The sequence below is a fragment of the Carya illinoinensis genome, chromosome 16 (assembly GCF_018687715.1).
Source record: "Carya illinoinensis cultivar Pawnee chromosome 16, C.illinoinensisPawnee_v1, whole genome shotgun sequence".
Classification (NCBI taxonomy): Eukaryota; Viridiplantae; Streptophyta; class Magnoliopsida; order Fagales; family Juglandaceae; genus Carya; species Carya illinoinensis.
In genome coordinates this window covers 2024117-2168295 of record NC_056767.1, presented here as the reverse complement: position 1 = coordinate 2168295, position 144179 = coordinate 2024117, and the positions used below count along the sequence as shown (strand labels likewise).

General features: G+C 34.8%; 10 protein-coding genes, 2 long non-coding RNA genes and 1 pseudogene across 25 annotated transcripts; 6 read left to right on the top strand and 7 right to left on the bottom strand.

The window, feature by feature from the left end:
- The first annotated feature begins 11665 nt into the window (after positions 1–11665).
- Positions 11666–15238, top strand: LOC122298396. 2 transcript variants are annotated; one of them, XM_043108116.1, is made up of 9 exons: positions 11667–11920; positions 12019–12084; positions 12914–12994; positions 13092–13145; positions 13216–13284; positions 14276–14338; positions 14513–14595; positions 14706–14771; positions 14901–15238. In XM_043108116.1, the coding sequence occupies exons 1-9, from the start codon at positions 11696–11698 to the stop codon at positions 14941–14943; spliced, it is 750 nt and encodes a 249-aa protein (XP_042964050.1). In that variant the 5' UTR covers positions 11667–11695; the 3' UTR covers positions 14944–15238. The 2 variants fall into 2 exon arrangements, with proteins under 2 accessions (XP_042964051.1, XP_042964050.1); XM_043108117.1 differs by lacking the exon at positions 14276–14338 and having other exon boundaries at positions 11666–11920.
- A 2517-nt stretch (positions 15239–17755) lies between these two features.
- Positions 17756–21484, bottom strand: LOC122298594 (annotated as a pseudogene).
- A 3475-nt stretch (positions 21485–24959) lies between these two features.
- LOC122299603 (dof zinc finger protein DOF1.2) lies at positions 24960–25777 on the bottom strand. The gene has a single exon (XM_043109988.1). The coding sequence runs from the start codon at positions 25767–25769 to the stop codon at positions 24960–24962; it is 810 nt and encodes a 269-aa protein (XP_042965922.1). The 5' UTR covers positions 25770–25777.
- A 26347-nt stretch (positions 25778–52124) lies between these two features.
- Positions 52125–57380, top strand: LOC122299535 (disease resistance-like protein DSC1). The gene is made up of 6 exons (XM_043109894.1): positions 52125–52835; positions 53411–54566; positions 54680–54952; positions 55067–55900; positions 55980–56549; positions 56779–57380. Exons 1-6 carry the CDS (start codon positions 52279–52281, stop codon positions 57352–57354), a joined length of 3966 nt encoding a protein of 1321 aa, XP_042965828.1. The 5' UTR covers positions 52125–52278; the 3' UTR covers positions 57355–57380.
- An 11242-nt stretch (positions 57381–68622) lies between these two features.
- Positions 68623–69938, top strand: LOC122299829. Its single transcript, XR_006239778.1, has 2 exons — positions 68623–68821; positions 69395–69938. It is a non-coding gene; the product is annotated as an uncharacterized LOC122299829 (long non-coding RNA).
- A 3654-nt stretch (positions 69939–73592) lies between these two features.
- Positions 73593–75157, top strand: LOC122299576 (protein MKS1-like). The gene has a single exon (XM_043109952.1). The coding sequence runs from the start codon at positions 73851–73853 to the stop codon at positions 74613–74615; it is 765 nt and encodes a 254-aa protein (XP_042965886.1). The 5' UTR covers positions 73593–73850; the 3' UTR covers positions 74616–75157.
- A 2025-nt stretch (positions 75158–77182) lies between these two features.
- Positions 77183–79720, bottom strand: LOC122298618 (rho-associated protein kinase let-502-like). 6 transcript variants are annotated; one of them, XM_043108445.1, is made up of 4 exons: positions 79573–79720; positions 78370–78774; positions 78141–78213; positions 77183–77991 (listed from the first exon to the last, which is right to left on the bottom strand). In XM_043108445.1, the coding sequence occupies exon 4, from the start codon at positions 77974–77976 to the stop codon at positions 77320–77322; it is 657 nt and encodes a 218-aa protein (XP_042964379.1). In that variant the 5' UTR covers positions 77977–77991; positions 78141–78213; positions 78370–78774; positions 79573–79720; the 3' UTR covers positions 77183–77319. The 6 variants fall into 6 exon arrangements, with proteins under 6 accessions (XP_042964379.1, XP_042964380.1, XP_042964382.1 ...); XM_043108446.1 differs by having other exon boundaries at positions 78141–78540; positions 78613–78774; XM_043108448.1 differs by having other exon boundaries at positions 78613–78774.
- An 8395-nt stretch (positions 79721–88115) lies between these two features.
- Positions 88116–89372, bottom strand: LOC122299602. Its single transcript, XM_043109987.1, has one exon. It carries the CDS (start codon positions 89370–89372, stop codon positions 88116–88118), a length of 1257 nt encoding a protein of 418 aa, XP_042965921.1.
- A 912-nt stretch (positions 89373–90284) lies between these two features.
- Positions 90285–97932, top strand: LOC122299174 (disease resistance protein RUN1-like). 8 transcript variants are annotated; one of them, XM_043109204.1, is made up of 10 exons: positions 90285–91132; positions 91577–92732; positions 92847–93119; positions 93234–94094; positions 94172–94468; positions 94500–94778; positions 94861–95826; positions 96695–96762; positions 97190–97320; positions 97407–97932. In XM_043109204.1, exons 1-7 carry the CDS (start codon positions 90576–90578, stop codon positions 95035–95037), a joined length of 3600 nt encoding a protein of 1199 aa, XP_042965138.1. In that variant the 5' UTR covers positions 90285–90575; the 3' UTR covers positions 95038–95826; positions 96695–96762; positions 97190–97320; positions 97407–97932. The 8 variants fall into 8 exon arrangements, with proteins under 8 accessions (XP_042965138.1, XP_042965137.1, XP_042965140.1 ...); XM_043109203.1 differs by having other exon boundaries at positions 96885–97320; XM_043109206.1 differs by having other exon boundaries at positions 96680–96762.
- A 291-nt stretch (positions 97933–98223) lies between these two features.
- LOC122299175 lies at positions 98224–101232 on the bottom strand. Its single transcript, XR_006239616.1, has 4 exons — positions 100916–101232; positions 100718–100803; positions 98709–100267; positions 98224–98617 (listed from the first exon to the last, which is right to left on the bottom strand). It is a non-coding gene; the product is annotated as an uncharacterized LOC122299175 (long non-coding RNA).
- A 3895-nt stretch (positions 101233–105127) lies between these two features.
- LOC122299600 (zinc finger BED domain-containing protein RICESLEEPER 1-like) lies at positions 105128–106408 on the bottom strand. The gene has a single exon (XM_043109983.1). It carries the CDS (start codon positions 106406–106408, stop codon positions 105128–105130), a length of 1281 nt encoding a protein of 426 aa, XP_042965917.1.
- A 26382-nt stretch (positions 106409–132790) lies between these two features.
- LOC122299599 (protein FAR1-RELATED SEQUENCE 5-like) lies at positions 132791–137055 on the top strand. Its single transcript, XM_043109982.1, has 5 exons — positions 132791–133073; positions 134410–134492; positions 134587–135586; positions 135695–136065; positions 136159–137055. The coding sequence occupies exons 1-5, from the start codon at positions 132791–132793 to the stop codon at positions 137053–137055; spliced, it is 2634 nt and encodes an 877-aa protein (XP_042965916.1).
- A 1118-nt stretch (positions 137056–138173) lies between these two features.
- Positions 138174–138893, bottom strand: LOC122299598. Its single transcript, XM_043109981.1, has 3 exons — positions 138741–138893; positions 138360–138644; positions 138174–138194 (listed from the first exon to the last, which is right to left on the bottom strand). Exons 1-3 carry the CDS (start codon positions 138891–138893, stop codon positions 138174–138176), a joined length of 459 nt encoding a protein of 152 aa, XP_042965915.1.
- Positions 138894–144179: the final 5286 nt, after the last annotated feature.

The following is a 144179-nucleotide window of genomic DNA, read 5'->3' as shown; positions in this document are numbered from 1 at the left end:
CTCCCCCTTTTGGCATAATTAAAAAGGATTCGCAGCAAGTAAATGGACTAAAGAAAATGGTACGTTAGTAGACACTGTAGATAGTTGAAAAAAAATTGGATCCGTCCGTGACCCGATAAGTGTGGCTGGAGATTTGAAAAAATCGCTTGATGTTTTTGACAAACGAGATTGAAGGCTCCGAGTTTAAAAAAAATGTCATTTTCACCAATCGGAAAAAAAAAAAAAATCACATTGCTCTTTGACTTAGATGATAGCTCGTCTGGTTCTTTATGCTATCTCTATAAAATCAGTTTTAAAGTTCATCCAATCCGCATCAAGTTTTCTTTTCATCTCTATAACTCATCTGTATTTCTTCAACATTCTCATTTTAAGCCTTCTATTCTTTTCACAATGACTCATTCTTCTAACATTTCTCTAGATCCATCCATGAGGCATTCTGCACCTCAACCTCCTGTCCTTTTTGCAGCTGCCATTGGTGCCATGTTGCAGCAAAAAAATAATAATTTGACTAATAAGTCAGATTCTGATGCTATCTATGACTTGGTGAGTCTTGGGACTCACTATTCTTCCTCTATTGTTACTTTTTTCCAGCGGCTCAAAGAACAAATTATTGTACTTCAACGAATTGTTCCCATGGATAAACAGTTGAAATCTTTATTAGATTCTTCATTCCGCTTACCAGTTCCCATGGATAAGAATGACATGATATTGTATGAAAAGAATGAGCGTCTCAAACATGAGGCTAAGAGTCTTAAGTTTATGTAAAAGTATTTAAAAAATCTATCTCTATTTTTATTGACTCTGATCTATCTTTTAAGAGATATTCATAACATGTATCATACCTATTTCTCTTCTGATCATACATAATCTATCTTCTAGTAAAGGTTTTGTGAAAATATCTGCTAACTGATCGTCTGTGTTTGTGAACTCTAGTATTATATCGTCTTTCTGCACATGATCTAGAAGAAAATGATATCTTATTTCAATATATTTAGTTCTAGAATGTTGTATTAGGTTCTTTGAAAAATTTATAGCACTTGTATTATCACATTTGATTGGAATGTGATTATACATGAGTTTAAAATCTTCAAGTTGTTGCTTCATGTAGAAAACTTGAGGACAACAACTACCTGCAATAATATATTCTGCCTCAGCAGTAGATAGTGCAACAGAATTTTATTTTTTACTAAACCAGGAAACTAGTGCATAACCTAATTAGGGGAGAGTATCGGACGGTCCGGACCGGCAAAACCGACCGGACCGGCAGTTTCGGTCCGAACCGAACCGAACCGGTAGAATGTCCGGTCGGTTTCGGTCCTATTTTCTCTGGACCGACAGGTTTCGGTTCGGTCCCGGTTCAAGGGGGTTTTGCCCCGGACCGGACCGAACCGAACCGAATGAATATTAATATATTTTATTATTTATATAATAATTATAATTATATATAATTATTTATAATTTTTATAATTGTATATAATTATTTATAATTGTATATAATCTATAATTATTTATAATTTTTATCTTACCTAATAGGCTAATATTTATCATACTAATTATTAATATATATAATTTTATACTAATACAATAATACTAATATAATAATATTTATACTAACTTACTAAGACTAAGACTAAATCACTAACCGTCTATATTAATAAATGACTACTAGTTATTAGTATTACATGATATTTACATCTAGTTATTAGTTATAATTTATAAACTTATAATAAATAAGTTAATAAATATTACTAATTTACTATATATTAATAGACTAATAGTATTACTATATTAGTATAATAGTCTATTAGTAATTTAGTATATAGTAAATTACTAATATATATAATAGTAATTATAGTATACTATTAGTTATATATTAAATTAATATATTTAAGTTATTATCTATTAGTACTAGTGTAACTACTAACTAGTGTTATTACATATTAATATTATTAGTTACTAGTTATTACATCTAGACTATCTAGTTATTAGACTATAGTAAATAAGTTAATAAATATTACTAATTTACTATATACTAAATTACTAATAGACTAATAGTATTAGTATAATAGTAAATTACTAAGTTAGTAAATTTCAAAAACAAAAAAAAACTCTCTAAGTTAGTAATAACTAATAATTAACTAAATTAACAATTAACTAGTGATTTTTTTAATGATTTAATTAAATAATACACATTAAATAGTTTACCTAATTTTATTTTTACTAACTTAAATATATTTTTACCATCTTATTAATTTTTTTTTATTGTTTAGAATTAGATTTTAGAAGAAGTTATATGGGTTGGGTGAAACGGCGCCGTTTCACGCAACCCATATATTTTTTTCTGAAATTATGTGCTGAAACGGCGCCGTTTCAGCACATAATTTCCCTTTCCCCCCCCCTCCCCCCCGATTCCCTCCACTTCTCCTTCAGTCTTCACTCTTCACTTTCTCTCTCAACTCTCAGTCGACGCTCACTTGATTCTACAGATCCTAGCCCCGTGCCGTGCGCATCCCCTCCAAGCCGTAACCCACTGCCGACGCTGTGCCGTTGCCCACTTGCCCCTCCGTCGCATCTCAAACGAGGTGCCTCTCTCTCTCTCTCTCTCTCTCTCTCTCTCTCTCTCTCTCTCTCTCTCTCTCTCTCTCTATTATTTTTATATCTTACCTATTAGTTATTATTTTTGTTAATTTGCTTGATAGTTGTGGATATTAGGCTTGTTTGTGTGCTGGATAGTTGTGGATTTTAGAGCATTGGCGACTTGTGCCCATTTCTGGAAAACAGATGGGTTCGCTCGAGCCTCGCGTACTTGCCGCTCGAGCGAACCCAGGCAGAGTGGAGCGCTCGACGCTCGCTCGATTTTCAGCTCGAGCGAACTCAGGCAGAGTTGAGCGCTCGACTCTCGCTCGACATTCTGCTCGAGCGAAATCAGGCAGAGTTGAGCGCTCGACTCTCGCTTGACATTCCGCTCGAGCGAACTCAGGCAGAGTTGAGCGCTCGACTCTCGCTCGACATTCCGCTCGAGCGAACTGAAAAATCTTATTTTTTTTATAAAATTATTATTATAAAAATAAATTTATATTATCATTTTGATGAATCAAATGGCTAATCCAATGTGAGATTATGGATAGAAAGGTCTTAGATTTATGGAAAACTTGTACTTTTCATCAATTTTTGAAGATGGCTTTGATGAAGCCAATGTGGATGCCTGGATGGATATTAGGGTTGTTTGTGTGTTGGATAGTGGTGGATATTAGGGTTGTTTCCAGGCTACGGACAGCCAATTGTTCTAGAAAAACTTATTACACTAATTGTTGGTTGTTTATTTTTCTAGATGGATTCGTCAACTTCAACCAATGAGGTGCAAGAGTCAATACAAAGCCCTGGTATGCCTCCGCCCCCACCCCCACCCCCACCCAATGTAAGTGATAAATCTAACATTGGTGGGTCACAAAGTGGTAGAGTTAGGTCAATGGTTTGGGATCACTTTACAAGAATATCAAAAGGGGATCCCACTAAACCTAGGGCTGCATGTAATTACTGTGGTGCTTCGTATGCGTGTGATACAAAGATCAATGGTACAAAGTCTATGAAGCATCACATTGAGAAGCAATGTAAGAAAGGTCCATTTAAGAATACGGATAAGTCCCAGACGACTCTAGGTTGGAAAATGGAGGGAGGTAGTGGTGGTGGGGGACTTGTGCCCATTTCATTTAGTGTTGAGGCTTGCCGACAAGCCTTGACAGAGATGATTATTGTTGATGAGTTGCCATTTAGGTTTGTTGAAGGGGAGGGTTTTAGAAAGTTTATGCTTGTGGTTTGCCCTAAGTGGGTAGGGATTCCATCCCGTTGGACGATTGCGAAGGATTGTTTTAATTTGTTTATCAGTGAAAAAATAAAATTAAAAAGTGCTCTTCGAGGGCAACGAATTTCCCTCACCACGGATACATGGACATCCGTGCAAAATCTTAATTATATGTGTCTCACAGCACATTTTATTGATGATGACTGGAAGCTACATAAGAGGATTCTTTCCTTTTCTTTGGTTGAAAATCACAAGGGTGATACACTTGGTAAGGGCATAGAGTTGTGTTTGCATGATTGGGGGCGACCGAAAATACTTGCTATCACTCTTGATAATGCAAGTTCTAATAATGGGGCCATTTCTTATTTGAAAAAAAAAACCAAGTATAGGAGGGATACGGTCTTGGAACATGAATTCTTGCATGTTCGATGTTGTGCACACATTCTAAATTTAATTGTGCGTGAGGGATTGAAAGAGTATGAGGAGTCTATTGCGAAGGTGAGGGGTGTTGTGAAATATGTTAAATCCTCCCCTCAAAGGTGGGATACATTTAAGAAGTGTGTGGCATTGGAAGAGATTAAATGCAAAAGTCATGTTTGCCTAGATGTACCGACTAGGTGGAACTCCACTTATCTTATGTTGGAGAGGGCTGGGAAATTTAGAAAAGCTTTTGATCGGTTGGAGGAAGAAGATATGTGCTTTTTAAGTAGTATTGGAGATGATGATGATGACGATGATGAAGGTGATGTGGTAACTAGAAGAAAGTCAAAGAAGTTAGGGCCTCCCAATGCATCCGATTGGGATAAGGTACGGTTGTTTGAGAAGTTTCTTGCATTATTTCATGATGCAACTTTACGCTTCTCGGGGGGTGAGTATGTAACTTGCAATACCTTTTTTTCGGAGTTGGTGAATATTAAAAATGCCATTAACATAGAGTGTGAAGAAGGAAGTCCCGTGGTGGGATTAATGGCCTCAAATATGAAGAGAAAGTTTGAAAAGTATTGGGAGAATATGGATAATCAGAATATGCTGTTGTACGTTGGGATTGTTCTTGATCCTCGTTACAAGATGCGATATCTTGACTTTGGGTTGAGAAAAATGTATGCATATGATCAATCAAAAATCATTGATATGAGTTGGAAGGTGAAAAATGCATTTATCCGCATGTATGAGGCATACATCCAAAATGAAGAAGGGAGTTCTCCTCAACGCACAAGTTCCCCACGTGAAGATGCGAGTCCTTCCACAACTCAGTCTACGAATAGACATGCTGCATTGATGGCCCAATTTAAGCAAGAGTTACAGTCAGAAGACTCTTTGGAAAGCAGGTCAGAGGTTGATAGATATCTAGCTGAAAAATGTGAGGATGAAGGTGATAATTTTGACCTACTAAATTGGTGGAAGGTGAATTCAGTTAGATATCGCATACTTTCAAAGGTTGCACGTGATGTACTTGCAATACCGGTATCTACTGTGGCCTCTGAATCTACATTCAGCACTGCAGGTCGTGTACTTGACCCTTTCCGAAGTAGTTTAAATCCGATGATGGTTGAGGCTCTCATATGTGCACAAAATTGGCTCCGTTCTTCCTCTACTCCAATAAGCCTTAGGACTTTAATGGATGAAGTGGAGGAATTTGAGAAGCAGATAGATATGGGTATGTAATCAATTAACTTTGATTTATTTTGTGGTATATTTTGTTTTATCTTCTATATTATTTTAACTTTATTTCATTTGTTTTGTATTAAATTTTTATGGATTGAAGGAGAACTTGTTGGGGAATTGGCTTATTCTGCAGAAGGATCAAATGAAATGGCTACCGAGTCTTAACCCAATGTTGATGTAATCATGTAAGACATGAATTCTGTTTAAAATCTATATTTATTTTTCCCAATTTTATTTCTTTCTAGATGTGATTTGATTGTTTTCTCTGCTTCTCTATTATATTTGGACTTTAATACTTGAAAAATTCACAAGTTAAACTCAATAAACATCTTGTTTTATAGTGATTCTGTACATATCAAGCCCTTGTGTCATTAATCCTCTCCTAAAACCATCTTATCTAGGCCTTGTGTCATTAATTGCTGCACTTTGAAGAAGTGCATGGTAAAAAGACTCAGTTACAGGCTTACAGCTTGTGTAAAAGGCTAACTAAAGGTTGATTTATTTTATGTTCACCAATATCATCTTGTTTTGTACCAACTCAAGTGCTGCACCAACTGAGTTGATTTATTTTATAACAGACTAACCTAATGTTTAAAGGTTGATTTTTATTATGTTCACCAATAGGTTAACGCCTTGGTTTTTTACTTTTTTATCTGCAGATCTGTGAATCGTGATCTCAACCTTGATGGAGAAATTGATCGTGAGGAATTTGCTAATAGTCAGGGACTGATTAAACAATTACCTAATTGTATAATTTGTATTTTGTTTTGATGTAATTATGTTAACTTTTAGATGCTACTGTTGGTCTTTTTTTATTTTTTACGTAATTTATGCTAGTGTTAGTCTGTTATAGTGCACTGTGCATCAGTGCTTTTGATGTAAATTATTAAATATAACTTCTAATCTTTGATAGTTCTTTTTTTTAAGACTTTTTAATTTTTAGTTTTTAAATATGCTTGCAGGTTTGAATTTTTTAAATATGCTTGCAGATTGCTTGGGAATGGATTTTTATTTTTCTGGCCTTTTAGAATGCAGATTGTAATAATTTGATGTACCATGTATCATGTATGTAAAGTAAGATACATGAAAATCGATTTTTGCTATATTTTTCTCTTGTTAGAAGAGCTTTCTTTCCTTTTTTAGATATATGATAAATATTAAATAGTATATACTATAATTGATTGATCTTTAAATTGTTTGGAACGTATATAGAAATTTTTCTTCATTTGGTAGTAAAATATTTTATTCAAATTTATTGTATATAGATAATTTTTTTTAATGGTTATTTTTATTTTTCTTTCTAAGTATTTTTTTGGTATTTTGGGCTTCAAATTAGATAAATTATTAGTGGATTTTAACTGTTGGGCCGAAATTGATGTAAGAAAAAAATTGGGCCATTGGCCCATTTGGAGTCCGGTCGGACCGATTGGACCGACCGGACCGGACCGTCCCGAATGGGACCGGACCGCCCGGTTCCATTGAGATTCGGTCCGGTCCAGGGTAAGGAATCCCTGGACCGAATAGGTCCGGTCCGGTCCATCAAACCCCCCGGAACCGGACCGGACCGGACCGATCTCCCCCCTAAACCTAATAAATGGCATGCTCCACTAGTGTTTTTTCGATCTATTTTACAGCCAGCATAATATGCATCTGTGTAGCTGATTAGATCGAAAGATGTATGCTTAGGGTACCATAACCCTAGGTTAATTGTACCACTAAGATATCTAAGAATGCGTTTAACTGCAATTAAATATGATTCTTTTGGAGATGATTGAAAGCGTGCACATAAGCACACACTAAACATAATATCTGGTCTACTGGCTGTTAAATATAATAAGCTACCAATCATACCTCGATATATTTTCAAGTCAACTGGCTTACCGGATTCATCTTTATCAAGTTAGTTGATGGGCTCATTGGTATTTCAATTTCCTTAGCACTTTCCATCCCAAACTTCTTCAGTAATTCCTTAATATATTTTGATTGATTGATGAATGTCCCACTTTTTGCTTCCTTAATTTGTAATCTGAGAAAGAATGTAAGTTCTTTCATCACGCTCATATCAAATTGTTCCTGCATAGTCTTAGCAAAAACTTGACACATATTTTCATTAGTAGCACCGAATATTATATCATCAATATAAATCTGAATCAAAAGAATATCATTATTTTCATATTTAATGAAAAGAGTTGTGTCGATTTTTCTCTTGAAAAATATTTTTCAATCAAGAAACCACTGAATCTCTCGTACCAACCTCTAGGAGCTTGTTTAAATCTATATAGTGCTTTTGTGAATTTGAAAACATGATTTGGAAAAATATGATTTTCAAAACCTAGAGGTTGCTCAACATATTCCTCTTCATTTATAAAACCATTTAAGAAAGCACTTTTAACATCCATTTGAAAAAATTTGAAATCTTTATAACAAGCATATGCAAGTAGCACTCGAATAGTTTCTAATCTTGCGACTGGTGCATATGTCTCATCATAATCGATTTCTTATTCTTGATTAAAACCTTGGGCTACAAGTCGAGTCTTATTTCTAGTAATGACTCTGGACTCATCTTTCTTGTTTCTAAAAACCCATTTTATTCCAATAATAGTATGATTTTTTGGTTTAGGAACAAGTGTCCAAACATCATTTTTTTCAAATTGATTCAACTCTTCTTGCATAGCTAGAATCCAAGATTCATCAAAAAGTGCGTTATCAATATTTTTGGGTTCAATCTGAGATAAAAAAAGCAGTATGATTGCAAATATTTCTAAGAGATGATCGAATACTTACACCTCGTGAAAGTTCTCCCAAAATTTGTTCCACTGGATGATCTTTCACAAATTTCACTGTTTGGTTGCATCTTGTATTAAATTTTGATGATCTTTCCTGATGGTTCCGTGTTAAACTTTTTCTATTGTGTTCTTTTTGTTGAGATTGAGACTTTACGTGTTATTTATACCTCCTGTTTCTTCATCAATAGATTTCTTGGAGAGTGGAGAATTAGATTCATCAAATACTACATGCATAGATTCTTGTACAGTCAAAGTCTTTTTTATTGAATACTCTATAAACTTTACTATTAGTAGAATACCCGAGAAAAATACCTTCATCGGATTTTGCATCAAATTTGCCTAAATTATCCCTGTCATTCAAAATAAAATATTTGCATCCAAATATATGAAAGTAACCAATGTTGGGCTTTTTCTCAGTCTTAGCATAACTCTATTTATAACATAACATGCAGTACTTACCGCTTCGGTCCAAAAATAACTAGACAAGTTGTTGTCATTGAGCATTGTTCTTGCCATCTCTTGAAGAGATCTATTTTTCCTCTTAACTACTCCATTTTGTTGAGGAGTTCGAGGAGCAGAAAAATTATGCACAAAACCATTTTCATCACAAAATATTTCAATATTTTTATTAACAAACTCTTTTCCTCCATCACTTCAGATACTTGAAATAGTATAACCCTTTTCATTTTGAATTCTCTTGCATAACTTGGTAAAGATATTATGTGTCTCATCTTTATGAGCAAGAAAGATAACCCAAGTATATCTAGAAAAATTATCAACAATAACAAATGCATAATACTTTCTTTCTAGACTTGCAACTCTATTTGGTCCAAAAAGATTCATATGTATCAGTTGCAATGATCTAGTAGTGGAAATACGGTTTTTGGTTTTAAAAGAAGTTTTTGTTTGTTTACCAAATTGGTATGCATCACAAATTTTGTTTATAAGAAAATTTGTTTTTGGTAAACCTCTCACAAGATCATTTTTCGAAAGTTTGGAAATAAGTTCCATGTTGGCATGACTTAATCTTCTATGCCATAGCCAACTAGTTTCATTTTGAACTGAAAAGCAAATAGCATCTTGTGAGATAGTTTCTTCAAAATCGATTGTATAAACATTATTGCTTTTAAAAGTAATAAAACAAAATAACAATTATAAATCAAAAATACAATATAAAATATAAACAAAATACAAAACAATAATAAATATAAAAAGTAAGGGTAAGAGAGAAGCAAACTCAGTATGTTAACGAGGTTTGGCCCCACTGCTTATGTCCTCGCCTCAAGTTACCCCTTGAGGATCCCCAAGTTCACTATTCAACCTCCTTTAGATGGAGATAGAAACCTATTACACTTTTGAACAACACTGCTACAAAGGATCCGTGTAAAATACCTTCTACACTTGCAATCACCTTACACGTGGTGATTCAACTATTCTCTATGTAGAACACTTTCTACAATCACAAAAGTTATACACACCCTTTTACTGATACAAGAGCTGATAGTGGATAGGTTATCAGAAAACACTCCTCAATTAGTGGAATAAGAACAATACAGTGCAAACTATATCTGTCAAAATGAACAAGAATTAAGGCTCAATGCTTAGAGAAGAGTAAATGAAAGCTTTGAATGAATGTTGTATGCTCTTAGTGTTGTGAATGTGAAGCTCTCAAATGATCTATATATAGGCATATGAGACTTCATATTCAAATTTAAAAAAATTCACATGTCAAAAACAACATCATTCACTTTTTTAAAAAAATCAAATAAAATGTTTTTCTTTTTCAATTGTCAAAGATAACATCATTCATTTTTCAAAAATTTCAAATCTAATATTTTACTTTTGGCATATGACAAAAGGAACACACTTTACTTTTTAAAAAATTCAAACCTAATTTTTTACTTTTTGCATATGACAAAAAGAGCACACTTTACTTTTTAAATTTTTCAAACAAAATCATCTACCTTTTGCATAAGTAAAAAAAAACATCAATCATTTGTGAAAATATTCAAATAAAACATGCACATGAGAAAGATGACAATCAATTATCTTTAATATTTTCAAAATTCAATCCTTTAATCAAGGTATGCACATGTGAAAGATGACAATCAATCATCTTTCAAAATTTTCAAATTTAATTTTCAAAATATTAATGCACATGTGGAAAATGTATTTTAATGTTTTATGATAAAATATTAATTTTGAGCCTTAATCCTAATTTCGAATTTTTAAGAGATTTACAACATTACTCTATAACTTTAATGTGAACTTATTCTCTTCTTGCTCATGCTTGTTTTCTTGATGTGCTTGACTCCATTGTGTAGATAACTTGAGTTTGAAACTTCTTTATTCTTTGAATTTATTTGTTATTATCAAAATCCATGTATAGATATATAATTACACAAAACTTGAAACTTTGAGTTCAGCATATTTAAAATAAAAATTTACTTTATAGATAAAATGCTGCCATTTTGTGTTAATAGCCCACCTATTTAAGATGATTTTTTGACAACTTCAAGTATACGGTTACAATCCGGATAACTGGGTATCCATATTTTTTTATAACCAATTACCTACCCGAATTAGAACTAAGTTAATCAGGACAAGTGTCCAGATTGTATTATAAACCTAGATGTAGATCTGAGTATAACCGGGTACCAGAATTCGCATTCAAATTTATATCCATACTTAAAAACATCTAAAGAGACTAGACATCTAGGGTTTCTTTTAATTTTATTTTTTGGTCAGAAGACAATGAAGCATCTTGCACCATTTCCCACTTACTAAATTATTGGCTCTATATTGCAGTCAATTTTATTTGTTTTTTCTTTTTATAAAGAGAAAGAGAGGCAAAGTAAGTCTATAATTAATCTCTTAAAATAGCTATAAAGAGAAAACAAAACTTTTTTCTTCTGGATGATATTAATATAGAGTTTTGTTACTAATCATCTCTACACACCATGTACTTTTTTTTAATTTTTTTTAATTTAATTTTTTTTAAATTAATTAAATTCTTCTACTCATTATTCATAAACTATACATTCAGAATGGGAAAAAAATATATATGATATGTGAGGATGATGAATAGAATTTTTCATTAACATATACAACCTTTGATTAGCTAGGTAAGCCAAGTTACCACTGCCACCACCCGCGGCTACCACTGCCGGCCACCGACTATAGTATTTTCTAGTTAAAAGAAAAAGGTTAAAAAAAAAAAAATGCATTTTAATAGGCCCATGCATTTATAGCATCTAGTAATTGGGCTCAACATTCAATCTATCTGTAAACTAAACGGGCCTCTTGGGCCTGCTGGTAGTCAAGAAGAACCTCGAAATTGCATGACTACCCTTAATCCTTCCACTTAATTACGCTTATATCCTTATCTGTATCAAATAGTAACAAAAGGCGCAGACACTCACTTCGTCATGACTCATCAACCATGGCCTCGACCGTTGCGGTGTCGTCGGTGGGTGCACGGTTACTGCATCTACCGCGCATACTAGCACCGTTCACTACTCGACTCAGACCGACATACTCCTCCTCTAAAATGGGTTTTAACCCGATGCATCTCGGGACCACTCTACTAGCAAGAAAGCTTGTAGTTCGAGCTGCTAGAACTGAGTCCAAAGGGGCATCCTTAGGTTCCAAAGCTCCCCATTTTGAGGTTTTTCCTTTCGGCTATTTTCGTATTTGTGTCAGGTTATTTTGGGCTTCTCCAAATTGGGTTGCAATTTAATCATTCTTAGTTTTCGATTGGTTTAGCTTCCAGAGCCACTTACCGGGAAAGTGTGGAAACTAGACGATTTTGAACCATATCCTGCTTTGCTGGTAAATTTCTCCATTTTTTTTTTCCTTTGCTAACATTTTCTTTTCTTGTTGCTGGTATAGATAGCCCCTTTGACGTTGATTGTCTGGAATATTGTTGGTATATTCTTTTTTGTCATTAGTAATTGAAGATGTTATTAAATAGTTGCATAAGGCATAGCCCAACTACACTGGACACATAAAAATAAAATAAAATAAAAGAATTTTTCTCTAGATCATATTTAAGGTTAAGTGAAGAAAATTTTGAATTTTCTCTTGGTATTTTACCTAACCCATCATTTAATTGCAGTTGAATTTAACTTTTCGTAATTGAGTTTACAATGTTGCGTCAAAAATAAGAATCATATGTGGGCTTGGATTCTAATGAAAACACAAGATACGATTGCTTCTTTGTGAAACTTAAGAAGAGCCAACTCATGAGGGTTTGATCCAATGGGATATTTTTACTGAATTATATATGGGAAGTTAATGTTAGTTTCCCATAAAGGATCAATAGTACCTACCATTCGGGCTGAGTTTCATTCAACCTTTATTGTGGCCTACATGCCCATAAATTAGGCAGGTTCTTATGATGGAGAAAACCAATCGTGAAATTTGTAATAATATGTGACATATGCCCATATGTTATGACTGTCTCAGCTCCTTGGACGCTTAAAGCATGACCATTACCACAACTATGGCTATTCCTTTGCTAGGAAGTTTCTATAACGATTGCTAGGAAGTTTCTATAACGATATTTTTGTCAAACTAGAATTGCAGTAAAGTGCCTTTTCTCTCTTTGTAGAATAATATGAGCAACTATAAAATTCATTCTATCAGAGTTATAATGCAGGTTATGTTTGTTTGCAACCACTGCCCATTTGTTAAACACTTGAAGAAAGCTATTGTGAAGCTGACAAATTTTTACATGAAGGTATCTGAAAATATCTCCTCCCAATATGCTTGCTTCCATTTCCTGTTGCACTTGAAATTTTAGAAACTTATTCATATGCTATTGTATCTTGCTGCAGAAAGGACTTGCAGTGGTTGCAATATCTTCAAATTCCATAGCTACTCACCCACAGGTTCTAATAAGTCCATAATTAGGAATTCAATCTGTATTAAAGCTATTGTAACATAAACTTCTCCTCACAGGATGGACCACAATTCATGGCAGAAGAAGCCAAGCTACTTAACTATCCTTTCCCATATTTATACGATGAGGTATACTACGTCACTCTCACCCTGATTCTTATTTTTGGTGAAGTGTGTAAGCACATATGCAAAAGCCTATGTGGTCATATGTTTTTATCATCATAGTAGTCGGCGTTCGTTTTGTCAAACTGCTACATTCTTGTTCATGCACAATAGAGCCACTATCAAATAGGACTTGGTGGAAAACTTGCTAGTGTTTCACCCATATAATTTGTTGAGCTGTCGGAGTACTCATCCTCTGTCTAGAATGCTGAGTAATATCAGGTTTATTGGAGATCAAAACCTTCACCACGCATGTAGTTCTCCAAATTATAGGGTTAGTTACAAGGTTGCTGTAACTAAAGATTGGAAGCTACCAGTGGCTGCTAACATTTTATCTTTTTGATTTTTTTTCAAAAGTCTTTGGACAGAATAAATATCCTATATAAGTAATGGGTGGAGGATGAGGTAATTTTTTGAGGGAAGGAATGTGAATAGCTTTTATTGATTGAAAAAGTGGTCCACTTCAGTATTTGGCACACATGATTATGATAGGCGGGTGCTTATTTATAATGGGCATGGTGAAAAATATTTCCTTTAATTTGTTAGACGATGTAACAGTTATGAGTTTTAAGTCATATTGTAAAATGTAAAGAAATGACCCAAATGGTGACGCTGAAGAAAAAGAAAAAGAAAATAGAAAAAAGGACTATCATGGTCACCCTCTCTTGCACCAAATTTATTTTTTATCCTTTTCATATTTAAAGAAGTCTCTAGTGCAATTGAGCTTCATGTTTGCTATAATCTAACCTATTTTTTTTTTATTTAATTCTATTAAAATGAGAAAAGGAATCGATCGATTTTGGTCCTCCTTTGCCCCAATTCGTCATTTTTCCTTTTGTTTTGATATTAATTTGTAATTTTAGTTTTAAGCACTTGATAACCCTCCTTAGAAATGAGATAGATGGGAGAAAAACTTCTTGCATGTGCCATATATTTAGTTTTGCATGTTCAATTGCAGTCGCAGGATGTTGCACGAGAATTTGGAGCAGTTTGCACACCAGAGTTTTTCCTATTTAAAAAGGTGGTAACAACCTGTAAAAGTTACTTCCATTTTTAAGTGTGGTACCTCATTTTAGACCTGGCTCAAAGAAGCTCAGGCTCATGTCACTTGCTTTGAAGCCGACCGGCATGATCCAACAATGCTTGTATTGAGTGACATATCTAACATGGCGGTACTTTTATCAATTAAACACAGGATGGTCGGAGGCCGTTTGAACTGGTATATCATGGTCAATTTGATGACTCCCGACCCAGTAATAATGTACCTGTTAGTGGAAGGTTAATCCCGTTTGTCTTTAGCTTAATTTGAATGAACATTGCACGTCTGAAATATAGCTGCCATCCATATGACAATGGTAGCTAACTCACTTCACTAATACTGTGACTAGGGACTTGAGCAGGGCAATAGATTGTGTTCTCAGCAGCCAACCAATACCATCAGTTCAGAAACCTAGGTATCTTCTTCCTTTATACAACCTTTTTTTTTTTTTTTAATTTTATTTTTATCTCTTCATCAAACATCTATAAAGCCCTTATAGGACATAATTACATGGTTAAAGTGATATTTTTCCTATATGTGACAGTGTTGGATGCAGCATAAAGTGGCATCCTGAGACAACTCTGTAATCTGTAATCACTGATTTGAACTTCATGAAGACAAATTTGAACTTCATAATCTGTAATAGTGTGGTGTTTCTATCAGGTATCAAAATCTCTTATGTATGGACGAACACTATTTTGATTTAGTATGTAGTATTTTTCTTCCTTCTCTTAATCTTTTCAGTCTTCCCATTTTATCATTTTGGATTTCTCAAGGTATGGAAGAGAAGGAATGCTCTAAGATTTGATATTTTGTATATGATTATGTAAATATGAGCTTTACTTGTAATATTTTCATTCGGATGACAGCCGTTAATTTGAATTTTCTTGCCCGTGCTTACGTTCTTTTATGCAATTTGGAATCGCCTATAGTGCCATACCTATTAAGATGCATCCGCAAGCTTAAACAGCAACAAGTACTAATAACCAAAAAAAAGAAAAAGAAGAAGGTACTTTTCCTGACCTTTAGGATACTGCTGATATTTGCTCATAAGCTTATAGATGGACTACTACAAAGGAAATGTGATTTGGTGTGAAAGAAACTATCAAGGTTAAGGATATACGAGTATAGATATTATGCTTAACAAACCATAAAGCCAAGTTTTTAAACACATCCAAGCATTCAGTATTTCAGGAGTTATTATGGTGATCTTTTTGGTAATTTATGAGCCTACATCTTCTACGCCCAAACGCTCTTTGCACATCTTCCTTAAAGGCTGGGTCAGAGTTTGTTGTGTCTGATTGATTTCGCATTTTACTTATCTTAACTTTGGCCCTTGTGTTGTGCTGGTAATGACTGTAAAATCAAGACTCCTATGGCTCTTTTTTCCCTTGCGGACAAGGCCTCACAATTATACAGGACATTTGGAAACCAAATCTACCAGGTCTCTTTCCACTTCCATTACACACAAACATGAACCATCTTTTTGTCATTGCCCAAACATAAATGTCTCTGCAATCACAACCACAACCGTGTTAATGTGCAACATTCTAGAGAGGAATTTGATATATAAAAGAGAATCATTTTGCATCCAGGCATGCAAGCGCGCCCATAGAAAGCTTGACAGGTATATGATGACCTTCCAAAGTTACCCTTATTTTCTTTCAGCTTTACGCTTAACATCATCTGTGAAGAAGCTTTGGATTTAAAAGAGCTAGATAGATGAGAGATTTAAAGATATTTTCATATTTGATGGCTATACATTATGCAGTTCTTAAAAATATAACTTTCATCATTGTTTTTTTTCTTAATAATACAAAAAGATAAGAGATATGATTTAGTGATAAGGGTTTCTCAAGAGACTGCAACATTCAGTAAAGCTGCTATTTGCATGTGTGGACATGTATGTGCTTTAAAGAAATTAGCTGAGGCAATGTCACAATGTCACAAGTCTCAGATAGCGATGATGAAGAAGACTCATAGCATCAAGTTAGATTATCTCCATTGCAACAATCCACATTATCACCAGTTCAACATGTCTCTCCTTCTCAAGCTCAATAGGCCTCTTCTTCTCAAGACAAATCATCTTACCATCTATTACTTCAAATGGACTTTCAAGATCTATTTGATCTGGAACTCGCAGATTATTATCCATACATGCTAGCACATATGTGGAAAACTTTTAAGTAAGAAAAAATATTGTTTGATAGTTTAGGCATCATAATAATATATAAAAATTTTAAAAAGTTGCAATTATGATGACGCTAACGTTTTTTACTCCACCATGCTAGTTGAAAATGACCAAACGAGACCACCAGATAAAAGTTTTGTGATTATTGTTGTAAAAGTTACCACGAGAGGAGGCTTGTAACATTATTAAGCAATATTTAACATTTTTTTAACTATAATTTTACTTAGTTGGAGCTCTGTGTGCTTTTCAGTTACATGTCAGTTGTTACAAGGGCTTGCCACTTAGAAGGATGTGTACATGCTGATCCCAGATGAACCCAACTACTAAATAACTTATAATTGCTTAAGAAGTTTCACAAGAATGATTACTTTAGAGGATGGTTGCTTGCAATCTTAGACATGGGATTCGATAGATTAAAGTGAACAATCTGTGGGCCCAAGATGGTCTCATGTATATGACTAAAAGCAATGTATCCTTTGAAGAACATGGAGCATGAATCTCTTTATTTCTACATCAACCATAATTGGTCAGCTGAAAGAGAAAGGGGCCTTTTTGCTTCTTTTATGTTTGTGTTCTACAAGGCTAATTCCCTCCCAATCTGTGTCACCACCTCGCTTTTTAGTGGCCCAGTCCTCCACAGACATCCATCCATTCGGCTTTTGTATGTTTTTGTTGGTTGCCAGCGTTATAGCTACACTTTGTAGCAGAGATATGCTAATTGAATCATAACACTTGGGCAATATTGTAGTTTTCTGTTCAACTTTACTTCCTCCATTAGGATATATTTGTTTGTTTAGAATCTAAGCTACCAGTTTAGGGGGGCCGTTAGGTCTCTTAATTAGCTGGTTGTATCCCAATAGTTCTCAAAGCTTCAACTGTGGTGGTGGGGTTGTGAAGTGATTCTGTTGTAGAGGAAGGAGTTCTTGTGAGTTATGTATTGCTGATTTTATAGTTCAATTTTTGAAGCTTGCAAAGATTCACATAAACTTTGGTGTGATCGTGCCTGCACTAATGTACCGAATTCCATCAGAACTTCACAATTACATGTGCTTGGACATGAATGATCTTATATGAAGTCCTCATATTGCAATCCTCCTTTTATTTACAAATACTAAAAAAAAGGCGCTGGACATGTGTATCATTCATGCTATTCCGCTATTCAAATAGCCAGTGTGATAACCTCTTGCAGTCTTGCTACTGCATATAAATTCTCAATCAATCTTACTTGAATTACTTCTTTATTTTAAATTATAGAAAAATATCAAAGAACTACAATCTAGAAACTGGTTTGGTGCTTTTGGGTTTTTTTGCTACCCCATTGCCAAGAAAATTTGGATTTTAAACATTCTCATTTTTGTGCCTGATTTCCTTTAGCATCATCACTACATCTTTCATGGTTGGCCGTTCTTCTGGGGAAGCATTCAAGCATAGGATAGCAACTCCAAGAACTTGAAGCATCTCCTGGATCTGTGCTCCAGATTTTGAAACTAGTTGTTGGTCAAGAACTGAAATGAATTCTCTTTTTCTTTCTCGAACTTCCCTGATAACCCAGGTGGCGATGTGAGCACCTTCTGGTATCCTACTATCAGTTGGTTCCATCCCAGTTAAGACCTCTAGCAGCACCACTCCATAACTGTACACATCACTCTTCACTGTGATCTTCAAGCTGTATCCATATTCTGCAATTCGTGACAAGCATGAATTAAATCCTTTGCTTTGACTAAATATGTACTTCAGCCAGCTTAAATGACTAGAACTGAACATAATTTGAGGAACCTTTCAAGTGCAATTGAGGAACATCTTTAGTTATTGAACATTACTACAATTTTTAAATTGTCTATCTTGATAATAAATTCTTTTTGAAAAAGATTAACATCTTTTTGGAAGAAAGTTCAACTTCATATTATGTTAGTTTGATAGGTATCTTGCTGCGGTTGTTTGACAAGAACCTTAAGCATTTACACTCACCAGGGGCAATGTACCCATAAGAACCGGCAACTGTGTTGGAAGCTCTTGAAGATTCTGGAGATTGAACAAGTTTCGCAAGGCCGAAATCGGCTAAAAATGCTTCAAATTGTTGGCCTACCAAGATGTTGTTAGCTTTGATATCACGATGAATTATGGGAGGAATACAGTCATGGTGAAGATAGGCTAAACCATAGGCTGCTCCCAGTATGATCTTATACCTAGCATCCCAGTCCAAGATCAGTCTCTTCTCATGGAGCAATCCAGCCAAACTTCCATTACAGATGTAATCAAACAAGAGCAATCTAATTGTTCCATTGTCACAACATCCCAGAAGCCTCACTATATTTTTGTGCCTTATAGATCCAAGAGTCTGAACTTCTGCAGAAAACAGGTCTCTCTCTGGAACCTCCCCATTCTTCACTGGCCATAGTTTCTTCACGGCAATTACCTGCTTTCTTGGAGTCTCAACACGATAAACAATGCCGGAACAACCCTTTCCTACAATGTTAGCATCCGAAAGCCCTGTGACAATATCGTTTATGGAAAAGCTAAGTTTTTGAAATGGAGTGATATCCCATTCCAAGTCATGATCTTCTTCATCATTCTTTCCAAATAAGCCTCCATGGACTTTGATTAATAGAACTAGTCCAAAAATCATTATCACTGCTGTTACTGTTATACTGAGAAGAGCATAGATGATATGTTTTCTGATGGATTTCATGCCATGAAGATTTCCATTTATGTGGCACTCACTTCTGTTGATGCAGAGTTCTTGATTGCCAGAAAACGCTGTGGCTGGGAGGTCATGGAAGAACTTGGTATCAGGAAGGAGACCTGAAAAATTATTGTACGAGACATCCAAAGATACTAGGTTATCAAGTTTACCCAGTATTATCAGGCTTCCTGTTAGCTTGTTGTGAGAGAGATCCAAGTTGGCAAGCTTTGAGAGATTTGAAAAACTCTCTGGAATAGGGCCAGTCAGAGAATTCCAACTCAAATTCAATAGAATATCTAATCCTTGAAGATGACCGATTCCATCTGGGATATAACCAATGATCTTGTTGCTGCTCATGTCCAACAACTGCAAATTCCTGCAGAGGCCAAGTGATTGAGGGATGAAACCAGTAATGTGATTTCCACTGATTACTAGTTTGTTTAAGGACGTAAGCTTGCCCAGATTCTCAGGAATGATACCTTCTATTTTATTCATGGAAATATCTAGAACATTTAGGTCAACAAGAAGTTCTAATGTCGAAGGTATCATGCCTTGGAGTGTATTTCCGTGCAAGTCAACCATTTCTAGTTTAGTGCAGTTACCGATTTCAGGAGGAATTTCTCCTGTAAATTGGTTGTCTGACATTTCAAGGAAGCTCAAACGATGTAGAAGCCCAATTTCTGATGGGATTTGACCAGTGAAGTTGTTTGATCCCAGCCGTAAACGAATCAAGCTGGTGCAATTACCAATATGAGGTGGAAGTTCACCTGAGATTCTATTTGATATCAACAACAATTGGGTTAAGTTCTTGAGATTGAATAGAGAGCTTGGAATTGATCCAGTGAGCATATTGTGTGAAAGATCCACCGCTTGAAGTTTCTCACAGTTGGCTAACTCAGTTGGTATTCTTCCTTGGAGCTGATTCTGCCAAGCAAAAAACTGAGAAAGTTCTTTCAGTTGCCCGATGGATGGCGGAATCTCCCCAAGAAGTCTGTTGTTGTCCAATTCGAGTTGCTTCAGACTGGAAAAGTTGCCGATAAATGATGGTATTGTGCCAGAAAGATTGTTATTAGGCACAAGAAGCTCCTCCAATGTTACTAAATTTGCAAGCGTCACAGGAAGCTCACCACTGAGGCAATTTGATGAAAAGTCTATAACCATCAAACTTGAACAGTTTCCAAGAGTTTTTGGCATGCTTCCACTTAGACTGTTCTGCCATAATAACAACCTTTTGAGGCTTTTTAACATACTCAATTCATCAGGAAACCTTCCCGACAGCTGGTTTTCATGAAGAAACAAGTTCTCTAAGGATGAGCAATTGCCAATTTCTGGTGGGATTTGGCCCGTGATGTTGGTTGTGTATATGGAAAGAGTCTTGAGATTCGCAAGTTCTCCCAAGCTGTGTGGAATCTGCCCCGAAATACGAGTTTCTGCAAGACCAAGAAATACCAGTCTTTTACAGTGTGATATGAGCGTTTGGATTTCACCATGAATTCCCAGATTTCCACCTGCACGAAATACTTCCAGACCTGACAACTTGCTGACTTCTGAAGGAATCCTTCCAGAGAGCTGGTTATCAAACAATTCGAGCTCTTCAAGGTTTGAGCAATTTCCGATTTCTATTGGAATTGGACCCCGAAAGGAATTTGAATTCAGTGACAATACCTGCAACTTGTATAGCTTTCCTACTTCTGCCGGGATATTCCCTGATAGAGCATTATAACCGAGGTCCAAGGTGGTCAGTGATGACATGTTTCCTATTGAAGGTGGGATTTCTCCAGTGAGGTTTGCATTTGAAAGGACAAGGGCAATGAGATGGTAGAAGGAGAGGAGCTGATTGGGGAAGCCGGTATGAAGATTGATGGAGGTTATTGTGATTTCCGAAACAAACCCATCGGTGGAACATTGGACATAATCCCATTTGCATGGATTATGATCGTTTGGATTCCATGAAGAGAAGAATATAGCGGAGGAAGATGAATTGAAGGCTGAAAGCCATGAAAGGAGAGACAGACCTTCTTGATTCAAGGCAGAAATGGCCTGAAACATATAGATCTTCAGAAACAAGAAACAAAATAGTGATTGCATTGCTTGACATGAAACTCATCTAATCTCACACCAGTCTCTCAAAGTCTATCTCTATATTTTATGATCGACAAGGGGATACTGAAATGCTTTTGTATTCATCCAAATTTGCTGGAAGAAAGGGTAAAATATGTACTCTTGAAAGCAGAAATACTTTCCACATACTCCATGAGGTTTTCACTTTTAATGAAGTAAATAGACAGCTAGGGACTTGGGTGACTGATCATTTATGGTCTTAATTACAGAGATGGGTAAAAAGAATTTAGTTATATTAATATTTTAGGAATAAACGGAACTGGATTCAGTTCTTTATGATATGAGAGGCTTTTCTTCTTTCGAATATTGACAAAATTTGGTACTATTTACCTTTTCTATATCCAATACAGTCGAAACTTTTCTTGTAGAATCAGGCTGCATTAGGCATTGGGAAATACAGTACTTTTCTTCTATGAGTACTAAAAAAGATGCACTGGAAAAGGATGTAAGACAGCCCACTGAATTAAGATTTTCCCTACTCTTTCTCTATCAGGATTGTTCTTTTCTTTCTCATATATTAATGAAATCAGCAGTACATAGATTGAGCTGGCCTGCATTTAGAGATTATCCAAAGGTAGAGAACAAAAGAACATCAGCAGTGAAAATAGTACTAGATTTCCTTAATTGCTAGAAATCAGGAGACTCATTGCAAAATTATTTCCTTAATTGCTAGAAATCAGGAGACTCATTGCAAAATTATCTTGCAACCAGAAGAAGATGAGTAGATTAGCATTAGTAAACAAAACATGCACATACACATACGAAGTACAAGACCAAACCAGACATTCATTCATTTGTTGCAAAAGACCATCATGTGATGTTTTTTGGTTCTTATTTCTGTAATTATTCAGTAATTCAAATTCATTATAGTAACTCTTTATCTGTGGGATTGACTGTTTGATGGGAATTTTTGTAGTTTATGATCAAATGCTTTCACATACAGACCATCCATCCTTTTTTAAACTAATGATATACAGAGAATGAAAAGGACAAAGCAGCACCTAGAAATGCGGTATGAACACCACAAAATTTTCTGAGATTTTGATGTGGTGAGGTCTCAAAATCATCTTAGTTTGATAAAGTTTTTTCTTGTCACGAAAGTTAGCCAGCCATCTTCCCAAGGGACAATAATATAGGTCCATGCCGCATATTCAGAAAGCTCATTTTCTTCCCCATGCATGAACCTTCCAACAAACCAAATAGCAACCTAGCTAGCTAATAAAAAGTAAACAAATTTGGGTTCTCTTGTAATTTCCCTTCGTAGAATAATATACCTGAAGACCTCCTCTACTTAGTGAATTTTTTGCACTTTGTAATGTTAGATATCTTTGAGTTTATCTTTAGATCATTGATTTTAGCCTAAGATTAGTAATTTTCTGAGATGAATATTAAATTGTGAGACAATATAACTTTAGACATTTAAACAAGAGTAATTAGGTACAAGTCTCAAATGCGCTAAGCTTTGCACAAACATTTTGTAAAACTGTGAGCTCCACCAAAAAAGTGAATTTTTTACACTTTTTTATAAAAGAACTACACGAGACTTGTATGTATCATTTCTTTTTTAAGTAATGGGCTTTCATTATTGCTTGTTGAAGAAAATTGAGACTAGGTAGTTGATCCCACAAAGGGATATATACTTGTTTGATAAAAGTATAGTTGAAAATTGGAAGATAGAGAGAAATTGTCTGGTAAGATTATTCTCCATCCTAAATTTTGTTAGTAAACTCACAAATTGTCGATTAGATACGAAACTATTACAATTATAAAGATACTTCACAAAAGTAAACTAAAAATCTAAAATAATTTTATTTTTATACGATACATTGAATCTATTTTATAATAAAAATAATTTTGACCTATTTTATATTAAATATTACTAGTCGCACACCTTGATCGACCTTTTTGTTGCAATCATCGTCGTCATCATCAATCATGTAACTATTTAATACTCTAATATCTAAAGTCTTGGATTATTTATCAATCACAAGCGTACTTAAATGAATATTAAAATCTTTCTTTTCTCTTTCCCAAATCTTTTCATATCATAAAGTTTTAATAAAGAATAAAAAAGTTGAACAGGTTAATTTGACACATATGACCAGCATGCAGCAACAAAGATATATATATACGTGAGATCAAATGATTCCTAGATAAATTTTGCACAGGTCTTTATAAAAAAAGTGAACCCCCTTTTAAAAAAAGTAGTATATATATATATATTTTAAAGTAAAACGCACATTTTAACAAAAAACGTAGACTTGGGTTTTTACCTAACATTCTTCCATATACATGCATATATTTCCAACATTTTATAGATTTACAGGAAGAGAAATACTTTAATCACAAATAAATTATATAAAAATAATCTCTAAACTAACGTAGCTTTATGTAGTTCAATAGATTATAAAGATATTTTTATTATAAAATAAATCTAATGAATGACGTAAAACTATATTAATTTATAACATTGTTTTTACTTAATATTGTTGTGGCTATAATAGTCGGGAAATGGGGTTGTTTCTTGAGCTGAACCGTACGTGTTAGTTAATGCAGGTAATCTATACTCTTATTCTTATTGCATGCAGAGAGAGTATATATACTCCTATTAGATTTCTGCTTAATAACGACTCCCCCCGACTCTGAATTTCAACGATGTGGGCACGTGACTAACTAATATATATATTGACCATTCCTTTTAACTTTTTTAATTTTTTTAAGGGATAAAAAATATCTAGGCTAAGGTCAACTCCCTAAATTAATGATCACTATTTAAGATCAAGTAGAGAAGCCAACTATTCTCTTCACGTACACTGTATGTAGAAAGCTGGCCGGCCACTATTTATTGACCCTCCATTCTCTTGTAAATGGTTCCTTGTAAATATTCTACCAAATATATATATATATATATATATATGTATGTATGTATAAAAGAAATGATATTTATAGTCGCGAGTGTGTAAGTATTATACAATCATTTTAAAAAAATTGAATAAATACGAGACCCATATAAAAAGAAAATTAGTTTTTTTTTAAGTAAATTCTACTTATTTTCAAAATGATTGCACGACGCTTACACATTTTATGACTACATATAGCATTACTCATATATATATATATATATATTCTCCAATATTAGCATCAATAATATGACACATTTTAAATGATTTTTAAGTAAAAATGACGAGCATCATTTGTAATCAAATTAATGATAATTCAAGAATAATCAACTGCCGATCGAAGCGATAACTCATTGATTAATATTACATTCCATTATTGTATATTCTTATTAGAGAATTGCTATATATACAAAAAGATTATACAAAGTAAATCTACAAACTGATGTAGTTTCATAAAATCTATTAGATCTACTTTATAATAAAATTAACTTTATAATCTGATGTACCATATCAAGCCATATCAGTTTGTAAGTTTATTTTTATATAATTCTTTTATAGATAAAGTATTTTCCTTCCCATTAACATAAACTATAATTAATGTCCCTACTATTAATATTGCCATGGACATATATGCATGTAAGCTATCTTGAAGAATATTCCATAAGAAGAGGGGAAAAAACATAAATTAATGTGATTGTCCATTGCATATCAAATTCTTGAGAAAACATCGAAACCCGAGAGATCCGAGCAACTCCAACTATCGCTTATTAGACTCATCCTTGACGGATGATCGTTGGACTGAACCGAAAACTCCAACTCTTGCAAATTCACCACAGGCAGTTGCCACGTTAAATTCGGCGAAGTTGCAGCATCTGACCGGAAAACTTCTTGCACCACTTCATCATCCAACAAAGCCTGCAACAAATGAAATCCATTCGCATCGTCTTCATCAATGAGTTCTTGAACTTTATCCTCTTGAGGATAAACTTCTTGAACTAATATCTCATCATCCTCACCAATATTGGGCCTATGGCAGCCAAACACGGAGCTGTTTTGCTCACCACCACCGAGGATTAAAGAACATGGCGACTCGGACAGTGCGTTAAAGGAATCATTTGGCAATTCCGGGGCGGTTCTGAACTCCGGCTCATCAGTGCTCGGGTTCTGATTCAAGAACCTGGCGAAAACAACAGCGAGATCAATATCCGCCTTTGAGTCCCCATTAGAGTCGCAAGAATCGGTAGATTGCTCGTAATTGCCAATGTTAGAAGTGAGACAAGCCCGTTGAGTCTGTGGGAGACTAGCCGACCTGGCACGGCGGTTCTTGCGACAACCACCACCAACAGGTATGTTCCGAAGAGAACCACCTTTGGTCCAGTACCGCCTACAGCCTTTGCAGAAGTACCTAGGCTGCGACAAGCTGTAGTTGTTGTAGTAACAAAACTTGGTGTTGGAAGAGGCGCAACGAGGGCAGTTGGGAGCGACCTCAACGTTGGGTTTCCACCTTCGATCATCCATTGCCAATGGCGGCCTAGAAGCTGTAAACATCCTTCAAACACTAATAAACAAGAATTGGGTTTCTGTTTTTGTGAAATTCGAGGCGTTGGTGTGAGAGAGAGGCTAGGAAATTTAAAGAGATTCAAGTGTGTGAGAGTTTGTGCATGAGCATGTGTGTGGAACAAGGAAGGGGGGCCGTGCGTGGGGGTGAGATTTTGATGTGAATTATTTCATGCCATATGGTGCTGTACGTTTAATAGGCGCAATTATCGTTTTTGCTCTAATTTCACACGTGGCATTTCTTCTTTGGGCACACAATCAGTTATTGAGGTGTCTAAGTCAAAGCATCGTAGTTGTCATCAGTCGGTTATTATATATTTATGTTATTTATTTCATTAGGGTTGTGTTCTTGAAATGACTATCATGTCCTTGTGATATTCTATTATAGATAGGGAAGTGATTACTTATGGAGACCTTTCCAGCATAATAATTAGGGTCCTTTCTAGGGGGAGTTTGCACCGTTGCACGATATACAGTGTATTTATGTTGTTATATATGTATATATAAATAATATTTACAGTCGTAAATACATAAGCCCTGCGTAATCTTTTTGAAAAAAAAAAAGTGAGTAAATATGAGGCTTACATAAAAAAAAAATTATATTTTAATAGTGGATCACACTATTTTTTAAAATAATTGCTCATAGTACTTGCGCGCTCCTCGACTGTATTTAACATTACTCAGATATACATATATATATATATAACAGGAATATACTATTTCATCGGTGCATATTTAATATCTTAACACTCTCCCTCACGTGTGGGCCAAACTCTCTCTGATCAATGGGTGGCCCAACACTTAAAATATTTAATTAATGAGATAGAATATAGAGTTAGGATTTGAACTCAACATCTCTACTCTGATATACCATGTGAAATTGCAACTTGTCTAAAAAATTGAACTTGATGGAAAGAGATAAATTTTATTATATATTTTATTTTTTAACACAATGCATCCATCCCTCAGCGTTTTGCTATGAATTATTATACTCCTGAACCCTAAATGGTAGCTCAGTTGGTTAGGCTTTGAGTTTGCTCTTCAATGGTCACCAGTTCGAGTCCCTTCAAGGTCACTAGAAGTTTACCTAACGGTTAACTTCAAGATCCCGTGGGATTAGTCGAAGTGCACGTAAGCTGGTCCGGACATCCACAGATATCAAAAAATAAATAAATCAATTATTATACTCTTGGGTTTTGGATATTGAGGGAACGGAAAGAGAAATAAAAACTGATCAAATATGCTTAAAAAATCACAAAACTCTTTTTAAAATAACAATGAAAATCTCATTATGAGAATGGTTTAATTTATAAGAAAAAAAAAAATCTCTTTTTGTAAGTTAGTTGATTTTTGTTTCCTTTGCAATTTTTTTTTTTAATGGAATAAACACAAACGCAAATTAAATACCAAAACGTACACACTAATGTAACTTGTTTTAATAACTAATTAATGTATAGAAAATATAAAAGTGCTACAGTCACAAAGAAATTTCATAAAAATAAAATCATAAATAGACATAATTTAATTCATATGATACATTACATATACTTTACAATAAAATTAATTTTTCAATCTGATGTATCACATCAAATCATTATATTAATTTATGAATTTATTTATATGCAATTCTTTTCTGCCCAAAGTATGTCTCTAGAAGATATAAAATTTATGCTATATATATATATGAGGTATCAATGTATCATGCATGTAGTCCTGGCTATCGACTCTGTACGTACATCGTGAGCTTTAGGCCCTTTTGGGAAGCATTTTAAATGAGATTCTCCGTGCATACATGTGTGTATAATTTTATATATATATATATATATATATATTACACATAAACATGCATGCACGCAGCTCGTGGGGATTAGCAAAAAAATTGGCAAATGTATAGCACAAGGAAGATTTCACCAATGGTATAGTGCATGCTAATTAACGTACGTCAAGAGCATGCATGCACGTTGTATTCCATGCACGTGTCTGATGCCATAAATACATGGCTGGCATATGTACCATCGCTTCCATTCAGATCTCATAAATAATATTTTCAGGATTCTTTATCCCGTAGGTGTTGGGGGAATGATGATGATGATGATGTTCATCACACGCCATTCTACAATTTAATTAATTTGTTTTGGCAATTTCAGATTATCATCGATCTTCGTGGCCGGTCAACGAAATCTTGTGGGTCTTAGCCCCTCAACGTGGACCTTAAAATAACACATCCTAAAATTAAACATACCAAGTGAATCCAATAATATATATTTGTGAAACGCTTCCGAACGGTCCATCTGTTATTAGTAGAATAACAGCCCTCCAATGATAATTAAATATATTAGAATATAGTCTAAATATATCTTACAGAAGAATACACTAGATCAAAACCCATAACAAATGAATTTCCCCTCCCCTGCCAATGTACCCCTCGCCCTCCCCTGCAGTAAAAGAACAGTATCAAAATCTTTAACTCTCCTCACATCACGCCATGTTCAACACTATGTCCCTGCTCATCAACCTCAAAATTTTATTTGCGGAGATCATCAACCTCAAAATTGTTGTCAACTCTTTGCTTGACACCACCGGCAGTTTTTTTTTTTTTTTTAACAACCAAACTCCTTCTCTTTCTTTATTTTCTCAAAATCAGATAACAAATGTAAAAACACTTGCAGATAGAACAACGGAATGTATGGATCATGATTAAAACTCCAAATGAAGGAATCACTCAGTTTCCCACAATTTTTTCTCACCCAACTACCATTATCCCAGCTAAGAAAGAACCCAGTATTTTTTACCAGCCAATAGACTGCCCGACCAACATCTCTGGGCTGAAACCCATGCTAGGAAGCAAATATTGATGAGGATCTGATGTCAAATAAGAAGATGGGGAACAATATCGAGTTCTTGTGGGACGAGCTGATTGATGAGATGGGGATAGAGGAGCTCGATCAGTACTACTTAACCATGAAAGAGATGAGGGCAAAGGCAACAGATCAGTACTTGGAGATGCGAAACTGTGATGGAGGGTTGTTGATCAGGTGTAGGCAAATGCACAATATGTAAAATTGAAAACTTACATGGATAGCTGCCATTGGAGGGCTGTTTATTGAATAAAAACAGCTGGACCGGCTCGAAGGTTTTCTCTATATATTTATTTAAAAATTTATTAGTACTCAGATGTTGAATTAAATTAAATTATTTTTATAAATAATAGTGAATTAAAATAATAGAGTGAGTTTTATAAAACCTACTTAAAATGAGTTTATTTATGAAAAATTAAAAAATGTTATAAGTCTTACGTATAAAGAGATTTTGAATTGAGATAAATTTAATAATTTAAGAGTTAAGTATTTGAATGTTAAACTTAACTTAAAATTTAAAGTTGATTTCAGTTCAATCCAACTAAACAGGGTATTAATCACAAAGAACTTTTATAGAAGTAAACTCATAAAAGTTACTTAACTTAGTTTTATTATATAGTTTATATAACATATAACATAAAAAGATCATGCCAATTTATAAATTTTTTTTTTTAATTTTTTTTTGTTGTAGCACTTCTCATATTTATTTATATTAAAATTTCATATAAACATTAATGAAATGTTTGCATTCAGTTTTTAAATTGAAATGATATTAGCCTTCCAACTTTGAAGATTCTGCATGTTTAACTTTTACAAAACTTTTTATATCATTTGATCTAATTATTATAATTTTTTTTAATTTTTATACAAAATAAAATAAGCAATTCAGTTTTTTTAAATTCTAATACAAAAATAATATTAAAATAATATACTTTAATAATATTTTATTTAATTTTTAACTTTAATATTAATTTATGTCAACTCATCTAAACTTATCTTATCTCTAAAAACAAATAACTAGCCTTAAAATTTAGGGATTCATGGTTTAAGCTGCTACCAAGCATAAAGTGCGAGACCACCAAACAAAAATAAAAGATACACATGCTACAGTACTTTGACTCCAAGATCGAATTACTCCCCCTCTATAGTATATAATGTATTCTAATAATATTTTAACTTTATAATATTTTTATTTAATTTTTTTCTCATTTTTCAAAATCCTTTAAAATATATTAACTCAAACTATTTCACTTTTATTCACAAATTATTTTATTATTATTCACATATCATTTCATCTCATGTCCAAACGAGGCCTAAGTACAAGAAAAAAAATGGCAACCAGTATTATTATTAGGTGAAATTTCTTGTTAGACAATTATCTATTTTCTTCAAATCTTTTTTTTAATGGGCTAGATTAAGGGTTCTTTTGTCAATAAAACTGTTCTCAAGTATTCTTAAATATTTTCTGATATTTCATTCTCAAACATCACTCAATGAGTCAAACATAAAATATTTTCAATTTCAAATCTTTAATTTTTTTTATTTAATCATTATAACATTTCTAAACTCCTAAAAAAAAAAAACCACTTTATCAAATTTTAAACTAAACATTATATTGAAAATATTTTTATTTAATTATTTTTCTCTCATTTTTTAAAATCTAATAAAATACTTTAACTCAAACTATTTCATGATTATTCACAAATATATGAAAATATTCTAACTATCCAAAAATATAAGAAAATATTCTTACCATCCAAAGTTCCAAACAGTCCAAAATCTCAAGTTCTTAATATTCATTGAACATTTTCCTGACTCGATGCATATGCAACAGAAAATTTGGGTGTGCACTAGCTAGGCATTTTTCGAAAGTACTATACAGCTTATAAACGTACATAATAAGGGTGATTCGACACTTTACATTAGTACTTGTTTATTATCTTCTACTCACAACTGACTAGCAGCAAGTTGGCCGGCCAGGAAGTGTCGTACAAACTCAAGAAGTGAACGTCATTGGCTGCTTTGGAGCCATACGTGGGACAAAAATTTTGTATGCATTTTTGAGACTAAACCATTATATGGTGATGTTTTGTCGTAGATGATATGTATGAGTTTAATTTGAATTACTTGAAGCATAGCAAAATTTCTGTAAGTTAGATCCTTGCTCGTCTTACAGTTCATTTGGCCAATTGTTGAGATTGTACGTCATGTAGAAGGTTATTAGATTATCCTAAATAATTTTACACTTCAAGATCAACAGTTTAAGGTAGTTGCTTTAAAAAATTATTGAACAAAAAAAAGCAACTCAGTTACGCCAACAAGGAGTGGAATAAAATTGCCATTCATCACCACTCCTAAGGCCAGGAAATAAAATGGATCAGACTGAACAAAAAATTGGGCTTCTTCTTCTTGAACTTCTTCAGCCTCATGACGAGAGCTTTAGCGAGACTATCTCATTTGGTAATATAGATCCGACTTCCATTGTATAGTGAGAAATAAGAGACTGTAAAATACTCATGTTATAGTAGATTTCTCCTCTCCAAGTATTTGTGGACATAGGCATTATGTCAAATCACGTAAATCTGTACTTTAATCTCTTTATTTTTCCTATATTTACTTCTTATTTACTATTATAAATGTATGTACGGATGCCGTACAGGCTCCACCAAATCATTGCCGGGAGCTTTAAACCACACCGATTGAGGACCAAATCATCATAACGGGTCAAAAATGACTTTTTCTCTCCTTTTAACTTATGCGATTTTTCGACATTATCAGCAAGTATATATGCAAATTATGCCATAGATATATAGAAACTAATTATATATAGATTGAGAATGAATGAGAGTAGCTACGTACGTGCGTACCACTACAAGAAAAACGAATTTTTGTGATTAATTTATTGTAATAAAAAACTATTTACAACCAAAATTAATTACAAATAATCTTTTCGTTGTAATAAATTGATCACAAAAGTCCATTTTTCTTGTAGTTTATATATACGTACGTCTGGGTTGCACTCATCTCTGGGATTAGAGTTGATGAAAACAATCTGAACCATTCATGCATGTGGTAGGTTTCATGCCATTTTCATGGAAAATACGAACTTCGACAGATCAATATATATAGAAATGAGGAACAAACAACTGCCTCTTTGATCTTCTCCTTCTCCAGCCTATGCCCTCTAATTAATATAAGTAGATCGTGTGGAGTCAAGTCAAGTTTCGAACTTTCGAGGTCATCAACTCATTTAAATTGAGGGTAAGAAATTTAGATTATAATTCATTTATATTATATTTATATATATCACACTTTCATTGCACAATGCATACGTACTATATATGTCGGTGTGACGTTACTACCCATCTACCATTAAATTAATTCTTTTTATTTAAAATAATAACTTCATGTGTTCATAGATAATATCATATGGACACAGTTGGACAAAAGTGAACTGATCATGACGTTGTATATATTATATATGACTTCTTGAAACTTTATCATTTTTTTAAGAATAACAAATAAACGATTTAATAAAAAGAAAAATAATATTTGTAGTCCTATTAGGAATATAGTATGTGTAAGTTTCATACACTCTTTTTAAAAAAAATAAATATGAGATTTATATTAAAAAATATTTTTTAATGATCAGCCTTACCTTTAAATAGTCCTACTAATAACTGATAATGAACAATTAGGCCTAGTATGCAATTCGTGTGGATCAGGCCTACTATACAACTTCAAATAGTCATATTAAAGATGACCTTAGCCTATGGGCCTCTTGATCTAGAGGCCGGACTCTATTTGTTCTTCCTCCAAATATTTAGGCCCATTTGAAAATATAATTGTTTTAAAATATTTTCATATATTTTTATATATTTCATTTCTAAATATTATTTAAATAAAAAAATATTTTTTAATTTCAAATTTTTAACATTTTTCATCTAATAATTACGACTTTCTAACACTTCTAAACAAAAAATAAATAGTAATGATACATATATAATTATTTTTATAACAATTTATACAACCATGTTTTAAAATAAGGATATTTATGTAAAGTAATGTTATTTTTATAAATTATTTTATAAAAATACCCCTTAAACGAATAATCGGTTTTCCTTTGCGTGAAAATCATCACCACGTACCTAAAGGTCAGAAACTGAGTGCAGCTTAATTGACAATAAGATTGCGGGTTAAGTTGAGATGAGTTGAGTTCTTTATTAAAACTAATAAATTGAAATAGTGAAATGATTTTTGTAGGATTCACTTAAGATAAATTTAAATGTGTTTAGATGTTAAAATGAGTTTAGATTTATTTATAAAAAATTAAAAATGATTGTGAGTTTTACGTGTAAAGAAGTATTAAATTAAAAAAAATTATTGATTTTAAGTATTAAAAGATTTTAAATTAAGAAAAATTTAATAATTTAAAAATTGTATGTGTAAATATTAAATTCAGTTTAGTAATCTCTAACAAAACCAAACGGCGCAAGTTTCGCCGAGTGTAAAGTACAAAATCTTTAGTAGGAAAATCCAGCCACCAAGTTGTGATGATACGTTGGAAAATTTGACTAACTGATTGAAATTTACCAGTCTAATCCACTTTGGCGGCCTGTCCTTATTACCAAAAATACAGGCAACCTATATATATATATATATATATATATAGACACACACTTGGGTCATTCAAACCATCTCATACTTGAATGCTGCAAGCTGCACGACTATATTCCAAGCTGTATTCTGATTAATTTGAAATCATCAAAGACCAGACAAAAGCTGCTACTCACAAAACGAAATTTGAAATGGGTTTCTATCTCTTTCTAAGAGAAGAAATTATATCATGGATTTCAAATAATTATATGTGTTTTATATTAAGTAAAGTGACACGATCGAATTTATTTAATATGCTAGATTTATTTTATAATAAAAATAAATTTATAATTTGATGTACTACATCAAGTTATGTTAATTTATGAGTTTCTTTTTATAAAATTATGTTATGGTTATAAAACATTTCTCTTATACTAAATGAATAAGATCGAAGGATTTGGTGATTATAGGGGTTAACCACGTAGTTTAATTAAAGATGGAAGAAACCAGATTGATTAAAGCAAAAAATTGCCGCTGATATTGACCATGTGGTCATGAAGACGACACCTTTATACGGATAAACTTGACCGGCATCACTAAAGGTGTTATATCTTCCAATATGGTTTACCAAGTCTTGCATTTTTTCTTCTTTAAAGGAAAAATAAATAAAGAAATAATAGGGCCGTGGACAGAGTTCTTATACTTGGTTATAAATATGTACGTGTTGTGACCCCAAAGCAGGTAGATCTCCATTGTTATTTGCAAAGGTTTTGTATACTTAAAGCTAGCAATAAGCATCTTCTTCCTCAAAATTCAGCATGGCAAAAATGGCTACCACTAAGGCCACCAAGTTCATTGTTGTGGCTGTTCTTGTTGCGATCTTTCTGCTCATGTCCACTGAGGTGGCTACTGCTGCAGTTGATGCAGCATTGACAGATCAGCTTAAGCTTGGCATTTTCAGCATTTTATTTCAGTCTTGTAGTACTGTATGGGCTTCTAGTAGCAAAATGACATCATGCCAAACCTTCCTCTGCATTTTTAGTTAGAGATGCATTCTCTTTACATACTTGCTTTCATCAAAATCTATTAATTCTATCCATCTTGCATGCAAAAGTTGCCCACAAGTATATATGCTGCAATTTAGCTTATATATACCATCCTTCTTGTGTGTTTGAGAGAAAATTAAACAGTTTTGAGTTGTGCTTTGAAAGTACTCACTGTATATTGTTGGACTTATATCTATGTGTGGGGCCTGGTCGTGTTTGTGATGGTCCAGCTGTTTGATGACCTAATTGAATAAGGATTCGTTGTATTTTTTTGGTAAATTTGTATTAAATCCTTGTACAGTGGCCCACTACATATTTTGTTATTATTTGAATATAAAAATTTTCAACAGTTCTGTAGATGTAGGCACATTATCAAACCACGTAAATTTTATTTCATATGTGATTAATTTTATTTTTCATCTTATCATTCCTAACGTATATCCTCAATGTTTGACATCATATACTTAATTAATTTACGGTAATTGCAGGAAGAAGGGTTCTTCAAACTAACACCAACGGGCGGGGAGGATACAATAGCTACAATACCACTGGTCGTGGAGGATATAATTAATTAGATTCTTGGTTGTATTATGAATAAAGCTATTGCATCCATGTTTTGTTAATTTTGTTTTAATGTCTGTTTGTTTTCCGAATAATTAGGTTGTTTCTAGGAAGAGAAGTACTACTACAGTCACAAAAAGATTTTATAAAAATAAATCTACAAACTGATATAATTTTTTAGATCTATTTTATAATAAAAATAATTTTACAATTTAACGTTCTATATAAAATCATGTCAATTTGTGAGTTTACTTTTATAAAATCTTTTTGTGACTAAAATATTTCTCTTTTAGGATAAAATATCATGCTAAGTACATGTCTGGATGTTTCGTTTTGTAATAAAACATGAGTACTGGTCATGCACCAACTATCGAGGATCTTGACCAGCTTTTCTAGACTGTGTTTCTTCTGTTTTGGTGCCTATATATGAATAAAGTTTGCCCTCTAATGGCATTGGTGTGTGAATCTCTACGAGTAAATTAATAAGAGAAATACTTTTTGCAGTTGGCAGATGCAGTCGGCGTGCAGTCGGCTGTAAAAAAGTGAATTAATACGAAACTTACATGAAAAAAAAATTATTTTTATAACTTTTTTTTATTCATATAGGTCCTCCTGAATATAAAAAATTTTTTTTATAATTTTTTTTTATTCATTCTGTACAGCCGACTGCACGCCGACTGTATTTGCCGACTGTATGTAGCAAAGCCCAATTAATAAAGATCTGTCTGCAGTCATTATTTTTTTGATTTTTTTCTTTTTTTTTTGGAAAATATGAACAAATTGAGCCTGATTAGAATTCATGATTGAAGAAGATTGAATGCGAATTGGTTGCCATTAGTCTAAATCTTATGCTCGAGAAAAAAACGATAAAACAATATTTTCATGGCATTCAAAGCAATGGGATTGAAGAAAATAAGGGAAATGATAGAACGAATCTTAAGAAAAATGTAGATAATTACAATTTAAAACAATATTAATCATGCCAAAGGTATGTGGTCTGATTGACATAACTTCTAATTTTTAAAATGGAGGTCTGGAGTTTGAAATCTCCATTCTCCAAATATATCAAAAAAATAATAGTATTGATCATTTCACACGTACCTTCTTTCCAATTTTAAAAAGAGTACTGTTGCTAGGTCATCCAAATTTTACTGTTTAAACGATACTACATAATAGTGTCACGTGATTTATTATAAAAATAAATAAATAAAAGAGAAACATATATAAAACAAAACGATGTTCAAAAATACAAAAGAGAAAAATTGAAACCTAAATTCTCTCTATTCTTTTGTGTTTATATATATATATATATATATATATTTTAATAAACTACGTGTATCAAGAGGATCATTTGAGCGATAAAGTTTAAATGGTCTTGCAGCATTATTTTTTTTAAGAAGGTTTTGCAAAAGAAAAATATTACATATTAGAATAGTGGTGCTATATCCATCAAGGGTGTAGTCTCATATTCATCAATAAGGTTAAATGACTTTTTTTTCATCATTTCCTTTCATAAATATTTTTGCACTCTTAAACATTTATATAATAAAAAAATTACAAACTTTTAAAAACACTTTGATAACAATTAGTAAACACTTACTATTGATCACTAGCATATTCAGGGGCTGGGCCTTCTCAGACTGATCTAAGTGGATCACTTGGCAGCCCAAAATTAGCTTACCCAAAGAAATCGTGTTTGTTATTGATAAAAATCCCATTTGAAATAATATTATGATAATTCCAATCGTAGAAATACAAGAAACTTCATCAATTAAAATCCTGATTTAGTTTTTTTAAAACATTAATTCGTTTATAAATTGTATATGATGTTTCTAGGATTTAAAAAAAAAAATTATTTTATTTCAATATAGTAAAATAATTATATATAATTGTTACTGCACCACTAATGCTCTTTATTTAAATCCTTTTTTTTTTTTAACAAAGAGACGAGGTCACCTGTCTATGAGTGACTATTTTTCAATTTTATTAGTAATCCTCACTTATGATGGAGGAAAACCGTAATTACAACCTGCGATACCTAGGGGTTACAAGTAAGCATAAAGACCAAAACCCAAGAATAAAAAAACCAATACCCAAAACCAGCAACGAACAAGACCAAAAGGAAAACAACCAAAAGAAGCCAACCTGCAAAACAACTCACACATAAGAATCAAAAGAAAAAGAACATGCATGAGAACATACCTCATTTCGATAACCTTAAGTATGGGAAGCCAATTCTATCCATACGAAGGAGGCCGCACAACTGGCTAGACAACTCTTCCCTCTCATCAAACCATTCCCGAGTAAGGCCCCCAGCTCTCTGCTTAGCAAGAAAATCAGCTACATCATTACCTTTACGAAAAACATGAGTCAGTCTATAATCCAAGCATGCAAAGCACGCACGGAGCTCATCCCAAAAGTCCTCGAGATACCAAATATTGCAAGCACCCTTAGTAACCCAATTGACCAGAAGTTGAGAATTGACCTCAATATAAACCTGAAAAAAAACCATACCGACAGCACCTCCTCACACCTTCCAATAAACCTTTCAATTCAGCATAATTATTGAACCCTGACCTAAGGCCATGGAGTACGCAATACATAAATGACCTCTGGCATCCCGAATAACACCCCCAGCACCAAAATGACCCGGGTTACCCAAGGTATTACCATCAGTATTAAGCTTCACTCAGCCCTTCTGAGGCCTAATCCACTTCACCAACATCACCTTCTTAGATTGAGGAGGAGAGACTGGGATATCTAACCTCCTTAAGATATCACCATCTTGCTTATACAATCTCAAATGTTTCATAGACACTTTTATAAGATGATAAATCCAAAATTTAATATTGTTCCATACCGACTTAGGCGTGTCCGCCTTCCCATCAAACCTAGCTTTGCAACGTCTATCCCATAACTTCCAAGAAACCATAGACGGAATAAGACTAAAAATGGTCTGAATATAAGAGGAGTTACTAGTACAACGAAACCAAAAATTGACCTGCTCCTGCCAAGTATGAAAAGAACCCATGTGCACACCTAAATGAACTGCAACCAAACGCCAAATTTGTCTCGCAAACTTGCCCATACACTAAATATGATTCAGATCCTCAAGATGATCCACGAAACAACAATTACATTTAGAGACTATGAGGATACCAGCCAACCTAATCTTATCATCCACACTCAAATAATTATTAGTAGCTTTCCACATCAGAACAAAAATTTTTTTTGGGAAAGTAGCATGCCAGACCCATTGAGCCTAAGGTAAAACAGGCGCCCTAACCCTTATACAATCCCAAGCACACTTAGTGTTAAACTTGCCATCTCTATCATTTTTTCAAATAAGGACATCCTGCCCCTCCTTACGAGAGGCGAAGAATTGCACCAACTCCGTAACTTTCTGATGACCCACAAGCCTTCCCAATAAAGAAATATCCCACCCATTATCAATACGACACTCTTTAATCTTTAGAAGAGGCTTGTCAATAACCCGCGGGTAATGATCATGAAAAGGGCCATCTTCATCCCAATTATCATACCAGAAGAAAATATTACCATCTCTCACCAGCCACTGAAAATTAGTTAAAACAGCCGGAATACTTTTAACAATCACCTTCCAAAACCACATACCTTTATTAGAATCTACAAGAGATAAATGCTTATCTCGAACATATTTACTTCTGAAAAAGTCCGCCCATAAAGAATTCCCCAATAACAATTTCTAGGTGAATTTCTTATGTAAAGCTTTCTGTATATCCTTCTGCGTAAAGGGTACTGCCTTAAGCCTTCATGTTTTGCCACGTTCTTCTGATCTAATTTGTCATGGCCCGGTCATGCCATATATCCAACGTACGGGACCAACATAATATACATAATATATATATATATATATGAGAGAGAGAGAGCTAGAGAGAGAGAGAGAGAGTTATTGGTCTTCCGGCCCCTTCGAATTTTCTCACTCGGTCCCCCCCGACAACCATTGTCTTTGCTAATCCCAGACTCGACATTAACCCCAAGCATGTTTCTTTTACTTAGTCAATCCATCTGTATGTATAGACATCATAATAACAAATGTGCTAATTAAGTTACAAATTAAGTTTTTAATTATTATTAAATAACATTATAATTATTAGCTAAATTAATTATCATCCAATATTGACCTAGCTAGCTAGGCCTAAGGATATTAATTATTTATATATAATTCACACACACACACACACACACACACACACACACATATATATTATGAAGTTTAATTTCTAAAACAATTATAATATATAAATTACTATGTGTATAAATTAAGATGATCAGCTTATGGAAATAAAATGGGTATGAAAACAAATTATCATTTAGGTTATTCGTTTTACTCATTTGTGAGTACAGTATCAATTAATCACGACGATTTCTTATTTAATTATATATCTTGGAAAAGAATGGAAAAAAACAAAAAAAGACCAAAAAGTAAAAAAAAGGAGTTGATGATAGTCTTCAATGTTGGAAACCAAGTAGTAGGGTATTGACTTTGAGGGACCATGAGATTTTGACAATAATGTTTTATGTTTGTTGGAATATTCAAAATTATTAGTTACATACCCATCAATAGCGTCCTCCCAGATGAAACAGTCCAACCACATATGCATGGCAAACCCACAAGAAAAATGCTGCTCTTCCAGATGGAGGATCTGGACGGTAGTTTTTTTTTTTTTTTTTAAATTTTATTTAATGATTAAATAAGTGTTTTTTTTTAATTTTATTTAATGATTAAATAAGTGTTTTTTTTTTTTTAATGATGTTGTGAATTTTTTAAAAAAATATTTAAAAATGTTAAAAAATACATTAAAAAAAAAAACAAAAAAAAGCACTGTCAGCATCTCTTGCCGAGATCCTATATATGGCTGTAGAGCCACTCAACCCATGGAAGCCTGCCAAGTCAATTCTATGTACACGTTACTACCTATATATTAGATATTGATAATTAATAAAGATATGATAGAATGAATACATCCATAAAAATAATGATTTGTACAAGTCTCGTATAATCCTTTTATAATATAATATTTTTTACGTATTAAGATATTTTTAAGTGCTATATATTGGAGCTTTGATCGCTGACAAACTTGAAATGAGTCATATTATTTGTTAATTTTATTATCTTTAATTACACTGATTGAGGTAGCATATAATATGCAGGTTTTAAATAGTTTTATAGGTCAATCAGTTAGAGATGACACATTTATTAATTTATATGATTGTAAATAACAAAACTTAGAATGAAGAGCAAGCTCAATCATTTAAAATACAAGTGCATTTTGGCTCTTTCAAATTCAAGTAACCCCTTCAAGATCATTGGTATATATTTCCCTTGAGACCGCTTCAAGGTACCTTATTACACTACAAGAATCTGGGCTTTTACCATCGATTTTTGAATCGCTGGTATATAAATTGCTGGCATATATTACTTATAATGGCGATTGCTTACTCGCTGGAGAAAATAATTGGAAATCTGGCGAGAAGGGTCACTGCCTGTATGGCAGTGAAATTAATGATTCTAGCGGTGAAAATTTTCGCTGCTAAATGTAATAAATATTGTCCGGCGCCAAACTTGAAGATTTTATTTCTCTCCCCGCGACTTATGCAGTACTGTACCCTCTCTGCTCTCCGTGTGTGTTTGTCAGCAATTTTCCATCACTTGCAACTAAAATTGGTTCTGGCGAATCCATACGTGGTAGTTCCTTTCTCCCCATTTCCGAAACGCTCCCGAAGCTCCATCTCTGGTCTCCAAGCTTTGCCTCCATCGATCGGCTTACCCATTAGTTTTGTTGTGAACCCCCTTCAAATCTTCCACGAAAGAAACCCAATACTTCGGCTACCAAAAATTAAATCCCCATTCTGTTGAAATGCATATGTACACACAGCGATTTGTACCAAAATCGCCCTTTGTTGTGCATTAGAGCTACCAGAAATCCCCCTAAAGTTGGTGTCTCCAACATCATGTCTTTGAGGCTTGCCAGTCCATTCGGAGCCCTTGGTTGGCCAAAATCTACTGCTCGGGTGCTGCTCAGCGTGTCCAAGGTATTTTTCTGAACTTGTGAACTCTATTTGGAACTCGTTATTTTCTCCATATGTTGAGCATGAACATAGCGCCATTTGTTTGTCTCGTTGGATTGTTGGATGACATGCACAAGTTATTTCTGAATAAACTTTTTGTAGTTTATCTATATTTATTTTTATTTTTTTGTGATCTGTTGATTGGGTGCATATTATCGATTCATTGGGGCTGAATATCATTCTTTTCAGTTGGCAATTTATGCATATATAACCTCAAATATATATGCAGTTTCACTGATCGATATTTGCTAGCGATGCATGATATTACCATTCATCTAACAATGTGCATTTGGGGTTAGTTTGTGTGCTACATTCTAGAAAATAATTGATTAGGGAAAAAGTGGAAGTATATCTCCAATGTGTAAATGCAGGCTTTAAACAAAAAATTGTATATACCAAGAGTTCCTTTTGTTCTTTCCAAAAATCATCATGCTTGTTAAATTCCATTTGAGTATGCTTGGTTGCTTGAAACTAGGTGGGATTTTCAAACAAAGCTCATGGTAATGTTTATTTATTCCTAAAGCTGTCTTTTTAAGCTTAATAATTATTTATTCAGTTTTGATAAGAATGCAATTTCCTGGCAAAACCCACTATTAGTTGAGAATCGCTGACTTGGTCACATGTTGTTAATTAGCATGACAAAATGTAGACACATATGGATGAATATGGTATTATGTTATTATAGGCAGATGAAGATGTCAATTTTTAGGTAACTGCCTAAACAATAAAAGTTAGATATATTTTATAATATGACTGTAGGCAATAAGCTTAACACTGTGTAATACATGAGTTTACAAGAGCAGTATTATATCCCATTAATACTGAATTATTATAAAGAAAGATGAACATATTTTACTGCCTGCTGCTAAGACTCCACATGTGTCTCCAAAAATGATATCGCTCACTATTTCAACAATATAATTCCAGAATGTTTTAACCCCTCTACTTTCCTCTCTAGTCTCCTATATAACCCCCACCAACTCATGCATGAAGACAAAATTCCTGCTTCTTGATTCAGATTCCATGCTGGCAAAGACAGTCTTAGATCCTGAGTTACAAATTTGATTCACCAAATATTGTAACTCAGATTGACAGTGGGTCATCTAACTCTTGATTGTTTGATTGACCAAACCTAAACTAGTTTTAGATCAAAGTGGAATTAAGCTATGATGGGACGGACCATATATAAGTACTCATCCAACCCTTCACTCTCAATAAGACCTGTGTTGCTCTGAAATCAGGGTACTTCTTTCGATCATCCAATTACTTATTTAGGCGGCAGTTTTTAATTTCTCAATTTTTAAAATTCAAATTATCATAATTTGAGTTTTAAAATTAGTGGCTCAATTTGTTTAGTGCATCCTTAAACTATTGAACGTGTTAGATTAATGTGATTAGTTAAACACAATTATGAGATCATATATCACTCTCTTAATTTCTAATGATGGTATATATATATATATATATATATAATGGAAAAATTTGAAATCCAAACTAAACATGACTAGATGTGTAACATAAATTATTTGATCTATCTCAGCTTTTGTTATTAATTTTCCCTCACCAAAAAACTAAGACAATGACGAAAAAAACACTTTTATATAACAAGTATATGAGTTATCTAGCTCGTTTTGGAGGCTATATATGTTCAAAAAATCGTTGTGTAAAGCTAGTTTAGTTTGGATTTTTTACTTTTATAATAACTTATATATATATAGATAAAGTATTTCTCTGCTAAAATCATGTCAGAACTGCTTCTCTCCTCTAGTCAATATTCTATTGAGTGTGGTAGAAGTCTTGAGAAGCTTACTTCTGTTTTGGTGTTGTATTGAAGAAAGTGAATGGAATGAGGGTGTGATATGGGAAATGCTTTCCTTTAGGTGAGGGAGAAGATTGGGATACCTTTTTCCTAATCATGCCTTAGAAAGTGATTCTTAGGCAGAAAGTGAATATGCTGAAACTCATGATTACGAACTCACTTGCAATCCACTTATATATATATATATATATAGTATGATTATAATTATAATTAATTCTATTTTGTATTCCCATGCCACCACCCTCCACAGCTTAAGGTTTCCACTGCAAAATCCACCCGGACTAAGTCATGTCATACTCATGCCCTTTGCCTTTTTGTGCTATTCATCTCTTTTTTGAATTTTTCTTAAAATAAACCATCTAAAAAACCCTATTAGGTTAAAAAAATATAAAACATTTTATATTTATTCACTTATACAATCAATAAAAATTGATCAGAAAAAGGAAGAGTATATGTTTACTTCAGTTCAATCATCCAAAACTCCCCTCCATATTCCCTATAAAGCTGTTTTCTCCCTTCCTTTCTCTCTGTGGGGTCTTTGGCCCGCCACGCATCTCAAAGGCTTGGCTCCACTTTGTATCTCTTTTGCCTGCTTTTCTTATCTATTGCATGTACATGATGATCATGATCATGAGTGAATAAATATATAAAGGTTACTCCTCCAATAATATACTTTGAGTTATTAATGTCAGTAGTATTTTGAATGCCATTCTCAACACTGGCTGTGTCATATATCTGACCAAATATATTATATAAATATATTTGGATATATATCCTCAATACATGGAGTCTCTTTTTCCATTTTCTCTTTCTGTACAGAAATTAGAATTGGTAGCCTTTATCTTGCAACAGAAAGCTGTTAGTAATGTTGTCTCCACAACTTCAGAAGCTAGATAGCTATGTTGATCTCCATATATATAATATAATACACGAGACCTAATGGTACAAGAGTGCTACCTGCAAATTAATGGTTTTTAAGGACTCATTCTTATTGTACTACTTATATTTTTATGTGATGTACTGACTCATATCATTTAGATTTGGATAATTATTTCGGATATATATATTAGCTTTTACTGCTGAGTTATAATTTTTTTAGCTAATGTTATTTTTGGTTGAGGAATTATTGTTCTATATTTACCTAAAATGCCTTCTGATATACAATCTGATACAATCCAGCCATTGTCTGGAGTCAAGAAATTGATGAGACCCTTTGAAATGGGGTGATACGAGATTATTAAGATCACCAGAGTTGTCTATCTTAACCTTCATGTACATACATGAAGTTGTCTAATAAATACTTAAAGACTTGAAGCCAAAGGCTTTATTTCTTTTAAGAAATCATACAAACCAGCAGAAATCCTGACCTATTGTCAGGTTTAATCTTCTTTTGTGCACTTATGTAATCTGTTGATGCTTATCATCCTTCTGTTTCATGTCAGTTGTCCTCATTCAAAACAACAGGGGAAAAGATTTGAGTACTCTTGATTTTTTGAAATTTTCACGGTAAAATTTGAAGATGCTTTTAGGATTATAAGTCATCCTCCTGTAAACCGAGTACTACTATCTGTCATTTTGCTGGTAAATATTTGTCTTCAATGTTCTTATAATGATAGTACTTGGTAGTGTAGGTAAATGTGAATTTGTTGATTTAACCATATTAGTTTCAGTCATCACAGTTGACATAAACATTGTTAATGGAGATTCACTTTTTTATGATCTTCATCTCTATCATTGGATGCTGATGTTTTAGGCCAGCATTCTATTTGTTTTAAAACAGTGAGCAATGTAGTATATGCTTGCCATTGCCTTTGTCAGATTCTTTGGAAAATAATTATAGCGGTTCACAAATACCCCCCAAATTTTCCAATCAACATCTAATGTTTGAATGTAACAACATGATGCAAAACCCATTATAAAACTAGACCAGCACAGTTTCCAATTCATATGACACAAAACTTGCTTATACAACCTATTAGACTGTTTTTGTTTATATTCAACAAATGTATTTTTTTATTCTGTTCATTATATTGTAAATTTACATATCAAATCATTTCTTTTTTAAGGCTGTTATGAGTCTTTTCTCCCGAGTTTTTTTGGTAGAGTTATAATTGATATTCTTATTCAAACACTAGGAGGCTAGTACTGTTAGTTTTATATCTAGTTGGGAATGCCCATTTACATGATTGTTTATGGCTGGTTGAGATCATAAAGTGGGTGACTGAAAGGAGATATGCTGCAGGCTTTATTCCTAATATCATTTTGCCCAATGTGTTTGTTCTTCAACTCACTTTGTTCCTTGAAATTCATGAGTTAATTTTTGATTCATATATCAGAGCGGACATGATGCGTTTGACATATTCCAGTCATTCTTTGGTGGCAACCCTTTTGGTGATGGTGGAAGCAGTAGAGGGTATAAATGATTGTACTCCAATGTACCAGAGGTCGTTCATGAAAGGGAAATTGTACATTCACTTTGCAGTCGAATTCCCAGACACCCTCAGCCCAAAGCAGTGCTTTTACTGGAGACAGTGCTACCTCCAAGGAGTTCGGTGTAGCTGACGGACATGGAGCTGGATGAATGCGAAGAGACTACACTGCATGATGTGAACATAGAGGAAGAAATGAGACGCAAGCAAGCACATGCCCAAGAGGCATAAGACGAGGATGAGGACATGCCTGGTGGTGCACAGCGGGTCCAGTGTGCTCAGCAATAGATGAACGAATGAGCTGACCCGAAAAGGTAACGATGATCTGGATAAACCGAATTTTACTTAAAAAGTTTATGTTGGAGTAGTACTCTAGGAATTAGATTTGGGATAATTTTGGGTTGCTACTATTATAACCTACATTTACCGTGTGGGAGATCTACTAGTTGAATGCTAGAGTAAGTGGAAAACCATGCATGCTCCTTGGAGGTTGGTATATATGATCTATGTCATCTGGATGGTTATTTTGCCATTCAGACTACTTGTTTCAGGGGATCTATAAGAAATCATTTTAGACTGTTTGGTGCTACTCCTCCAAAAAAAAAAAAATTGTTATCTTTTCACAAGTGGTATAAAGATATTTAATAATGTATTTGCTGAAATCTTTCAGTAACATGACACCAATTGGTTGAAGAAAGTGGAAGTACATGGTGGAAAATGAAGGCGGGCTAGTGAAGTATGTAATGTTGTTATGACTTTATCCACAATCGCTGACTTGGTCTATTAATGGATTTGGTTTCAGATGGAGATCCTAGGGTGGTAAAAGGTTCATGTCCATGCTGGAAAATAGTGTTGAGGTTGAATTCAAGAATAGGCCCATTTCTCCCGTTCTATCAGAATTACTGGCCAACAATTCCAGTCGAGGCTGAAGCTTGCAAGGAGCATTCAACTCCACTAGCTAAGATGGTTGGTACAAGTTACAAAGCAGCAGGGAAGTCGATGCACAAAATTTCTTGGCTGTCAACTTTTACATGGTAATGGAGATTTAATTCTGTGGATGGGCCAGAACTGAATATATATTCCATGTAAAAATATGTAACTGTGATAAAAAAAATATTGCAGGGGAGTGATGGAGGGGGCGCAGGTGGGGCTACTGATAGAATGAATGGACAGATGGAAGGGTGTTGTAGTACTGTTACTGCCTGCCAAGTTTGGTCACTTTAAGTCAGTTGTTACTCCTCAAATTTCACATGTTTCTTGGTAGATTATTTACCTAAAACCATTTTGATGGACCTGGTGGGTTTTCATCCAAAATCTGATTTTCCATGCTTCTTCTATATGAAACTATAGTTATGTAATTACTTTAAGGCAAGTTGCCAATCATGTCTTACACAAGGCATTATTCACGTCAGATTTTAGAAGCCAAAAGGGGGAATAAATAAGCTACCCATTAGGTTATACACTGGGATCCCTCTACTTATAGTTTAGTGGATCCCGATTACTTATAGTATAGAGCTTTCCCAGAAATGGCTATTAAAAAAATCCTGCAAGCAATTAAAAAAAGATAGAGAGATCACAGAATTCTAGCACATTACATAGTGGTACAAATGAGAAATAATAACTTGCGCATTGCTCAAAGACGGCTAAGGTGACAGAGACTTTTAAGTTGAAACCATGATTCATACATCCTTTTGGGGATTGAAACTAACTTAACTCATTTGACTGAGGAACCATTATGCCCTATCTGCCTTAAACCTAGAACAACTAGATGATGCTAAAAAGAACTGCACATTACTACTCCTGAGTAAAAGGCCACGTATGGATGCATGCTGAGCAGCTAGACAACATGATAGAACACTTTGTTGGAATAACAGATTATCTTGAAATGTTTTCTCGCTGCATCTGTTCAAAGTGACAATTATTCTCATGAAAATATCCCAAGGGACAATAATAATGGCTTCTAGACAACTTTCGGGCTCAGAAAGTGGAAAGCATTCATCAATTTTATAGAAATCACTTTGAAGGAAACAAATAGCGAACCCCCACCAAGAACATTCTATGACTATAATAACTATATAATGGTCACAGGTGTTGTATTTCTTGGCAGTAGGGTAATGTAGAGAGGAAGCAGAAATATACCAATATAGAAACACAACCACATTGTATTCCCATGTAATTATTAACAGAGCTCCTAAAAACTTCGGTGATACCATTATATATTGATGTGATGTCCATAAGAATATATCCAGATTATTCAGCCTGGATATGAACGATTATAATTTTGAGAATGTGTAATTATTGTACGAACTTCTGCATATACGAGACATTTTGCCTTGTTTAATATCTCTTTCTTAGAATGTATTGAGGGGTCCTCTTTTGTAAGCACAATAAAACAAGTTCTGATTCGCACAAGCATTGCATAGGTTAAATTACTTCTGTTTTATCCAATTAAAAAATGAAAGATTCCAAAAAAAAGAATAAACTGTTTTATCCAATTAATGGTACATACATTCAGCACAATGTATGTTTATGTATGATGATATGTTTATATCATCATACATAGGTTGGGTGTAATAGATTTGTGTCATATATGGCAACCTGTTTTTAGAATGCTTTGTTGATCCATAGTTATAAATTTGATGGAGTCATTGCTAAATAATTGCCTGGTCATTTAACTGACTACAAGTTAGGAACATGTTATTTGTCCTTTCCTCCTTGTTCAGGTTGCACTTCACTCTTGGGGCTGAATAGTACCAGTGCACTGCTGTTGATTCTATTTTGTGTTTCCAAGACTTGGAGCAATGATGGGCCCGGGATGCACTTAATACAAAGACTTAGGAAACTACCTAGATATTAGTTTTGAGGGTTCATCTTCCAATTACTTGCATACATTATGACTGGGTTTCGCTGTTTTTATGATCAGCTCTGAAAATACGGATGTTCTGCCTGCTGCTGCCTTCGAAGCTCTTCCTTTGACATCTCCTGGTTGTCTGACCTAAGTGTGGCCTTAGATAAGGTATTCCCACCACCTTTAGCCTCAGATTTAATTTTGGGCCCCCCATCCTCTTCCTCATCATCCTCGTTAAATGAGTAAGCGACATCCTTCACAGCTTTAGAGCTTGATACAGTAACTACCTCTGGGACCTCTTCACCAACAGTTTCAGTATCAGCTAGCAAGACCGAGAATTTCTATGTCTTTGCATTGTTGGTCTCTGCCTGCAAGTTATGGAATCCAAGTGACACGTTGAAAACCATGCCAGGTTTTAGAACCTGATCATTCTTTGCATTAAGACTAAGTCTCGACTCACGAAATTCAAGGCCAATTCCAGTTCCTGCAGTTTTTGTCAAGTTTGCAGCCAATTCTGGAGTATCCTTCTCAACTACTGAGAGCGCAGCTAGATATGGAGCACTGATCTTGTTCCCAGATCTCAAAGTATTGGTTGCTGCTTCTTGTGCCTTAAGAAGAACCTTATATGCCTTGCTCTGTGAGGTATTGGCATCGATTAAAAAGTTCTAGCAACATTTGAGCAGTAGTTGTTGTATCGAGATCCAATTACACATATAATCACACTTGTTGAATCATAGTATAGGTTCTCATTGTTGCTTGAAGCACTTGGTTTCAGATCAAAATCACCTCCGCTCTAAAAAATTGGAGGATAACAAATATCCACATTCTTTGCCTTCAGCTTTACTTTAATTCTTGCAGGTTCCAATATGGCCTTCTCTGTGTCACCCATTAATGAAGAATGTGAAACCTTTTTTTCCTCATCAATAATCTTTTCAAGCTTTGGCACTACAAAACTCCTCATCACTGATGATGTTAAGAATGCAGCTTTCTTTATATTTGTAAGCTCAATGTTGTGCTCGCCACCTTTGTTAGTCAAATGCCCAAAGTGCCCAAGTGTGGGTGGAACTGTTGAAACATAAGTCTCACTTCAAACAATCAATGTGTAACTTGGTACAGATTATTTTAGTGATACTACAGTCTTCAAATCAATTATATAATAGTGCAATTAGTTTATTATGTATATAATAGTTCAGCTTCTATTTGAGATATGATCTGTAAGAATTTCCACCCAATGATAGTTAATTGAATTGAATTATTGTGTGAAATTATTGAATTTGATAATGTTTTTCTCTGCTATATTGAAATGATGTATGGAAATGTTAATTGATTATGTCAATCAGGTACAATTGGATGAAAGGGAGAAAATTAGGTGAATTTCCATGCTTGGGAACTATTAGTGAGACCCAGTAAGAATAATGGGTTATTAAAATTCGATGCAATTGTTTTGACGGCGATTGAAAACTCGCCATTTAATGTTAAAAACCACGAAATAAGCGGTTATGTGATGCAATATTCATTTAGCAGCGATTTCTTAATCGCTGCTAAAACAATTTCAAGCTGTAAATTTATATGCCAGCGATTCGAAAGTTGCTGGCTTAGTATATAGCAGCGATTTTTGAATCGCTGGCAATTACATTGACGTTTCAGAATTTATATGCCAGCGATTCTTAAATCGCTGCTATATACTAAGCCAGCGACTTTCGAATCGCTGGCATATAAATCGATGGCATATGATTTGTCCTTTGCCAGCGTTATCTAAATCGCTGACATCCCACATTCTCCTTTGCCAACGTTATCTAAATCGCTGTTATATTATATGCCATCGATTTAGAAAACGCTGCGCTTTCATTTCGCAGCGTTTATAAAAACGCTGGTATATTTGAAGCGCCGGCGATTTAGTAAGCGCCGCCATTTCTCTTCGGTTAATAAATTAATTTGCCAGCGATTAATAAATCGCTGCTATTTAATATGCCCGTGATTTCTTAATCACTGGCAAAGATATTCCATAACCGAAAGTTTTTTCCCAGCGATTACTAAATTGCTGGGATACGATATGGCAGCGATTAAAATATCGCTGCTATTTCAATTTTGGTTATCAATCCTCTTTGCCAGCGTTTGAGAATTCGCTGGCATATTAAGTGGCAGCGATTAAATAATCGTTGGGAAAAAAATTCGGTTATGTAATTCCTTTGCCAGTGTTTATAAAAATGCTGGGATATTAGTTGGCAGCGATTTTTTAATCGCTGGGAAATAGCTTTACGTTTTTTAAACCATTTCCCAGCGATTATTTAATCGCTGGGAAATATGGCATATTTGGCGGCGATATTGATTTTACGCCGCAGTATATTGGAAATGGCTGAATAGTACCGGCGATGATGTGGCGATTACAGAATCGTTAGTATAGATATATGGTGGGGATTTTTCTACTTTAGCCGGCGATTTGTACTCGCCGGGAAAACTCCAATCTGTTGTAGTGTTAAAGTCCTATATACATACATACATGCATATATATATATATATTTGGAAAAGGAAAATGATTAGACACAACTTTTTTTTTTATGGTCGACCTTTATACAACTATATATATTTTAAATAAGATGTATTTTTATAAAATAACTTATAAATATAACACTACTTTATTTACATAATTATAAAAAAAATATAACAAATATGATTGCATATGTATATCATTATTCTTTTAAAAATACCATCGATATGAGTTGGACAAACAATATCATTCTCCCGGCACATCTCATCGTACACATGAGGTGTGCCGTGCCAAAAGAGCTACCCCGATATATATTAGAGCCCCTATATATATTACGACAAAAGATGCCATACCAACATGAGATGGACCATCTTAGAAGAGGTCCATGATATGATTGTATGTGCTGCTTAAACACTAGAATATTATTCTCATCATGTCATCATCATGTATAAGCTAAATTCATTAAGCTTACATGGATGGCACGTCATGCTCTCTAGCTCTTCCCCCTCTAATTACAAGGCTGTAAAGGACCCCTTCCAACTCCCACATAAGTTTAGACAAGTTCAAACATCCATATATACCATCACGAAACCGGCCATTATATTATATATACCATTTCTACATATATCATATTAATTTCCCTCTACAAGTGGACAACCTCCTCCTAAATGTTTGGTGCAATCATCTTTTTTCTTGATCTATTCAATAGGCATTTTATAATTTTTATGCTGCCCGAAATATTTATCCTGACAACAAAAAAATGTTACAAGACCTTTTTCATATATTTTCTTCCATCTGAAGTTATAGCGTTCAGATAATAATTTAAAAAATCTATTTCACAAAAAAAACAAATATTGAATTTATCTGCTTGGGCAACCGTCGACCGATTATCTTAATAAATATTATTTTCTATACTCGGAGACGGAAAAGGTTATGTAAGACTTGCATACATATTATCTGCTTGGGCAATTGTCGACCGATTATCTTAATAAATATTATTTTCTATACTCGGAGACGGAAAAGGTTATGTAAGACTTGCATACATATTTTTTTTTTAAAAAAACATGAGGTTAGTCTTTAAATATATATTTATATAAATTTTAAATTTATCTATTTTTTTTTTAAATATACAATGCACACGATTAGATACTAGAACGATAAATATTATTTCTCTTTAAAAAGAGGAGTGATATGTTTTTTACAATATTTACACAATTATGTTTTAAAATGAGGGATTTTTTTTGTAAAATATCTTATAAAAATAAAATCACTTTATAAAAATATCCTAATTTTAAAATATGTGTTGTGAAATATATAGTAAAATGTATTGTATATATCATTACTATATTCAAGAGAGGAGTGATTTGCTACGTACGGTATGAATACTAGTAGTGGACTTAAGTTTTAACAAAGAATTAGGTTGCATAAAAATTCACAGTAACTAACTCAACAAATCTACAATGAAAGTTTTGTGGCGTGATTGGAGACTGGAGTCTGACAATAGAGACTGGTGTGGCTAATGGCTTTGGGCCACGGTTTGACTGGTTGTTCTTTGCTTGAGTTCCACTCGTTTACGCTTTACGGGAAGCTGGATAGTCTTCTTGCCTTGGCGCAACATGTCATTGCTTCTTTCTATTTATTACTCGGGCCTTCACGTCATTGTACGCCTTATAATCTTCACTCTACCTGCAGGCTTTAGCATCCAATCGTTCTAATGTCTTGCTCCAAAAGGCTTCGAATAAACCATTCATCATCATATATTCGTCCTTTATCTATTCCTTCTTCTTCTCGAAACCTTTCATCATGTATTGATCCTTATTCCAAGGTGTACGATGTATTCCTCAGTTTTAGGGGCGAAGACACCCGTAATAATTTTACCGACCATCTATATCAGGCTTTGGTTGATAAAGGGATTAGCACCTTTAAGGATGATGAAAAAATTGAGATTGGAATACCCATTTCCCAGGAACTCATGGATGCAATTGAGAAATCGAGCATGGCAGTCATCGTGTTGTCAAGAAATTATGCATCTTCCGCATGGTGCTTAGAAGAACTTGCAAGAATTATTGACTGCATGAAAGAGAGGGAGATGAGAGTTTTGCCCATTTTCTACCAGGTGGATCCTAGTGATGTGAGACATCAGACGGGCACTTTTGCAGATGCCTTCACCGGACATGAGATACGTTTTGAGAAGGACTCGGAGAAGGTGCGAACATGGAGAAATGCTTTGCGAGAAGTGGCAAAACTCTCCGGACGCCATTTACAGAATAGGTAACAATTTTACGTATACCAATCCTCTTTTAGTCCTTTTATTCCTCGTATAATTGCAAAATCGACTTTCATTACTGTTATTCATGTATGTGATAATTGCAATTAGTTTATGGAGTTTTAAAGGTTTCATATAATTTTATATATAGTGTCATGATCCAATATATCAGCACCGTACAATTCATTTTCTTCATTATATTATAAATTACAGGGATGCCCTATCGCCTATGTATTTAATTGGCCACAGGGTGTGCGCCATCGGTGTCCTTCACAGGGATGTCCTATCACGTACAATTCATTTTCTTCATTATATAAAATGATCTTAATTTCAGTGCAACTTCATAAAACCCAAACTCTATGTTTGGATCATATATTAAAACTTTGGATTTGGATTTGCACTATGGCCAAATAACAAGCCTTTAAACTTTTCAAATTCTTTTATCCAAACGCAACTCTAGCGTTGATCAGGTTAGTCGTTCCACATGATCAAGCAACACACCAACTCTTTGACATCTCCCTTCGTTTTGTGTTGTTTTGAGTTAATTTGTTGAAATAATTTTCTTCAATCCTTCTTACAGGGGTGAGTCAGAGTTTATCAAAATCATTGTTGACGGTATATTTCGTGAATTGAGTGATACACTCTCGATTGTTGATGAGGGTAACCTTATTGGAATAATATATCCCGTCAGAGAATTATTGGTTTCACATCTACAACTGAGGCGAAATGATGATGAAGTACGCTTTATAGGACTATGCGGGATGAGTGGGATAGGCAAGACAACTCTTGCGCGAGTTGTATTTCAACGATTCCGTTCTAGATTTCAAGCTTGCAGCTTTCTCGAAAATGTTAGTGCAGAATGTAATGTGGATGCTTTGCTAGAAAAACTCCTTTCTGACATGAAGTTGAGGAGTGAAAAAGATAAGTGGGATGCAAGTAAGGGAAGGGCGGTGATAAAGAATAGACTGCGTTTCAAGAAGGTTCTTATTGTTCTTGATGATGCTGATAAAAAAGAACAATTAGAAACATTAGTGGGGAATTGCGATTGGTTCGGCATGGGGAGTAGAATTATTATAACCACGAGAGATAAGCATTTGTTGATAAGTCATGGAGTGCCAAATGACAATATATACATGGTTAAAGGACTGAATGAATATGGTAAAGATCTTGATTTGAAGCTCTTTTGTCTAGAAGCCTTCGGCAAACCCGATTGCGGAATAGATTTTTTGGAAATATGCAACGATTTTGCACGTTATGCTAGAATAGATTTTTTGGATCTATGCCTAGATTTTGTAGGCTATGCTAGTGGCCATCCGCTAGCACTTAAAGTCTTGGGATCCTCTTTATTTAAAAAAGAAAGAGAGGTATGGCAAAGTGCTCGAGATAAATTAGAAGCAATTCCTAATAGGGATATTCAGAAAATACTTCAGATTGGTTTTGATGCACTCGATGACACACAGAAAAAATTATTTTTGGATATTGCGTGTTTCTTCAATGGTGATTACAAAGATCGAGTAATAGATCTACTGGAAGGTTTAGGTTGCTACCCCACCATTGATATTGAAACTCTTGTTGACAAATCTCTCCTTACCAGTTCTGGGAAAAAATTGTGGATGCATAATTTATTACAAAAAATGGGTTGGGAAATTGTTCGTTGTAAACACCGTCAGAATCCTGGAAAATGGAGTAGATTGTGGCTTTTTGATGATATAGTTGATGTGCTAAAAGAAAATACAGTAAGTATCATAGTACTAAATATTGAAACTTGGAGAAGTGTATATTTGTGCGATTTTGTAAAATTATTGCAGCATCATTGTCAAATACTAACAGCTTACTTCTTGTGTACTAGGGGACAGATAAAGTTGAGGGCATAATGATGAATACGCCACCCTGTGAAATACAGTTGAAGGCTAAGGCCTTCTCAAAGATGAAAAGGCTAGGATTGCTTAAAATCTGTAATGTGCAACTTCCTGCAGGCCTTGAATATCTTTCTACTAAGTTACATTTGTTGGAATGGCACGACTATCCTTTGACTTCCATGCCAAATAATTTCCAGCCAGACAACCTTGTCGAAGTGATTATGCCTCGTTGTCGCTTTGAGCAACTGCCCAAGAGATTTAGTGTAAGATTTTAACTTATACAACTTTGTTAATCTTTTGTTTTTCTTCTATTCTTTTTTATGAACTCTTGATGTACTTATTTTCTCTTTTCATATTTCCTTATTTTCTGATCACAGAACTTGAAAAATTTGAAAGTCCTTGACCTCAGTGACTCCCAAAACTTAATCAAAACACCTGATTTCACTGGTTTATCAAATCTTCAAAGGCTGATTCTCCAAGGTTGTACTAGATTGTACGAAGTGCACCCATCTATGGAAGTTCTCAATCGACTTGTTCTATTAAATCTCAAAGATTGCCCGAGTCTAGCTAGCCTTCCATACGAGATCAACTTGGAATCTCTAAAAACTGTTATCCTATCTGGCTGTTCAAGCCTCATTAAGTTTCCAAAGATCGGGGAAAATATGAAATGTTTGTCAGAGCTTTACTTGGACAAGACGGCGATAGAAGAGGTACCATTATCAATTCAGAATCTAACTGGTTTGACTTTACTAAATCTTTCCGGTTGTAAGGATCATCCATCTGAATCATGGAATTGGTTGCTCTACCTCTCAACACTAACCTCTTTAAATGCTCTAGACTTGAGTGATTGCAATCTATCAGACGGAGCAATCCCTGGCGATCTTAGTGGCTTATCTTCACTTGAGTCTCTAATTTTGAGCAGAAACAATTTTACATGCTTGCCTGATAGCATTTCTCAGCTTTCCAAGCTTAAATCCCTCTACTTGGATAATTGTAGCAAGCTGAAATTATTGCCCAATTTTCCCTCGAGTACACAATTAGTAATGGCACGTGATTGTTCTTCACTTGAAAATTGTTTAAATCAAGTTACAGTGTGGACTTCATGCATAACTGGATTCACAATTATTAACTGCCTCAGCTCTGTTGATGATGAAAAATCCAAAGTTTCTTTCCAAGATCTGCACTTCCAGCCACGGTGGAGGCCATACGAAGTCTCTCTCTCTCTCTCTCTCTCTCTCTCTCTCTCACAAAAGAACATATTGAAGAATTTTTGTTTTGATATTTATGCAGGAGCCAATTCGGTATGGCAAAGGATTTCTTAGCCCACTACCTGATACTCAAATTCCAAACTGGTTCCACCATCAGAACCACGGGTCATCTGTATCAATCCCATTATCACCTGATCTATCCAAAAATAGTAGTTGGAGAGGAATTGCAGTGTACACTGTTTTTGAAGTCGAGAAAAATTTTGGCAACGTTTCTCCTGCTCAGAAATCACATAATATGCACGAGGTGATATATCACTTTGACATGCAGGATGGAGCTGAACTTGAAGATTGTACCATATTCTTTCATTCCCCTAAATGCCAAATCGGTTTTGATTATTCTAGACTCTGTCTATATATCTCGCATGAGAGGTTTAGGGACCATTTAGACAGACGTAGCTGCCTTAGCCCTTCAATTTCAACCAATTGCCCAAGCGTTCGGTTTAAAGCATGTGGCGCTCGAATTCTCTATGAACACGATATGGTTGAGTTCATAGATATTTTAAGCCGAAGAGGTTGCGGTATCCGTCACTATTCTAGAAGCATTGAGGCTTTCAAGAGCCATTTCCCTCGAAATGTGATTGAGAAACTGCCGGTAAGATATTATTTCTGCTTTAATTACTTTTGATACGTGGGTCTACACCCACCGCTGGGGCAACCGCTAGCCAATTTTTTTTTTTTTTTTTTTTTTTCTACATTATTTTTTAATACTTTTGCATATTTAAAAAAGAAAAAAAAAAAAAAAACTGGGAGCGGGTTCCCATTATTCTCTTTATATCTCTCGGCAACCTGACTAATGCTCACAATTCTTACTCGTTTTTCAGGACTTTGATGGAAGTTCCGTATACAATTTGTGTTTTTCTGTATCAATTCAAAAGTTGTTCCCCTCTATAAGCAGAGATCCCTCAGTGGCATTTGATTCACCTAGTAACTGGTACAAGGATGGGTCTTGGATGGGACTTGCTCTATGCGCTTCTTTTGATGGCCTTGAGCATTCATCAACTAACATGGATGGCTATCCGGATACAGAAGTTCCTAATAAGTACCACCTTACCTTGTCTTTTAAAACCGATATGGGTAGTCTGGAACGGTTCCAGACCTATTGCCTCACTGAAAAAGATCTCATGTCGTTACCGCGACTGCGAGGACGTAGATTGGAATGGTTGTGTTATATGCCGCGTGCATCGTTTTCGGACTGGTTGAATGGGTGCTCTTTCATTGAGGCTTCAATTGCAACCGACTACCCCGGCTCAACAATGCACCAGTGTGGGTTCCGTCTTGTGTTCCAACATGACGTTTTGTTTCAGGGAATAGTACAAATTCTAGATGCATGCCCTAATACACCGCGGCGGTCAATTATTAGGGTTGTAGAGCAAAATTTTGAATTCAGTTTCGATTAAGGTATTAAAATGAAATATTTCGATATCAGTATATTTTACATTAATATAAATTTTAAAAACATATATATTGAAAAACTTAATAATACCTTTTAATACACATATATTTTTAATACAAATCTTAAAACTGCACATATATATGTAAAACAAATATATATTAATATATTTAATTTAATTTTGAAACTATAGTAAACACATTGAGCTGCAGAATTTTTATAAAAGAATATAAATTTAACTTTTATCCCATTTAGAATTGGCCCAATCGTTGAAGCAGAATTTTAAAAACATATGTATGTATAAAATTTTATTAGACAAGAGGGCGTGTCGAACGTTGGTGGAATCGTGAAAGGCAGGCTTTACGGATGGTGTCTCACGGACTGGGAAGATTGGGCTTAAAAAGTCAATTTTATCTCTCATTCTTTAGCTTATTTACAAAAATGCCATTGTTCCAATCTCTAACTCCATTTCGGCCTGGAATTACCATTATGGCTGAAATATCGAAATTCGGCCGGAATTGACCGGAATTGATTGACTGGAATTTGATTCAAAACAGAATAGGTATCTATCTAGTACTGGTTGTTATTTCGATGTGAAAAATTCTGACCATTTTAATCAAAACGGAACGGTTTTTAAAATTTTATGGTAAAGTCACTGTAACATTGATACATATCTAAAAACTTTATGACAAGCGTTACAATTAGTCATAGCTGTCACAAATTTTGGAATATATTAAAATTTATTACAGATATTATAGTACTCCACTTATTAGCACACTAGTACAACATAGCCATGATTTCCAATTGGAGCAGGGCTACTATCCCACCCAATTCTTACTGTTGGATTTTTTTTTTTTCATTTTATATTTTTTAATATATTTAAATATTTTTAAAAAATAAAAAAATATCAGTATACTTAAAATCACTTTTTTAATTACTAAGTAAAAAAAAAAAATGCCCAGCGGTACAAAAAAAAATGTACAAGTTAGAAGGCACACTACCTTTTTCCCTTCCAATTATATTGATATGTAATAGAAATGATTTGTACAATTTTAAAATATGTAAGTAGTACATATTTTCTTTTAAAAAAAGGTTAGATAAATTCAAGTTCCACTTGAAAAAATCTATATTTTACAAAAGGCATGCACGAATATTTACATACTTAATATCTAGCATTGCTACTACATCCTGAGAACAAAGAACAAGAGAAAAAGCACAAATACTTGACTTGTGGAGTTTGAGATTTTTGGTGTATATGGTGTTGGATGCCAGTCAATCATGTCATATTCCCACAAAAAACAACTTAGAAGGTTTCAAGTTCGAATGCGCTTGACTATGGTTTGGCTGTTTTTTTGGAGTCTGAACTTTTCAGTGTCCAATGGATTGTATTAGCAATTGGCTCCTAACATATTAATTCTCTTCTTCTAAACCCATCCCATGCGACGTTTTCCTTTGTTTCAAAGGCGAAGATACTCGTAATAATTTTACTCATCAAACATAAAATATGACCCCCACCATATTTTATAATAAAAGTAGTTTTATAATTTAACGTACCTTATCAAACCATGTTAATTTATAAGTTTATTTTTGTATGATTTTTTTTTATGACTAAAACATTTCTCTTCTAGAACAGACATCATGCATGTACGTGTCTGGATGTTTCGTTTTGTGATAAAACATGAGTACTGGTCATGCACCAACCATCGAGGATCATGACTAGCTTTTCTAGTACTCGGTGTTTCTTCTGTTTTGGTGCCTATATATGAATAAAGTTTACTCTTTAATGGCATTGGTGTGTGATCTCTACAAGTAAATTAATAAAGATCTGCCTGCAGCCATTATTTTCTTGATATCTTTTTAGAAAATATGAACAAATTGAGCCTGATTATAATTCATGATTGAAGAAGATTGAATGTGAATTGGTTGCCTAGCCTAAATCTTATGCTCGAGAAAAAATGATAAAACAATATTTTCATGGCATTCAAAGCAATGAGATTGAAGAAAATAAGGGAAATGATAGAATGAATATTAAGAAAAATGTAGATAACTACAATTTAGAACAGTATTGATAATGCCAAAGGCCTGTTGTATGATTGTCATAACCACCAGCTTCTAAAATGGAGGTCTGAAGTTTGAAACTCTCATTTCCCAAATGTATAAAAAAAAAAGTGCAGTAATGATCATTTCGCATGTGCCTCCCTTCCAATTTTAAGACGAGTACTGCTACTAAGTTATCCAAGTTTTACTGTTTAAATGATACCACATGATGGTGTCACGTGATTTATTTTAAAAATAAATAAATAAAAAGAAACATATACAAAACAAAACAACGTTAAAAAATACAAAAGAGAAAAACTGAAACCTAAATTCTCTCTATTCTTTTGTGTTTATATATATATATTTTTAATAAACTAAGTATGTTAAGAGAGTCATTTGAGGCTTGAGGGATAAAGTTCTGATGGCCTTGTAGCATTATTTTTTTTAAGAAGGTCACCAATAAGGTTAAATGACTTTTTTTTCATCATTTTTTTCATACATTTTTTTTGTACTCTTAAACATTTAAAATAAAATAAAAAAATCACAAACTCATTTTAAAACACTTAAGATAACAATCAAGTAAACACTTACTATTGATCTCTAGCATATTCAGGGGCTGGGCCTTCTCAGACTGATCTAAGTGGATCACTTGGCAGCCCAAAATTAGCTTACCCAAAGAAATCGTGTTTGTTATTGATAAAAATCCCATTTGAAATAATATTATGATAATTCCGATAGTAGAAATGCAAGAAATTTCATCAATTAAAATCCTGATTTAGTTGTTTTAAAACATTAATTCGTTTATAAATTGTATATGATGTTTCTAGGATTTTCAAAAAATATTATTTTATTTTAATATAGTAAAATAATTATATATAATTGTTACTGCACCACCAATGCTCTTTATTTAAATCCATTATAATATCCTTCTGCATAAAGGGTACTGCCTTAAGCCTTCATGTTTTGCCACGTTCTTCTGATCTAATTTGTCATTGCTCGGTCATGCCATATATCCGACGTAGGGGACCAACATAATATACATATATAATATATATATATATATATATATATGAGAGAGAGAGAGAGAGAGAGAGAGAGAGAGAGAGAGAGAGAGAGAGAGAGAGAGTTATTGGTCTTCCCCTTTGAATTTTCTCACTTGGTCCCCCCCGACAACCATTGTACGCCTTTACTAATCCCAGACTCGACATTAATCCCATGCATGTTTCTTTTACTTAGTCAATCCATCTGTCTGTACAGGCATCATAATAACTAATGTGCTAATTAAGTTACAAATTAACGTTTTTAATTATTATTAAATAACATTATAATTATTAGCTAAATTAATTATAGGAAAAATATAGTTACAAGTACAATTATGCACTAATCTGTACACCAATATAATGTGATTGGTCAAAAAATAAATTTTATTGAAAATAGTATTAATTTAAATTTTAAATATGAATAAATCAATATTGATACACAGATTAATACGCGACTGTACTTGTATATAGCAAAACTCTTAATTATAATCCAATATCGACCTAGCTAGCTAGGCCTAAGGATATCAGTCATATATATATATATATATATATATATATATATTATGAAGTTTAATTTCTAAAAAAATTATAATATATAAATTACTATGCGTATAAATTAAGATGATCAGCTTATGGAAATAAAATGGGTATTAAAACAAATTATCATTTAGGTTATTGGTTTTATAACTCATTTGTGAGTACAGTATCAATTAATAAGGACGATTTCTTATTTAATTATATATGTTGGAAAAGAATGGAAAAAAACAAAAAAAGACCCAAAAAAAAAAAAAAAAGGGGAGTTGATGATAGTCTTCATTAATGTTGGAAACCAAGTAGTATGGTATTGACTTTGATGGACCATGATATTTTGACAATAATGTTTTATGCTCGTTGGAAGATTCAAAATTATTAGTTACATGCCCATAAATCGCGTCCTCCCAGATGAAACAGTCCAACCACATATGCATGGCAAACCCACAAGAAAAATGCTGCTCTTCCAGATGAAGGATCTCGACGGTAGTCTTTTTTTATTTATTTTATTTAATGATTAAAAAAGTGTTTTTTAATAATATTGTAAATTTTTTAAAAAAGATATTTAAAAATACATGAAAAAAAAGCACTGTCAGTATCCCTATCGTGTAGAGCCACTCAACCCATGGCAGCCTGCCAAGTGCTATGCACAAGTTACTACCTATATATCATATATTGATAATTAATAAAGATACGATTGAATGAATACATCCATGAAAGAAATTATTTGTACAAGTTTCGTGCAATTATTTTATAATCTAACATTTTTCACGTATTAAGATATCTTTTAAGTGTTATATATTGAAGCTTTAATCGCTTACAAACTTATTTGAAATAAATCGTGTGACTGTTTAATTTGATCATCTTTAATTACGTACACTGATTGAGGTAGCATATAATATGCAGGTTTTAAATAGTTTTATAGGTCAATTAGTTAAAGATGACACGTTTATTAATTTATATGATTGTAAATAACAAAACTCAGAGTGAAGAGCAAGCTCAATCATTTAAAATACAAGTGCATTTTCGCGCTTTCAAATTCAAGTAACCCCTTCTAAATCATTGGTATATATTCCCCCTGATCGCTTCAAGGTACCTTATTAAAGTCCTATATACATATATGCCTGCATATATCTTTATATATAAAAAGAAGCTATCTAACATAAATTTGTTGTTTTAACAGAAATTTGTTATTTTACCGTTAAAGTTGAACTCCATTTACGAAATCCGTCTAACTTCATTTATTATCTTCTCTTTAATTTCTTCCGTACCTTTACGTCTTCTTTATTTTATGTCTTCTCATTCGTTTCTCTCTCCAAAACCAATTTATCTAGCACAACGCACGACCCAGGGCAAAATCTTTCTCAATTTTCATCGATGGCGGAGAAGAGCTTCAAGTACGTGATCCTCGGTGGCGGAGTCGCAGCCATGAGTTTCTTTATCATCAACTCTCGTACCTCTGTTTTTCCTTTCTATCTTTTTTCCCATTAGTTTCGTTTCCATATACTATTTCTTTTCATCTTTAAACGTTTTCCTCGGTGCAAACTCCATGGTCTTATTTTAATTTTGCATTGCTGATTATTTTCCGTTAGTGTTTATGAGCCCGTGGTTGTGGATTCTGAATAATTAAGCTGAACTCTATTCGGTTTATGCTCTTCGCAGATGTTAGTATCGCACACTTTTCCCCCAATTACAATCAAAAATATGCGTTTCAGTGGTTTGTAGCAGAGAAATACTTTTAAAATGAGGGATTTAATTAATTACTTTAGTATTGTTGAAAATGAAGTAAAGGAAGACTGAAACCATGGATCTTTGTTGCCTTTTCTTTATCTACGAATATACATACTGTACTCAAAAATTTCAAAAAGAGGTTTTCGTGGTAAACATTTAGGTAGTGGAGGGGATGAGCTGAGGATGATTGAATTGTCAGAAATCCTCTATCTTTGAACAAGTATTTTATGAATGAGTTGATTGACGGAAGCTTCATTCCCTTCTCTATGGTCAGTAACAAACATATCGGACATTTGACTAGGTCAAAATAAGAAAGCGGTACACACATGGTTGCACTTCCTAAAGGCGCATCCTCAACAAACTTGGAAGATAATCATGACTCCTTTAGACTGATGGCAAGACTAGTATAATTCCAGTTGGACGTTTTTAGTCTCGGAAGCAGGGAATTTTAAGAGCTCAGTTTAAATTAAGGATCCTGATTTTAATGGTAGTAACTATATACCCTTTGCGATGACTGTGAGATTAAAATTATATAGAACTCCATAGCATTTACTCGTCCTTGCCTGCTGATGTTAGTCTCTGAATCTTTTGTGGAAGATTTTGTGAAAAAGAGACTGATTTGAGTTTCTTCATTGACTCACTTTTCAGTTGCTAAGTTTAGTTAAGACTCTAGGTTCTTAATTGTAATGGAGCAGTACAATTAAGAGAAATATTTTTAGCTAGAAGGAACTTATTGATATCAACTTCATGTGCTGGGGCCTTGTGGTGGTTGTGGATGTTTTTTCTTACTTTTGAGTCAAGTGTAAAATCAACTCACAATTGACTTTTCTCTTTAACTTTCGGGTTATTCTTATAATTGTGCTTTTGTAGTTGAGACAAAATCATATCACAATTTACTGCTTCATGAAATTAATTGATTTATAAGCCTCCAGGTTTCGTTGGGCTTTGGTAACTAACAGACTGTTATGGGCCAAATGACGACAGCAATAGCGATTGAAGATGTTCACAGGAAAGTGTAAATATTAAAAGCATTATCTGGGCATAACAATCTTTTTGAGGACACAAACAACGTCTACGTAGTTATGGAGTATGTATACCCTCATTGAAGTTCTTAAAATAAGAAAACTTGTTTCTTGGAGACAACAATTCCCTTTTTGGTTGATTTGAAGAATATCTAGATGGTTTAGTCTAGGCATATTATTTGTATTGTCAATCTTAGAAGTTTGTTCTAAGCATTTAGATTTTCTTTTCCCTGCCAGATTGTGTGAGGGTGGAGAACTACTGGACAGAATTCTGTCAAGGTAAAAGTGGACAACTTCATTTTCTTTTGTACAAAAAGGTTTTTGTCCTAATCATGGCGAATAAGTCTGCTTTAGTTTTCTATGATTTTGTTTATGGTATTCCTCATGAAGCCTTGTTATCCTTTAACGTAGAGGTGGAAGATATATGAAGATGCTAAAAAAATTATCATGCAAATCTTGAATGTAATTGCCTTTTATCATCTTCAAGGTGTTGTGCATCGTGATCTAAAGCCAGAGGTGTGGTATTGGCAATCAATTAGAACAAATATATTGCTTTCTTTCAATTGAAATGTATTGGTTGTACCCTTGCAAGTGCATGTCTTCTTGTGTTTTTATTTTTTATTCCAAATTCCAGTGATAACTCTGTATGTGCTTACTACCTATAAAAATAAAAAAAAACTTTGTATGTGCTTACTATTACTACTAGCAGAATTTTCTTTTCGTCACCAGAGATGAGGATTCTCCAATGAAGGTTATTGATTTTGGTCTATCTGATTTTATTAGGCCAGGTAACAATCGCATATCCTTAATACTACATTTTTCATTTTTTGGTCATATGGATAAACCTTAGTAAGAACTACTATGATGTAAATAGAAGCCAGTTGTCCTAATTATTCTGTTTTCACATCTTTGCATTTTATATACTTGCTCTTCGTTGGTTAAATAAGAGGTTCAAGCCTTCTCAAACAGGTATCATCATTATGGTCTTTGCTTCTTGAAAAAGTCTCCTTTTGGATGTGGTTTTCCTTTTTAATTTTCAGTTTGGTTAGGTTAAGTATTAGGATGTTAAAAAGGACATGGGACAACCACCATTTCTTAGTTGGATGTTGGGGCTTGTCATACCATATTTGAGTTCTATATAGATAAGGTCTTTGCTTGATTACTGGGCTCTTCCCCCAAGCGTTAACAGCTTCTCAATTGAACTAATGAAGTTAACCTACGATTGCCATTTTTCTCAACTGAATGGACTAGAACTTATTGCAATGTGCTAGAATATGACATGATAACAGAGAATAACTTCATTGATATTTTTCTTCAGGTGCCTTCTTCGTAAAGATATAGTTCTATTTCTAGAATGTGAACTTCTTTTTATATACTTTTTATATACAATATGATATTGAATTACGAAATAGATGATAGGTGATTGGATAGTAGATTATTTTTTTATGCCTAATTAATTCATTAGAATTTATTTTCTTGAACTGTTGAACAATTTTCCTAAGTTTTTGATCCTCTTAGTAGCTTATTCGTAGAATGAATGAGGTAGGCCTCTATTGCCCTCTGCTTTGGAGTTTGATAAGAATTTACTAGACTGGATAAGAAATAAGGAATTTGGGTGGGGAATTTTATGAAATGAGCTATTCTCATTTTGTTGAAGTTGGTTAAATCTTGATGCTGTCTTGTTGCCTTGACCATATTTCAAGCAGAAAAGGATAAAAACAAAATTGAATTTTCACAACTGTTCCATTATTTTTGTTTACAAGAAAAGATTGCTGAAAAAATAGCAACAAGTTTCCTTGATGATTGCATACCATCAATGTGTGCATATATATGTATATATATAATATGAGACATAATCCTTCTAAAATGCTGGATGGGATTTTTGAAGAAAAATTTTACTACGGTAAAATATTTTGTCATGGGACCCACAAGGTTTTAAGACCACTATACGCAAAATTTCAGAAAAAGTCCCCCCTCCTTTTAATGCGTAAAAAAAGTTCCTTTTCTTGTCACTCAAATGGAGCCTATGTTGTGGGGATTCATATCATAATCTTATTTTTGCTTTTATTTCATCGCATTTAGCTGAATAAATTTTTATACGCATTAGATTTTTCTGTCAAGAATATTTATGGTTGTCTCTTAGCTTTCAATACTGTTTTGCAAATTTTTCCTTTTTTCTCTACAGTCATTCGATAATTGTTTGCTTTGTCTCTTAGCTTTTACCCTTTTCCAAAGGATAAGGATTGAGTGTTGAGTCTTCACCTCACTTTCCAATGCCATGCTTGCAAAACTATGCTATGACGACACTGCAGTTACTTCCAAATTGGCCTTTCAAACATATCTTCAAATTTTTTATTTAGTAATTTATTTTCCATATTTCTTTGACTATGGGTGGTTGGGCTTGGTTCAGGCTACTCGATTTGACATGATGAAGAAGAATGTCTAATTAGCCATTCTATACATCTTACAATTCAACTACTTATACCAGTTTCAAAGGAACTTGGGAGCATTTGACTTTCCTTTAGTACTCAAGTGGTCTCAAGATATTGAACTTCGAAATCAAAATTGATATAGTAACATCATTTATGCAGTGCTGAACAATTCTATCACATTCCAAACATCAAATAGAAATTTGGCTCAAGAGTATCTTTGGCTCTTTGTTTACCCTTTTCCCTCCCTCCAATGAGTTGCTTTCTCTTGTATGCACCCAGTGTACTTGGATTGGATTGCACCTCTTCTTAAAAAGAGTAAATTATTTATATAGAAATTATATTACTACATCATTACATCAGTATTTCGATGATACTACTGAACTGACTTCTGTGTGGGGCAAATTTTCTGGATGTGCCACATTTTTCCCTTTTGGTTGAATATATTCCTTTTGACTTCTGTGTGTTTCTTTATGCATGATAATTTAGAGCTGTATGTTCGTGGTGTCAACATGCATTGAACATACTAAACCTTCTTTTTAATCTCATCAATAAGAAAATTTGTTTTTACTATCCTAGCATGCTTTTGGTGAATTTTTTTAGTGCAACTGAGTTTGAAGGAACTGGTTTATCACTAAAAACTAATGATATAATATATAGGACCATGTTATAGCTTCTATTAATGATCTTCTTTTATAACATATCACAACATGTAATTATTTATAAATTATATAAACATTACATTATTATTTAATTAATCAAAAACATTATGTCCTTATTAATAAAAAATTAGTTGTTAGCAAAAAAAATTATAAACTAAGCAAACATGCATTACACATTGCTTTCATCTAGTGTATATATATATATATATATTTGGAATAGAAAAATAATTAGATAACTTTTTTTTTATGGTCGATCTTTATACAACCACTACAAGAAATCAAAAAAGAAAATTATTATTTTAAAAGTATGCAGCGTCTTTTAATAAGCTATTGCAGCAATTTTATAAATTAAAACCGTTGCAAAAGGCGGATTTCTTGTAATGACACGAGGTGTTCTGAGGTATGCCGTGCCAAAAGAACTGACCCTTTATATATTAGATCCCCTATATATATTATGACAAAAGATGCCATACCAACATGAGATGGACCATCTAAATAAGAGGCCCATGATATGATTGTATGTGCTGCTTAAACGCTAGATTATTCTCATCATGTCATCATGTATAAGTACCTACACCATACATATATATTATGAAAAATATTCTAGCCATAAAAAAATATAAAAATTAAAATAATTTCGTAAACTAATATAATTTGTGTAGTTCATCAGATTATAAAATTATTTGTATTATAAAATAGATTTAATAAATCAGATAAAATTACGTGAATTATTTTATGTATGTAACAATAGTCATATATTATGGTTAAGATAATATTAATTCATTAAGTTAACAATGTTAAATTTATTTAAATGTTAAGATGAATTTAAATTTATTTATAAAAAATTGAAAAGAATTATAAATTTTACGTATAAAGATATATCAAGTTAAAAAAAATTATTGATTTCAAGTGTAAAAATATATTGAATTAAGATAAATTTAATAATTTAAAAATTATGTGTGTAAATATTAAATTGTTCAGTAAACTCTTAACAAAACCAAACGGCGCAAGTTTCGCCGAGTGTAAGTACAAAATCTTTTGTAGGAAAATCCAGCTGCCAAGTTGTGATGATACGTAGGAAAATTTGACTGGCTACTTGAAATTTACCAGTCTAATCCACTTTGGCGGCCCGTCCTCATTACCAAAAATAGAGGCAACCTCTATATATATATATATATATATATACACACACACATACGGACACTTGGGTCATACAAAACGAAATTTGAAATGGGTTTCTAGCTCTTTCTAAGAGAAGAAATTATATCATGGATTTCATATAATTATATGTGTTTTATATTTAAAAAAAACTGCTATAGTCATAAAAATATGTCATAATATTAAATTTCTAAATTGACGTAATTAAATTTACATAATATTCTAAATTTATTTTATAATAAAAATAAATTTATAATATGATATACTACGTCAAGTTATGATTATTTATGAGTTTCTTTTTATAAAATTACGTTATGGTTATAAAACATTTCTCTTATACTAAATGAACAAGATCAAAGGATTTGGTGATTATATGGGTTAACCACGTAGTTTAATTAAAGATGTAAGAAACCAGATTGATTATAGCAAAAAATTGCCGCTGATATTGACCATGTGGTCATGAAGACGACACCTTTATACGGATAAACTTGACCGGCATCACTAAAGGTGTTATATCTTCCAATATGGTTTACCAAATCTTGCATTCTTTCTTCTTTATAAAGGAAAAATAAATAAATAAAGAAATAATAGGGCCGTGGACAGAGTTCTTATCCTTAATTGGTTATAAATATGTACGTTGTGACCCCAAAACAGGTAGATCTCCATTGTCATCTGCAAAGGTTTTGTATACTTAAAGCTAGCAATAAGCATCTTCTTCCTCAAAATTCAGCATGGCAAGAATGGCTACTACTAAGGCCACCAAGTTCATAGTTTTGGCTGTTCTTGTTGCGATCTTTCTGCTCATGTCCACTGAGGTGGCCACTGCTGCACTTGATGCATCCTTGACAGATCAGCTTAAGCTTGGTATTTTCAGCATTTTATTTCAGTCTTGTAGTACTGCATGGGCTTCTAGTAGCAAAATGACATCACGCTAAACCTTCCTCTGCATTTTTAGTTAGAGATGCATTCTCTTTGCATACTTGCTTTCATCAAAATCTAATTCCATCCATCTTGCATGCAAAAGTTGCCTGCAAGTATATATGCTGCAATTTAGCTTATACATACCATCCTTCTTGCGTGTTTGAGAGAAAATTAAACAGTTTTGAGTTGTGTTTTGAAAGTACTCACTATATATTGTTGGACTCATATCTATGTGTGGAGCCTGGTCGTGTTTGTGATGGTCCAGCTGTTTGATGACCTAATTGAATAAGTATTCGTTGTAGTTTTTTTGGCAAATTTGTATTAAATCCTTGTACAGTGGCCCACTACATATTTTGTTATTATCTGAATATAAAAATTTTCTATAGATGTAAGCACGTTATCGAACCACATAAATTTTATTTCATATGTGATTAATTTTATTTTTCCTCTTATCATTCCTAACGTATATCCTCAATGTTTGACATCATATAATTAATTAATTTACGGTAATTGCAGGAAGAAGGGTTCTTCAAACTAACACCAACGGGCGGGGAGGATACAATAGCTACAATACCACTGGTCGTGGAGGATATAATTAATTAGATTCTTGATCGTATTATGAATAAAGCTATTACATCCATGCTTTGTTAATTTGGGTTTAATGTCTGTTTGTTTTCTGAATAATTAGGTTGTTTCTAGGAAGAGAAGCACTACTACAGTCACAAAACGATTTTACAAAAATAAATCTACAAACTTGACATAGTTTTTTAGATCTATTTTATAATAAAAGTACTTTTAAAATTTAACGTACAATATCAAACCATGTCAATTTGTTGATTTACTTTTGTGAGATCTTTTTGTGACTAAAACATTTCTCTTCTAAAATAGATGCCATGTAAGTACGTGTCTGGATGTTTCGTTTTGTGGTAAAACATGAGTACTGGTCATGCACCAACCATCGAGGATCGTGACTAGCTAGCTTTTCTATTACTCCGTGTTTCTTCTGTTTTGGTGACTATATATGAATAAAGTTTGCTCTTAAATGGCATTGGCGTGTGAATCTCTACGAGTAAATTAATAAAGATTTGCCTGCAGCCATTATTTTCTTGGAAAATAATAACAAATTGAGCCTGATTAGAATTCATGATTGAAGAAGATTGAATGCGAATTGGTTGCCATTAGTCTAAATCTTATGCTCGAGAAAAAACGATAAAACAATATTTTCATGGCATTCAAAGCAATGAGATTGAAGAAAATAAGGGAAATGATAGAACAAATCTTAAGAAAAACATAAATAACTACAATTTAAAACAGTATTGATCATGCCAAAGGCTTGTGGTCTGATTGACATAACCCATAGCTTCTGAAATGAAGGTCTGGAGTTCAAAACTTCCATTCTCCAAATGTATCAAAAAAAGAACAGTATTGATCATTTCACACGTGCCTCCCTCCCAAATTTAAGAAGAGTACTGCGACAGAGTCATCCAATTTTTACTGTTTAATTGATATCATATAATGGTGTCACATGATTTATTATAAAAATAAATAAATAAAAATGAAACGTACACAAAACAAAATGATGTTCAAAAATACAAAAGAGAAAAACCAAAACCTAAATTCTCTCTATTCTTTTGTGATTGTATATATATTTTAATAAACTACATGTGTCAAAAGGGTCATCTGAGCAATAAAGTTCAGATGGCCTTGTAGCATCTTTTTTTTTAAGAAGGTTTTGCAATAGAAAAATATTACATATTAGAATAGTCCTATTATACCTACCGAGGGTGTAGTACAAGAGTAGTCTCCAATAAGGTTAAATGACTTTTTTTTCATCTTTTCTTTTCATACATTTTTTTTTTGGACTCTTAAACATTTATTAAAAAAAAAAAAATCACAAACTCATTTAAAAACACTTAGATAACAATTAAGTAAACACTTGACTATTGATCTCTAGCATATTCAGGGGCTGGGCCTTCTTAGACTGATCTAAGTGGATCACTTGGCAATCCAAAATTAGCTTCCCCGAAGAAATCGTGTTTGTTATTGATAAAAATCCCATTTGAAATAATATTATGATAATTCCGATAATAGAAATGCAAGAAATTTCATCAATTAAAATACTGATTTAGTTGTTTTAAAACACTAATTCGTTTATAAATTGTATATGATGTTTCTAGGATTTTTTTTAAAAAAAATATTATTTTATTTTAATATAGTCAAATAATTATATATAATTGTTACTGCACCACCAATGCTCTTTATTTAAATCCATTATAACATCCTTCTGCACAAAGGGTACTGCCTTAAGCCTTCATGTTTTGCCACGTTCTTCTGATCTAATTTGTCATTGCTCGGTCATGCCATATATCCAACGTACGGGACAAACATAATATACATAATATATATATATATAGAGAGAGAGAGAGAGAGAGAGAGAGAGAGAGAGAGTTATTGCTCTTCCCCTTTGAATTTTCTCACTTGGTCCCCCCCGACAACCATTGTCTTTACTAATCCCAGACTTGACATTAATCCCATGCATGTTTCTTTTACTTATTCAATCCATCTGTATGTACAGACATCATAGTAACTAATGTGCTAATTAAGTTATAAATTAACGTTTTTAATTATTATTAAATAACATTATAATTATTAGCTAGGCCTGCAAATTAATTATCATCCAATATCGACCTAGCTAGCTAGGCCTAAGGATATTAATTATTTATATAGAATTCACATATATAAATATATATATATATATTATGAAGTTTAATTTCTAAATCAATTATAATATATAAATTACTATGTGTATAAATTAAGATGACCAGCTTATGGAAATAAAATGGGTATTAAAACAAATTATCATTTAGGTTATTCGTTTAATTTACTCATTTGTGAGTACAGTATCAATTAATCACGACGATTTCTTATTTAATTATATATCTTGGAAAAGAATACAAAAAAAACAAAAAACAAAAAAGACCCAAAAATAAAAAAATAAAAAGGAGTTGATGATAGTCTTCAATGTTGGAAACCAAGTACATATGGTATTGACTTTGAGGGACCATGAGATTTTGACAATAATGCTTTATGTTTGTTGGAAGATTCAAAATTATTAGTTACATACCCATCGATCGCGTCTTCCTAGATGAAACAGTCCAACCACATATGCATGGCAAACCCACAAGAAAAATGCTGAGATGGAGGATCTCGACGGTCGTCTTTTTTTATTTATTTTATTTAATTATTAAAGAAGTATATTTTAATGATGTTATGAATTTTTATAAAAAAAATATTTAAAAATACATGAAAAAAAGCACTGTAGATCCCATGTCGGGATCCTATCGCTGTAGAGCCACTCAACCCATGGCAGCCTGCCAAGTGCTATGTACAAGTTACTACCTATATATCATATATTGATAATTAATAAAGATAAGATAGAATGAATACATCTAAGAAAGTAATGATTTATACAAGTCTTGTGCAATTCTTTTATAATTTAACTTTTTTCATGCATTAAGATATCTTTAAGTGCTATATATTGGAGCTTTGATCGCTTACAAACTTACTAGAAATGAGTCATGTTGTTAATTTGATCATCTTTAATTACGTACACTGATTGAGGTAGCATATAATATGCAGGTTTTAAATAGTTTTATAGGTCAATTAGTTAAAGATGACACATTTATTAATTTATATGATTGTAAATAACAAAACTCAGAGTGAAGAGCAAGCTTAATTATTTAAAATACAAGTGCATTAATTTGGCTCTATCAAATTCAAGTAACCCCTTCAAGATCATTGGTATATATTCCCCCCGAGATCGCTTCAAGGTACCTTATTAAAGTCCTGCATACTTATATGCCTGCATATATATATATATATATATATATATATATATTTGGAAAAGGAAAATGATTAGACACAATTTTTTTTTTTTTTTTTTTATGGTCGACCTTTATACAACTATATATATTTTAAGTAAGATGTATTTTTATAAAATAACTTATAAAAATAACATTACTTTATTTACATAATTATAAAAAAAAAATGTAATAAACATGATTGCATATGTATATCATTATTCTTTTAAAAATTCCATCGATATGAGTTGGATGAACAAAACATTCTCCCGGCACATCTCATTGTACACTTGAGGTGTGCCGTGCCAAAAGAGCTAGCCCTATATATATTAGAGCCCCTATATATATTATGACAAAATATGCCATACCAACATGAGATGGACCATCTAAATGAGAGGTCCATGATATGATTGTATGTGCTGCCTAAACACTAGATTATTCTCATCATGTATAAGTACGTATACCATACATATATATTATGAAAAATATTCTAATCACAAAAAAATTATATAAATTAAAGTAATTTTATAAACTAATGTAGTTTGGTGTGATTCATCAGATTGTAAAGTTATTTTTATTATAAAATAGATCTAATAAATCAAATGAAATCACGTGAATTATTTTATGTAATTTTTTTATGAATGTAATAATAATAATATATTATGGTCAAAATTCATTAAGTTAACAAATGCTAAATTCATTAAGCTTACATGGATGGCACGTCATGCTCTCTAGATCTTCCCCCTCTAATTACGAGGCTGTAAAGGACCCCTTCCAACTCCCACACAAGTTTAGACAAGTTCAAACATCCATACCATCACGAAACCGGCCATTATATACCATTTCTACATATATCATATTAATTTCCCTCTACAAGTGGACAACCTCCTCCTAAATGTTTGGTGCAATCATCTTTTTTTCTTGATCTATTCAATTCATTCTTCCACTCCATTGACTTGCTCTCTCGATCTTTAAATATTTCCTTTTCAGCTCTAAATATATAAACCCAATATCTCGATCGATCTTCTCTAGAAGTAGCTTGAGTTCTAGTCATGATTTTATGATCAATATTATCATCTCTTCATCAAAATTAGGGTCCCTTCTTTATATGTATGTACGTATTGACCGCCATTGCTCAATACTCAGCTAGCTGCATGGATTCTTCAGGAAATTACAATATCCCTTCGGGAAGATCTCCAAGAAGAGAGCTCCAAGGCCCTCGCCCCGCGCCTCTCAGAGTGCACAAAGATTCCCACAAGATCAAGAAACCCCCACTAGCTCCGCCGCAGCAGCCGTCACAACCACAACCTACTCAGTATCGCCCTCCGGTCATCATCTACACCGTCTCGCCCAAAGTAATCCACACCAGCCCTAGAAACTTCATGAACCTTGTTCAAAGCCTGACCGGCCGCCTGCAGCAGTCATCATCTTCATCATCTGTTGCTGATCATCATCCTTCAAGCAATCCTTTTAATGTCAATAACAGCGGTGCAGTTTCGCCGGCGGCACGTTATGCGGCGGTAGAGAAGGCGGTGAAGTCTCCAGAAGGGAATAAGAAACAACAGAGTGGCGAAGTGGGTGGCATGGAAGGGATAGAGATTGCTCATGGGGTTGAGATGGTCATGGGCTCTTTCCCGGGGATACTGTCACCGGGGCCGGCTTCACTTCCTCCGATTTCATCGAACTTTTTCTCTCCGCCATCTGACCCGAGCCCACTTAGCAGCTTCTTTCATGATTTGAGCCCCGTGCTTCATGGCAGCAAGAATTACCTAGAAGGTAGTTTCATGCCTAGTCCTTCGACCTTTGTTTCACCTCGTATGGCATCTTCCCCCATCACTCCATCCATAGATTTATTCAACAATTTCTTCGACTTCTGATTATTGTTATAGATTCTTCCCTTTTTTTGTTTTGTTTCGATAAAGGAAATTAAGAGTCATAGAGGTGTTTTTTTGGTTCAGCTAGCTAGCTCAATGGTGAAGAAGATCGATAGAAAGAGAGGGACGACTAAAGTACTGGAATTAATTCTGATGATATGACTTTAATTTGTTTTTATTTTTATTATTATTATTATTATTATTATTATTATTATTATTATTTTTATGGGGTTTTTGCTACTTGGAGAATTCTTAATGGCACTGTCTGCTTAGCTTATTCAAATCATAATTTGGTGGGGCATGCTTTAGGACAATTTGGCCCAAATATCACATCATACTCAACTTTTTTTTTTTTTTAATTCAATTTTATTAATCAATGTGTTGTTGTGGCTTGTGGCCTTTATTTTTCTCTGATTTGTTGTGGCCTGCAAATTATTATTAGCATTAATGCATTTCATCTCTTTTTTATGGTTCAAGCACAAGTTTTATCCTTTCCCTTCTGATCTATATATATGTTTGAATTTGAAGTCTAAATGCAACATTGTTTATACCTTATGGATATATTTTTCATTTTAATTATTTTGTTAGATGAATTCAATGCAAATATATTATGGCAAGTGCATTGTGTATTGCATGTACCATGCCATATATGTTTCATTTGTCAGCATACAATATATATATATATATATATATATATGTATGTATGTATGTATGTATGAATGGAGGAAGAAATGATCAGGCCACCATGCACCGGGACATGGAGTAGTTTTACTTTTTCCTCCAATAATTAAGTTGTTAATTCATTGCATGATCAGTTTAAAACTCCTAATTAATGCGTGCTTTCCTCCTCTATCTCCTCTCTGATCTCTACCGTCCCTCGGACTTTTGACCTTGTGGAAGCCAGACATGCTACCAACCATGCACCATGCATATTATATATATATATATATATATATTTATATATATTATAATTTGAATAAGAAAAAATAAATTTACATAGCATTCGATCAAAGAACTGCATGGCCGGCAGATTATTCTTATTTTATGTGTTGAAATAATGGTTTTTTTTTTAAAAAAAATTTTGAGAGTAATGTATAATTTTTTATTGATCATCCGTGAGCATCTCTCAATTATATTATTCAGCTCATTTCAAAGTTCTTCTTTATACAACATAAGTTCATGAATACAACCTCGATTACAGGACCAGCTTGAAAGAATATCTTCATAAGAAAATACGCGACCGACCTAGCTAGCTAAGAATTTTTAAATTATTATTATTATTATTTTTTTTTTTATATCACAAATTCATCAAACTAAGTTCAGCATGCAAGATATATATATATATATATATATGGTTTAATTTGAGTGTATGTAAACTATTATAACGTTCAGTGGATCAAGCCTTTTAAGTTGTACATGTTTCAATTATCGACCACTCGTTCCAATATTTTATACAGAAAAATACCTTAATCACAAAAGTATTGGATAAAAATAAACTCACAAATTCAGATAACTTGATATAGTTCGCCCGATTATAAATTAGTTACATATTTATTGTAAAATAGATATAACGTTGTATCACATGATTTTATAAAATCTTTTAATAACGGTATCAATAATCATATTATATATATAATGTAAATTAAATCATCATATATAAGTACTTCCTCATGATGTCACGTTTTTACAATTAATTAAAAAAGAATTACGTGACCGACACTTCCATGTTGAATATACGACAAAAACGTTTTACTTTGCCCACAAATTACCATGCATCCAGAAAGTAAGGATGACTAATATATATTGATTTTAATTAATTTGGTTACGGTCATGTGTGAAAAGATCATCTATTTCGGGGTTGCAAAGTCAATGTATTCATCAATATTATTATTATTAATTCACAATCATTTACTTATTAATAGTTTTCCATTCATGTTTCTGTATTTTCTAAAGCAACACGGGATAGAGGGAGTGGTTAGATAGATAAGAGCAAGTTTTAGGAAGGAAAAATCAGCCCAGCCCACTATAGTTGATCAAGTTGTAATTATTATTATCATTATTTTTAAATTTAGTTGATTAAAGCAAAAGTTGGGTTTTGGTTGGCACATTAACTTAATATATACAGGCTGGATTATTTTGTTGTGCAAATTTCATATCAACTGAGATGAGAATTAAAAATTAAATAATATTATAATATCTATAATATTATATATATATATATATATAAATCCATAAAAAATACTCGCTTGTTCATTATGAGACCCACCATTTTTCAAAAAATGAAACTCGCTTACTTGAGATTTGTACCTAGCATTTCTATTAACAATAATCAATTTCGATTGATACGGAGTCAAACAAGTACTTGGTCGGAAAAAAATCCGAGCATGGCACCAATAGATTGATCAAAGTATCCAAACGTGCTCGGATCATACCGGAATTGTTCTTTTCTCCCTCCAATTGACAAGAGCATAAAAAGACAGAAATGCTATTTCCATATCAACAAGAGTGAATCTATTTCATGTTCAGAATCTTAATTTGCAGTTAACTCATCATTATTAATGCATCCATCATTGAATACAATAACATTGCAATGAACTCATCTTTAATGCATACATCAAGAGTTTAATCAACTTGGTATGAACATCACCAGTCTTGCTCCAACAACAACCAATGAACAAAGTTTAATGAACAAAGTTTAATTCCTCATTCAAACCATATGATTTAATTTATCCTCGAAGCATTTCCTTTTTTTCACTTTCAATGTTTGGCGCTTACATTTTTTCGGTCGGTGAAAAAGATATAAGCGCCGCGTATTGAGGTGGGAAAAGGAAATTCTCAAATGGTTTTTTGATTGGAGCTTATATTTCAACTGCGATTTGAATTTTCGAGACAAATTATCTAATGCAGACTTACAATGAATCATTTTCCTCCTACGGTTCAATGCTTGCCGCTGTTTATCATCCATGGCAGCCAGATGCAACCTTTTTGTCTCCTTAATTTTATCCTCAGCAGCAAATAAATCAATTTTAAGCTTCTCAGTCTCAGCACGGGCTGTCTCTATATCTTTCACAATAGATTCATTATCTTTTCTCAAAAAGGCCACTTCAGACCGAATGGCATTCAGTTCCTGATCAGATTTTATAGAAGCTTGCAGAACATCTGAAACCTCATGCTCCAGCCCTGTTATCCTCACGTTCTTAGTTGAAATCTCTCCCTTCGACTCTACCAAAGACCTCTCATGGACATCAAGAAGGCGCTCCGGATCACTTACCCTGGCCTCAGCCTCATCAAGACGTAATCGAAAACTGCCATTGTCAAACTCGTGATGGAATTCAGAGATCTGATGGTCACGAATAACAGCCATTGCATTTAAAGCACTCTGCAATAAAAAAGGAAAGAAAATGTAACAACAGCAGAAAGTGGTAATAAAAATAAATAGCAAAGCATGCCCTACTTTAACCCTAATCTTCATTGGCTTAGTCTAGATGGGACATGAATAGTTAAGTTGATAGTAGATAGCTTTCTTACCTTTGATTCACAATTGTCACAAAACCAAGTAACGTACTCATCAACAGTTACGGGCCATACATCCAAGCAATAGCTGCATAAACAAACAAACAAACAACCAAAAAGCAAAAGTTAACAGCAGTCCTTTTCCATTGGAAAATTTCAACGTGAAATCTGTTCTTATGAACATAGAGCTTACAAATAAATTTCTATGCTGCCATAGGATTTTTAAAAAGTCAAATAACTAAACCTGGGAAGACGACAAATAATACAAACTTCAGTATTTTTTTCGTGTTAGTTATCCTTCTGTGTTCCAACGATTACTGCACTGGTCTTGTGGTGTGCTAGTTCCATTTAATCTCTTTGAAGAAAGAGGGTCACACTTGAGACCCACGTGAAAAAAACCAACTTTTCAGAAGAGCTGCACAAGATTTACATACTATAAAACTGTATCTAGCATTCCTTATATACATAATCAACAATACTGTCTCACCCTGTACAACTGTTTGTATGCAGGAACCCTCCCGGCCAAAAGACAAACAATGGAAATGATGCATTTTAACAGACGCAATGCTATAAGTCATACCGAACATTTGTCACAGTAGATCAAAGCCAAAGAGAAGCCTCTGTCACCACACTTCTGACAAATAGTCACCTGCAACAACAAACATATACTCTTGTTGGAATATTCTCATCATTTATCTACATATAATCATTAGATATGTATGGATACGTAACAAAAGCCTTCATTTATATAAATACATGTGTGTGTCTAAGTGTATATATATCACCAAAGACATTCATCATTACAACACACTCTAAATAAGAATACTTTAAAAGATAAAAGCAGAATTTCAAGGAATTGAGGTCCATAACAGGGCCGTGTTAAAGCAATCTAATCAAGCAACAAGTTCAAATGATAAAGATGGAGCTAAAATCCATTTCCATGAGAAACCAATAAACATTCATTTTAGATCCAAATTCACAGAATTTTTTTTAAGCATTACTAGTAAAAATCGTATTAAGCAATTGATCAATTTGGGAGAAACCAATCAACCAGAGTTTAAAACAATAACAAGAAGGAGCTCCACCATGCATGATCTAATTCATTGGTTTATTTACACCGACTCAGAAACCCCACGAGTGCAATTGAGATACACAAATTTCTTTAAAGGCATAGCCGTATCCTCGTATTGGAAAACTCAGAACCACCAAATACTAACAAACAAGTAATGCTATTAGAAAACTTCGTAAACTTCTCAACTCAAACTATCAAACCCAGTGTGTAAACCTAAAATAATCAACTTTAAATATCAACTATTTCTACCAAACCCAGTACTAAAAAAGCAAAATACAAGCAAATTGATTAAAAAAACATATTTTTCAAAAGAAAATTCATCTTGTAACCTAAAGGAAAAGCGGAAAACTCGAGTTGAAGGTGACATATACTAACCATGGTGGAGAGTGATACAAGAAGGGTCCACCAAAGAAACAGTCAACTTTCTCACGAAAGTGACAGATTAAACTCAGTCAACTTGAGAGAGAGAGAGAGAGAGAGGCTAGAGAAGTTTGCAAATTAAACCCCAGTAAAGAGTAAAGAAACGTGCCGTCTGCGCCCAGAATTTAAGGGTTTTTAAACAACTTTAAAGTGGGCTACTCTTTGCAATTCTGGCCCACAAGTAAACTTTCATAAATGCTGTGACTATATATGAACTATCAAGAAGAAAGACAACAATCATGCATTTTAATTATTAAAAAAAATTAAAAAATATATAATTTTCTTAATTATTAAATAAAAATTAAAATTAAAAAATTCAAATGATAACTTTGAGCGATAATACTAAAAGAATTAAATAGTATTCTTATAAATTAAAATTATCAAGATTTTTTATTTTGAACAGTGCTAGCGGGTCATCTAGTATTTACCTTTAAGCGTACCGCTAGTTTAAATTTTTTATTTTTTTTCCTTTCTTTTTAATTTTTTTAACATCTTTAATTATTAAAAAAAATTAAAAAATATATAATTCTATTAATAGTCATTTTTTTAATTATTAAATAAAAAATAAAATAATCGAATAGTAACTATGAACGGTAACCTTAAAGAGACTAAGTTGCATTTCCCTTTCTATTTTATCATTTAGATTACCGACATTGAGACACTAAAGATTTTAATTACCAAAAACTGATATTTTACTCGCTTGGATAAAATTTAACTGTCAAAATTGTGTACGGTCATATTTATCATTCATTTTAACTATCATAATTGAAAAAAAAAATGTAAATTTTTAATTCCTAATAATTAAAAAATGCAATACGTCATTCAATAGTTAAAATGAAAAGTGAAAAATTCTATGGCTACTAATTTTTTTTATACATTAAGTTTCAATATCTTAACAAACAGAAAAATTAGCTGTGAAAAATGAAAATAATTCAAAGTAATAAAAACTATAATAATGATATGTACAAATCTCAAATATACAAGATGTGTCGACGGGGTAAGTGCCGTGTAAGCGATTGTTGATGTGGAAAAAAATACAAACGCACCATTTTGACCCTATATCTCACACACACCATTTCGAAGACATCCTCCTTCTCATATCTCATTTTCTTTCCTCTTGCTTCTCACTTGAGTCCTCCCCGATCCCATGTGTAGTGCCTCTCCCTCGAAGCCACATACCTTGATGCCACCGCTTATGGCCTCTCTTAGCATCCAGATGAAAGTCTAAGATCCACACGAAGCCGTCTTCGATTCCTCCTTCCCTCAGTTTTGTCTCTTCCCTCGAAGCCGCCTTCGATTCCTCTTTCTTGGTCGCCATACAACACTTTGCCTCTAGATCTTAGTTTTTTGCAGTTTGCCATTTGTTCTTATTTTTCTTAGTGTGCCACCCCCCAGACCTTAGTTTTATGCAGAATTTGGCATCTGGGTTTTACTTTAACCGATAGGTTTTCAAGGAATTTTGATGCAAAGTTTGGATCTTTTTATAAATTTGTTGTGGGTTTTGGATCTAGCTAACTTCCCGATTGAAATTGTATATGGTTTGTCTTTTTCAGGTTTGCTTACTTGTGGATCGGTTTCTTGATTGTTGGACGATCCAATGTTTATGAATTGAATAGAAGATAATGATTTTTATCTTGGAGATTGAGTTGGTCAGCTTGTAATAAATATAGGAATTTGGATTCATAGTCTAATTGGTTATTTATCAGCATTTCAGTTAAAAAAAGAAAAAGAATAAAAGAGAGAGAACATAGTGGTAAGAAATTGACTGGGTGACTTCATATTATTTTAGAAGAAGAAGAAAATGAAGAGCCATAGTCTGCAACCAAGGTTGAAGGTCACGATTGATGAAAAGTTTGAGTTCAAGATCGAATGGAGGAGATCCAAATGGTTTACAAGGTCTACTCGGATAAAATTTGAAAACTGGATTTTGGAGAAATAGTCTAAATGGGTTTTGGGAGAAATCTAAATCATGAAATCCAGTATTTTTTTTCATTGCTAGATGAAATCTAGTAAATGGGTTTATTTTTCTTGGTAAAGAGTTGCTTTTCGGAGGCAGGATAATTTGTAGTTTCTGTGAGAAATAGCTATGGGTTCTATTTCTTGTTCTAACTATAAATATATTTGCAGAGAAACATGACATTTAAAGGTCTACTTTTTGCCTTTTTATTTATTTTTTATTTTATTTTTCTTACAAATGCTATGCCACATCTACTATTTACATGTCGCTTGTGCAGTGACGTTTGTACGTAGTGGAATTGTTTTATTAAAGGGTAAACTCTTACATAAAAAATAGTGAAAATTTTACTTTTTTATGATGGAGTTTATTTTGTTTTTGTTTTGGTTTTGGTTTTGTTTTGTTTTTTTGTTTTTGTTTTTTTTACAAAAATCTTGCATAAAGTTTGTGTATTTGAGACTCGTCTTTAATATTACTCTTAAAGAAAAAAAAAAAAAAAACTACTACAAGATGAAAAATCTTTTTTATTTCTTCTATTGAAGTATTAATCATACATGGTATGAAGCCTTTCGTCTTTAAACCAAAATTTTAAAATCTTAATGTAAAACAAATTGAGTAGATTTACCGTGGTAATAATAACAATAAAATTAAAGGTATTTTTACTATGTGAAGGGTTGTGATAGATTAATAAAACAACATAGATGCTATATACAGTCCTCTTAAGAGGACTGTATCGCAATCCTAACATATAAAATGACTAGATTATTCCCATTTTTAGGCTAAAAATGACTACTTTATCCCTCCTACTCCTGCAACCTAAAGCCAAGCAAAAATGCAAGTATTCTACAACATTTCTCTTCTGAAGCAATACTGTCACCCGCCCCCCCAACCAAATCTTCAGCCTAGTGTCGACCACCACAACCCAATCTCCTCCACCATCAATAGAAAAAACACCTCCACCATTGATGGAATATGCTGTTTGTTTTTTTAACATTTTCCTCAAGCATTTTGCTCCCCAACTCTACCTCACTCGTTTCTCTTTTCTTCCATTTTGGTTGTTTGCAGTTTTTGTTTTTTCCAAAACCCAATACAAATTTTCCAGAATCGAACATGATAAAATGCCTAGAAAAATATGAAAAATGGATTCGACTATAAATCAATTAAATTAACAGAAAAGAAAATGTGAAATCAGAGACAAAATTCATTAGAGCAACACCCCTTAACCCATCCTCCTAAAGATCACATTGCACATCAGCATTCCCCTTAGCCTACGATATCGACATTTTTTTGCACCCTTTTAAACTAAATACATCGGTATACAAAGACAAGCTAGTCCCCTTGAAAACCAATTCTGATGATCATAACAAAAACTCGACGAAGAATGCCGAAGGGTTGACTGATAAATACAAGGAAGAACTTGCACAAAGGATCGACAACGCACCTAACAAATCATACGCAAACGAAATTTCAGCTATAAGAATACAAAACCTTCATTTTATAAGCAAATGGTCTGTGTATTCACAGAAAATGACGAGCATGATCAATGCCCAAAAGAGAAAAAGTATCAATGATTGCAAGAAAAATGAGAATCAGTAGGTGGGGTGATCGGAGAAGGTCAAGAAGATGAAGATTTTGGAGAAGGAGGCCATGGGGAGGGTGAAGAAATCGAGGTTTTTCCATTTGGGTTTGGATAAATACCGAAGCGATGATGACGGAGAGGGTGATGGGGCGAGGACGAGGGCAAGTTCATCTTCTCCTTCAAGGGATTTTCACTCACAGTGAGATTTTTCACTCAGAGATGGGTGATTTGCATGTCCTGAAACGCTCCATTTCATTTCATTCTAAATGAAACGCTCTTAGGCCTGCAAAGCAGTTCACAGATGTGGATTGCAAGAAGAATTATTCATAAAATAAAATAAGGCAATGAAGTGGTTCAATGAAGCCTATTTTGTTTTCACAGATGAGAAGAGATAAAAATTAAAAATTAAATAAAATATTATTAGAATATATATTTTAATATTATTTTTATTTTAAGATTTGAAAAAGTTGAATTTATGTTCATTTTTATTTGTGTGAGAATTTAAAAAATTTGTGATAGTTAGATAAGATGAGATGAAAATAATTGATATTAAATAGGCATTTTATAATTTTTATGCTACCCGAAATATTTATCCTGACAACAAAAAAATGTTACAAGACCTTTTCATATATTTTCTTCCATCTGAAGTCATAGCGTTCAGATAATAATTTAAAAAATCTATTTCACAAAAGAAATAAATATTGAATTTATCTGCTTGGGCAGCCGTTGACCGATTATCTTACTAAATATTATTTTCTATACTCGGAGATGGAGAAGGTTATGTTAGATTGAAATCCATATATTTTTTTGAAAGAAACCTCCTTTGTATTACTTATGAATCACTCATATACAAGTATTCCTGTGTAACAATACTTTGAACTTCCGGTGGACAACACTCCATCCAGATTTGTTCCTCATTGAAAGTAAAAGAAACTTTAACAAGTAGGTGTGCAACTTGATTACATTCCCTAAAAACATGTTGAACTTTCCACCTTTGTCTATTCTTGAGCACTCCCTTCATATCTTCTACCATTTGTCCATACCATTCCCAGCTTTCTTTCTCACTGTTTACAGCATTCACAACAACTAAAGCATCCCCTTCAAATATCACATTCTCAAAATTAAGCTCTGCACATAGCTTCATAGCTCTCCATAAAGCCCGGAGCTCAGCTACAACTGGACTGCAGCAGCCTTCATTCGAGTGGCAGAGAGACACCATCACCTCCCCCCTTCCATCCCTCACCACAACCCCTATTCCCACTCTTTCATCTTTTTTATTTATACCAGCATCCCAATTGACTTTGATGCATTCACCAATAGGAGCCTTCCATTTATAACCCTGTCTTCCCCTTCCATTACTTCCCATACCCCCCTTCTTTATAGTTTGTGATGTCTGAAAATTCTCAAGTGAAATGGCAGCCTGCTCTACTATAGTTCCAGGATCTGTAAACTTATTCTCAAAAATAAAAGTGTTTCTCCTGAACCATACTCCCCTCATAACAACTGCTACTAGTTCCAGTTCCTCCTTTGCTACCGAAGCTGATAGCCTTTCCCATAATTCATAAAACTGGACTTCATTACTTGACCATTTCTGTAGAGGACTCTTCTTATCAGCCCAAACATCTATTGATCCCCTGCAACTCCATAAGGCATGAGTGATCGATTCATCCTCAGTTTCACAGATAGGACAGCAGGCATCTTTCACCACTTTTCTTTTTTTCAAATTAGTCCTGGTTGGTAAACAGTCATTTAAGGCTTTCCAAAGGAACACTTTAACAACCCCTGGTACATTCAAACCCCATAACTTTTTCCAGTTAAAAGAGTGCCCGTCTGAACTTTCCCCTTTCTCTCTTCTTTTCCTACTCACCTCCAAATGATATGCACTCTTAACACTAAAAAAGCCATCCTTTGTATAACCCCAAATCTGTTTATCAGGCAAACCAGATTTACTGATTGGTAGATTGCATACAACCATAGCTTCATTTTCATTCAGCACCTCCTTTACCAGCTCTTCCTTCCATACCCCTCTGCTACTATCAATTAACTCATTTACTCTTGCTTCACTGTTTAAAACAGCAACAGGAGATTGTATGCTGTGTGATGTCAAAGTTGGGATCCACCTATCACCCCACACTTTGATTTTCTGACCCGTACCCACCCTCCACACCAAACCATGTTTCAGTAAACCCAAAGAACTCCATAAACTCTTCCAAATCAAAGATGGCCTATGACCCAAATTTGCTTGAAGGAAATCTGAATGTCTAAAGTATTTATCTTTTAATACTCTTGCTGCCAAAGAATGAGGATCAGTGAAAATTCTCCAACACTGCTTGGCAAGTAGAGCAGTATTAAAACTTTCTAACTCTCGAAATCCCAACCCCCCTTCAGCTTTTGACATCCCCATCTTCGACCAACTCTTCCACTGAATCTTCCTTTCATTTTCCTTGAATCCCCACCAGAATTTTCCCATAACAGCAACTATTTCCTTGCAAAGTTTCCTTGGGAGTTTGAAAACATTCATGTGATAATTAGGCACAGCTTGAATAACAGCTTTTAGAAGAACTTCTTTACCAGCAGGAGACAAAAACTTATGCTTCCAATTGTTAACCCTCTGCCAGACCCTATCCTTTATGCTTCTAAAGGAGTCATACTTAGATCTACCAACCATGATTGGCAAGCCCAAATACTTCTCACAGCTTGTAACCAATCTAGCACCCAACTCCTTTAGTACACCCTCCTTTACATTTTTCTTTGCATTAGGACTGAAAAAAATGATTGTTTTCTGCTTATTTAAACTTTGTCCCGAGGCTTGTTCATACAACTCCAATATGCTCATTATCTTCCTCCATTCACTCCAGCTAGCTTTGCCAAAAATAATACAATCATCTGCAAAGAGCAGATGAGTTACTTTTGTACCCCCTCTAGCTACTGCTACCCCCTTTAACTCTCTTGTCTCTTCTGCTGATTGAAGCATGGCACTCAAACCTTCTGCACACAATAGAAATAGATAGGGGGAAAGTGGATCCCCCTGTCTCAATCCTCTTGTTGGTCTGAACTTTTCACCTGGACTCCCATTTGTTAAGACTGCATATGAGACAGTAGACACACACTCCATGATTAAAGCCACCCACCTCTCACAAAACCCCAACTTCTCCATGATTTTTTTCAAGAAAACCCATTCTACTTTATCATAAGCCTTCGAGATATCCAATTTGAGAGCCATACTCCCCACCCTATCCTTCTGCCTTGTTTGCATTGAATGTAACACTTCAAAAGCAGTGATAACATTGTCAGTGATAAGTCTTTGAGGGACAAAAGCACTCTGAGTTCTTGAGATAACATCACCTAGAACCTTTTTTAACCTGTTTGCCAATGTCTTTGCAATGATTTTATACATAACATTGCAAAGACTGATTGGACGAAAATCATTAACAGATTCTGGTTTTTTAACTTTAGGGATCAAAGCAATAAAAGTTTGGTTCAGACCCTTATCCATCCCTCCTCCATTCAGAAATTTAAGAGCAGCCTCACACACATCTTTCCCCACAATATCCCAGTAAGACTGAAAAAAGCATGCCCCATAACCATCTGGCCCAGGTGATTTTAGTGGGCCCATCAACCTTACAGCTTCCACCACCTCCTCCCTTGTAAAAGTCTTTAACAGAAACTGGTTCATTTCATCTGTCACTTTACTTTTAACTGCACTTAAACAAGCCTCAATAGAACTACTAGAAGGAACTGCAGTTCTATAGATCTCAGAAAAATGATCCTTAAAAGCTTCAGCAATCCCTTCTTGATTCTCCCTTAGATTAGAATTCGAATCCACAACTGATAGGATCTGGTTTTTCTTTTTTCTCTGGTTTGCACAGGCATGAAAAAATTTTGTATTCTTGTCTCCCAAGCAATACCAATTTCTCTTGGCTCGTTGCTTCCATTTAAGATCCTCCTGTTCTAAAAGAAGTCCCACTTTATCTTGAAGATTTCTGAGTTCTTCAGTATTCTGTGGTCCCTCATACTCTTGCAACTTTTGAATCTTTTCAGTTAGCTTCTCTATCTCATTTGCCCTTTCTCGATCCTTCTTCTTAAACCATCCCACCAGACCCCCTTTGCATGTCTCCAACCTTGCAGAAACTCTTCTAATGGGATCCTCCATAACTCCCTTCCTATACCAACCCTGCCTAACAAGCTGCTCACACTTGTCTTCTTTGATCCAGCTAGCCTCAAATCTGAATGGAAACTTCCTTTTACCATCATATTTTTCCTCTTTTCCCATCACTGTTAATAGAATGGGAAGATGGTCTGAACATCTTCCTGTAAGACCTTCTACTTTAATCCCCCTAAACAACTCCCTCCACTGAGTATTTGCCACATACCTGTCTAATCTTTCTTTTGTAAAAGTGGTATCCGAGTGCCTGTTGCTCCAGGTGAAAAAACCACTACAACAGCCCAAATCAGAGAGGCTGTTATTCTCTAGCACCTCCCTGAATTGAACCATTTGCCCTTCCCTCCTCAAATTACCACCACTCTTTTCAGCTTGTGTAAGTATTTCATTAAAATCACCTGCAACACACCATGCTCCCTGGTTTGTAGGCCTCAATCTGTTTAACAAATCCCATGACATACTTCTTTTTCTCACATCAGGATGGCCATAAAACCCTGTAAAGAACCACTCCTTTACCTCCCCCTTACTCTTTATAAGGACATTTATATGCCACTGAGAGAAGTTTAGTAGTTCCACCTCCTCTTCCTCTTTCCAAAAAACAGCTAACCCACCCTTCCTGCCCATTGAACTCACAGCAACACATCCCTCCATCTGTAATTTTCCCTTTAACCTCTCCACCTTCCCACCATTCATCTCTGTCTCCATAAGGAACACTACTTTGGGCTGCTTATTTTTTACCATAAGGTAAAGGTCATGAACTGTCCGAGGGTTCCCAAGCCCTCGGCAGTTCCAACAGATTATTTTCATAATGCCAGGTGGGGCTGCTCAACAGCCTCCACCTCACAGAGATTATACACAGGCTCTGCTCCCTCATTCAGTCTTGCCTTTTTTCCACCCCCTAATAACAACATTTCCACATCCTCCTCAGGTATTGCACGTTTAGAATTCAGGTTTAGAGAGCAAACCTGACTCACCTGACCCCTTCCCCTTACTCTTCTCTTCCAACACTTTTTTTTCTCTACTTGTGTACCCTTGTCTTGCACTTCCTCTTCATCAATCTTCTCCACCTCCAAATTAACCTCTGGTATTACTGCAGATTGCTCAATAGAGATCACAGCTGAGTTGAGCCCCTCCTGCACATCTGGTTCATGGCCTTTTAATTCAGTATCTACCCTACCTCCACTCTTTTCATCTCCCTTATGTACTTTGACAGGAATTTCCTCAAACTCTACTCCTTCACTCCTTACTTCTCCTTTAGAATCCCTTATATCCATCATCCCCTCTCCATCACCACTTACATTTTCCTTTTTTTTACTTTCCTTTTGCTGACTTTGTTTCTTAATGCTCACTGATGCTCTCAACCAGGTACCAAATTGATTCTTTCCAGAAACTTCCCCCACAGAACATCCCTCCCTACTATGCACTATGCATCCACATTGGAAGCACATCCTAGGAAGCTTCTCATATTGGAATGGCACCCAGATCTGACCACCTGCTACCTTGACAGTTCTACCTCGAGCCAATGGAGCTTTCAAGTTGCATTCTATTCTAACTCTCAAACATCTTCCCCATGCCCACCCCTCCTCATCTACATCTACCTCAATCACCTTCCCAACCGAGCTTCCAATCTCCTCACCCATCCTTTTATTCATATAACCGAGTGGTAAATTGTGCATTTGAATCCACAACTTCTCATAGTCAAAGTTCATTGAATTTGGCTGGATCTCACCATCATAATCTCTTAACACAAACAAATAGTTTTCAAAGAGCCAAGGACAGCCCTCTAAAACTCTCGTTTTATCCCTTGAGCTTGCAAATGTAATAACAAAACAATTCAGGCTAATTTCTTCAAAGTCCAAAGGTAAACTAACCTTCCAGATCTTCTCCATTAATCCTTTCACTGTCTGCTTCCCGATTCTCCTTGTCGTACATATCTTCCCTACTAAACTCCGTTCCCCCCTTCGTCGATCACTATCCTTCTGTCCTTCAATCGCTACAATCGGAGTGTTTTCTTCCTCACTGAGCCGCAGTCTACTCCATACCTCCTCAATCTCCTCCATCGATCCACTCTGCTCACCACCGTGAACAGAAACTTCTCTGTTTTCCTCCCACGAACGCGGGAAAAAACTGACTAACAACCTTCTCCTCCAATCGCCTTCAGACGGTTAAGAGAGAAACTACTTTTTTAATCCATATATTTAAATACATATATTAACTTAATTTATATGTTCAAATATATTTCAATATTATTGAAAAACTATTATTATTTACAATTTAATTTTGATCATTTAAAATCATCTAAGCACCCAAATGCAACCTAAGTTATTTATTATCCTTTTGTCATCATTTTTTATTATATTCTCATATACCATAAAAAGATTAAAAAAATATTTGTTATCTTATTGTTTGATATCGAAACTATGGTCAATGGAAGATTTTCTTTATCATTACCTCTTAACCTCCTCATTTAAAAAATAAAAATAAAAATAGACAATCCTAAATATAGTACTAGAGTATGTAAGACTTGCATATATATTTAAAAAAAAAACATGGGATTAGTCTTTAAATATATATATATATATATATAAATTTTAAATTTATTTTTTATTTTTTAAATATACAATGCATACGATTAGATACTAGAACGATAAATATTATTTCTCTTCAAAAAGAGGAGTGATATGTTTTTAACAATATTTATACAATTATCTTTTAAAATGAGGGATTTTTTTTGTAAAAATATCTTATAAAAATAAAATCACTTTATAAAAATATCCTAATTTTAAAATGTGTGTTGTGAAATATATAGTAAAATGTATTGCATATATCAATACTACATTCAAGAGAGGAGTGATTTGCTACGGTATGAATATTAGTAGTGGACTTAAGTTTTAACAAAGAATTAGGTTGCATAAAAATTCACAGTAATTAACTCAACAAATCTATAATGAAAGTTTTGTGGCCGTGATTGCGAATCTGTGAAGTTAAACGACTTGCTTTGTTTCGTATTTAATGCTCTACGCGTAAACTTCTTCCTTGGAGTCTGACAATAGAGACTGGTGTGGCTAATGGCTTTGGGCCACGGTTTGACCAGTGGTTCTTTGCTTGAGTTCCTCGCGTTTACGCTTTACGCGATGCTGGATAGTCTTCTTGCCTCGGCGCAACATGCCATTGCTTCTTTCTATTTATTACTCGGGGCTTCACGTCATTGTGCGCCTTATAATCTTCAGTCTACCTGCAGGCTTTAGCATCCAATCGCTCTAATGTATTGCTCCAAAAGGCTTCGAATAAACCATTCATCATCATATATTCGTCCTTTATCTATTCCTTCTTCTTCTCGAAACCTTTCATCATATATTGATCCTTATTCCAAGGTGTACGATGTATTCCTCAGTTTTAGGGGCGAAGACACCCGTAATAATTTTACCGACCATCTATATCAGGCTTTGGTTGATAAAGGGATTAGCACCTTTAAGGATGATGAAAAAATTGAGATTGGAATACCCATTTCCCAGGAACTCTTGGATGCAATTGAGAAATCGAGCATGGCAGTCATCGTGTTGTCAAGAAATTATGCATCTTCCCCATGGTGCTTAGAAGAACTTGCAAGAATTATTGACTGCATGAAAGAGAGGGAGATGAGAGTTTTGCCCATTTTCTACCAGGTGGATCCTAGTGATGTGAGACATCAGACGGGCACTTTTGCAGATGCCTTCACCGGACATGAGATACGTTTTGAGAAGGACTCGGAGAAGGTGCGAACATGGAGAAATGCTTTGCGAGAAGTGGCAAAACTCTCCGGACGCCATTTACAGAATAGGTAACAATTTTACGTATACCAATCCTCTTTTAGTCCTTTTATTCCTCTTATAATTGCAAAATCGACTTTCATTACTGTTATTCATGTATGTGATACAAAGTAATTGCAATTAGTTTATGGAGTTTTAAAGGTTTCATATAATTTTATATATAGTGTCACGATCCAATATATCAGCACCGTACAATTCATTTTCTTCATTATATTATAAATTACAGGGATGTCCTATCACCTATGTATTATTAACACTTTGGATTTGGATTTGCACTATGGCCAAATAACAAGCCTTTAAACTTTTCAAATTCTTTTATCCAAACGCAACTCTAGCGTTGATCAGGTTAGTCGTTCCACATGATCAAGCAACACACCAACTCTTTGACATCTCCTTTCGGTTTGTGTTGTTTTGAGCTAATTTGTTCAAATAATTTTCTTCAATCCTTCTTACAGGGGTGAGTCAGAGTTTATAAAAATCATTGTTGACGGTATATTTCGTGAATTGAGTGATACACTCTCGATTGTTGATGAGGGTAACCTTATTGGAATAATATATCCCGTTAGAGAATTATTGGTTTCGCATCTACAACTGAGGCAAAATGATGATGAAGTACGCTTTATAGGACTATGCGGGATGAGTGGGATAGGCAAGACAACTCTTGCGCGAGTTGTATTTCAACGATTCCGTTCTAGATTTCAAGCTTGCAGCTTTCTCGAAAATGTTAGTGCAGAATGTAATGTGGATGCTTTGCTAGAAAAACTCCTTTCTGACATGAAGTTGAGGAGTGAAAAAGATAAGTGGGATGCAAGTAAGGGAAGGGCGGTGATAAAGAATAGACTGCGTTTCAAGAAGGTTCTTATTGTTCTTGATGATGCTGATAAAAAAGAACAATTAGAAACATTAGTGGGGAATTGCGATTGGTTCGGCATGGGGAGTAGAATTATTATAACCACGAGAGATAAGCATTTGTTGATAAGCCTTGGAGTGCCAAATGACAATATATACATGGTTAAAGGATTGAATGAATATAGTAAAGATCTTGATTTGAAGCTCTTTTGTCTAGAAGCCTTCGGCAAACCCGATTGTGGAATAGATTTTTTGGAAAGATGCAACGATTTTGCACGTTATGCTAGAATAGATTTTTTGGATCTATGCCTAGATTTTGTAGGCTATGCTAGTGGCCATCCGCTAGCACTTAAAGTCTTGGGATCCTCTTTATTTGGAAAAGGAAGAGAGGTATGGCAAAGTGCTCGAGATAAATTAGAAGCAATTCCTAATAGGGATATTCAGAAAATACTTCAGATTGGTTTTGATGCACTCGACGACACAGAGAAAAAATTATTTTTGGATATTGCGTGTTTCTTTGATGGTGATTACAAAGATCGAGTAATTGATCTACTGGAAGGTTTAGGTTGCTACCCCACCATTGATATTGAGACTCTTGTTGACAAATCTCTCCTTACCAGTTCTGGAAAAAGATTGCGGATGCATAATTTACTGCAAAGAATGGGTTGGGAAATTGTTCGTTGTGAACACCGTTGGAATCCCGAAAAAAGGAGTAGATTATGGCTTTCTAATGATATCCTTCAAGTGCTAGAAGAAAATACGGTAAGTATCATAGTACTAAATATTGAAACTTGGAGAAGTATATATCTGTGCGATTTTTGTAATAATATTGCAGCATCATTTTCTGACACTAACAGCTTTTTTTTTGCGTACTAGGGAACAGATAAAGTTGAGGGCATAATGCTGAATACACCATCCCGTGAAGCACAGTTGAATGCTAATGCCTTCTCAAAGATGAAAAAGCTAGGACTGCTTAAAATCTGTAATGTGCACCTTCCTGCAGGCCTTGAATATCTTTCTAATAAGTTACATTTGTTGGAATGGCATGACTATCCTTTGACTTCCATGCCAAATAATTTCCAGCCACACAACCTTGTCGAACTCATTATGCCTCGTTGTTGCTTTAAGCAACTGCCCAAGGGATTTAGTGTAAGATTTTAACTTATACAACTTCGTTAATTTTTTTATTTTTCTTTTATTATTTTAGGTGAACTTTTGAGCGCTTTGTTTGTCTTTTCATATTTACTTATTTTCTGATCACAGAACTTGAACAAGTTGAAAGTCCTTGACCTCAGTAACTCCCAAAACTTAATCAAGACTCCTGATTTCACTGGTTTCTCAAATCTTCAAAGGCTGATTCTCCAAGGTTGTACTAGATTGTACGAAGTGCATCCATCTATGGGAGTTCTCAATCGACTTATTCTATTAAATCTCAAAGATTGCCAGAGTCTAGCTAGCCTTCCATGCGAGATCAACTTGGAATCTCTAAAAACTGTTATCCTATCTGGCTGTTCAAGCCTCGTTAAGTTTCCAAAGATTGGGAAAAATATGAAACGTTTGGCAGAGCTTTACTTGGACAAGATGGCCAAGACGGCGATTAAAGAGCTACTATCATCAATTCAGAATCTAACTGGCCTGACTTTACTAAATCGTTCCGGTTGGAAGGATCATCCATCTAGATCATGGCATTCGTTGCTCTACCTCTCAGCACTAACCTCATTAGTAGCTCTAGACTTGAGTGATTGCAATCTATCAGACGGAGCAATCCCTGGCAATCTTAGCGGCTTATCTGCACTGGAGTCTCTAATTTTGAGCAGAAACAATTTTACATGCTTGCCTGATAGCATTTCTCAGCTTTCCAAGCTCAAATCCCTCTACTTGGATAATTGTAGCAAGCTGAAATTATTGCCCAATCTTCCCACGGGTACAAAATTAGTAATGGCAAGAGAATGTTCTTCACTTGAAAATTGTTCAAATCAAGTTACATTGTGGACTTCATATGAAACAGAAGAATTCACAATTATTAACTGCCTCAGCTCTGTTGATGATGAAAAATCCGAAGTTTCTTTCCAAGATCTGAACCTCCATCTGGACTTCCAGCCACGGTGGAGGCCATACGAAGAGGTCTCTCTCTCTCTCTCTCTCTCTCTTTCTCTCACAAAAGAACACATTGAAGAATTTTTGTTTTGATATTTATGCAGGAGCCAATTCGGCATGGCAAAGGATTTCTTAGCCCACTACCCGATACTCAAATTCCAAACTGGTTCCACCGTCAGAACTACGGGTCATCTGTATCAATCCCATTACCACCTGATCTATCCAAAAATAGTAGTTGGAGAGGAATTGCAGTGTACACTGTTTTTGAAGTCGAGAAAAATTTGGGCAACGTTTCTCCTGGTCAGAAATCACATAATGTTCATGAGTTGATATATCACTTTGACATGCAGGATGGAGCCGATCTTGAAGATTGTACCATATTCTTTCATTCCCCTAAAGACCAAAGCGGCATTTATAAAAAAAAAAAGAGAACAAAGCGGTGTTGATTTGTATAGACTCTGTCTATATATCTCGCATGCGAGGTTTAGGGATCTTTTAGACAGATGTAGCTGCATTAGCCCTTCAATTTCAACCAATAGCCCAAGTGTTCAGTTTAAAGCATGTGGCGCTCGAATTCTCTATGAACACGATATGGAAGAGTTTATACATATTTTAAGCCAAAAAGGTCACGGTATCCGTAACTCGCCGACTTCTCAAGACATTGAGCATTTCAAGAGACGTTTCCTTGGAGATGGGACTGCGAAACTGCAGGTAAGATATTCTTTCTGCTTTAATTACTTTTTAAATCTCCCGTGAACCTGACTAATGCCCACAATTCTTACTCGTTTTTCAGGACTTTGATGGAAACTCCGTATACAATTTGTGTTCTTATAAGTCAATTCAAAAGTTGTTCACCTCTATAAGCAAAGATCCCTTGGTGACATTTGATTCACCCAAAAACTGGTACAAGGATGGGACTTGCTCTATACGCTTCCTTTTGTCCCCAGGGCCACTTTACGATAGTTCCTAATAAGTACCACCTTAATTTGTCTTTGAAAACCGATATGGGTAGTCTGGAACGTTTCCAGACCCATTGCCTCACCGATGAAGATCTCGAGTGTTTTCTGAAAGACGGATTGGAATGGCTATGTTATATGCCGCGTGGGTCGTTTCCAGATTGGTTGAATGGGTGCTCTTTCATTGAGGCTTCAATTGCAACCGACTACCCCGGCTCAATGATGCTCATGCACCAGTGTGGGTTCCGTCTTGTGTTCCAACATGACGTTTTGTTTCAGGAAATGGTACAAATTCTAGATGCATGCCCTGACGAACGCCGGTTGTAAGACGAACGCCGGTTGAAATTTGAATCCTTTTCGTCGTCGAGTTCCGGTGCGCAGATGACATGGCATTGATTAATGAAACGGTGCGGATCGCGTTTCGCGGGAGACGAAATTGAAAACAGAACGAAAAAACCTGTCAGGAAAAGGCTTTCATCGCACCCACTAGTCGTACGCGCACACACGACCCGACTGACTGATTAACAAACCGAGCCAGCCTGATGGCGACTCACCGGTGGCTTCTGTTCCGCCGGCGAACCCGGGTTTGGAAAATGGCCCAGCAGCTCCGCTGGACCGCCAGCGTCTCCGGGAACTGATATGATCGGAATATGCTTCAGGAACCAGCTGTGGCTGAACACCTACCCTCTCGACGGCAACCTCGTCTTCGATTACTTCGCCCTCTCACCCTTCTACGACTGGACCTGCAACAACGAGCAGCTTCGCATGCGCTCCATTCACCCACTCGATCTCTCCCACCTCTCGTAAGCTCCCACAAAACCCTCCCTCCCTAGCAAATACATTCACATACATCTATTATTATGATTTGTATTTTCAGTGCTTTCCATTGTTGAATCTCTTGATTTTTGCACAATAAATCAAAATCCCAAATGATTTAAATTATTTCCATTTCATAATTTCTGACATTTTTCGTATAATTTTTCTTTAAGTTGAATTCTCTTTATTTTATATTTGTATAATCTTTCTTCTTATCTGCCTGTATTTCTTTTCGTGAATCCAACTCCAATCTTTTTTTGGAAATTTTCAAGTATCAGTATTGACGTAGTGTGAATTCAATGTCCAAATCAACATATATTCATAAACATAGCTTGAAAATTTATATAGCCATAAGTTTTTCTTCATATTTCTACTTATAAAAAAAAAAAAAAGTTTTTCTTCATATTTCTCTATATTTCTATTGTGAATATGTCATTTACATTTATTTTGCAGTTTCTCAAATTTATTTTTCAAAATTTTCTTAGAAATATTATCAATATTTAATTAATTTATAAAAGATCATGTAATTTGACCGGCAACCTATTGGTTGAACCAATGACTTGGTGACCCAATACCCTCTGTGGTGACCCAAGACCTAGACTATGTCAAGGTCAGGTACCGGTTTAATGATTATAGTTTCGGAGTAATTTATGAATGCAAGGTTCAAGTAATCTTGCAATTGACTTCTTAAATTGTGATCCTATCAATTTGCCAACTTTATCGGATTGATAACTAAATGAGAGACTCGTCTTTTTGTTATGAGTAAAAATAAGAACATAATTTGGTCAGCTGCTATTTTTGTTTTGAGAGATCCGTTGTGGTTTTACTAATTTTTTTCAGCATTTTGTATTGTAGGTGAGAGAATTGCATACTCGGTTGGTGCAAATTTTACTCCCCATGTGATCACTGTTAATGCTGGTGAGGTATGCCCTGACAAATATATGTGAAATGAAACCTGGTGTCGGTTGCTAAATTTCCAATTTCGAATGATTGATTTCATCGTTAGGGATTTGTTGGACTGGTTCTAACTATTGTTTTGTGCCAGCAAGCAGGTTTGAAATGGAAGGTCTTATCAATGGCATAAAGTTTCTTATTCCTGGAAACATGGAGATATAGCTTATGTAGAAACTATTGCCAATACTGTTACAAAATACTTACGAAATTTATGACATCAATCTTGTGAAATCCCTTTATGTGTGGGTGTGTGTGTGTGAACCCCAGAAGTAAGATGATTGATAATTCCTTATTGAAATATTTTTATGGTGACTTCGTCTGTTACCATGCAAATATTTAGTGTTAATTTATCTTGGAATTCTCTAAGTTTCCGATATTCCTTCTGGTTGTTACAAGATGTTACAATGAAGGTTATGTCCTTGTCCCGACAAGAATCCCGTGCTATATGTATCCTTTCTGCAAATGGTACAATTTCAAATGTTACACTTCGGCAACCTACTTCTCTAGGGGGTACTTTAATATATGAGGTATGGTCCTTTATCCAACTTCCAAGTGATTTGGTATGAGTTGTAGGCAAAGTTTAAAGTAGTAATGTATGCTTTCCATTTCTTAGTTTTGTGCATGCATTTCGAAATTGCCTAATTTGATGGAAATGAGCAAATGCTGATACTGGTGCAAGTGCCCAATGGCGGGTGTGGTCTGGGAACCACACAGCTGATCTTGTATTCATATACAGAAACAAAAAGGGAGGGACCAAGAAGCCACCCAATACTAGTGCAGAAGACTCTTTGGAAATGGGGCTCCCAAAACCAAATGAAGAAAAGAAATCCAACACAAACAGATCACTTGCTCAGTCAGAACATGATGTCTAAGACACATGCATGCAGCATGGCGTACAAGGTTCAAGCTAGCCCCTAGCTTGGATTGGACGACCACCTCGATCATTTTCAATGATCCTGTTTTCAATTTTTAACTTGTTAGTATCAAATTTCACTTCTACATGATCTAGTGCTTTAATCTTGTAAAGGAAATTTGGGTGACCGGCTTAAATATTTAGACATTCACCTCTTGTTGATTTTGCTCTAGAAGTTGGATATTACCTGCTTAAATATATGCTCCAATTAGTGTTTGAATCACAAGTGCACATACCGTACTAATCTAAGATACTGACTTTTCCTTGTGTGAAATATGTGGAAAATGACCTTAATTGGGTGCACTTGTGATCTGTGGATGATGATGATGATGAGAAAATTAATATATTTGCTAAGCTTTGTATCAAAAATATGCAATGTGATATTTGTGAGAAATTTAATAATATTTGCTAAGCTTTGTATTAAGTTTTGTAGCAAGCTGGGAAGATGCATGTGCACCAGTACTTTTGGTATTTATAAATGGGAGATTCAACTGCAAAAATCATGACACATTGCATGGCAAAAAGAGACCATCCTATAATTACATGGCAAATTTCTCCACTCATTTCATATAATCAGAACCTAATTCAAGTACTACCTGATTTAACTTTAACGAAACATAGTTTGGACTGTCCAAGCAGCACCTCATTCCATCGCATATAAATAACATACTACCTACTTCACAAGTATTAATTAACACTTACAACTCAAAATACAACCATGGGATAAAATACACAAGTTCAATTTCCAAACTAAAACATAAACAATGTTTTGTACATCTCTAACTTGAGTGTAAACAAATACACCAACAAGAGACAAAACTATCATTCCAAAGTATTTCCATAAATCTTCAAGCCTGCAAGTGTCCAAGGTGTTGTCCAATCTCATTTTGTACAAATATACATCATTAAATCTGTAGAGTAAACAAAGAAACATATGTGAGGGACTTAATTAATTCTCCATTAAAGTTCCACTAAGAAAAATAAAACATGTCCTACCAATACCTGTAACTCCAAAGTTGTGCATAAAGTAATTAAACAATATCAATTACACTTTCTTGAGTCTCAATGACTATTTCTCCGATCTGGCCACTTGACTCCAAAACTTCAGCTGTCCGGAGTGTGCTCAGCATGCTCTTTCCCTTTCTCCATCTAGAGAATAATTTTGGAAGCGACTATAACCAGTATATACTTGGCAAACAAGCAAGAAAGAGGCGAAGAGAAAAACTATTGATTATAAATATACTGGCCAAACATTCACTCTCCACCATGTCTCTTATAAAAGAGAGGAAGAATATATAACTCTTAGGTCCATACCCTAAAAACATTTAATGAACAGGTGGGCTTATTTTAAGATAAAACCAGAAACAGCAAGACTCAATTTTGGCACAAATCCCTGTCATATACGGAGGAATATTAGCATATTTAGCTGAGTAACAACAAAATCTAAGGATAGAAACTGTGAAGAGAAATAGAAATAAGGTTGTCAGGAAAAAGAACCCAAAAATTTTAGCCTATCGTTTATTATTGTCCCAAGACATTATAAATAAACATATGCCCTTAATAATAGAAAATATTAAATATGTCAACATTCCACCGCTCAAGCTGAGGCAAACATATCGGCCTAAGATATGGAGAAAATAGAGAGGGAGCTAGCAACTGCAATTAAACCCTTGCCATCTTTTCTGTAATGACAACAGCTTAGATATGGAAGGGATGGAAAGTCAATTTTTAAAATCCTACTTTTCTAATGGTAGGGGAAATATCTTAGAGCAATTATTAGGGAACCATAAATGAAAGATACCTATTTTTCAATCAAAGGTTTCCAGCTTCATGATATTGAGTTTAATTTAGTGATGGAATCAAATGGATTCCTAAAAATGTCAACTTTTGATCTCCATATCTATACATTTCTATGTTAAAACAGAACATTGATTCATTGAGTAATTATGTAAGAAAAAGTCTGTTCTTGTTTGAACGAACTTTAGTGCTATGGGAGAAAGATAGGCACATAATGGGTTCTATAACCTTTATTGATGTTTGTGTGAATTTTTTTGACAATATTAAATGCTCGACAAATACTTGAAGGACAAATACTTGAAGGATGATTTTACGTGTCCTTCTCTTTATGATCACTTGATAATGGGTAATTATATGAAAGTCAGAAAGGATTGCATACTCCAATTATTGCAACTTACAACATGTATCTAAGAGCAGAAGTGCTATATCCATATGTACAGGGGAAGTATTTAAAGATATTCTTGGTAGCGCATACTACATTGCACCTGAAGTCTTGAGGAGGAGAAATGGACCAGAAGTGGATATTTGGAGTGTTGGGGTCATGCTATATATTCTTCTATGTGCTTTTCCTCCCTTTTGAGCTGGTGAATCTCTTTCTAATTTTGGTTCTCTATTTCTTTTCTTTCTTTTTTGGGTCTTATTTCTTCATATTAATTTATAACTAGGAGAAATAATTTTGGTTTAACAGAGGCAGAACAGCGTATATTCAATGCAATTTTACGGGACCACATTCACATTACAAGTGATCCATGGCCCCATTTCACCTGCAGCAAAAGATCTTGTCAGGAAGATGTTGAATTTGGACCCTACGTAGTTTCGAATATTTAAATCAATATCAGTTACAATTTAACCATGACGAAATGACCAATTTTAAACACTGTTATATACCCCTACAAATAATGCTGTAAAAAAAAGGATAAATATAGTTACAAGTATAATTGTGTACTAATCTGTGCACCAATATGATGTGATTGGTTAAAAAGTAGATTTTATTGAAAATAATGTTAATTTAAATTTTAAGTATGAATAAATCATTATTGATATACATATTAGTGCGTGACTGTAATTGTATATAGCAAAACTAAAAAAAAAATAAGAAGAATGCCCTTAATGGCCGGCCATTCAAGGTCCAACAGACATGCCACCGACTCACATAACATGGAAAAAAGACGAATAGAAACAAGCGGGATCGAGAGGCAAAAGCAGAAGCTTACCAACGCCGACTAAGTTCGCCGAAGGGAGCAGCGAGATCGGGAGGCAAAGGTAGAAGTCCTATCCTTCCTGCCTCTTCGTCGTAGATCTGGAGATCGAGAAACAAAATTTATGCTGCACCCGTGTTATAATCAACAGAAAAAAGGGAACCAAAAACTCTAAATAATGAAAAATTTAGTGGGGGGCAGAGTTGAGCTTACCAACCAGAGACGCCGCTGATGGAGTTCACGTCGTTTGCCGAAAATGGGAGGCCATGACCTGGCCTTGGTGTGCTAATGTCTAGTGCCACTGAGCTTCCACGAAGAAATGAGAGAGATGAGCAACCCACAACATGGGAGCCGAAAATGGGGCGACGGAGGAATGGGAAGATGGAATACTGTTGTTATCCTACGTCCAGAATCCCTTGCAATAAAGGAAAAGAGTAAAGCTACACAGCCTCCCTCATTTTGCCTAATTTTATTCTCCCGCTTCCCCCACCACGCTGTACCTTATAAAACTCAGAAGAATCTAGCCTAGCTAAAAAGAACCCCTAGGAAAAAATCAATCAGAGAAAAATATATCAAAGAGGAGTTTTGCTAAATAACCTCTCAACATTCCAATACCTCACCTTTTTTTTAATTTTTATTATTTTATTTTTTATTAAATATTTAATATATAAATAATAAATAAAATAATTAAATTAATTTAAAAAGAATAAATTCAAAAAAAATATTAAAAAATTAAAAAAAAATGGGATGTTGGAGTGTTGGGAGGTTGTGTAGATTTTTTCATCAAAGAGAGCTCAATTGATGAAGACCATGATCTTGTATATTTTAAAATGATAATGATGCTTTATCGTAATGTGATCTCGTTGATGACGATCACGACCTTGTATATAATGAGAGTTCAATTCTGAGATATCCATATCAAATTTCTTGGAAAAAGAGACAACATTCTCAAGCAGATTTTTCCAACCTTCATTTCTCAACTTTTGAATGAGTCTTTTTGTAGTAGAAATCATATTCATGGCATTCAAAATATCTTGAGATTTTTACTGCAAAACTTGACAAAGAACATCAGTAATACCCATGATTTCCTTCATTAAATGTAAAATAAATATGAATTGGAATGAAGTAATCATTTTATAAGCAGCATTTGCATCCCCACGTTGAGAGTAAGTGGATCCTTCTTTTATTATGGTTTCAAGTACTGAGCAAGTAGCTTCAAACATTCGCAGTAGACTGCAAATAGAATAAAAATGAGAACCCCAACAAGAATCACCGGCTTGTTTGATAGTGCCAATTTGATTAGCTCATTTTCCACTTTCAAGTTCATCAATGGCTATCATATGTGCAATATGTGTTGCCTGAGCAGCTTGCAATTCATCATGGCGTTTACATGAAGCACCCACCACATTGATAATAAAGTTTGTGTCGACTGGAAATGGTCTGTCGACAGTCGCCGGGTTACCGGTTACACCTCAGTGCCTCATAGTCGAGCAGCAGAGCAGCCAACAGGTAAAATCTTCTGCTTCCTACCTTCCTTTTTTTTCGTTTTGATGTTGAAAAGTAGAGAAAATAAAATGTAAAGGATGAAATGAGTTTTGATGTTGGAAAGTAGAGAAAACAAAAGTGAAGGATGAAATGTGAAAATACGGTATTGTGCCGTGTGAGAATGAAATATAGTCTGTAAGATGTTTGACAGATTGTCATAACCGATTGAAATGCTTTTGATAATGTAAAGGGATTAAAAATGTTACCAGATATAGTTATAATTTTTTTTTTAATTGTATTTATAATAAAAATATGTTTTTTATTTTATATAAGATGTGTTTTATTTATTTTATTTTTATATTAGATTAAATTTTATAGAGGAGGCCAATACATAATAAATTTATATTATTTTATTAAATTAAAAAAATTAACATATAATTTTTTTTTTTATCAAATTTCGGGGGGCCATGCCCAACGTGGCTCCGCCACTGTCCATCCCCTCAAAGAAAAACCTGTCGCTCATAGTCTCATAAGTATCTGCTTTCGTCTATCTTTGGGTTTCTGGCCCTTCATAAGAAAAATATTTTATTTTTACTCTGGATGGGTTCCAAAAACACAGCAGCAATTTTTCTATCCTAAATCAGTTGTGTTGCAGGTTCTATATTCCTGTACTCCAAGAAAGAACGTCGGGCATGACGGGCTCGAGGGTATCCTAAATCGGTAAGGTAAAATCTAGTTGTAAGTATAATTTTGTATTAATTTATACATTAATTTAATGTGATTGATTAAAAAATAAATTTTATTAAAAATAATATTAATTTAAATTTTAAATATAAAAAAATTAATATTAATATATAAATTAATACACGACTTTAGTTATACGTAATAAAATTCGATCAGTAATTTGTTTTGCTTGTCGACGCTAGGACCCTATAGTTCTCCCATGGAAGCAGTTACTGAAAGAAATGAAATGAACTCTGCTGCCCGTTGTTTCTTATCTGGGTGCTTTCTCAATGAAAGAAGATGGGGATGGGTTGGGGGGAGGGGTGGGGGTTTGGTGAAGGGGGAAAGAAGTCCGGGGGGAAGAACCGTAAAGAAAGAGAAATAGTAAAGAAATAATAAATAAATAAATCACATCAATACATTCGTGCGGTATAGATAAAGGGCTTTGTTACATACAGTCGCCAGATGCAGTCGGCGTGCAGTCAGCTGTACGGAATGAATAAAAAAAAATTATAATTTTTTTTTTTATATTCAAGGGGACCTACATGAATTATAAAAAGTTATAAAAATAATTTTTTTTTTCATATAGGTCCCGTATTAATTTTTTTTTTACAGCCGACTGCACGCCGACTGCATCTGCCGACTGCAAAAAGTATTTCTCATAGATAAAATGGTGGAGGCTGAGTAGATTTTTTCAAAGTGAAAGACTCAGTAGGGTTGCAAACGAACCGAATCGAGTCGAATTCGAACAGGAGGTCAAGAACTCGTTTAGCATATATATCTACTCGAACTCGACTCAAGCTCGAAAAAGATTGAGAATTTCTGATCGAGCTCGACTCGTCTAATGTAAATTCTGGTCGAACTCGACTCGAACTCGAGTACAAAAAATACTCGAGTTGATACGAGCTCGGGTAGCTCGACTTGAGCTCGATTTAAATCAGATCCACAATTTTTTGTTTTTTATTTTTGTTGGCTGAAGTAAAAATGAGATTATTTCTCTTAATCAACTTTAACTAGAATTATGATAATATATATTAAATTGAGTTATTAATGGTTATTAGACATAAATCAATGATTCATCACTTACCACAATATAATTAAAACTTACAAATAGATAAAATAATAATCCCAACATATAAGACATTGTATCACAATAAATTACAATTTCAAATGGTAGATCACTAATTACAATTACAAAATCTAGCAAACTTACAAAAATAATAAATTATAATTTCAAATGATAAATCACTAATTACAGTTACAATTTCCAGCAAATTTACTAAAAGAATAAACTAAGTAGCTTCAAAAGCTTACAAACTTACAAATAATGCCCATTACAAATATAACACAATTTAATGACTTAGTTCTTAGTAGCTTTAGAGCTTGACAAATAATAATAAACAAAAAATTATTACAAATAAATTAGTAGATTGATAGAACAATATCAAAGCCTCCATGGCACACATTCAGAAATCTGACTAAAAATTGGATGAAATATCAAAAAACAAGCCCACTTACCTTTGTTTACAAATCTCTGTCAAATAATAAATTCCATTTCTTTGATCACCAAGTACAAAAAGAAACACTACAAAATACCTTCTTATAATTATCCATATTTCTCCATTCAACACAATTATACTTTTACAAAAAACTAGGACTGCAATTCAAGTAAGTCAGATATTCAATTAATGAAATCACCTAGATCCAAGCTTCCAAAAAATCCCAAATTCCCAACCTTGTCTAGTTGGATAGCTTCAAGCCTCCAACCTCCAACCTCCAATGAGTCAATAAGTTTGATCTACAAAAATAATTACAACTTTTGTCTTAAATAACATGTTCTATCATTGTTCCTTGTAGTATTTCTAGTATATCAATTCACAAAAAGAAAAAGAGATTAAAAACTAGGCAAATGCCAATCACCATCAACCTATAATGCAAAACACACACGATATAATTAGCAACATGATATAACAAAATAACAATTCAAAAATAAATAGCATTATACCAAAAAGGCAAAAATATACAACTTGTCACTTGATTCCCATTAAGGCAGTAAAATCTCCTCATAAGTTGGTTCTTCTCTCTAGAAAATGAAAGAAAAAATTAGTTAAGACAAGTTCTCAATAAGTTAAGACAAGTTATAGATGGCAATAAAAAATCATTAAATAAAATTATACTTACATTCGATGATTTTTTCAAACCATGAAGTACCCGAACCTAGTCAGCTCCACATAATAACATTTCTACTGTTTCAACAGACATTGATGCGCGATAAGGATCAATTACTCTACCACCAGCACTAAATATAGATTTTGAAGCCACTGTAGTCATTGGAATTGACAAAATATCACGTGCCATCTTAGATAAAATGCGGTATTTTAGATCATTAACCTTCCACCACTCCAAGGCATCAAATTGTAAATCTGAATCCTCACTACAAATATAGACACCTTCCTCTAAATAAACATCCAAATCAGATTTCACTGGACGAATGGTATCATTCCTTCTAACGAATGATTCAAATATAGACTTGACACTCATCACATTCTTCCCCACAATATTGATAGAGCCACTACAAGAAGAACCTATGTCTCGAGCATTTTCATGTCCACTCGACTCCACATTAGCTAAATTATAATCTTCAGCATACTCATCATACAGCTCATATAAGATTCTCAAGATGGTGTCTATGTTTCTAGTGGCTTCGGGTTCTGAATAAATTACTGGAAAACAGAATTGAACTAGCATCATCTTGAACCTTGGATCCAAAACAGCAGCTACTGCCATAAGCAAATTACATTCCCCCCAATATTTATCAAATTTTGTATTCATCTTCACAACCATTGCTCGTATGTAATCATTTAGGTCAAGAGACTTCTTGTTCAACACCTCTTTTATTCTCCATACCTCAGGAAGGAATAAGTTAGCAGTTGAATACTCAGTTTCTGAAATAATGTTTGTAACCTCATTAAAAACTGCCAAAATTTGACAAACATTTTCCACTTTGGTCCAATCCTCAACACTTGGAACATAATTAAAGCCTTGATCTCTATCACCATATCTCGGAAAGACTTCCCTAAACTCTAAGGTTGCAGCTAGCATTAGATAAGTGCTATTCCATATGGTAGTAACATCCAAAAAAAGTTTCTTGCTTGGTAATTGCAATTGTTTTGCAATATCACTAAACTGCTTGATACGAGCTTCTGATGCAACCAAGTACTTCACCCCTTCTCGAACACAGTAGACAATTTCACCAATCTCACTTAGTCCATCTTTGACCAATAAATTTGTTATATGTGCGCAACAACGCACATGAAAAAGTTGCCCCCCGATAGATAACTTCTTTTTCAAACTGAAAACATCTTTGAGAACCCTTAAAGTTACATCATTATATCTAGCATTATCCACTGTTATTGTAGATACTCTCAATTCCCCAATCAGTGAAACACTTTTGAAGAGTATCAGCAATAATAACCCCGTTGTGTGGTGGTGGGACATTACAAAAATTTAAGACTCTTTTTTGTAAATGCCAATCAGGATCAACAAAATGACAGGTAATAACCATATATGAGATCTTTTGACCTGAAGTCCACATGTTGGTTGTTATACTGACTTTATTCACACCTCTCAATATTGTCTTCAACTTCTTTTTCTCAATCTCATAAGTGGATTGACAATCATTTCTAGCTGTAGTACGACTTATTTTTTGCCAATAAAGAGTATTAGCTCTCATAAATTTATTAAACACCACATGTTCCATCATGGAAAAATGATACTCGTGATAAAGTATCATGTGAGAAGCTAGTTCTCTTACCTTTTTCATATCATACGAGAAATTTTTTACAACATTCACACATTCCGAACCCTTCATGTCAATTGTCAAAACCTTTTGCCTCTTAGAAGCAGCTATGTGTGGAAGACAACTAGTCAAGTGCCTATGAAAGTGAGTTGTAGAAACTGATGAAGAAATAGACAAGATCTTTGCAAAAGTTACACTTAGCTTTCTTGACACCATTCTTCTCTACTATTTTAAAATCTTTCCAAATTGCAGAAGTTTTCTTCCTAGGCTTCCTTTGGTATGCATATTTTTGGGGATCTATAGGGGCACTTGGGTTTTCTTCTCCACCAATAATACCATCAACTTCATTATTCCCATCATTACTATCACACTCTATAGCATTAAATTCTTCTTTACCAGTAATACCATCAACTTCAATCTCTACCAGTGGACTTGCAGATGAGCATTCAACAGTTGGTACTTGTTCAAATATGTCTAAACAAAAAATTTTAGACAAGTAGTGGCAATGTTAGACACAAATATTGCAGATTAATATTTTTTTAAGAAGAAAATGTAGCTACAAATAGCTAGAGTAAAAAAATAAAAATAAAAATAAAAACAGATGTCTTCGCTCGACCCTCGCTCAACAGGGCGCTCGAGCACAGTGTCGAGCGCGTGTCGAGCGTTCAACTCTACTTGAGTTCGCTCGAGCGCAGTGTCGAGCGTTCAACTCTATCTGAGTTCGCTCGAGCTCAGTGTTGAGCGCGTGTCGAGCGTTCAACTCTGCTTGAGTTCGCTCAAGCCCAGCGTCGAGCGAGTGTTGAGCTTTTCAACATGCGCTCGACACTGCACTCGAGCGAACTCAGATAGAATGTGTCAACCGACCTTCGCTTGACACTTCACTCGAGCCAATGTTCCAGATCTCCCCCCCAACTTCACAGCAGCAGAAGCAAATCCAAATGTTTTATCATTATGGAAAAGGTAAAGCTATAAGAATTATCAAATACCAACTTAAGAATCTTAAAACAAAATGGAAATTTGTTAACTTAAGAAAGATCAGACATCCATGAACCTTCTTAATTTGCCAACACATAACAATGGATGAGTTAAAAAAAAAAAAAAAAAAAAAAAAAATCTCCTTATGCCATTCTCAAACCTGTGAAGTATGTAGCTCAGTAGCCCCCACAAAAAAAGCTCTACTTCTTCAAAGCCCAACAGCCACCATCAGAAAAGCTCTACCTCTAAGATGATTTGACTCTTGGCTTTGGCTCCGGTTGATGATGAAAAAAATAAGAAGAAGATCACTCAATCTACAAAAGAAGATGAATCCGCTGCTTCAAAACCCTCTGCTTTTGTTTTCCTTAGATATATTTCACTGGAAATCATATTAATGAGGAAGAAATATAAAGGGAAAAGAGGAAATCCAAACAGAGCATCCTACGTGTTAGCTTCATCTTAAAACAGAGTACTATCACACAGAGATATTTGTGTTAGCTTCAGCCTTCATCTTAAAACAGAGCAGTACCTCTTACCAATCCAAAAACTACCGAAGAAACAGAGGAACTAGAACTGGAACTGGAACCGTGCTTGCTTGATGAGCTGAGGAACTGGAGTTTGGAACCGTGCAAGTCTGGAACATTTCAAGTCTGTAGATGGCACGTTTTCTCGCTTTGCAGTCTGACTTCTGAGAAGCTCGACGGCTATCCATCTTTTCAAGCCGTAAACGTCCCACCAAGGAGCTGTTGGGAACAGCGCCGTGCAAATAACCAAAATTCAAAATAAGGGAAATAAACAAACTAAACCTGCTAGGCGCTAACAGTCTAAAAGGAAAATGAAAAATATTCTAATATATTTGAGATTGTACTATTTTATTTTTCTATAGAGTCATGAATTATAAACTATAATGTAATTAAAATTTTTATTTTTGTCAAGTATTTTTTTATTATTTTTAATCACTAAGAAAAAAAATTAAAAAATTAAAAAATTTCACTACTAGTCACTACTAATAGTGAAATAAATAAAAATGCATATGGGATCAAGAATGCCTAATACATTAAAGTCATTTAAAAAATTACATAATAAAGCTATTAATTTAATATTAAAGTATTCAATTATCCTTAATATAATATTAAATATAGCCAAATAATCAAAATATGATTAGTTAAGAAAGTGTCGCAATCAATTAGAGTTGTTTATTTTTATAAACATTTAATTACAATAATACATTACTATTGTAAAATACTAAAACATGTTACTTATATATAAACTTAAACTAACAACATATATTATTTTATATATATATTACTTAACATATATATAAAGTATAAAAAATAATATATGTATAAGTATAAAATATATATAATAAAAGAATACATGTAAGTATATATGTAAATATATATATGTATAAATATTACGAGTATTATGACGAGCTTAAAACGAGTTGAATCGAGTTTATACGAATATTGTTCACGAGCCTAAACCGAATCGAGGCGAAATTATACGAGTTTTGTTCGTTTAATATTCAAACCAATATTAATTTTCACGAACAACTCATTTATTAAATGAACCGAGTCCGAGTCGAATTTATACGAATCGATCTTGAATTGTTCACGAGCGGCTCTGTTCATTTGCGGCCCTAGAAAAGAGTAATGATAGGGCTGCTGGGGAATCCCATTCATTTATTCCACTCTAATTTTTTTAATTAATTTATTTATTTTTCATGCAGTGATTAAGAAAATATTATTTAATAATATTGTAATTTTTTTTCTTTTTTAAAAAATATTTAAAAGTATTAAAAAAATAATTTGAAAAAAATATATATTTTTTGTTTTGTTCATATAATTGTTTAACACTTTTAAATATTTTTAAAAAATGAATAAAATTCACAATATTATTAAACAACATTTTCTTAATCATAATGTAAGAAAATAAAAATAAATAAAAATAAAAATCTTGAGAGGGATGCTCTAGCGGGATCCCTAGCATCACCCTTATAATAAAGGGAGGGGAAATGCTTCCATGCCGCCTTAGCGGTACCGACTTACGTAAAAAAATTTATTTATTTTTTTATTATTATTTAGTAATTAAGAAAATGATTTTAAGTGTATTGATGTATTTTTTTACTTAATAATTAAGAAAGTAATTAAAAAATGAGAAAGAAAATTTAAAAAAAAAACAACTGGACGGTACGTCTAGCAGTGTGATGTAAGCGGCATAGTAGCTTCTCTTTAAAGGGGGATAGACTACTGTTACTAAGGAAGGGGGGAAGATTGATCTGAGTAAAAAGTAAAGAGTTTTGCTATATACAAGCACAGTCGCGCACTAATCTGTGTACCAATACTGATTTATTCATACTTAAAATTTAAATTAACACTGTTTCTAATAAAATCTACTTTTGACCAATCACATCATATTAATATATAAATTAATACATAATTATACTTGCAACTATATTTTTTTAAAGTAAAAAGTCACGCAATTTGTTGTTGTCAACTTCTCTTTATTTTTGGTTTTTCCCTTTCTTTTTTTCTATTTCTGCTAGGTACAGGCCTATTTGCGGACGAATTTTGCGCACTGCTGACGTGGTGGGATAAAAGAGTAAAGAAAAAAGAAGAAGAAAGAGGATAACAAGCGAGGAGAACGGAACCATTTTAGCCCAGATCTCTCACGTCTCTCTCATTTTTCACATCCCATTGTCATTGTGGTTGACGCCTAGCTCTTTTAGATGAGCCAAATTTGATAAAAACAAAAGCTCGTAATTCTTCGAGCACTTTTCTAATGTTTATGAGAGAGAAAAATGGAGAAATTCAGCCAGAACAAAGGCCTGAAACAGAGCACCCCCAACCCCTCGCCACACCGTGAACATTGCTGACTAACCTTGCATCTCACCAACCATCGCGCAACACCACCATATGGACTTCATTCTTGCACCAATTTTCGTCAGATCAAAGGAAGAAGAAGAACCCAAGCTTACTGCTTACCAACACTCGGATTGCTGTCAAAGGAAGAAGAAGACCCCTGTTTTCAAGTTTCGAAACAGAGCACCCCCAACACTGCTCCTCTGTTCCAGCCACCCAAAAACAGAGTTTCCTACCCGTGAGCCACTACCTCTGTCGACCACCGTCACTGCCTAGCCTTTTCGCCACCTCCTTAGGTACACGCCGAGCTCCCTCCATTTTCTCTCTCTCAATCCGCTTTCTATCTCCAATCTCTCTCTCTCTCTCTCTCTCTCTCTCTCTCTCTCTCTCCAATCTCTCTTAGGTAAGAGGCAGCTTTCTCATTTTAGCAATATTTTACTAGAACAACATGTTACCAGATCGGAAAGCCCTGAAACGCCACAGCCATGACTCGAGAGAACCAACCAACCAAGGACTAACACAACAACGTTGAACACGAAGGGAAAAGATGAAGCATGTGTTTACAATCTACATGCTGAAATCAGATGGGAGAGAAAGAGAGAGAAGATGAGAGCACGGAAATTAGGTTGGAGAGAGACAGACAGACAGAAGAGACTAGAGGCAGAAAATTTTTTACTTTTCTTGATATTATATTTCCTGCTCGAGGACATTTTCATATTACCCAGCTTCTCAGTTCTCTGTCAAATGCACTGTTTTATTAAACCTGCCATGTCATTCAATTGGTCCACATCGGTGCACTAAAGTTGCTTGAATATAGAGTTTTTTTTTTTTTTTTTTTTTTTTTTAATATAAAACAAGAGAACTACAAGGTACAATCCTGAATCAGGGATTGTATGCGGACAAATAGACTGAATAGTAATTTACTCTTTAAATTATGGTGAAATGTCAAAAAGGTCTCTAAGCTCAAATGATCAGATCTAACTTTCTTCCTTCTCTCTAGTGCACCTTCCCTCCCTCCAATGATTCACCTCATTCGGCCTGAAGAGGTTCTTAACTTATTATTCCATCTTTACTTTCAGTCTTCAACTGAGTTTTCTACATTGCAAAGAAGATCCAGTTTTTTCAATAGAATGTATATTGAGGGAAAAATTGAGCTTTCTCGTGTTTCGCTACTCATCCAATACAATAGAGATCCTTCGTAAGTGAACAACAGTTTAAGTAAACTTTAAAAGATATAATTGTTTTGAGGAAACAATAAATTGGTAGTCTAGAAAAGATGGAGTCATTACTTTGCAAGATAGAATATTTATTTTCTTTCTTCATACTTAACTCACAAGATCAAAGCCTACTTAGCAAACAAACTTTCGAATAAATGAACAACCAATTGCAAGAAAACTACGTCAAAATCTCATCATTCGAATATACTATCCGAACCACCAACCCCCTCAAACTATGTGAAAAATTGTTCTACCTGTCAATAATAATAAAAAAAAAAAAAGAAATTCATCACCAAACAACAAAAGCCCCTGGGAAAAGAATCCAAGAAGCCATAGCTGGAAATCAAAACAAGAAATTTTCATCTTCGTCTTTTGTCTCTACACTAACTAGCGTTGAGTGAAGTAAGTTTGTATAGAAGGAAACTAAAATTGCACAAGACAACACATTGGAGAGAGAGAGAGAGAGAGAGAGAGAGAGAGAGAGAGAGAGAGAGAGAGAGAGAGAGAGAGAGAGAGAGAGAGAGAGAGAGAGAGAGAGAGAGACCTAATTCGTGCAGTAGAATTTGGAGAGGGAGGGGGGAGGGAGAGGGACTGAGGGAGGGGATGTATTTGGGATGAAACGAACCGTTTCATTAATTCATGCGCACCCAGGAACTAGGACTGCATCTAGAATTTTTCATAAAACAAAAGCTGACGTAGCATTTTGCCACATCAATGGCCTCCGCAGGCGTACGTGAAAATGCATATCCGCGGAGGAACTTATTTACTAAGGTTGTAGAGTTATTGTAATATTGATAAGTAATGTTACATATAATTATTTTTATTACTACAAAAAATAAGATGTTTTGCGGCCTAGTAATTTCACCACAAAAGGTCTACTTTTCACCACAAAAAGGGGCAACCTAACCGAAATTGGTTTGCAATAAGAATAATGCTACATACAGTCACTTTTACGTACTCCCTGCGCACTCCACTGATATAATTGGCTGGATTAATTTTTTTTTAATATACAACTAATCATATCACTGGAGTACACAAAGAAATCCACAAAAATGACTGCACATAAAATTTTTGTTGCAATAAATTGGTTGGGGCTAACACGTCTAAGTTGATCAATTGAGGTGACCTTTGCATTGCGTCAGATGTAATATCTTTTGCCGCGAAGACATTTCATCGCAAATGATAGTTTTCACACGAGATATAAACTCTTTTGTCGTGAGGTTGGTTCTCTAGAAACTATTATTTGTAGGGAAAATGTCTTGCCCATATAATGTTCAGCAGTTAAAAAAATATAGATGGCGAATCCTAATTTGCCGCCAATAAAAATTATCCTAAAAAAAATATAAAGGCATAAAACCAATTCGTAAAAACCAAGCCAACAAATCTAAGATCAACAGAAACCTTATATTTCAAGGAAAATCAATAAAAATTGAAGCACAATAAAAATTAACGAAAAAAAATAAAAATAAATGTCCTCTAGAAGGTAAAGATCATATAAAAGTTGAAGATGCAAAAAAATTACAAACTGCAAAAATTTAAAAGTGACATGTTTACAAGAGGGTTTTATCAACACAATTATCATAGCCAATAAAGGAACGTGGATTTAACTTTCAAAAAAAAAAAAAAAAAAAAAAGGAACGTGGATTTACAACAAGGAAAAAAAATGACTCTAGCCCTTAAATATAGAAGTCAACATAAAAGTAGAAAGAGTATTCATTGGTGAGTAACCCTTACTTAATAAAATTAAAAAAAAAAAAAAAAAAAAGCAAGATTGAAAATTATGATTCTCCAATATCACACATGGCTGTCACAGAGGTAATATCACAGAGGCTTAATCAGTAATGATATGTGAAGCATAGGAGGCAAAACATCTATCTCACTGATGTTCATCAAAAGTTACAGAAGGAAAAACATCAAATTCCAATTTACTTGGGTGTGTATAAAGTGTATACCTTACTTAACCTTCTTCACCATCAAGAAGGACAAGTGAAGAAAGGTTATACTAACATCACTAATGGCATCTTTAAAATGTTGAGCTTCTACCAATTTCATAACCAAAATCAGAGCATCCACCCTGCACATCACAAGGCAAACATATATATTGTAAAGTAATACAAGGCAAACAAGCTTTTCTTGTAAAAGCATAATAACAAATACAAATATAAGCACTATTTACTCCTAAAACTCTCTATCAACCCAATGAATAAGATTATTGAGAAACCCAAAAAATAAACAAGATCATTAATCTCATCACAAGAAGAAATGATCATTTGATTAGATTCGAGGTTTAGATATTTTGAATCATTTAGGAATGATTTGGTTAGATTCAAGATTGTAAAGTTCACAAGCAAGTTCGAGCAATAGGTTGAAATTTTGAGAAAACCTCCATTAAGAGAGAGAATAGAAACAATAAAAAGAGAGATAGTAATGATTGTTTTATTTGAATAAGCATTTTTACATAAACTTGAGTTTTATAGTCTCACGTTTGAGATGCTTATGCTCTTTGTACAACATCATACAATCCTCATCCATGGGAGTTGGCAAGTGGAATGAAAAGTCTAGTAAGGACTTCAGTTGTTTATTCTCCTGCTGAAAAACTCACGTATGTGAGATTGTTGAACAATTCGTTAGAGTACAACAATTTATTCATTAAGTTTTTCCACATCACGGGTTATCGAACCATGAATGAAGAAAGGCATGAGAGAAAAACATATTGGCTAGTGATTATGAGGCCCTAATTCTATTTTATTTATTATTTTATTATTATTGATGGACGATCATAATTTGTAAAAAGTTATTCAATTATTGGCTTTCTATTCATATGAAATCAACACCAAATGGGGAAAAAAGGCAACTACTTCACATATTATTATTTTTGACTGACGACTATCCAACCATTAATGTTGGAGAGAGAGAGAGAGAGAGAGAGAGAGAGAGAGAGAGAGAGAGAGAGAGAGAGAGAGAGAGAGAGAGAGAGAGAGAGAGAGAGAGAGAGAGAGAGAGAGAGAGAGAGATGTAAAACAATAAACTAATAATTAGAATAAATTTATTACATAATGAAGCTGCAGGTCGTCATCCACTCATAACAGCTACATGTCGTTTAGAAGAAATACTAAAGTCTGAAGAAGGATGACCAGCTACACTTATTTTCTATTTGTTGATTATTCTTTTCATTTTTATTTTGTACATATTTTCACATTAAGATGCCTTCTGCTTTTAGTATGTAAATCAGTTAGTTTGTTATGAAATATGTGTATAAGTAGTTGCTTGTATCGTGCATAGAAATCATTGAATTAAAGAGCACTTTCCAAAATTCCATGCCCCAAGCTCTCTGAGCTCTCTCATCCTTTTCCTCTATTATGTTACATGGTATCAGCAGCCTGAGAGCACCCACCCATGGAAGATCCCCTGGATAGTTCAACCGATTCATCTTCAACCCACAATGTGAACCACTCTGTCCATTCAACCCATTCCCCAACCGACCATTCGACAAAATACCACAACCTAACTGACGCAAGTAACCCGTTTTGTTTGGACAATGGAGACAACCCTGTGGTGATTTTAGTCACTGATTTGCTTACCTCCAATAACTATGCAACCTCGACGCGTGCTATGCGGCGTTCTCTTCATGCCAAAAATAAATTGGGATTTATCACTGATGCTATCTCTCGACCCACCAAACTAGAGGACCCTCTCCTTGAGCTCTGGGACTGTTGCAACGACATGGTCATTTCGTGGCTACAAAACTCCATCAGCCCATCCATCAAGTCCAGTGTGGTGTTCATTGACGTTGCTCGTGACATATGGCTCGATCTCTAGGATAGGTTTTCTCATCAAAACGGGCCTCGCATCTACCAGCCTAAGCAGACCCTCGCTCGACTCCTCCAAGAGAATGATTATGTAAGTATTTATTATGGTAAACTCAAAACACTTTGGGACGAACTGTTTATTTATGATCCGCTTCCCATTTGCACTTATGATTCTCTGAAATCATTTATTCACCAATACCAACGAGCCTGTGTTTTTCAATTCCTCATGGGATTGAACGACACTTATTCTCTTGTTCGGGATCAAATCATGCTCTGGATCCGTTACCTCCCATCACAAAAGTGTTTTCACTTATCCATCAGCAGGAACACCAACACCTTCTTCTCCCAACTTCAAACCCTTCCCCTGATTCCATGGCTTTTGCCATCAAAAGGCCCTTCCATTTTACTCCTAAACAATCACCTCAATCCAAACCAACCCAAAAGAAGGAGCGTGCTTACTACACACACTGCAAAATAACTGGACATTCTTTTGAGAATTATTTCAAAGCTGGTAATACTGAGCCCCCTGTGTGTTCTCACTGTCATCTATCTGGACATATGATGGAAAAATGTGAAAGTTGAATGGATACCCACCAGGTCACAAATTCTACAATAAAACCCAATATCAACAATAACGGCCCTACTCTAGTGGAGGGAGTCTCCCGTTGCTGCTCAGCCATCAGCTAATCAGATTCAGTCCAACATTCATTCAACTTCAACTTCTAAGTTTTCTGATATCTCCTTTTGCTTATACACATCCACACACAAATCATTGCACACCTGAGACACTCCTTGCATTATAGACACTAGTGCAATGGACCATATGGTCTGCTGCACCTCTTCTCTCAAAAAGATCACTGCACAGGTTTCGTATTCTATCAAATTACCAAATGGGATAGAAGTCCCTGTCACTCACATAGGATGTGTCCAACTCACACCTTCAATATATCTCACAGACGTCTTATGTGTCCATTCTTTTCAATTTAATCTCCTTTTAGCCAAGAAATTGGCTACTACACTCACATGTTGCCTAGTTTTCTTCTCTAATTTTTGTCTTATCTAGGACCTTTTATCTTGGATAATGATTGGGAATAGTGAAGTGAGGAATGGTCCCTACTACCTGCTCAGAACTGCAGTTTCTCCTTCAACTCTAGCTACCACTCTCTCACATTTCTCCTATGACAAGTCTTCAATTTCTGCATCTATTTTGAGTCCTGTTAGTGTCACTGACCTATGGCATTGTCGCCTAGGTCATCTTTCATTTCTTGTTTTGCATTTAATTTCATATCCTATTGTAAAACAAAATATTACCTCTAATGAAAAGCCTTGTTGCATTTGTCCATTGGCTAAGTTACATCGGCTTCCATTTTCTCACAGCATACACAAAACCTCAAAACCCTTTCAAATAGTGCACTGTGATCTATGGGGACCATGTTCGACTCCTGCCTATGATGGTTCTAAATTTTTTCTCACCTTAGTGGATGATTTCACTAGAAGCACATGGTTGTACCTTCTCAAAAGTAAATCAGAAACAAGGAAAACCATTGAAGCTTTCTCTAATCTAGTTGAGACTCAATTTGAGCTGAAAATAAAAATATTGAGAACTAACAATGGCAGTGAATTCCTCATGACAGATTTTTTTTTTAACTCCAAAGGAATTGTGCATCACACCACTTGTGTTGCCGCTCCTCAACAAAATGGAATTGTTGAGAGAAAGCACCAACACATACTTAATGTGGCTCGTGCTTTAAAACTCCAAACTGGCCTCTCACTTGAATATTGGAATGATTGTGTGTTGACAGCAACCTATTTAATAAATAGAACCCCTAGCCCACTTCTCAAGAATAAAACTCCATTTGAACTTTTATTCCACACACCACCCGCCTATTCTCACCTAAAAATTTTTGATTCCCTTTGTTTTGCTTCTACCCTTTCCCATGGTAGAAAAAAATTTGATCCTCGAGGTCGCATGTGCATTTTTCTTAGTTACCCCTTCGGCACCAAAGGGTATAACTACTTGACATTGAGTCCAAAACCATTTTCATTTCTCAAGATGTAATTATCCATAAATCAATATTCCCTTTCCAATCCTTGCCCATCTCTACTTCCACCACATCTTCTAATCCTAGCTTTGTTTTCTCCCAACCTTACTAAATAATATTGACTTTCCCACCCCAACTCCATTCTCTAATCCCACTGATCTCCCATAAACCATATCCCCCTCTCTGCCCACTACATCTTCTCACACACCTCCCCTCAATTCTCCTCCATCTCCACCCCTCCCAAGTTCACCCATTGCTCCACCACTTCGCAGGTCTACTAGATCAAGAACAGCTCCCCAGTACTTGCAGGACTTCCATTGTGACCAGGCCTCATTTCCAGCTTTAGATCAATCGTTATCCAAGGTTTCTACACCTCCTCATGGTAATCCCTATTCACTATCACAATTTATTTCTTACCAGAAATTTTCACCTACTTTTAGTGCTTTTTCCACTTCTATTTGCACTATGTTTGAATCTCAAACCTACAAGCAAGCCGTGGCACATCTTGGCTGGTGTCAGGCCATGAATAGTGAGTTGGAAGTTTTAGAACAAAACCAAACTTGGATTATCACTGACTTACCTCCTGGAAAAGATGCCATTGACTGCAAATATGTCTACAAAACTAAGTTTAACTATGATGGGTCAGTTGAGAGATTAAAAGAAAGACTTGTTGCCGAAGGTTTTACACAACAGGAGGGCATAGATTACACGGAGACCTTAGCTTACAAGGTATTTTACTGTCATCTGCCTCTCAAATTCAACTCAAAGCCTATTGCGACTCGGATTGGACTTCATGCCCCGACACTCGTCGATCTACTACAGGATATTGTATCCTTCTTGGTGATTCACTGGTTTCTTAGAAACAAAAAAGCAAACTGTGGTATCTCGTTCATCAGTTGAAGTCGAGTACCATTCCATGGCCTCAACTTGTTCCAAACTCACTTGGTTGCGCTACTTGCTTTCTGATCTTAGAATTCCACATCCACAAGCTGCAATACTTTATTATGACAACCAAGTCGTGATCTACACATAGCTGCCAATCCGGCATCCCATGAACGAACTAAGCACATCAAGTTGGATTGCCACCTAATAAGGGATCAAATTCAAGAAGGAGCTATCACCACGGCTCATATTGCATCCCAATACCAATTAGCTGACATCTTTACAAAGGCATTGCCTTCTTATCTTCTACAAAGACATTTGTCCGAGATAGAAATAGTGAATCTCTATTCTCCATCTTGCGGGAGGCTATTACATAATGAAGTTGTAGGTTAGTCATCCACTCATAACAGTTACATGTCGTTTAGAAGAAATACTAAAGTTTGATGACCAGCTACACTTCTTTTCTATTTGTTGATTACTCTTTTCATTATTATTTTGTACACATTTTCACATTAAGATGCCTTCTGTTTTTAGTATGTAAATCGTTTAGTTTGTTAGGAAATATGTGTATAAGTAGCTGCTTGTATCATGCACAGTAATCATTGAATTGAAGAGCACTTTCTAGAATTCCATGCACCATGCCCTTTGAGCTCTCTCGTCCTTTTCCTCTGTTCTGTTACAAAATTTGTTGATTTGATTTAATAGTAAGTAACATCTATGTATTAAATTAAATCATATTTAGGAGGGTAGATCCCCGTTTGATTTTTCATCTTTAAATAATTAAGCCGTTTGGACAAACTTGAAAAATTTTGATATTTTATTTTTGAATATTGAATCACAGGCTCTTATAATTAAGAAGACTGAGACCACTCAGACCACAACTGTACAACCCATGAACTATACGAAATAGTATATAGGATAAGATCAATGAAGAAAATGTGGTTATCAATTATTTTATGGTTGAAAAAGATTGATGGTCGTATAACTAATCTATTTCTTCATTAGTGCATGAGAAACATAAAAGGTAAAAATAGAAAATGTGGGTTCCTCCACGTGATAGCTATATTATTTTACTAAGCTAAGAGATCCAGCGACGTTGAAGGGACATAAAAAGCTTGAAGGTCATCGTGATCCTTTATTTGACATTAAAAACCTTGAAGTGCGATGAAGTAGGAAAAAAAAATATGATTGTTTAGGAAAGTGACATAGTTTTTTAGAGAGGAGGTAGCAAATACTTGACTATGGTACATTTAGTTTTTCTTTTTATTTTTTTTTATTTTTTTTTTCTTTTCAGCGTAGATCCATGTGTTTTGAGAAACTTCTTTCTCATTGTCAGAGAAGCATTTTGTGAAAAACTGAATCGCATTTCTCATTGAGTGATTGTATCCTTTTATACACTTACAAAGGAATATTTCTGTTACAACTTAACCAATAAGAAAAATAGAAAATAAAAATAATGCAAAATCTAGAATATTCTATGAAGATTCTAAAGGGCCATGAGTAACAGATTCATCTAGGCTAATACGTCCCCGTGAGTCCAATGGGGTGTCAGCAAAAATGAGACTCGTCCTGAAGTTTGTAAATTTGTTTGAAACTAACGGCTTTGTGAAGACATTAGCTAGCTAATTTTTAGAGCTGCAAAAGGAGACAGTCAAGGTCTTGGTAGCAACACGATCCCGAACAAAGTGGTAGTCAATATCCATGTGCTTTGTTTTGGAGTGATAAACAGGATTCGCAAACAGATAAGTGGCACCAATGTTATCGCACCACAGAATTGGTGATTTGTGTAAAAACATACCTAACTCAAGGAGCATGGTTTGCAGCCAAACTAATTCAACAGTTGTGGATGCCAGAGCCTTGTATTCTGCTTTTGTGCTAGATCTAGCTACAGTTTTCTATTTCTTGGAGCTCCAGGAGATGAGATGATTGCCTAAATATACACAAAAGCCAGATATAGAGCATCTATCATCTAGACAGCCTGCCCAGTCAGCATCTGAATATGCTTGAAGAGTGAAGTGTGATGAAAATCTGAACATCAAACCAAAGTTTATCGTGGCCTTAAGATACCGCAAGATCCTCTTTATAGCATACCAATGGGAGAGCTTGGGAGAGTGCATGAATTGACATACTTTATTCACAAAGAAAGATATGTCAAGTCTAGTGAAGGATAGGTATTGTAATCCTCCTACAATACTTCTAAATAATGTACTATCATCAAAGGATGGGGAATCAAACTTCGAGAGTTTGAGGGAGGATGCCATGGGTGAGGTCATCAATTTAGCATGTATCATATTACTTCTAGTAAGCAAAAGCAAATCTTTTATATACTTCCGTTGAGACAAAAACAAACCAGATGCAGAATAATCAATCTCGAGACCAAGAAAATATGATAATCAGCCTAGGTCTTTCACTGTTTCATTGGGAAGGCAGTACTCAAATCATGGAGAAAGTTGTCAATAAGACTTGGTTTTGATGAAGTCAGGACAATATCATCAACTTATACGAGTAAGAACATATGCATATCACCATTATGCAAGATGAATAAAGAAGGATCAGAGTGTGAAGCAGTGAAACCATACCCAATTAACCAAGAACTGAGTTGTGCAAACCAGGCCCATGGTGCCTGTTTTAGACCATAAATGGCCTTATGGAGTTTACACACATGAGTGGAAAAATTTTTGTCAACAAAGCCTTGAGGTTGCTGCATATAAACATTGTTAAATAACGAACCATGCAGAAAAGCATTTTCTATATCCAATTGGCGCAGGGGCTAGCCACGGCAAACAGCAATGGAAATCACCAACCGAATAGTAATGGGTTTCACTATTGGACTAAATGTATCAATGTAATTAAGGCCAGGTTGTTGATGATAGCCTTTGGCTACTGTTGAACCCAAGGTTCCAAGTTTTGTGTAATTATATATCTACACATGGATTTTGATGATAACAAATGAATTCAAAGAATAAATGAGTTTCAAGCTCAAGTTGTCTACACAATGGAGTCAAGAACATCAAGAAACCAAGCATGAGCAAGAAGGGAACAAGTTCATATTAAAATCATAGAGTAATATTGTAAATCTCTTGAAAATTCAAAATTAGGATCAAGGCTCAAAATTAATATTTTATCATAAAGTATTAAAATACATTTTCCACATGTTTATGAATATTTTAAAAATTAAATTTGAAAATTTTGAAAGATGATTGATTGTCATCTTTCACATATGCATGACATGATTAAAGGTTTGAACTTTAAAAATATTAAAGATGATTGATTGTCATCTTTCATATGTGCATGTTTTATTTGAATATTTTCAAAAGTGATTGATACTTTTTTTGACTTATGCAAAAAGTAGATGTTTTTGTTTGAAAAATTTGAAAAGTAAAGTGTGTTCCTTTTGTCATATGCAAAAAGTAAAAATATTATGTTTAAATTTTTTGAAAAATAAAGTGTGCTCCTTTTATCATATGCAAAAAGTAAAAAGATTAGGTTTGAATTTTTTGAAAAGTAAAGTGTGCTCCTTTTGTCATATGCAAAAAGTAAGAAATTAAGTTTGAAATTTTTGAAAAATGAATGATACTGTCTTTGACATTTGAAAAAGAAGAACTTTTTATTTGAATTTTTTGAAAAAGTAAATAATGTTGTCTTTGATATGTAAATCTTTTTAAATTTGAATATGAAGTCTCATATGCCTATAAATAGATCATTTAAGAGCTTCACATTTACAATATCCAGAGCATACAACATTCATTCAGAACTTTCATTCTCTCCTCTCTAAGTATTGAGCCTTAATCCTTGTTCATTTTGAGAGAAATATAATTTGCGCTGTATTGTTCTTATTTCACTCATTGAGGAGTGTTTTATGATAACCTACCCACTATCAACTCTTGTATCAGTAAAAGGGTGTGTATAACCCTTGTGTGTGTAGAAAGTGTTCTACACAGGGAATAGTTGAATCACCACGTGTAAGGTGATTGCAAGTGTAGAGGGTGTTCTACATGGATCCTTTGTAGCGGTATTGTTTAAAAGTGTAATAGGTTTCTATCTCCACCTGAAGGAGGCTGAATAGTGAATTTGGAGATTCTCAAGGGGTAGCTTGAGGCGAGGACGTAAGCAGTGGGGCCAACCCTCGTTAACATACTGAGTTTACTTCTCTCTTACCCTTACTCTTTATATTTATTGTTGTTTTATATTTTGTTTATATTTTATATTGTTTATTTGATTTATAATTGTTATTTTTTTTTAAATACAACTCAATTCACCCCCCTTTTGTGTTAGTCATAGGCCTGCACACCGACCCAATCGAATTAGATGTGGACCCGACCCGACCCGCATGAAATGGCATGCCAATCCGACCCAATTTGGCCCGTAGATTTTCGGGTCGGGTCGGGTCGAACCCGTTGCTCTTCTCTGCAGTTTGGATCCTTCGACTTCATCTGCAGACCAATGGTTTCAACAGATTTCTCTCGCCAACCAAACACACTATTGGGGTTGTGATCACTCCGATTCCATCAACCAACCAAAACCAGATTTCTCTCGGATTCCATTTCTCACAACCACTCCGATTCCATCAACCAACCAAACACACTCTTGCGAACTTATGAAAATTTTCGGATTGAGAGGATACGACACCATAGAAGCCATTAAAAATGATGTCGAGATCGCATTTCTTCATCTTTATGCCACCGCGAGATTACAAGACCCACCAGCACCATAGATGTTGTTTTCGAATCCAGAGAAAATCGAAAGGGGAGTATGGTTGAGGCGACAGAATATTGCGTTTAGGGTTTAAAGAAATTCCAACGGTTTCACCACTTTCTTTTTCCCTTTTTCCTTTTCTAAGCACCCCCATCACTAATAACACCAACAGAAATGGTCTGATTTAGGGTTTAAAGAAAGAAAAAAATAAAATAAAATTAAACCCACCTTTAGACAGATCCCACTTCCATTGTCGTTGGTTCTCGCTTCCGTCGTTCTCGCTACCATCAAAAGTTTTTGAATCTTCAGATCTCCAGAACTTCAAATCAAGTTTGTTGTCTTTGAATCCAAAGAAAATCGAGAGGGGAGTATGGGCAAGGAGAAGGAACACAATCTTGGAGCAACAATCATGGAGAGAGAGAGAGAGAGAGAGAGAGAGAGAGAGAGAGAGAGAGAGAGAGAGAGAGAGAGAGAGAGAGAGAGAGAGAGAGAGAGAGAGAGAGAGAGAGAGAGAGAGATTATGATTTTTTCTCTTGTGGGAAGAAAGACTGAAAGAGTGTGGAGCGGCGAGGAAGAACACGATGGAGAACGGTGACAATGGCTAGGGTTTCGTAGTGGGAGAAGATGAGGCAGAGGAATTATATCGGTTTGCACGGGTTCGACGGGCTGAATCTAACTCAACCCGTAATGTAATTGTTGACCCAATGAACCCGTATTTGACGGGTTATGTGTGTCGGGTTATTCGGGTGGGTCGGGCCCAAGCCATTTATGCACAGGCCTAGTTAGTCATATGAGCAACAGCTACCAACCTGGCCTTCCTACGCTCAAAAGTACCATCAGATTTAACTTTTGTACGAAAATCCCATTGGCATCCAATAACATTATAAGAGGGGTCAAAGGGTACCAAGCTCCAAGTGTGATTTTGGATAAGAGCAGAGTGTTCTTGGGTCATCGCATCCTGCCACTCGGGAAATTTGATAGCAACTGAGAAACTTGAAGGATCGTCCGGCGTCGTGGTCATGGTAAAAAGACAGTGCCGTTGTGGAAATGGGATGGTGCCATCTGTGGGGATTTTTGGTCTTGAAGAATTTGTATGACTTTTGGTGATGATCGAAGATCTCAGAGGATGAAGAATGGGAGGCACGATTCCAGACTGAAATTGAGGTGGAGAGATGACAGAGGAGATGAACTGAGAAGACTCGGACTAAGAAGATGCAGGGGAAAGGGAGTTAGGGTTCGGATTAGATGAAGGGGGCTTGAATTAGAGGAAATGACATTGGGGCCTGGGCTTGGGCTAGAAGAAGAAGGCTGAGAGGATTGGAAGGCTGAGAAGATTCGAAAGGCTGAGAGGAATAGAATGATGGGGAATGAGAAGAAGAGGTAGTATTGGACAGGGGAATGGGACTTGAAGTAATGGGTCGAATGGTGGTTGGGCCTGGGCCAAGTATAGAGGTGGGAAAAAGGGGAAGAGAGACCGAAGAAGGCAATGATTGGGACTGGGCTGAGTCAGAAGACGAGTTGGGCTTTTTATTTTTAAAGCATGAAAAACAACATCACGTGAATATAGTCTATGGGTTTGAAGATCTAAGCATTTATAGCCCTTGTAAGTTGTACTGTAACCCAGAAAAAGACAAGGAGTGGACCGAAAAGGAAGTTTGTGTTTATTATAGGGCCTAAGATTGGGCCAACGGGTACAACCCAAAATTTTGAGAAACTTGTAATCTGGGGCTTGATTAAAAACAAGTGAGTAAGGAGAATTATTTTTGAGTGTTTTTGTTGGGAGCAAATTGATTAAATAAACAGCAGTTTCGAATGCATCAGCCCAATATGTAGGTGGAAGAAAGGCATGGGCTAGGAGAGCAAGCCCAGTTTCTACAATGTGGAGATGCTTTTGTTCAACTAAACCGTTTTGTTGGTGTGTATGGGGACAAGAAAAACAATGGGAGATGCCATGTTGTTGACAAAATGGTGTGAGAGGTTTGAATTCACCCTCACCATTCATCTGAAGTGTAATTAATTTGGTATTGGAAAATCGCTCAACATGAAGTAAAAAGAAAGAAAAAATAGAGAAGCCATTTGACTTTAATTTTAAATGATAAAACCATGAGTAACAAGTGTAGTGCAACAAAAGAAATGTAATACTTATAACCATTCCTTGAAGTAACAGGAGCTGGGCCCCAAAGATCTGCACTAACTAATTGCAAGGGCCATGTATATAGAGTACGACTAGAAGAAAAAGGCAGTTGATGACATTTTGCCAAAGGGCATTCTGGACATTGAAATTTAGATTTACTTGCAACAAAAGACAAACAATTGGAATGCAAAATATGAGAGACAAGATCAAGAGATGGGTGGCCTAATCGTCAGTGCCACTGAGCAAGAGAAGTTCGTTCACCAAGAGAAATAGATGGCTGCATGGTAGATGACAAAGACGTAGATGGAGATGAAGGAAAAACATAGAGCCTGCTACGGGTGGGTCTTGTGAGGAGGATTGTCTTGGTCCGGTTGTCCTTCACACAAAAATGAGTGGAGTAAAATTCAGAAAAGCATGCATTATCTTGGCAGAATTGGAGAACAGAAACAAAATTTTTAGTGACGTTAAGTAAATTATGTAATCGTAAGGAAGAGGAGTTGGAATGAAAAGAGGAATCACCGAGATGTTGGATTGGAAGGCACGACCCATCTCCTACACGGATTGCTCCATTACCATGATACGGCTCAAATGAGAGATTCAAGTTGCTCAAGTCGTTGGTGATGTGGTGAGTGGCAGCAGAGTCGGTATACCAGTTGTCATCTGTGATAGTATTTGAAGTGGTGTAATTTGTAGAGAATGAGCGAGGAGCATCCATCTGATAGGAGTGATCAAATCGGTGATAACACTGAAGAGCAATATGACCGATATTTTGGCATACTTGGCACATCGGTCGTGACCTTCCAGGTGCTTGATGGTTGTTGCCTGAGAAACTAGAAGGAGGTCGGCCACTACGTCCATTAGAACGACCTCTGCCTTTACCTTGTCGACCACTGCGAACAAAACCACAGCCACGATTGTCTCGGCCTGCATTAACACTATAATTCACAGAGGGATTAAGAGTATTTTTAAAGATATGGGAGAGACGATTTTCATGGATAAGTAGTAGCTGATATAACTCCTGTGATGAGAGTGGCTCAGCTCGCGTGGTAAGCGAGGTGACAAAAGTTTCATAAGCTGGACCCAAACCAATGACTAGGTAAGTCACAAAATCCTTATCCGAAAGGGGATTTCCAGTCGCAGATAGTGTATCAGCTAGTGATCGGACTTTCCCAAAATATTCAGAGATGGATTGTTCTCCACAAGAGAGATTAGCAGGCTAAAAAAGAATTTGAAACTCTTTGGCTTGAGAGTGAGATGTAAACATAGAGTTGATAGAAAGCCATAACTCTTGAGCAGTTGCAGTAGAAAGAACATGCCCACTGATGGATTCAAACAGAGAAGAAAAAAGGATACTAAGGACAAGCTGATCTATGCATGTCCAAGAGAGAAAAGCAGAATTTGGTTTAGCTAGAGTATCAGAGGTGGGAGGAAGAAATTGAGAGGGAGCGAAAACATTTCCATCGACATAGCAATAGAGATCCTGTCCTCTAAGGTATGTCAAAATCTGAACTTTCCATAGTAAAAAATTTTTTATTGTTAACTAGGTAGTAACAACGTGAGAAAAGGAAGAAATAACAGAGGAATTGAAAGGGGGAGGAGAAGGAGGGGCATACGCGAAGCCATGGATCAAGAGGACTGCTAGTCTAGTAGCTCTGACACCATGTCAGAGAAGCATTTTGTGAAAAACTGAATCGCATTTCTCATTGAGTGATTGTATCCTTTTATACACTTATAAAGGAATATTTCTGTTACAGCTTAACGAATAAGAAAAATAAAAAATAAAAATAATGCAAAATCTAGAATATTCTATGAAGATTCTGAAGTGCCATGAGTAACAGATTCATCTAGGCTAATACTCATCAACTAACAACTTTGATTCATATAAAGTTTCATATATATATATATATATACATACACACATAGGTAGTTAGCTAGCCATGCATGTTTTCAATTCTATTACTATTAGCATTAAAAAAAACCATCAACTTGACCTATTTTTTCATTGGATTCGAAAACACGGGCATATGTTTTAGTGGAATCAAAATAAAAGTAAAACATGTGGGCCATGTGAAAATAAATAAAAATAAAGTTAATGAAGTATAAACAAATTAATAATACCTTTGTTATAAACTATCTTGAATTGTATGACCACATTTATCTAGTCGTCAAGTGCATAGTGCTAGCATAGTGCCAGCATAGTGTCAGCATAGTACTACATAGTAACTGGCATAGTAAATGGCCGACATAACACGTTATCAGCACGAAAGTTCTGACGATCTTGAAGCTAATAGTCCTCTACTTCAAGTAAGTTTTTCAATATATTTTTATATTCTTGATTTATATATGTAAAAAATGTCAAATCTTACAAAATTGGAATTCGTTGCTCTTGACATTTTTGGGAAAAATTATTTATCTTGGATCCTTGATGCTGAGATCCATCTGGATGCGATGAATCTGGGAGATACAATTAAAGAAGGAAATCAAGGGTCTCTGCAGGACCGTGCTAAGGCAATAATTTTCCTTCGGCACCATCTTCATGAAGAATTAAAAACTGAGTATCTAACGGTGAAAGATCCACTTATTTTGTGCAATGATTTAAGGGAGAGATATGAACACCAGAAAACTGTAATCCTCCCAAAAGCTCGTCATGATTGGTTGCACTTGAGGTTGCAAGACTTCAAGAGTGTTAGTGAGTATAATTCTGCACTCTTTAAAATTAGCTCGCTATTAAAATTATGTGGTGAACGAGTCACTGATGATGACTTGTTAGAGAAGACATATACTACTTTTCATGCCTCGAATGTGCTCCTGCAGCAGCAGTATCGAGAGCGAAAGTTCAAAAAATATTCTGAACTTATATCTTGTCTTCTATTAGCTGAGCAAAATAATGAGCTTTTGTTAAGAAATCATCAGTCACGTCCTACTGGTTCTATATCATTTCCTGAAGTGAATGGTACTAGATTTACATCATTCCCAGAAGCGAATGGTGCATCTTTTCAAAGAAAACGAGGGCGTGGACGTGGTAGGAAAAACTATGGAAGTGGAGGTCCTAGAAGTGACCACACTAAAAGGGACAATAATAGATATACACCGTACCACCAGAAGTGGTTCAACTCAGAGAAGGGCAAAGGTCCCCAAAACAAATTTTTAAAGAAAGATGAAGATGGATGTCATAGATGTGGTATGACTGGACATTGGGCTCGTATCTGTCGTACAGATAAGCACTTGGTTGACTTATATCAATCTTCTATAAAAGAAAAAACAAAGAAATTTGAAACAAATTTTACTGAACCATCATATGCTTTAGATTCTATAGATGGAGAAAATATTACAATTCTTGATGTTTCTGATTTCTTTGAGGATTCTAGTGGTAGAGTTGATCATGAAAGCGTTCCTTTTTAATTAATGTATTTCCTTTATCTTATTATAAAATATTTTTATATTTTACAATGTTTTGTAGTAATGAAAGTTTTATTTATTTATACTTGTTATAAATTATTGATGATATGATTTATCTGAGAATGGAAATGGAGCATCCATGAAGGATCGCCCTAAATCAATAATTTTATTGAGTATCTCATATGAGTGATACTTGTACCAAAAGCTTATTATGATTTATGCACCTGAAGTTGCATAATTGAAATTGTGGAAAGAATATATATTTGAATGAACGTCTCGAATGTGCTCCTGAAGTAGCAATATCGAGTATGCTCCTTAAGTAACAATATAAAATGTAAACGTTCACAATATATTATAAATTTGTATCAGGTCTTTCAGTGACTGAACAAAATAATGAGCTTTTAATAAGAATCATTATTCACGTCTTACTAGATCTACACCATTCCCTGAAGTGACTAATAATGAATTTATATCATTCTATTCCCTGAAGTGAAAAGAATAATGCGTTTCATTCAAAGAAACTAAGAGATTGGATGTGATAATGAATATCTTTTCGGGCCAGAAGCTCGTATTAGAAAAGCTGTAAGCTTTCTCTTTGAGACGATATTATACAAATTATTGAATCAAATATTATGATGCATCAAAAGGTGATATGATTCAAAATATTTATATCTTTTCATGGTTATCTTGATCATCCAAAATTAATTACGATAAGTCGAATGATTTTCATATGGATGTCCATAAAAGAACCAGAAGATTCTTTTACTATAAAGTCTTACCACCAGAAGTGGAAAGAAAAATTTGCTTGAAGCAAATAAGATGAAATTATTCAACGTTATCTTGATTATCATATGTGAACCAGAAGTTCAGATGATAATTAAATTTTGGATGCAATAAGATAAAAATGTCTCATATTCTAGCTGCTAAAATCCCAGCGAGGATTGAAGTCCCTGTATGACAATTAAGAAATTCAGCAGTCTAAAAATATGTATAAAGGCATGTGAGACTTATCGATACAAAAAATAGAGTATCTCAAAAGAGAAAGGCACAAATAATTTGGTGCTCCTGAAGAGGCCATACTCACAAAACAAGCAATAAAGTCCATCCAAATTCTTTGTATAAAATTCTCCTATATAAACTCTTGAAGAGTGCCTCCTGAAGAGGTTTTTCATGAAAATGTCTTCCCTTGAAGAGGGACAGGTACTTGAAAATAACGAGATCTCGTTACATTTCATGAATAATGGAGAAATTATGGATAGAAATAAAATCGTTGTCGACAACATATTTCCATATGAGATGGCAATTGACATTACCAGAAGTAATGGAGAAAGTGAATCAAGAACCGTCGAAGAATACCGACGTAAAATATTGGCCAATATTTGAAAGAAACAATTCCTGCAGAATTGATTCACTAGTAAAATATGATGCATCGGGACTTATAGTCTAAATACCTAAAGAGGTGATGCTTGTTGAGTGTCAGTGGGTATTTATGGAAAGGAAATAAAAATGTGATATATAAATCACGAGTTAGTTTCTCAATTCCTGCAGAATTGATATCACTAAGTAAAATGTGATAAATATGGACTTGAAGTCCAAACACCTAAAGATGTGATTTTTATTAAATATCAGTGGATATTTATATACATGATATAAAAAGCCTGAAGCTTTTAATATGAAAATGTGATATAAAAATCACAAGTTAGTTTCTCGAAGAAACAACATTGATATGATTTTAAAGTGGTTGAAATCATATTAAGATTTTTATTAGCTTGAAAGTTATCGAGAGTTTGGATATGCATGATTAATTGCATATTTATATGGATCATTGGATCATGATATATATATGAAAATCCTTGAAAGATAGAAAATGTCTGAAGCTTCTAATATGAATACATCTGGAAATATGTATTCTATCAAGTTTCAAAGATCCTTATATAATCTAAAGCAATCCAAATGCAAATGAAAACAAGCTATTATTGCAGTTTATATATATATGATTTAAATGTCATTGAGGCTCCAGAAGAGCTCATAAAAACTGCACATATTTGAAATATAAATCTGAAACCCTTGCGGCTTCAAGGGGAAGATGGATGATGTTATTAGTCATGAAATACCATCTTTTAATACAATTAGTATTTCAGATTCATGTTATGGGTTTGATATGAAGTGTGCATTATTAAAGAAGAAATAAAAGGGAGCACACAGAACATCTACCAAAAGATAGAAACACAAATATGAATATTTGTGAAATATTATTTTATTATCTTGAAGCAAGAATTACAAAAATTTGAGATACTTTGCCTCATTCTTCAAACGCTCTTGTTCTTCAAGAATCTGCATAGCATCCCTATCTAAAGGGGTGAGCAATCGAAAAGAAGATTTAAGCAAGGATTTTAAATTCCTATTCTCTTTCTTTATTGATTCTATCTTCATGTTGGACTCCAGAAGAAGTCGCTGAAGTATAGCAATATTCTCGTGGAGATCGTCAACTCCACAAGTTCTGGATTGCAGTCGCTGAGAAAATGCAACAATGGATAATGAGTATCGGGTACCGAGACTCACAAGCTCATAGATAGCTTCATTATCTGCCCTACGAGTCAGATCATTATATTGCATGATAGCACCTATGGTAGAAGCAGGAACAGCTGATGAACGAGGTGCCGAATACCTCATATATTGACCCTGAGAAGATTGCTGAGCCATTGCAGAGAGAGATTGCAGGATAACAATGCAGAAAGAAATTGCAGAGTAAAAATGCAGTATGATTACAGAAAAGTGAAGAAGATGAGATGCGAATGAAGATGAGCTGAATATCTCTTTTATAGAGAAAATTATGATACAACATCTCTCGTGAAGCAAGAGAAAAGAGATGGAATATAGCTTCATAGCTCTGCGGCGCCTGACAGCACGCCTGACAGCTGCGGTGCCTAACAACACGCCTGACACCTACAGAGGAGTTGAAAATCCTCGGTGCTTGTCTGATCTTAAAAGGCTGGCCACCGTTTTTATTAAAAAATGAGGTTAGCGGTTTAATGTTGATGAATTCTCCACTAACTGTGTTATTTACAAGAACTCCAGAAGAGTACAACTCCAGAAGAGTAGTGATGAGCAGAAAGATCCAGTTGAGATTATTTTATCAACATAGATTCCACAGTTAGTTGGATGTACAGATGCAAGTTATTTTTCAGATACACACAAGAAGATCATTGCAATTCATGAGAAGAAAGTTAAAATTGATATCAAGAAGGTACGGTCAAGTAAAAATCTGGCAGATTTATTCACTAAAGCATTACCAACTGCAACATTTAAGAAGATTATGCAGAACATTGGAATGCGGAGGTTTGAAGACCTATTATCATGCACTACCAACTCAACATTTAAGAAGATTATGCCGAACATTGGAATGCGGAGGTTTGAAGACCTGTTATCATGCACTTTTCAGGGGAAGTAATGTCTTGAAGACTTGTGTTGATTGTACTCTTTTTCCTTCGCTAAGGTTTTATCCCACTGGATTTTCCTTTGCAAGGTTTTAATGAGGCAATTCTAAAGCACTCGGCGATACACATGAATACTGTACTCTTTTTCCTTCGCCATTGGTTTTTTTCCCACAGGGTTTTTCCTTGGCAAGGTTTTAACGAGGCATATTCTTTAAATATGGTCATCCAAAGGGGAAGTGTTATAAACTATCTTGAATTGTATGACCACATTTATCTAGTCGTCAAGTGCATAGTACTAGCATAGTGCCAGCATAGTGTCAGTATAGTACTACATAGTAACTGGCATAGTAAATGGCCGACATAGCACAGTGCATAGTGTCAGCATAGTACCAGCATAGTACTACATAGTAACTGACATAGTAAATGGCCGACATAACGTTAACATATTTTTTAAACAACTCCTATAAAAAAAAGTTATTGAATTATATTTTATGACAACTTAATTAGCCAATTATATTTCAATAGTTCTAGGTACAGTCGGGACATACAGTCGCCGCGTAATCGTGCAGTAATTAAAGCCACGTCAGCTGGATTAAAAAAAAAAAAAAAAAGACGGAAATAGAAAGAGAAATGGGGGGAACGCCATTTCAGGTCTACGTTATTCCCGCTCGTGGTTGTCGTCGCTGCTCCTCGCCGTTAGAGCTGATCCTGGCCATCGAGTGGAAGGAAAATGTGCATTGCCATCGTACTAGGCTGAACCGAACGGAGAACCGCTTCTCAAAAGCCGTCAGCTTCCATTGTATGCTGAGAACTCAACAAGTAAAGTGGAAGGGTGGAAGGACGCCGGAATCTTTGTCGGAGGTGAAGAGGGTCTTCGTTAAAGGCTGGGCCAACCTGGTGGAGCTGTTATTCGGTGAGTTGTTGCACATTGAGGCGAAGAAACTGTAACGAACAGATCTGCTGCTCTTCCTCTGTCTGCGTTGGGTAAATACTTACTCATTTGCTTTGCTTTGACGTGGGTGTGCGTTGAAGAGTTCAGTTATATAATGCATTGGTTTCAGATGAGTTTGTTGGTAGATCTGTTGAAGTGATACAGCTATAGATGACCCGTTAACAAAATAATCGAAGCTTGATTTGTTCCTCTGCTTTAATCTATCCTTTACATGGTTATTAGTTGAAGACTATAAAAGCAGGCATCTATGACCTGTGAAATTAAAGGAAAATGTGTTCATGCGAGTTATTGTAACCAGGAAAAAAAATCAGCTTTAACAAATCACAGATACTATAAAACCAGCCATATATGACCTGTTAAAGGAAAGGAAAATGTGTGTAGGATGTGTGTAGGATTATTGTAAAAAAAAAAAAAAACACAAGCTTTAATGGTACAAAGATCTGATGAAAGGTTGTAAGAAAAAAAAAACAGCTTTAGAAATATTGTAAAAAAAAATAAAAACACAGCTTTAGAATTATTGTAACAAAAAAAAAAACACAGCTTTGGAAATATTGTAACAAAAAAGAACCAAGCTTTAAGGGTACAAAGATGAGATGAGATATTGTATAAAAAAAAAAAACATAGCTTTAATCTATGAGAACAATTTAGCATGACATACCAAATTACTAGCTTTGTAAGTTGCATTTCTTAGCAGTCTAAAAACAGGTGGTTGTTGTGCAACTTATGTGTGAAGATAAGAGCTTGAAAGTCGATATGCAAGTGTATAGAAGTATCCCTACATAGTTTTTTTTACATCTAGCAAAGCTGAGATATATGTTAATAAATCTTGGTAAAGTTGCGAAACTGATTTTTCATGAAATAATCATTGATGTACTACTCCATTTGAATCCACGTAATTATTAATGGACTTCCTTCCTACACCCCATAAGATAGCAAAACCCACCTAAATATGAACATGTTAATTTCTCATTATTAAATAGGTTATATATGATGCAATTTAATGACTAGATATATACATAAATTATTTGTTTAATGATTGTGGACAATCTACAAATCTATAATCGAAGTGAAACAAGGCCATGATGATTTAATTATATACATGCTGGGAGCTAACCCAATTTGGTGCATTTCTAAAGCTGCAATGGCTACAATTCTGAAACAGAACCACTTGCTTCGATTAGTAGCTTAGAAGCATTTTTACCTTCCTCGAATTTTTCCATGTTAACTTCTTAATGACTAAGTTAGACTTTTTTGAATTATTTTCTGTATCATCTATACTCACTGTGTGCATATATAGGTGGTCTTGGGATTGTCATCATGGGAATCGGGGAAGAACACTCCCTTCCATTAACACCATCTACCTCAAATACACCAACCCCGGTATGTTATATTGTTTAAAACACACAATATTTGAGTTCTTAAATATTTTATCAATGAGCTTGTATGCTAAATATCATTGTTGTTTTTATTTTAGGACATACCAATAACTTGTTCGAGCTTTGCAAATTACATGCCTGGTTATTATGGAGCAGTGCCTAGATGGTCACCGACTTTTTTGCCATATCCAGATGGCAACCAATATCCATTTCAATATGGGATGAGACCTCCCTTACCTGTCATCAATACCTGTTCCGTTACAAGCACAACAGTTGATAAAGATAAAGAGGATGGAGTAAATTGTGTAGAAACTGAATCTCCATGTACCTCCTCTAGAATTGTGGAAACGAGTAAAGAGGATAGACGAGATTCTATGGAAACCGATGACAAAAGTGCTGGGACACCTCAGATAATGCAAATAGATGGTGATGATTTAATTGAGGAGCCAAAGTCGGGTATGCAGTTTAATTCTTTTGAAGAATTAATTGAGTATTATAAAGAATATGCTAAGAAATGTGGATTTGGAGTGATGACACAAAGGAGTGAGAGGGGAGAGGATGGCAGTGTCAGATATGTCACCCTTGGTTGTGCCCGTGGTGGGAAAGCTCGGAATAGGACGTTAAATGTCGCCAAACCCCGTCCGACAGGAAAGACGGATTGTAAGGCAAAGATAAATGCCTTAAAAGTAGAGGGAAAGTTGCAGTTGACAACTGTTCAAAATGGCCATAATCACGGCCTCAGTCCGCAGAAATCCCGATTCTTTCGATGTAACCGAGAGGTGAGTGACTCCGTAAAAAGAGTCCTAGATACAAATGACTTGGCTGGCATTCGAATGAACAAGAGCTTTGGATCTCTTGTTGTTGGCGCTGGTGGATTCGAGAACCTCCCATTTTTAGAGAAAGATTGTCGCAATTATATTGACAAAGCACGGCATCTACGACTTGGGAAAGGTGGTGCCGGAGCACTTCGAGAGTACTTTTGTAGAATGCAGTACAAGAACGACGGGTTTTTTGCTTTGATGGATTTAGATGATGACGGGAGGTTGAAGAATGTATTCTGGGCAGACCCACGTAGTAGGGCAGCTTATCAGTATTTTGGTGATGTGGTAACATTCGACACCACATACCTGACGAATAGATATGGGATGCCCTTTGCACCCTTTGTTGGTGTAAATCACCATGGGCAATCAATTCTTCTGGGGGCAGGGTTGATTTCTAGCGAGGATACGGAGACCTTTATATGGTTATTTGAGACTTGGTTGCAATGTATGAATGGTATAGCTCCAAAAGCTATTATCACAGATCAAGACAGGGCAATGAAAAATGCAATTGCTACTGTCTTTCCAGAAACACGACATAGATTTTGCCTATGGCATATTCTGAAAAAAGTTCCCGAGAAGCTTGGGTCTCATAGTGCCTACAAAACAGGCTTGAAAAATCAGTTGATGAAATGTGTATATGACACGCAAAGTATTGAAGAGTTTGAGAGTTGTTGGAACGGGTTCATTAACACTTTCAACTTGCATGAGAACGCCTGGTTGCAAAGTTTATATGCTGAGCGTGGCCATTGGGTGCCGGTTTTTCTAAGAGAATTCTTTTGGGCTGGAATGAGTACAACCCAGCGAAGCGAGAGCATGAATGCATTTTTTGACGGTTATGTGCATGCGAAGACCAACTTGAAGGAGTTTGTTGACCAGTTTGACAATGCATTGAAAAAGAAAATTGAGAATGAAAATAACTCAGACTTCCACTCATTTAATGTCAGTATTCCCTGCATATCTAGATCTCCAATTGAAAAAAAATTTCAAGAACTGTACACCAATGCGAAGTTTAGGGAAGTTCAACAGCAAGTCATGGGTGTGCTCGATATGGATCCATCAATACTTAAAAGGGATGGTGGAATTAAAACTTATCTGGTCGATGATGAGGTTCATGTTGAAGAGTTCAGTAAGTGCGTTACATATTCTGTGGAATTTAATGAGGAAGATTGTGATGCAAAGTGTTCGTGCGGGTTATTTCAGATGAGGGGGATACTGTGTAGGCATATTCTGGCTATATTCAAATGTAATCAGATAAAATCATTGCCGGCGAAGTACCTTTTAGATCGATGGAGAAAAGATATCAAACGGAGATACACTTTAATCCGCAGTAGCTATGACGTAGGGGATCACCATCCAGATGCTAACAGATATTCCCGTCTGTTGAATATCTGTTATCAGATGATAACTTATGCAGCGGGTTCCAATGAGCACACTGAGGATGCAGAGGGAAAGTTATATGGGATGATTGACTTATATCGTCATAATCAACAAGCACCATCTATGACGCGAACAGGTTCCAATGTGGATTGTCCGCAAGTGGAGCCAACTACAGTTGATAGTTCAAAGGTGGTGCTGAGTCCACTAGTTGTGAGAGGGAAGGGCAGGCCCCCATCTCTGAGGAGAGCTTCTACGATGGAGAAACGGGTGCTGAAGGTTAAAGCGAAGAAACAAAAACCACCTGTAAAGGCACATGTAAAAGGGAAACGTAAACAGGTGCGCTATAATGGAAAACCTCTTTATGCTTAATAATAGTTTTTGGTACTTACATCGGGTTTATTTTTTTCCATTATAAAATATTAATACATACACATTTTGTAACTTACGTGATTATTAGGGAGACGGGGGAGATGCACCAATCCGAGAGACATGCAGGAATTTATTTGGCCCATCACATATCGATAACCCCATTGTTGGAAACTTGCATGAAGAAGTATATTCCCGTATTTTTCCTTTAAAAGAAAAGTTGTATATTCCCATCTTGTTATATGCTGAATTGCTATATACTCATTTGAGAAGCTACTTATGGGGTTATTTTTTGTGATTTATCACCAGACTGTTCTAGACAGCTCAACTGTTGCCATTAGTGGAATGCAGCTACGAGAAGCATTCATGGGGACTCAAGAAAGTGTAAAAAAATATAATGCATTTTTATTTAATTTAGCTTTTAACTTAACTTGAAAATTGAGAAACTTATGGAAAGTTCATTACAGATGAAACTTGGGTTGGATGGATCACAGCCGGGGGAAGAGAATCAGTAGATCGATGAAAATGTTCTGTTGGAGCTGTTGAAGAGTTCGGTTGATTGAGAAGCAACATGATTGACCATAACATGAAAGTTTCAGATTTTATATATTTTTGGTGTAGAAGTGGGAATAATTGACTTGGTTGTGTTCTTTTGATGGAGTTGCAGACTTTTAGATCCTATTGCAATTGTATTGGTTGTTGGTGTAATGGGATGGGTTATGTTATCACATGGTTATGTTACATTTTTATGTGTATGAGAAATCACGGGTGATTTGTGATGATTTCTTGTGGGTTCTGTGGGTTATATGAAGTGTTGCCTGGAATTTAATTGGGTTGTTGGACATAGGTTACCTGGACAATAATTCATTACCAGGAACTTTACCAATTTATTATGAAGATAATGTATAGGTATTTAGATGATTCTGAGACCAGATAAATTCCTCTTGCATTAACAATCAGGTTAGACCATAACATTACAAAAGCACAACAGAATAGCTTTGCAAAGTACAATTCCTCTTGTACTTTAAACATTCGACACCAGAATTCTAAAAACCTCTTTACAATTCCCACAAGAGTTCAAAAGCTATGGAAATTTCGTATCACATAGGTTCAAATTGGTGTCATACAATTACACCAATATCCTGTTCAAATTGACCAAAATACAATTTCTGGCATTCTACCATCTACTTCTGACTTACTTAACACTAAATGCAATTACACATTTTTCTCAATAACCTTAGTACAATCCAACATACAATCCAACATCACTTACATACTACTATGTAACAAATAAAAAAAATGACTACAGCCCAAAACAGCCTGAATAGTGTGTGGGAGCGCCTGATTTCTGCTTGTTGCTGAAGAAGCATCCACTCTTTTTTCATAATCTCCTCATTTAGGCTAGCCAGCAAAATCTCCTTCTTCTCGATCTCATCCGCTTTCTTTCGGAGCTGAATCTCCCTTTTCTCAATATCCTCGAGCATCTTGACCAGGTCTGCCTCTTTCCTTAGCAAATCATTTTTCCTTTTCAGAAGGTCTTGTTCTATGTCTTCACTATCTGCCCACTTGAAAAATTTGTAGTATGGTAGTCCCTAACCATTTTAATGCAAAAGATTAGATATGCAACAATATCTCATAGTTCTAAAATGCAAAATAAATAACGTAACCAAAAGCAGTGCTGTAATTACCTCAGTGTTGTACTTTCGACATCCTAAAAAAGGCCGGCCAGGATTTCTTCTAGTATTTGAGTATTTCAGTGTGGCTTCCACCTCACAGAAGCACACTGGTGTACTCAAAGTACGATTATCAACAGATGCAGAAGACATTGATGATGATGACATTCTAACCAAAACCAGATTCACAATACAATAATCTAAACAGCAGAAAAAAATAAAAACATTTTACAATAGCTAACATCAACCAATAAGGCAAAGATAAAGTTATACGCTTCATTAAATGAATACACAATAATGTACCTCTTCCAAATCAAAAAACAGAATTGATTTACTTCAATTCTAACAGCATGGAGTAACAATAGCAACCATCAACCAGTTTCACAAAGCCACTATTAGATGCTTCATTAAATGAATACACAATAATGTACCTCTTCCAAACTAGAAAACAGAACCACTTTTCCTCAATATAAATAGCATGGAGTAACAATAGCCACCATCAACCAACTTGACAAAGCTACCATTAACATGAACCTCGATATTAATACACAATAATGCAAATAAAAAAACAGAACTGATTTAAATAAATTAAAACTGATTTACTAAAATTAATACAAAATAATGTATCAATCCAAACCAACACACAAACTGATTTACGTAAATTAAAACACAATAATGTAGCAATCCAAACCCAAAAGCATACCTGATTTACTTAAGTTAAAATACATTACTTAACTTGAACCACAATAACGTAGCAATCCAAACAAAATAACATAACTGATTTACTTAAACTAAATCACAATAATGTAGCAATCCAAAACAAATATTAGAACTGATTTCCTCAAATTCAAACACAATAATGTAGCAATCCAAACCAGACAGAAATGATTGGAGTCAGGGTTCTTGCACACTCAATCAAACCTACAAATGCATTAACAAATCATCAGATGCCAAATATTAGAGAACCTATTGTATTATAAATAGCTAACATTTTCAAATACACGGGTTAGAGAGCTTACCAAGCTTTAGGCCAATCAGTCATCTCGAGAATAAGACCATGTCGGGATATTTTAGGGTTAGGTTTTAGGAAAAAGGGGAAAAGGGGAAATTTTAGGGTTAGGGTTTCCGGTTAAAAAATGGGGAAATTTTAGGGCTTTCGGGAAAAGGGGAAATTTTAGGGTTAGGGTTTACGGAAAAACATTGGGAAAATTTTAGGGTTAGGGTTTTGGGGATAAAATTGGGGAAATTTTAGGCATTTCGGAAAGGGGAAATTTTAGGGTTAGGGTTTTTGGGAAAATTTTAGGGTTAGGCTTTTGGAGATAAAATTAGGGAAATTTTAGGCATTTCGGGTAAAGGGGAAATTAGGGTTAGGGTTTTTGCGTAAAAAAATTGGGGAAACTTTAGGGTTAGGGTTTTCGGGGAAAAATTGGGGAAATTTTAGGGTTTGGATTTTCTCAGATGAAGAGAAAATGGGAGGAGATGGCCCGTGTCGAACGAAGAGAACAGAAATCCCAACCCAAAATAACCTCAAAAACAGACTTGGATTTTCTTAGATGAAGACGACGACGGAAGGAGATGGCCCATGTCGAACGAAGACAACAGAAATATACACCCACGATAACCTCAAAAACAGACTTTGATTTTAGCAGATGAGGAGTACGACGGAAGGAGATGGTGAAATCGAACGAAGACAACAGAAATATACACCCAAAATAACCTCAGAAACAGACATTGGATTTTCTCAGATGAAGACTACCACGGTTCGAGATGGTGAAATCGAACGAAGAGAACTATTTCTCTCAGATTCTCTCAGAAATATACACCACAAATAACCTAAAAAACAAAGAAGTATACACTCAAAATAACCTCAGAAATGGAATGGCCGACTCGAAGCTGGAGAACGAGATGGAATCGAAGCAGTCGCATTCGAAGAGAAGGGGAAAGGGGAAATAGGGTTCTGGTGAAAATGAGGGAGGGAAGAAATGAAAGAGCACGAGAAACGCTTGGGATTCTGGTGAAAATGAGAGAGGAAGCTTGGTTAACCCTACCTGACGAAACGCACCGTTTCAATAAAACTGGTGCCACGTCGGACACGACTCCGCAGCGTCTCCCCAGCCCGACTGTAAAAAGCATTTCTCATTATATTTTATAATGACAACTTGATTAGCACGATTTTCACAACAGCATCAATCAAAAGAAATAATAAGGAATTGAATCACTAAACTTTAGAAGTGTTTCCCATTATTTCCTTGGCAATAGCTGTGGCATTGGGATTGTAGGTCGTACTGAGGCCCATCATGCACCGGCAAATCAATAATTACTTGAAAGTAAACAGCAAGCCATGCATGCATGTAGCTAGCAGGATGGATAAGAATGGCGTCCTTTTCAACACCCTAGCTGCTTTAACTCTTGTTTGTGACTATGTTGAGCTTCTTGCTGCAGGCATACGAGTAGTTTTTACTTTTGACTGCAGGAAATGCATGATAACTTGGTAAGAGATACGAGATCCTATTTACACTTGCGTTCTATATGGTATTATGCTCTTAATTGTAGTAAGAGAATAAATATAATTAATTGCACATGATAACATATATATTTGCATTCAAACAACGCCATGAAGTTGCACGTACGTACATCATGATCATGAATATATGCGTGTGACTAATTAATTAAAGCAATTATAAGACCCGATGATTCCTTTGATTTTTGTAAAGGATGTGTATAAATCTGGCTATAGTTTTTCATGATGGAGCAACCTACGGTCGAGAATACTATATACGCCTTGCAACTTGGGTTGCTTTGCTTACTACACGAGTACTGGCAGTGATAAATTTTTTGCACTTTTGAACGGTCAAGGATAAGATATTCTGGATGCATGTTGTCAAGTTACACATCGCATGCATGCGCGCAGTACCTCTGCAAGCAAGTTGGGGTTTCTTTCTTTTAATCTTTCTGGGTGTTCTGAACCGTTCACGTACATAAGTTTCTTCCAACAGATTCCACTATTTAATATATTCTTTTTCTCAAAATTACTAAATTTGGACTTTGATCACTTCTCAATAACGTTCGCAGCATGCATCTACTAATTATCTGCATGACATAGGAAACAGATAGTAGTTTGCTTTCAAGCATTAACATGTCCAAGAATGACATCCAAGGTTGTTAGATGATAAAGGGTAGAAAGCTAAAAGTCGTCTATATTATTGATTTTACCTCACATTGTCGTTTTACACTATTTTATTTATACAGCTGTGAATATGGAATATTGTTTTCATTTTTCTGTTAGTTTGTTACAAACCCAACGTGTATATAGGCTATGGCCTTCTTTCCTTTTGCGATGTACAGTACAATACACAGAGTTGTTTTCTAGTGTCTTCTTTATTGCTCTCTATTTTCCTTCTTGCTACCAGTCACTTACATGGCATCCAAGAGCCAGTGAGAGCAACGATGGAGCACCTAGACTTGCATACCCCACCCAATTCACCCACTCACCCAGACCTTCATAACCCTCTATTTCGATATCTCAATCTTGCCGATTCCACAAACCCTTACCATTTAGACCAGGGTGACACTCCTTCAACCACTCTCGTCGCCGATCTACTCACCACCGAAAACTATACAACTTGGTCCCACGTGATGAAGCGTGCTTTATGAGCTAAAAATAAGCTCGGTTTCATCGACGGCACCCTAACAAAAAGCCACCCTTCTCGATAACCTCTTACTTGACCTTGGAATCGTTGCAATGATATAGTAGTGTCATGAATCCAAAATTTCATCAATCCCTCTCTCAAATCCAACGTTGCCTTTGTGGACAATGCATACAAGATATGGCTCGATCTCCATGAGTTGTTGTCTCACCAGAATGGGCCCCGAATCTTCCAATTGAAGAAAGCTTTGGCTTCCCTTTCCCAAGACCATGACTCGGTAAGTATCTATTATGGAAATTTAAAGACGCTTTGGGATGAAATGGCAATTTACGACCCCCTCCCAACCTGTACCTGTGGTTCCATGAAGGCCCTTTTGGACAGATCCCAACGGGATTAATTGTGTCCTTCAATTTTTGATGGGATTGAATGACTCTTATTCACCCATTCGTGACCAAATCATGCTTCTAGACCCTCTTCCCCCTGTTTCTAACATTTTTTTCCCTTGTACAGCAACAAGAGCGCCACCACCAAATCACCTCTCACCCACAACCCTCTGAAACACTAGCTTTTGCTATCAAGAAACCTTATAACCCCTCCAAACCATCTCCCAAAAATCCACCCAACCTAAAAAAGGATCGCCCATTTTGCACTCACTGCAAAATTTCAGGTCACACTGTCGATAACTGCTTCAAACTTGGCAATGCCAACCCTCCCCTTTGTACTCATTGTAATATGACTGGTCACACTGTTGAAAGTTGTTACAAACTTAATGGGTATCCCTCGGGTCACAAATTTCGTACCAAACAGCCACCTAGTTCTCATGCTAATCTTTCTATTGCTCCTAAATTTGATGGTGTTGGTGAGGACAATTTTGGGTCTGACAAAGCTCCAATATCAGCAGCTGCTAGCTCTACTCCAACCTCAGGATCATATCTCGGCTAATGTTCTGCACTCCAGTTCTTCCAATAATCAAGCCTCCCACTCCAACATGTCTAGTATACTTAATTGTTTTTCAACACACACACACACACGCTCCTTTCACTTCACCCAACAACACTTGGATAATTGACACTGTGATCTGTAGCACCTCCCTCCTCTCATCCATTAGTTCCATAGTTACATACTCTGTTAAACTTCCCAATGGAAGCTCAGCATCCGTGACCCATGTTGGTACCGTTCATTTAACCAACATTGTTACTCTCAGAGAAGTTCTTTGTGTCCCTTCTTTCAACTTCAATTTAATTTCTGTGCCAAAGTTGACCAGATCTAACAACTGTTGTTTTCTATTTCTTTCTTCTCACTGTTTCATTCAGGACCTACATTCTTGGACAACGATTGGGAGGGGTGACTCGCTGTATAGACTCTACCATTTCCATTGTTCAGACGTATCCCCCGCTACCCTTACCAACTATTTCTCCATTTCCAAACACAAACCACCCACGGATCTCACACACTTTGTTTCTGCTGCACAGAATACTACACCATACAACCTATGGCATTGTCGCCTAGGTCACTTATCCAAAAATAGATTTCAATTAATCAATGATTTCCATGTAACCTCTCACAGCTCTCTTATTAATGAAATGCCTTGCACCTTGTGTCCTGTTGCCCAGATGACTAACACAAGAGGGGGGTTGAATTGAGTTGTATTAAAAAAAATAACAATTATAAGTCAAATATATAATATAAAATATAAACAAAATATGAAATAACAATAAATATAAAGAGTAAGGGTAAGAGAGAAGCAAACTCAGTATGTTAACGAGATTCGGCCCCACTGCCTACGTCCTCGCCTCAAGCTACCCCT

Excerpts from the sequence above, each read along its gene's own strand:
- LOC122298396 (XM_043108116.1), top strand. The coding sequence starts at position 11,696 with ATGGCCTCGACCGTTGCGGTGTCGTCGGTGGGTGCACGGTTACTGCAT. Across the intron at positions 12,085-12,913 it reads AACCATATCCTGCTTTGCTG|GTTATGTTTGTTTGCAACCA; the intron begins GTAAATTTCTCC and ends GTTATAATGCAG. Across the intron at positions 14,772-14,900 it reads CCATCAGTTCAGAAACCTAG|TGTTGGATGCAGCATAAAGT; the intron begins GTATCTTCTTCC and ends TATATGTGACAG.
- LOC122299603 (XM_043109988.1), bottom strand. The coding sequence starts at position 25,769 with ATGGATGATCGAAGGTGGAAACCCAACGTTGAGGTCGCTCCCAACTGC.
- LOC122299535 (XM_043109894.1), top strand. The coding sequence starts at position 52,279 with ATGTCTTGCTCCAAAAGGCTTCGAATAAACCATTCATCATCATATATT. Across the intron at positions 54,953-55,066 it reads AACTGCCCAAGAGATTTAGT|AACTTGAAAAATTTGAAAGT; the intron begins GTAAGATTTTAA and ends TTCTGATCACAG. Across the intron at positions 55,901-55,979 it reads CACGGTGGAGGCCATACGAA|GAGCCAATTCGGTATGGCAA; the intron begins GTCTCTCTCTCT and ends ATATTTATGCAG.
- LOC122299576 (XM_043109952.1), top strand. The coding sequence starts at position 73,851 with ATGTACGTATTGACCGCCATTGCTCAATACTCAGCTAGCTGCATGGAT.
- LOC122298618 (XM_043108444.1), bottom strand. The coding sequence starts at position 77,976 with ATGGCTGTTATTCGTGACCATCAGATCTCTGAATTCCATCACGAGTTT.
- LOC122299602 (XM_043109987.1), bottom strand. The coding sequence starts at position 89,372 with ATGGAGGAGATTGAGGAGGTATGGAGTAGACTGCGGCTCAGTGAGGAA.
- LOC122299174 (XM_043109204.1), top strand. The coding sequence starts at position 90,576 with ATGTATTGCTCCAAAAGGCTTCGAATAAACCATTCATCATCATATATT. Across the intron at positions 94,469-94,499 it reads TCTTTCATTCCCCTAAAGAC|CAAAGCGGTGTTGATTTGTA; the intron begins CAAAGCGGCATT and ends AAAAAAAGAGAA. Across the intron at positions 94,779-94,860 it reads ATGGGACTGCGAAACTGCAG|GACTTTGATGGAAACTCCGT; the intron begins GTAAGATATTCT and ends CTCGTTTTTCAG.
- LOC122299600 (XM_043109983.1), bottom strand. The coding sequence starts at position 106,408 with ATGTCCCACCACCACACAACGGGGTTATTATTGCTGATACTCTTCAAA.
- LOC122299599 (XM_043109982.1), top strand. The coding sequence starts at position 132,791 with ATGGGGGGAACGCCATTTCAGGTCTACGTTATTCCCGCTCGTGGTTGT. Across the intron at positions 133,074-134,409 it reads CCTGGTGGAGCTGTTATTCG|GTGGTCTTGGGATTGTCATC; the intron begins GTGAGTTGTTGC and ends GTGCATATATAG. Across the intron at positions 134,493-134,586 it reads CCTCAAATACACCAACCCCG|GACATACCAATAACTTGTTC; the intron begins GTATGTTATATT and ends TTTTTATTTTAG.
- LOC122299598 (XM_043109981.1), bottom strand. The coding sequence starts at position 138,893 with ATGTCATCATCATCAATGTCTTCTGCATCTGTTGATAATCGTACTTTG. Across the intron at positions 138,645-138,740 it reads GTCGAAAGTACAACACTGAG|GGACTACCATACTACAAATT; the intron begins GTAATTACAGCA and ends TAAAATGGTTAG. Across the intron at positions 138,195-138,359 it reads TATTCAGGCTGTTTTGGGCT|GATATTGGTGTAATTGTATG; the intron begins GTAGTCATTTTT and ends CAATTTGAACAG.